The sequence below is a fragment of the Caretta caretta genome, chromosome 2 (assembly GCF_965140235.1).
Source record: "Caretta caretta isolate rCarCar2 chromosome 2, rCarCar1.hap1, whole genome shotgun sequence".
In the NCBI taxonomy this organism is placed as follows: Eukaryota; Metazoa; Chordata; order Testudines; family Cheloniidae; genus Caretta; species Caretta caretta.
Genome location: NC_134207.1, coordinates 258,079,590 through 258,222,227, shown reverse-complemented (window position 1 = coordinate 258,222,227; position 142,638 = coordinate 258,079,590). Strand labels below are relative to the sequence as shown.

Here is a 142,638-nt window from a genome sequence, read left to right as displayed (position 1 = left end):
CTTTCCTCAGGTCAGGTTTTCTAAACCTTTCAGGGTAATGAATAAACTAATTTTTACTCGGTTAAAAAAAAAACATTAACGTGGTGAATGGAATTTTGCAGGGCTGGTAGCTGTGTTATCCTGTGTGCTGTCCTGCTTGGATCGTCCTCTGTTTCAATATGTGTTAATTCCTAAGCTGCTGTTTGTCTTTGGTTGACATGCTTTTCTTATTTCTCTCTGGGTCCTGGTGGCTGATAAAGCTGTTGGTTATGTACGCAGAGTCAGGATGAGCTCCACCCTGACATCTGGTGGTGAGGTGTGGCAAGTTGTGGAAAAGAACTTCAGGGGCCGATCTCATTTGCATAGGCACACCCACCCCGCCTAGAATGAAGCCATAGCTGCCCAAATGGTCACTTTGGCTGCTGTGGGATCCCCAGTGTCTCTGTTATTGGGGCAGGAAGAATAAATTGTTATTACCCTGATTATGGGAACTGTGCTTGGAACTGTACTTGGCCTTTTGTTATGATGGAGGGACTCGCCATAAACTAAGTAGCACTCACTAGGCAAGGGTCATGGGTTCCAAAACTCTGTGAATGGAGAGAGGCTGGGGACAAGTATTAATACTTGGTGGCATGGGCCCCTTGGTGAGGGCCTTACATGCTAATTGCACTTCCTCCTTTCTCCACTGTGGAATATCAGAGCTAATTTTGATTTCATTAGAAGTCTAGTTACAGGCTGCTGAGCTCACTTTGGGTTAATAGTGCACTGAGGCTCCCCTACTATAAGCTGAATTCACCAAAGAGCTGAACTGACTAAGAGCTGAAATCACTGAGCGTTGTGTTAAGTAGTGGGGGAGCCTGAAGATATATTGTGGAGCAGTTAGCAGGACAGCTGGAGTGCCTTGTGGACAGGCTGGTGGAGCAGTTCATAGGACGGTGGGAGCCGCTGGTGGGACGCGGAGCGGTTTGTGTACCGGCTGGTGGAGCAGTTCGTGGGATAGCGGGAGCTGCTTGTGGGCTGCAGAGCGGAGTGGAGCTGAGTGAAGCAGTTCGTGGGACGGCTGGTGGAGTGGAGCGGAGTGGAGCCCTATGGAGCTGTGGGGCGGTCAGCTTCAGATCATGTAAGGTGCCTCTTACCCCCGGCCCCCATCTCCACCCAGGTTGGGAGGTAAAGCTCTGCAGATAAACTTTCGAACTCTGGGGCTGCCCTGACCAGGGACAGAGACTTTTGGGTCATTGGACTTTTGGGACTTTGGGTGATTTGGGGTTGCTGGACTCAAGACCCAAAGGGAAAGGGCATGCCCCAATTTGCTTGGGGTGGGTTTTTAGCTCATGGGTTGTGTTATGAATCCTGTTGGTGGTGTTTCCCCAACATAATGCCACATTGTTTCTCTCTGTTATTAAAAGGCTTTTTGCTACACTCAGACTATGTGCTTGCAAGGAAGTATTGCCTCTTGGAGGCGCCCAGTGGGGGTAGTATATATTTGTCCCAGGTCACTGGGTGGGGGCTCGAGCTGGTTTGCATTGTGTTATTGGAATGGATCCTCTAGATATTGAACCCGGTCCTTGTTGCTGCCAACTCTGACGGGCAGAAGGGTTACAGTTAGAACTCCTGGGAAGTCTTATTCTTAGGGGAATTCCGCACCACTGCACGTTCAGAAAACATTTTCCCCCGCAGATTGCTTTGCTTCTCTGCAGAAAGTGATGGGGAAGCAAAGGTGCCTGAGGTGGGGGGTGCATTTGGCATTGCCCCCAAATGGAGGTGAGGGGCACATGGGGTCAAGTGCCACTGCCCCCCCCCCCCCCCCCGCATTTCTGCGAGTGCAGAGCTGCCTGGCTGAAAGAGTGCCACTCCGCTCCACTGACTTTGCAGCTGGACACCACTTCCTTGGTCCTAGAGCCAGTTTTGTTCCCCTTCTGTGTCCTGGGAGCCATCCTGTTTTCTCTACAACAGTGAGTGCCCATGGTGGGGGAGGGCGAGTGGGGCTGGGGGAAAGAAGCAGTGGGGAAGGAAGGGTGGTGGGATGGGGTAAGGTGCCATGGGGAAGGGGCATGGGATGGGGAAGAAAAGGGGATAGTGGAATCAGGGGTGGGGTGTGGGGAGTGGGAGCCTGGCATGTCGCATTCCCTCGGCTGCAGCTGGGGCTCCCCTGTTAAGCAGGCCCATCGACCCCACCCCACCCCAACGAGTCCCACCTCCCCTGCCCCTGGACCACCCTGATGAGCCCCCCAGACCTCAACCCTATTGAGCCCCAACCAGCTGCACCAGGACCCCCACCCTGATGAGCCCCGCCTCCTCTGCACCCAGTCCCCTCCGCTGAGCCCCAACCACTTTCACCTGGAACTCTCCAATGAGACCCTGTGGATCCGGATCCCCACTGAGCCACTCACACCCAGATTGCCCCACACCTGGATCCCCCCATGTTAAGCCCCTCTACACTTGGATCCTGCTGGGCTGAGCCTGCCTGCTTACACCTGGTGCGCTTGGCACAGAGGGGCAGGGCCTCAGGGTGTTTCTGGGGCAGGTCCAGTCCTTGCGCTGTGTCAGAGATGGGTGCAGCCTCCCTACTGACTCCACGTTCCAGGCGGAAGTGGTGCAGGGTGATCTCCCACCACCATGCAGCCAGTGGCCTGTGTTCCCCACTGCCGTGCTGGAGCCTCCACATTTATTGACAAAATTTGCAGAAATTTTACAACATTGTGCACAGAATTTTTATTTTTTGGTGCAGAATTCCCCCAGGAGTAGAATTCTGCTTGGTGGGTAACTTGTGGCACAAGTGAGCTAGGAAAAGGGCCCTGTAGCCATACAGGTTTAACAGCAATCCTCCCACTCAGCTCAGCCTGCCTGGAGGTTGCAGTGGTTCTGGCTTCTGGACATTCCAAACGCCCGGGGATATCGAAAGGTGTGGGACTGCAGCTTCCCACACAGGCCGAACCTAACTGCAACCTGTGTACGCCTTCAGGGCAGACCACGCTTTCTCCTTCCTCTCTTCCCCTGCTGGGTCTTGGCAAATGGCCTGATTACACCATCCATGGAGCTCCAGGTAGCTAGTTCCCTTAAAATGGCCGTATCCTGCTAGACACGAACCATTTGTCATAAGTTTACCATATCTCTACTGTTTGCTTACAATAACTTTCATTGACTTCCTGTCCTGGTCTGAACCAAATATGTAACTATCATAAGGTACTGAAAGAGCCAAAGAGCAAAAGCTATCCACAGAGCTGGGTCTACGTTCCTGAATCTCCCAGCCGTAAGATACATTAATTTAGACTAACGGTGTGGTGATTTATACAAAAAGAACAGGAGGACTTGTGGCACCTTAGAGACGAACAAATTTATTTGAGCATAAGCTTTTGTGGGCTACAGCTCACTTCATCAGATGCATAGAATGGAACATATAGTAAGAAGATATAGATATATAGACATGCAGAGAAGTTGGAAGTTTCCATACAAACTGTAAGAGGCTAATTAGTTAAGATGCGCTATTATCAGCAGGAGAAAAAAACGTTTGTAGTGATCATCAAGATGGCCCATTTAGACAGTTGACAAGAAGGTGTGAGGAGGATACTTAACATGGGGAAATAGATTCAATATGTGTAATGACCCAGCCACTCCCAGTCTCTATTCAAACCCACTTTAATGGTATCTAGTTTGCAAATTAATTCAAGCTCAGCAGTTTCTCGTTGGAGTCTGTTTTTGAAGCTTTTCTGTTGCAGAATTGCCACCCTTAAATCTTACTGAGTGGCCAGAGAGGTTGAAGTGTTATACCGGTTTTTGACTGTTATGATTTCTGATGTCAGATTTGTGTCCATTTATTCTTTTGCTTAGAGACTGTCCAGTTTGGCCAATGTACATGGCAGAGGGGCATTGCTGACACATGATGGCATGTATCACACTCGTAGATGTGCAGGTGAACGAGCCCCTGATGGGGTGGCTAATATGATTAGGCCCTATGATGGCGTCACTTGAATAAATATGTGGACAGAGTTGGCATCGGGCTTTGTTGCAGGGATTGGTTCCTGGGTTAGTGTTTTTGTTGTGTGGTGTGTGGTTGCTGGTGAGTATTTGCTTCAGGTTGGGGGGGCTGTCTGTAAGCGAGGACTGGTCTGTCTCCCAAGAGCTGTGAGAGTGAGGGATCATTTTTCAGGATAGGTTGTAAATCTTTGATACGCTGGAGAGGTTTTAGTTGGGGGCTGAAGTTGGGTCATTACACATATTGAATCTATTTCCCCGTGTTAAGTATCCTCCTCACACCTTCTTGTCAACTGTCTAAATGGGCCATCTTGATTATCACTGCAAACGTTTTTTTTTCTTCTGCTGATAATAGCTCATCTTAACTAATTAGCCTCTTACAGTTTGTATGGAAGCTTCCAACTTGTGTGTGTGTGTGTCTGTGTATATACACACACACAGTCTCTCTTCTTACTATATGTTCCATTCTATGCATCCGATGAAGTGAGCTGTAGCTCACGAAAGCTTATGCTCTACTAAATTGGTTAGTCTCTAAGGTGCCACAAGTACTCCTTTTCTTTTTGCGAATACAGATGAACACGGCTGCTACTCTGAAACCTATGATTTATACAGGCATTGAATAAGCAGGGTCTCTCCCCCTGAAGGAGAGGGCGTGAAATGCAGTCACAAGTGATGCCAGCAAAAATTAGTTGTTTAATAGAGGTTGGTCTTTGACCAGTTAGTCCAAGCTTTACTTGAAACCTTAGGGCTATTCTGAAGTGGTTTCTTCAGAAAGAAGCATTCCCCGATGAAGGAAGTATCAGATTCATTGAATGGATAAAGGACATGGGGCTGTATTACAAAGGAAAGAGGAGTACCCTTTGAATAATGTTTGAGCCCTCTAGTAATGCACAATCTCTTCTGTTTTAGAAGCCACCAGAACAGCAGGGTGCATGAAGCTAGGCCTCACATTTGGGTATATTTAATCAACATGGTTATTGGGGACTTACCTGCCCTGGTGGTTTCTCCACGTTGTTTTTCTTGTATAAAAAGCAAAGACCCCAGTAGCAGGAGCGAGGAGAGGTGAATGTGGACAGAGGAGGCTCCCAAACAATGTTCTCTTTAGACCAGACAAGTATTAACTGTGCAGTCCCTTGCCAGTCAAAAGTTTGCAGAGAAACCAAATCCAAGTAGCTTAGTTGTTTAGAGCAAAGACTGTCACTGAATGGCCTAATGCTGCAGGCCATGAAGGCATCTGTTAATTTATATGAGAATTAAGAACCCATCCAGCTGTTGGATAAATGCAAAAAATAGTTGATCAGTTATTTAGCAGGCCCTGTGACACTGCACTTGGTCTTCTAATGTCCTCTCTGTGCTCGGTATTGAAACCGGTCTCACTGCTCAGGTTGTTGCGTTAGGAAGCTCACTACACTGTTGCGTTAGGAAGCATGCGTATAGGACAGCAACTCTGTTCTTATTGGGTCAGTGCAGACGCCACGTGTGCACAGAGCATTCTCACGACAAATGTTATTTCTGGGAACCAATTACCCCGCTATAGTAACCTCCTGTTTAAACCAGTTTGTTTCAAAACAGCTGTTTCCACTATGCTTCTGTAAAAATAGTTTCCAGTGACTCAATGACCAAAACAATTTTTTCCCTTTGTTAATTTGTAAACTTAAAGTAACTTTCTCCCTAGCTAATGTCCTCCGTGCCAGAGATTCAGCCCCTCTGGCCATGTTGTAAACTCTTGGAAAATGAATGTTTTTTAATGGAAATACAAACACTGTTCTAATACTAATAAACTCTGTTGTGCTTCTACGCTGTGGATAAACTTTTCAAGAGTTCCTCTGGGACATGGAAGTCCATGCTCTTGACTATTTTACCCTGAAGCAGCATTCTTCCTGGGATCCCAAGGTGCTTTACAAATCTTGAGTAAGGGCTTGTCTACACTGACACTTTCCAGCGCTGCAACTTTCTCGCTCATGGGTGAGAAAAAACACCCCCCTGAGCTCCGCAAGTTTCAGCGCTGTAAAGTGCCAGGGTAGACCGTGCACAACAGGGAGCCGCGCTCCCAGCTCTAGAAGCTATTCCCTTCATGGAGGTGGTTTTTTAATAGGGAAAGGTTTCTACTCCCGGTACTTCCTCATCCCCAAGGCCAAAGGGGGCCTTTGTCCCATTTTAGACCTGCGCGGGCTCAACAAGTTCCTGGTCGAGGCCTGGTTCCACATGGTCTCTCTGGGCACCATCATCCCTTCCCTGGATCTGGGAGGCTGCTATGCTGCCCTCAACATGAAGGACGCGTACTTTCATATCACCATCCACCCAGCACGTCGGCGGTTCCTACGCTTCACCAAGAACATTACCAGTTTGCGCTTCTCCCTTTCGGTCTAGCCGTGGCCCCAAGGGTGTTCACAAAGTGCATGGCGGTGGCGGCAGCCTTCTTACGGAGGCAGAGGGTCCAGGTTTACCCATATCTCGACGACTGGCTCCTGGCAGGTCGATCCAAAACGGAAGTGCGGGGCCACGTGGAGGTGGCCCTGAGATAGTTCTGTGAGCTGGGGCTCCTGGTCAACATCCCCGAGTCCATGTCGTGCCCACGCAGAGAGTGGAATTCATAGGGGAGGTCCTGGACGCGGTGCAGGCCAGGGCAAGCCTTCCAATATCCCGATTCCTGGCTATCCAGCAAGCGGTGGCCTCCCTGTGCCAGTTTCCAACGACAATGGCCAGGTGCTGCCTGTGGCTGCGGGGCCACATGGCAGCATGCACACACGTGGTCGGGCATGCCTGACTGAGACTCAGGGCAGTGCAGGCGTGGCTCACTTGGGTGTACCGCCCAGGCAGGGACCCCCTGGACTTGGTAGTGACAGCCCCAAGGGACGTGCTGGACTCCCTGTGGTGGTGGCAGTCCCAAGCTGTGGTTTGCGAAGGCACCCTCTTTGTTGCCCCACAACCAGACCTGACGCTGGTGATGGACGCGTCCGATCTCGGTTGGGGGGCCCACCTGGGGGGACTCAGGGCTTGTGGTCCGGAGCAGAGCGGTCGCTCCATATCGATGTGAAGGAGCTCAGGGCGGTTCGTCTCGCCTGCCAGACCTTTCATGCCACTCTGAGTGGTCACAGCGTGAAAGTTCTGACAGACTACACTACTGCCATGTTTTATATAAACAAGCAGGGTGGAGCCTGTTCCTTGCCGCTCTGTCACGAGGCTCTCCTCCTCTGGGACCTTTGCATAGCCCACGCCATTCTTCTCGAGGCATCATATCTCCCGGGGGTGCGAAATGAGCTGGTGGACTACCTCCGCAGGTCGTATCGCATGCATGAGTGGACGCTCAGAGCGGATATCTTGCTTTTGCTCTTCTGTAGGTGGGGTTTTCCCCGGGTAGACCTGTTTGCCACCAGGGACAACACCCAGTGCCCGCGGTTCTGCTCGTTCCAGGGCCGCAGCCCGGGCTCACTTGCGGATGCATTTGCGATCCCGTGGAGAGGGGGCTTGATGTATGCGTTTCCCCCGCTCCCCTTGGTGCACAAGGTCCTGCTCAAGGTATGCAGGGACAGGGTGGCAGTGGTCCTCATCGCCCCGGCGTGGCCCCCCCGGCACTGATACGCAACACTCCTAGAGATGTCGGTGGAGGCCCCGGTAGTCCTGCCCCTACACCGGGACCTCATCACGCAGGATGGTGGGCAGCTTCTCCACCCTGACCTGCAATCACTACACCTGACAGCGTGGAAGCTCTGTGGCTAAATGCCTTGGAGAGCCAGTGCTCCCTTCCTGTGCAGCAGGTTCTACTTGGCAGTAGGAAACCCTCTACCAGGGCTACCTACATGGCCAAGTGGAAAAGGTTCTCCTGTTGGTGTGAGCCTCGACAGGTGCAGCCGGGCCAGGCCCTGGTGCAAGCCATCCTCGAGTACCTCCTGCACCTCAAGCAGCAGGGGCTGGCCCCATCCTCACTTAGAGTGCACCTGACAGCCATCTCCCCATTCCATCCGGGGTTTTTGGGGGGGCTCGGTGTTTCCCCACCCAATGGTGGGATGGTTCCCTAAAGGATTGGAGAGGATGTTTCCATACTCACACCCCCCACTCCCTCCTTGGAACCTTAACTTGGTCCTCTCTAAACTCATGGGACCCCCGGTTCGAGCCCCTTGCTACCTGCTCCCTTCTCCACCTTTCCTGGAAGGTGGCATTTCTGGTGGCCATTACTTCGGCCAGAAGGATGTCCGAGCTGAGGGCTCTCTCCTCTGAGCCACCGTATACAGTGTTTCACAGGGATAAGGTGCAGCTCCGACCACACCCCAAGTTCCTCTCTAAGGTGGTCTCTTAATTCCATTTGGGCCAGGACATTTGTCTGCTGGTGTTTTTTCCAAAACCCCATATGGACCCGAGTCACCGCAGCCTACACACCCTAGATGCGTGTCGAGCGCTGGCATTCTATTTGGAGCACACCAAACCCTTTCATGAATCAGCGCAGCTGTTTGTGGCCGTAGCCGAGAGGATGAAAGGCCTCCCGGTGTCGGCGCAGCGGATCTCGTCTTGGATAACAAGCTGCATCCAGGCGTGCTATGAGCTAGCAGGTGTTCCGGCCCCGGCAGTCACGGCCCACTCAACTAGGGTGCAAGCGACTTCCACTGCTTTCCTGGCACAGGTCCTGATCCAGGAGATCTGCAGAGCAGCCACCTGGTCCTTGGTGCACACCTCCATGACCCACTACGCAGTCAACCAGCAGGCCAGAGAGGATGCGGCGGTTGGCAGAGCGGTCTTCCAGTCAGTTGTTCCGTGACTCCTACCCTCTTCCAGAGGTAAGCTTGTGATTCACCTAATGTGGAATAGACGTGAACAAGCACTTGAAGAAAAAAAGGTTACTTACCTTCTCGTAAGTGTTGTTCTTCGAGATGTGTTGTTCACGTCCTTTTCACCACCTACCCTCCTACCCCTCTGTCGGAGTCACCTGCAAGAAAGAACTGGAGGGGGCCGGGCGGCAGGGGTATATATGCACGGTGCAGTGGTGCTAGTCGGGGGGCCCTGCCGGCCCAACGGGAGCCGCTAAGGGAAAAAGTTTCTGATGCTTGTGCACGCAGCACGCGCACACCTGATGTGTGATGGACGTGAACAACACATCTCGAAGAACAACACTTACGAGAAGGTAAGTAACCGTCTTTTGCAAAATTCCCTTTTGGAACTGTGGAAGATATCTTTATTTTGGAACTGTGGAAGATATCTTTTTCCATTGTTATAATATTTTGTGTACTTAAACTTTTTCCCAGTCTGTTCCTTGCTATCACTGACACCTTTGTCATCCTTTGGTTTTGTCCCATATTTAGTAATTGAGTATTTATACGTCTGTTGTAGAGGAGTTCAGCAGGTGACTTTCCAGATTGTAGCTCTATAGCCAAATTGTGCTAAATCTGGATCATTTCTTGCATCCATTATTTTATTTTTTAGCAAGTTCTTCACTATACATACTCCATATTCAGCTAATCATTTGGCAAGGAGGATATCTGGGACTTGGTGTCTCACGATGAAAAGTGTACATTTTAGCAAAGTCCAGGAAATCCAGAGTTCTTGGAATTCCATGATGTGCAAATTGTGACATGCTGGGATACAATCCAGACCAGTGCAGGGCTGTTACCCCTGCTCTGTAACCTGGGGTGCCTTGCAATGCCTTGCTGTTCTAGCCTCCAGTCTGGACTGCTCACAATCAGCCACCAGCATTCAGGCCACTCCCAGATGTGTTTGTGTACCTGTTGCCTTCCAGTCACACCCTGACTTTTACCATACCAGACCCCATCACACTCCGTGTCCTCGACTATCACCCCATAAATGTATGTCCTGCATTGTCCAGCCCTCTCCCAGACAGTCCAGAAATATTAAGTTAGTTATTCCTTTAAGGAAATAATATGCAACAGCTTATCATAAGTGACGTTACCCAGACACTTTAATTTAAACACACTGGATTATATGGAACAATAAAACAAGTTTATTAACTACAAAGAGAGAGGTGGCTTTTAAGTGAGTGCAAGTAATGAGACATAAAAGTCAGAAATAGTTACAAGTAAAATAAAGACAAAATGCTTACTAGTGCCTAACTTAACAAACTATATTAGATTAAAGCAAAATTCCTCACCACATGCTTCCAGCGAGATTACTGACCAAACTCTTCAGGTCAGAACCCTTTCCCCAGAGTACAATGGCTGTTTCCTTTTATCTTCTCAGGTGCAGCGAATGTGATGGGCAGGGTCAGAGAGAGAAGTTTCTCTTGGGGTGTTTGCCCCTGCTTTTTATAGTTTGTCCCCCTTTCGAAAAACATTTCCAGCTGGGAACTAGGAGACATCTGTGTGGAAGGATGTTCTCTGCTGTTTTTTTCCACCTGTTTGAGCTTCCTTTGTTTTCCCTTTCCGCTTGATGACTCTGTTCAATACTTAAATACAAATTAAGGCAAACAGACACTCCTTTGTTCAAGACAGAACTGTTTGACCAGTTTGTTGTTATGTGAGTTTTGAACATGCACCCTTAATGTCATACAGGGAAATCTTATAACTTCACATACAATATTACCACACATATTTTATCAGGACAATACTGACCAGCAAATTGTGAGTTTTCAAATGATACCTTATAAGACATACTTGGTAGAAAGATGATTACAGTATTGTATAGGCTGTAAATACAGGGCTGTATTCTGTTTACTATTGTTGGAATTCCATGATGTGCAAATACAGGTTTAATATTCCTGACAATTGTTGCAGCTGTGTGGTATCTTTGAGTGCGACTGCTTCTGGGAAATTGATCAATTTCCATGATTTGCAAGTGATCCTGTCTTCTCAGGCTGAACATGTGAATTCTGACTTTGTCCCATGGCACTGTGAGTTGTTTATGCAATATCATTGATTCTTGCTGCTGGGAATATCTGTATGTCTGACATATTCCACATTTGCTCACTATTTCTTTGTATTCTGGCCAGAGAAAAATAGCGACACCAATCTCTCTAGCTCTCCTTTTTGATTTGGTCTTCCCAAGGTGTCCTTCGTGCATTCATGCAAACATTTTCCTTCTCATTACTGAGGGAACCACCATTTGTGTACCCTTCAAGAGCACTCCTGAGATCACTGAAAGCTCATTTTATAGTGAGACTAGGCTTATAGCTAGTATCACTGCTTAGATTGTTTCATCTTTAGCTGTGTCTGTCTCCCAGTCATCTCAAATGCCTGGGGATACAGATGTGATACTTTTATCACGTTCACAGGTATGTTTACTGTTTGTTCTAGATCATCAGGCTGTGTACTGACAGATGGAGCATACTCTCTTGAGGATGTGTCTGCCATTGCTAAGTGGCATCCAGGTTGGAACTCAAGGATCACACCATACTTCCTTCTGTACTTTCGCTGTATCCTTGATGGTACTTCTCCAAGTCCCTTTTTGTGTACTGCAATCAGTAGTTTGTCATCAGTGTCTGCTTTGAAGCTACGCCCAAAAAGAAAGTCATGAAATCTTGTACCTCCGCACTCCAGAGCTGGTGTCTTTTTCAGTTTGTGCGTACTACTTCTCTGCAGTTGTCATAGCCCTTGATGCATAGCAGACTAGCAACTAACCAGTTCTGTGACCCTGTAATTGTCCTGGACCCAGCCCTCCTTTCTCAGCTTCTATGGAGAGTTTGATGTTTTTCAATATGTCAAAAAATGGCAGCATTTTAGTTGGTATCAGGATGTGCTTTACATCATTGGATGCTCTTTCATGCTCAGGCATCTATGACCATTCAGTGACATTGTAGAGGAGATGTCTTAGGTGAGCTCCATAATTAGGTATGAACTTGCTGACATAATTCAACATATCCAGCAGTTTTTGCATTCCCTTTTTTATCTTGAGGTCTTGGCATGTTCAGCATTGCCTAACTCGATGATTCATCAGACAAGATTAGTCTCTCTATCAAGTACACTATGTCCATTGTTTAACATTGACATTTGGCTTTATTTGGTTTAAGATTATTAGCTCTTGCAATTTCCAGTACTCTTCTCGGTGGTTCCTGATGTTCAATGGCAGTGCTTCCCCAAATGATGATGTCCTCTACGTACACATGGACATCTCTAGACCATCCAGCTCATTGTACAGTGAAGTACTTCTGCAGCTGAACATATTCCAAAAGACAGTTTTAGGAAGCAGCGTCTGCCAACTGGTGTGTTGAAAGTGCTGATCTTGGAGCTGTCTGTGTCCAAGCGGATCAGCCAAAATCCTGCTGGTGCATCTTTGCTGAAGACTTTGGCTCTGGCCACCTGAGATGATATTTCACTTCTTTTGGGCAAAAGGAAAGGTGGTCTCTTTATTTTTTTTGTTCAGCTCCTTGCATAGCCATGCATAGCCACTGTGCCCCTCCACATGCATAGCCACTGTGCCCCTCCATTTTTTCCTATGATTATAAAGGAGAGAACCCAGTTTATTGGTTCTTCCATTCTCCAGATTATACCATGTACTTTCCAGTTTCCCAGCTCTTCTTCTAGCCTCTTTCTTAAAGCTTGTGGAACTTTTCTTGTAGCATGTTCAACAGCTTCTACATCTTCTCTTAACCCCATCTTGTATATTACTGGGAGGGATCCATTTCCTGTAAATACATCTTTATATGATGCTCTTAAAACTTTCATACCTGGTTCTGTGTTGTCTTTGGCTCTCTGTGGTATATATTCCTTTGATGAGACCAAGCACCTCACATGTATATAGACCCAAGACTGGTTGCTTCTCTGTGTACCACCACACAACTCTTATTTTATTGTTTTCCCTTTGTATTTGAGTGTCAGTGTGCACTGTCCCGACACTGGAATAGTTCCTCCATTATAGTCTTTCCACAACACTTATGAATTTTCCACTTTTATGTTCTCCTTACATCTCACTGTTCAGTTTCTGTTACATTCACTTTTGCCCCAGTGCCTGTCTTGTATGTCACGTGTGCCATTTGTGTACATTTTAAGTAGTCACCCTTTTGAGTCTGCAGCCTCCTCCATTACTGTGCATAAGGGCAGATCTTCCTCTTCATATGAGGTGTCCCATTCTGCATTCAATACATGCACTTTCCTGCTTCTCTGCACACTTTAGCGTAATGGTTTTTTTTTTTTTTTTACAGTTTCCACACATTTGCCCAAATGCTGGGTATTTCCTATGGTCATGCTGGTTGCCACATCGTTGGCATTGTTTCCTGTTTTCCATTTTAATTTCTGTGAACCTTTCCCTTGCTGGCTTAGCTCTGCTACTGGGTCATATGCTTTGTGACTTTCTCTAGGGTTTTAATTTGTATTTGTTCTGCTCTTTGCCATACAAATATTGCCCTTTCTCGTGTCAGATTCATCTTCCTTAGTGGACTTGTTTATTGGTATACCCCAGGACACTCTGGCCTTTAATGAGAGAATCTTTTAATATGCCATATTGGCAGACCTGTTTCATTGTAAGTCTGTAACAAACTTCTCTATTGTTTCCCTTCATTCTATGTTCTCATCCTGAACACGTATCTTTCACAAGTAACATTTTTTTCTAATGACACAATGATGCTCCAACATTTGCTTTATTTCTGCAAAGCTTTCCTCTCTTTTCCCACCTGGAATGCATTGTATACGCCTAGGGCTTCTGTGCCTGCTACTGTTAAGAGCAGGGCAACCTTTTGCTCATTCTCCAGTTTATTTGCCCCTGTGGCTTTCATATACAGCACAAATTGCTGTTTGAACCTTTCCCAGGCATATTCTCACAGCTGCTGGAGGATTTGCTTACAGTGATACAGGCTCAGTAGCAGCCATTTTGATGTTACCTCTCTCACTGGGTCTTCCAGCACTCCATGGCTTGGCTTTCATGGAGTACTTACTCTGTCGCATAAGTAGTGGATGTTTCTCCTCCCCATGGAAACAGGGGTCACCTAAAGCTAACCACACTCCTGGAGATGTATACACTCTGCTCTGCTTTGCATTCAGGTTTGTGAACAGCCTGGTGTACTATGGCCTGAGCCTTAACGTGGGGAGTTTTGGCTTGGACATTTACCGGATGCAGCTTGTGTTCGGAGCTGTTGAAATACCAGCTCGCTTCAGCTGTATCTTCCTGCTGCAGTGGTTTGGGAGGAACAAATGCCAGGGCTTCTTTCTGCTCCTGGGCTGAGCCGTGTGTCTTATCATCACCAGCATCCCAAAAGGTACACGGCAAGTCCCTGGAGTGCAGCTCAACCTACCTGGTGCCTGGAGCAGTCGAGTCCCAGACACGTTCCTTTGTACTCCATTTTCCTTCCTTCTATAGCTCAGCTGACTAGGGCCCGCTCTGTTGGCTCCTAACACTTGATTTCAATGCCTGAGCCACCTTCTCCGGAGATGCCGCCCACATGGCTCCATTCCTGACCAATTTCTGGATTTTCTTAGTGTTACTTTCTTCTCTTTTTACATTCCTGGTTCTTTAAAATCCCCCCGGTCTCACAGGCAAGCTCCATGGAACAACATGGTGTGCCTGTCAAGGAGACGTTTCCCTCTTGCAGGCCGAGGAGGAGTTATAAAGGGCTGGCAGTGTTTTTCTTTTCCTCCCACCCTCCTTGTTTCTTCCTCTTCTTTTCTTTCCTGTTGCCTGTGATCTCACTGCCTTCCCTTGTTGTTGTTCTGGAAGTGCCGGCAGTGTGCTCAGCACTGTACAAAATGCAAGGAAACCGGTTACAAATTTCTTTTGAACTCGCTGATGCCATAGTTCCGTTCTAGTGCTTTTCAAAGGGACTGAAACAGGCTGGTGCGATTCATGCTTCCTTCGCCAATGCTTGGGGTTTGTGGCAGAGCCCGAGATTTGAGTAGCGACAATAGCCTGCTGGCATCTGGGTAGGTAGATTAGAAAATCTGAATACCCCGTGCTAGTTAACTAAACTAAAAGGGGCTACCACCTCCCACAGCAGCTCTCTGGACCCAGAACTCTGCAGACCCCCTCGCTCCAGGTGCCCTAGGACCCAAGCAGGGGACTTCTGACTTCTGGATATTCTAGCCAAAACGGTACGACTGTTCTCTGACTGACGCTGCTCTGTGCTGACTGGCTGTTTGCTTCGACTCTCCCCATCCCTCCTCAGTCTCTTCACCTCACCTTTACTCCACATCTGCCTCTGTTTGCCAGAAGCTGGGAGTGGACGACAGGGGATGGATCACTTGATGAGTGCCTGGTCTGTTCATTCCCTCAGGGGCACCTGGCATTGGCCACTGTCGGAAGACAGGATACTGGGCTAGATCGACCATTTGGTCTTGACCCATTTTGGCCATTCTTATGCCTCTCCACCCCTGCATGGTCCCATCTCCCCATTCCCTTCCCTTTTCTTTTCATGGAGCAAATCACCTCCTAAGTAACCCTCACCCCCCCCCCCCCAAATTGTGACACTAATGTGCAATTAGCCACCAGCACATTGATCTCTCTGCTTGTATATTCTACTCTGTTTCCCACCCTGTTTCTGTCTGGTCTGTTTACACAGTATTGTCTCACTGTTTCCTTGTGCTCCACTGTTTGTTTTCTCTTGTCTTGTACTTAGATTGTATGGTCTGTGGGGCAGGGACTGTCACTTTGTTCTGTGTTTGTACATCACCTAGTCCATGACTAGGGCTCCTAGGTGCTACTATAATAATAAATAATCATAAAAATAAGAAAAAAGAACATAATAGGAAAGATTTTCGAAGACACACAGGACAGTTTTGCACCCAGCTCCCATTGAAAGTTCATTGGAATTGAGGGATAATTCTTATTTGTACCTTTGAAAATCTCCCTCTGAAGCGTCACGAGCTAAATTTGACGCTAGTGTAAATCCAGTGAAGTCAGTGGCTGACAGAACTCTGCTGACTTTCCGTGGATGATTCACTGCACCTCTCTATCTGGCTCCTAGAGCGTATTACAGTGTAACTTATCTCAAGCTCTCATCCCGGGGAGTGGCTGCAGTTGATCACCTAATAAATGTTGATCTTGGCCGTTGGCTGAAGTTGCGCTGGAAACCTTGGGGATTCTGTAAAGTGTGGTTGTAGTCTGACAAGTGACTGTGTACAACTGATGCCTTCTTACCCATGGATTGACTCCCTGTGTGTGTCTCAAGTTGTATTTGCTGACTTCAGTGCCAAAAATAAGTTTTCCCTCCTGTTCATTCTGCAGATCCAGGACATCTATGGGGGAACCGGATTCTAATTGGGCTAATAAATCATAGACTTATAGAATACCAGGGTTAGAAGGGACCTCAGGAGGTCATCTAATCCAACCCCCTGCTCAAAGCAGGACCAATCCCCAGCTAAATCATCCCAGCCAGGGCTTTGTCAAGCCTGACCTTGAAAACCTCTAAGGATGGAGATTCCACCACCTCCCTAGACAACCCATTCTAGTGCTTCACCACCCTCCTAGGGAAAAAGTTTTTCCTAACATCCAACCTAAACCTCCCCCACTGCAATTTGAGACCATTACTCCTCGTTCTGTCGTCTGCTACAACTGAGAACAGTCTAGATCCATCCTCTTTGGAACCCCCCTTCAGGTAGTTGAAAGCAGCTATCAAATCCCCCCTCATTCTTCTCTTCTGCAAACTAAACAATCCCAGTTCCCTTAGGCTCTCCTCATAAGTCTTGTGTTCCAGTCCCTAATAATTTTTGTTGCCCTCTGCTGGACACTCTCCAATTTTTCCACATCCTCCTTGTAGTGTGGGGTCCAAAACTGGACACAATACTCCAGATGAGGCCTCACCAATGTTGAACAGAGGGGAATGATCACTTCCCTCGATCTGCTGGCAATGCCCCTACTTATTCAGCCCAAAATGCCGTTTAGTCGTCTTGGCAACGAGGGCACACTGCTGACTCATATCCAGCTTCTAGTCCACCATAACCCCTGGGTCCTTTTCTGCAGAACTGCTGCCTAGCCATTTGGTCCCTAGTCTGTAGCGGTGCATGGGATTCTTCTGTCCTAAGTGCAGGACTCTGCACTTGTCCTTGTCGAACCTCATCAGATTTCTTTTGGCCCAATCCTCTAATTTGTCTAGGTCCCTCTGTATCCTATCCCTACCCTCCAGCGTATCTACCTCTCCTCCCAGTTTAGTGTCATCTGCAAGCTTGCTGAGGGTGCAGTCCACGCCATCCTCCAGATCATTAATGAAGATATTGAACAAAACCGGCCCCAGGACTGACCACTGGGGCACTCCGCTTGATACCGGCTGCCAACTAGACACGGAGCAGTGTCCACACCGTGCTATGTTGGCGGGAGACACTCTTCCACAAACATAGCTTCCGCCTCTCCCATTGGCATAATGTGTCTTCTCCAGACACCCTACAGCGACACAGCTGCATTGGTACTGTAGACTTGCCCTGAGACACAGGAATTCTGTGGCGGAGCAGGGACTTGAACCCAGGTTTCACACGTCCTAGGCTAGTGCCTAATGTCTAGACTTCCCTTCCTTTCTCCTCTTAAACCTTTAGAATTACATCAGTGTTAGACCCCAAAAAGGCCTAGATCCAAGCTCCCACACATGTGTGGCTAAATCCCCTGCTCTGCTTTGAAAATCCCAACCAATGCTTTCCGGTTGCATCCATTTTGCTGAGGCTTCTGCCTTCAGAAGCCAGTTAAAGTCATGACAAGTGAAACTTCTGTGTGTCTTGGTTTTATTTGCTGTGGAAATGCTAACCGATCCTTTACTATTGCACGTGAAGTCTGGAGTGTGGAAAGTAATTAGTGGGTTTCGAAGTACATGCTTGAAGATTAAAAACATAATTCATTAGGCTGACATAAGCATGGAGCATGCAACAACATTTCATGTTGTCTTAGCTGATTATTTTTTGGACTCACATTGGGTTTAAACATTAACTTCAGCCCATATAAAAAAAGCTTCCATGCTACACTGCACCACTGGACAAGCAAACAACGACAGACTTTGAAGATATTATCAACACAATAGGAGATTTGGGACCATTTCAAAAATGTCTGGTGCTGATGCTCAGCCTTGCAAACTTTCTAATGACTTTTCCCATGTTTGGCCAAGTGTTCCTGGTTCCGGATGTGCCTCATCACTCTAAGACAAGCTGGATCTATGCCATTAGCCCAAACCTGACTGAGGAACAGCTGCTGAAGCTAAATATCCCTAGGAACGCACAGGGATCTTATGAAGAATGCCTCATGTAAACTCCTGTGAATTGGGATATTGACTCCATCGGAAAATACGGCCTTAATGTCACTCAGAAGTGCCAAGAGGGGTGGGTCTATTCTTCAGGACAAAACCCAATGTTTTGGGTTTGGTGACTCAGGTTTGTAACTGCATTTTGAGTCTATATTTATTGCTAAGGATCATGCTGATCTGAAAGTGTACACACACACTGGGGATTGTCTACACATAATGGATATGCTGGATTTTAAATCAGTTTAAACCAGCCCAACCGTGTGGATGCACATAGATTGCTTTACAGTTGACTTATATTGATTTAGCTTAGTCTGGTCATTTTAAATGCCAATTTTTTGTTAAACAGGTGCAGCTATTAGGTGTGGACCAGCCATTAGTGTTTGCAGCTTGCGAGCAGCCAGGCAGAAAGGAGAGAGGAAGCATTGTCCAGTGGTTAGAGCACTTCTGGACCATGGGGGATCTAGCTACAGTTCCTCCTCTACTGCAAATATCTGGTTTGACCCAGTGCAAGGCACTTAGGGTGCGTCTACACTGCAAATGAGGGTGTAATTGTAGCGTGGGTAAGCATGCCTGCACTGGCTTTACTCTGACTAGTGCGCGTAGCAGAAGTGGTGGCATGGACTAGGAGCTGCAGTACAAGACCCTGGGGGAACCTGGATATGTACTTGTGTTGCTGAGGGTCCATGCTGCCCCATCTTCACTGCTATTGTTACCTATGTTAGCTAGATTAAAGCTCTCATGGGCACGGCTACCCGTGGTTCAGCTATAGTAGGTGAATGAATGGTGGTTTGGATTTATAGGCAGTGTACCTTAATCTCCAGTTCCCTCTGGGAACATTTATGCTGCTAGCAAGTCATGAATCCAGCCATCAAAATAAAACCCCTCTAAAACGAAACCTACTTTGTTTCCTTCTTTCAGTTTGACCTGGTATGTGACCAAAAAGAGCTACATGACATCTCCCAATCATTTACATGGTGGGACTTCTCCTTGGAGCCGTGGTCTTTGGTTTCTTAAGTGACAGGTAAACACAGAGAAAATCCACTTGCAGTTACCTGTGCAAAGTCAGCAACTTAACCTCGCTTGGGGGCGTATTGCATGGAGCCTCGCTGCCACAGGGCTGGGGTGAAGGCTGATGTTAGAGCACTGGAGCCCAGACCTCTAGGCCCTGACACTGATGTGCCCTGTAGGCTAGATGTGGCTTCTCCAGAGATGGAGTGAAAGGTCTAAGCATCAGCCACTGTGCGTGGGGAGGTGGGGTGTGGGAGGAGTGGGAAAGGAGAGTTGAAACCGAACTGGGTGGAGCTGCAGGGCTGGATTGGGGAAGGGGGGTTGGAGCGGGACTCAGGGGTTCTGGATCAGAGCATGGGAGGCTGTGGGTGTGTGGAAGGTAATGGAATGAAGCTGAAGGAGGCCAAGTGGGGGGATCTTGGGGAAGGCTTGGGGGGGCCTGAAATGGGGCTGGGGGGAGGGCAGATCAGGGAAATGGGGGCCAGAAAGGCAGCTAAAAGGGCCTGGGAGGCTGAGTGGATTGGGACTGGGGGAGCTGACAGCTAGACTGAAGGAGGCTGGAGAGTGTGGCTGAGGGGGGCATGAAGGATCTAGCGAGAAGCTCGGCATGAGGCATGGGATGGGAGGGCTGGATTGGCACTGTGGGGGAGCTAGGAAGGAGGTGGGGGACAGGAGGAATGGATTAGGGCTCATGGGGAACTAGGCAGGATTGCGGGGATGGGAGAGATGGATTGGGACTGTAGGGGAGTTAGGCTGGAGGTGGGGGATGGGAAGGCTGGATTATGGCCGAGGGGGATGGGAGGGATGAACTGGGGCTGTGGGGGAGCTAGGCAGGAACATGAGGATGGGAGGGATGGACTGGGGCTCTGGGGAGCTAGGCAGGATTGGGGGGATGGGAGAGATGGATTGGGGCTTTAGGGGAGGTAGACAGGAGTTGAGGGACCGGAGGGCTGGATTGGGTGTGGGAGAGCTAGGCAGGATTGGGGGGATGGGAGGGCTGCATTTGGGCAGTGGGGGAGATAAGCAGGAGGTGGGGACAGGAGGGCTAGAATGGGGCCATGGGGGAGCTAGGCAGGATAGAGGGGACGGGAAGGATGGATTGGGGCTGTGGGGGAGCTAGGAAGGATTGGGGCAATGGGAGGGCTGGATTGGGGCTGTGGGAGAACTAGGGAGAAGGTGGGGGATGGGAGGGCTGGATTGGGGCTGTGTGGGAGCTACGGAGGAGGTGGGGGACGGGAGGGCTGGACTGGGGCCGTGGGAGAGGTAGGGAGGAGGTGGGGGACGGGAGGGCTGTATTGGGGCCGTGGGGAAGCTAGGGAGGAAGTGGGAGAGGGGAGGGCTGGACTGGGGCTGTGGGGAAGCTGGGCAGGTAGTGGGGGACCGGAGGGCTGGATTGGGGCTGTGGAGAGATCTCCAAGAGTACGGGAAGCTGGACTGGTATGGATTTTGGAAATGGAGCCCCCAACCTATTCTTGCACCAGGGCCCTTGAGGCCTTGTTTAGCCACTGCTGGGGGAGGGCATTCTCTGAATTTCTTCCTACCCTAGCCCCCGACACCTCAGTCTCCCTTGTCTCCTCACAATTCCCTGCTGCTCATTCTTCCTCATCCCCGTTCTTCTACTTGTGTTCCTGTCCTACCCAAAGCAGGCAAAGTGCTCACTGATCTGGCCCTTTGTTATGTTTAGAATGGGGTTCAGAACCTACCATAAGTTTTATTATTATTTACTGGTGAAGGTGTACTTTGCCATAAAAATAAAAATCAGCCCCTGCCCTAAAGAGTTTAGCTTCTCTAAGACAGGGCGACACAGAGGGGAACTCAGAAGTGGGATGAAGTGAATGTGTTTCTGATGGAGGGGATGGTGTTGTAAATATAAACTATGGATCATTTTCCCCATTTTATAGATGGAGAAACTGAGACACAGACTGGGAAAGTGACTTGCCCAAGGTCATCCTGCCTGTCACAGAGTTCAGGATGAAGTGAGCAGTAGCTCACGAAAGCTTATGCTCAAATAAATTGGTTAGTCTCTAAGGTGCCACAAGTACTCCTTTTCTTTTTTCGAATACAGACTAACACGGCTGTTACTCTGAAACCAGGAATAGAACGTAGAGCTCCTGATTGCCAGTCCAATGCTCTGTCCCCCAGGTCCCACTTCCTCCAGTGCCTCAAGTTTTGGGTGACCAGCTTGACGCACCTTAAAGGGGCCGTTTAAAGGTGTACCACTTTGGGCACCCAAAGTCACTTTTCTCTTCTGATAATCTTGGCCAGAACTCGGATGTGACAGGATTCCAATCTTAACATTATTTAAGCCCTATATCAACCAACTAGCGTGTCCAGCCAAGTTCTGACACTGATGACTATCACTACATTTTCCAGGTGCCTTACCTGCTGTATTAGGAGTGAAAGCTGACAGTAGCCTCAGAGATTTACGAAAATGTTTCCTCCCCTAGGATTGGGCGGCATCCCATCATTTTGCTCCCCATGCTTATAAGGGGGCATTTGGTGTTGGAGCAGCTTTTGTGCCAAATTTCTATGTCTACGTCGTCTTGAGATGTCTTGTGGGTGCTGCTGCATCTGGAATCTTCACAGGAGTCCTGGCTTTAGGTAAGACTCTCTCACTGCTCAATCTTTTAGCTGCACAGGATATTTGGTCTGACAAAAGGCAATGAAAAGACTCCAGGGACAAACGCTCAGTGCAATTACATGTTACATGGCGTTGAAAATTGACTACCAAATTAATAAAAAGAAAAGGAGTACTTGTGGCACCTTAGAGACTAACCAATTTATCTGAGCATGAGCTTTCGTGAGCTACAGCTCACTTCATCGGATGCATACCGTGGAAACTGCAGCAGACTTTATATATACACAGAGAATATGAAACAATACCTCCTCCCACCCCACTGTCCTGCTGGTAATAGCTTATCTAAAGTGATCAACAGGTGGGCCATTTCCAGCACAAATCCAGGTTTTCTCACCCTTCACCCCCCCCCACAAATTCACTCTCCTGCTGGTGCTAGCCCATCCAAAGTGACAACTCTTTACATAATCAAGTCGGGCTAGCTGTGAGAAGCCACATTTCTGACTCAGAATTTGAAATCTGTCATGCAGTATTTCTTCACTGACAATATGCATCTCTCTCATTTTAAATTAGTGTCGTTATGGCTCTGGGGTGAAGTGTCCCTTTGCCCTATCTGTCTCCCCCAGTCTCTCTATATGCAGCATCTTTCAAGTGACAGGCCTACAGCCATTCTCAGCATTCTCCCAAGCATCTGCTTTACTCCTATCTTGGGCAGTCGGACGGGTATTCTATATTTGGCAGTACTCATTAACTCTCAGTTTCCCCACTCTTGGATGGAAGGTGATACACAGCACGCCTCCGCTGTGCCTCAGTTTCAGCCACAGTAATGCTCAGCTCTGCCTGAATCTCCTTGATAAGAGCAGGCAGTGAACTGGCTTCTTTGGGCACCGACTTTGGCCTCAGGGAGATTACACTTGAGCCAGTGTGATTCACACCTCCCCTGTGGGAATGGGTGAAGACACTCTTTCCTCCCATTCATGTGCTTATTCACAGATGCTGGGGAAGCCACTTCCTTCCCATCAAATGCCCTAGCCTTGTTCTGCTCCTTTCCTGGCTGCAGCAGAGGGGAAAGGAGCAGAGCGCAGCCCTGCCCCTCCAGCCATGTCCTCTGGTGGGGCTACGCAGCTCTGTGGGTTTGGGGCCGGAGCTGCCAGTGTGGGGCCATCTGGTGGCCCCACATCTTTCTTGTACCCTGTACTGGCTAGAAATCTCTTGCAGGTATGGGGCACCAGAGGGTACAGCCGTACTTGCACTCCTGAGTATCTCCCATGAGTGGCTATTAGCTATCGTATCTCTAAGATCACTGGCTACACACAGACAGGAAAGCCCCTCTCTTATCAATGTACTTTACATGTATGGAGCACTTTTCCCTGGAGAGTCACAAAAGTTCTTTAGTCAAACCTCTCAGCAGTACTGAGAGGCAGCGAATTATTATTTATACCCATTTTACAGATGTGTAAACTGAGGTCCAGAAATTATGGCAGAAATTTTCAAAAGGGACCAGTGAATCTTGAGTGCCCAATAAGAGTCAACTTAAAGAGGCCTGAGTTTCAAAAAGTGCCAAGCACACAGTTTCTTAAAATCGGACCCCTTTAAGATGACTCTGATTGGACAGTCAGAAATGGAAGCCCCTAAAGTCACTAGTCAGTTCTGAAAGCCTGGGTGTATGTGATTTATCTATGGTCACCTAGTGCCAAACCCCAGAGTACTGACCTCAGAGCCTTTGCTCTAGCTACTAGATAGCACTCCCCAAATGAAAGCTGATCTAGTTTAGAATAGAAAAAAAATCCTTTAAAGGTGCTGAATCATTAGGATTCTCAGCAGTTCAATCTGCGTTAATGTCTCTAGGTACTGAATGGGTTGGAGTCCCCTACCGGTCACATGCAGTAATTGTTACCCACTTCTGCTTTTCCGTTGGACAGATGGTTTTGGCTGGCTTAGCTTATGGCGTTTGCAACTGGAGGTTGCTGCAGTTTGCTGGACCTGCCCCTGTATTTTGTCTTTTCTTTTACATATGGTAAGCATGCATTTGCCAGAGAGCTCTTCTCAAGCATTGCAGTGTTATTTGTGATCCAGGTTATACACGGGCTTTACAGGGTGGATTCATCTACTTATTGCAGGGTTGGCTCTTTCCCAATATAGCCCATATCTTGTAAAGGTTTATACATAGTTAATGGGATCTGCTGGGCCCCCAGCATTTTTGGCTATCAGCCACTTTTATGTAGGTGCCTAACTTTAGGCACCAAGATTTGAAAATCTTGGCATGACAGTAACATTATTTCTATTGAAACTAAACAACCCATATACACACACCCAAACCATAGCACCTCAGAAGAATTACATCTCCCGTAGTAAACACACATCATCGGATAGATTTTACTGCTATGGAAGATGCATCAAGTGGATGAAGTTAAGTGAGTAACTGGGATTTTGATAGCAAAGAACTCTTTGGAATTCACGTGCTTTGTAGGGTCCTTCCAGAATCTGCTCGGTGGCTCCTGACACAAAAGAGAAGGTAAAGGAAGCCAAAAAATTGATTCAAAAGCAGCATCTGTGACTAAACGGACCATCTCTCCAGAACTGCTTGATCAGGTCATAAATCCTGAGACAGGGGTATTTACAAAATATATATAAGTGTAAGATTCAGAGACCAATTTTTTGGGGGGGTAAAACAGAGATAAATATTTATATAAGTGGATAAATAGCTTTAAAATGTTTTCAATGACTCTTGTGCTGCCTGTGAATAACGCTTTACTGTGTTCCAGGACTGAACATCCAGTTTCAGGCCTTATTGTTTCAGTGTTATTTAGACCGTAAAATAAGGTTTTTTTGGTAAGAAACTCTTGGGGGAATTTCTCCTTCTGTCTTCTAGCAAACACCCCAAAATACAGGGGGGAGATTTTAAAAAGCACCTAATGGATTTAGGTGCGCATGTCGCAAGTCAGTGGGACTGCGGTGTCTAAATTCCTTAAGAATTTTTTTAAATCTCCCCCAGAAACAGAATTATCCTAATATTCTCAAATCTCATATGAGCAAACCAATCCTCACTTGTGAATTCATGTTGTTGTGCTCAGAGAAGCTCCTAATATTTTTTCCTGTTTGCCAAAAGAGGAGAGAGAACTTCAGAGGCTGTGTTCATATGATGTGCCATTTGCTGATGCTCCATGACCGCACTGTTCCTTAAAAGTCCTGCAAGTCATTTCTCCTGGGGGAATTTTGGCCAAAAAATTAAAAATTCTGCACTAAAAAATTAAAAATTCTATGCACAGTATTTTAAAATTTTGCTTATTTTATTTGTCAAAATAACACAATATAATCACACCACTTTCAATTAGTTTGGTAATTTACTTCAAAATACCTGTCAGCAAATATGTCTGAAACAATACTGACAACAAAAAAGATTCCCCTCAGGAATAGAAAGTTAAAGGAACCCCTACAACAACCCAGTTCCTGTTTGTCTGTTGTTCTTTCATTGGGTGTGTCAGTCTGGGTATGTCAAGCGCACATCTTGGGGGAAAACTCTGCCCTTATGGTCTCAGACAACGGCACCCCCTACCTCCCAGAGCCCAGCCACCCACACCCCCTACACTCCAGAGCCCAGCCGCAGAACGCCCTCCAGCCCAGACACCCCCATCCCTTCCCGCCAGGGATCCAGAGAGTACAGAGTTTCCTGCATGCTGCCTCCTTCCTTCAGGACATGCTGGGAACTGCAGCTTCCCGGAACCATCCAGTTACTCCTTCCCCTCGCCCCTCCCCTCCCCCAGTGCCCTGTATTTGCGAGCTGGAGAGCCAGACTCTTTTGGGTCCAGCCGCCCCTTGGGTAGCCAACAGCTCTGCAGCATCAGTTGTGGTGGGAAAATGAAATTCTGAGCAGAACATTAATTCTGTGCAAAATTCTGCATTGCACAGTGATGCAGAATGCCCCAGGAGTAAAGTAATTGAAACTTGCAAGTACTTTCCATTGCACTTGGCAAAAAATTCATGGCTGGCCATGTTGAACACCATGGTCACCAGCCAAACCATGCATGTGTCATATCAAAGGACCCAGGACCTTCTATTGAAACAACAGAAAGGAACATCTAATAAAATTGCAATGGCTGATTCATGCCATTTTGCCGGAGGTAGAACTGTGTCAATTTTTATTCCTTTATTGATTTTAGTATGTTGGAGAATGTAACTTATATGTTGTATTTTCTGTCATGTTACTGTTTCAGTAACATCAAGAAGCCCAGATTAAGATCAGGCCCTGTTCTGCTAGGTGCTGTCCAAACACGTGGTCCCGCCCCCAAAGAGCTAGCTGACTAATAAAACAAATCACACATTAAATGAGGGGAATAGGGATACAAATGTACAAGTTTTATATGCATATATACATAGCCCATTGCTTAGTGTCAGCATGCTGTGACCAATCCACAGAGAATATGACCCTCTCACATGAGCAAGTAGAAAAGCTGGATCTTTAGTTCAAGCTGTAGTGGCTTGTGTTTTTAGTTCTGGAGGTCCCAAGTTCAATTCCTTGTGTTGGCCAAATGGGGGCTTTATACCTACATTTGCACTTTGTTTTGATTATTGTAAATAAAGTAAATGCTAGCTATCCCCATCGGGCCTTCAGGCCATCAGGAACTGGATCATTCCAGAAAGGTGCCATGGCAGAGGCTGGGTCTTAATAAGGAGAGGGAGTGGCCTTTGCAGACCAGTCCAAGGAGGGCGTTCTATGCCAGGACATAGTATGGAGATGCACGCAAACGATGAATTTTCTGTAAAACTAGCACTTTTACATTTTAATCTTAAATGTAAGAAGGATTTTTAACTTCTCCCAAATTCAAAACTGTCATTGTATTTATATCACCTGATTTTATTTTGGGTATGAACTGACATGGTCCCACTCGTGTGCAGCCGTGTTTGACTTTGCCATTTGCTGGATACAGCGTTAAGCTTGGTCAGGTGCACAGGACTTTTGCTCTCTAGTGGTTGGCTGACAAAGGATGAAATCCTCAATTGCAAGTGACAGCTAATGGAAAGAATTCACCTTTAGCTCATATGATTGAGGCCTATGTTTCTGAAAGTCCCGGATTCTCTTCTTGAATCAGGAAGTGCACAGTTCAGCTGGGGCCTGCAGTGCCTATTTGTGCCCATGGGTTTGTTGCAACTCCAACAGATGATTAATAATTTGAATTATGCAGATATAGCACATAAATCTTATGTGGGTCAATGCTGCAGTGGGACACAAAGCTAGTGCCTGACACAAAGGGCTTCCGGCCTAACAAAAGTAAAGGAGCAAGAAAGACAATACACAAGATGAGACAGAACTTACACAAAGTGGCCATTAGAGCTTAAATGCTTCATGAAACAGGTGGCTATTGAGGTATCTCTTGAAGTTCAAAGGACTGGAATCATACTAAGGGATGTGGTGGATTCTTCCAGCTTCCAGCAGGCTCTGTTCAAGGCTGTATATTGTAGAAAGCAGATCAGGGAAAAGGACAACATTTTAGTCTGTTCTTGGGCTCTCGCTATTCTGTGGCCCATCTGTGGTGTCCAAACAGGTTGTACATAGGCTCTCAAGCCATACAATGGCTTTTCTTCAGACGAGTTTGCTCAAATACCATGGAATTTGTTGGATGTTTCGGTGCTTCTTCTCTTTATCGCATTGCAAAAAACAAACAAACAAAAAACAAAGCCAAACACCAAACCCAACATTTCTACCACATTTTCCCAAAACTCGCTTGTCAGAAAATGTTCTTTGTGACCAAAACATTGCAGTTGGAAAAACAGGCTTTGGTCATGTAAATCCAGCATGTTGCGTACTGCAGTGCTCTACCTTTCAGAAGCAGAAAACTTTTGGGGCCCCTTCCACTTCCACTGACATTGGTGAAAGTCTTCAGTATGAATTGGATCAGACCATTGGTTTCTGTTTCATGTCTTGACCCTTTTGCCTTGTGAATTTTGAAGCTGACACCTGAGAAGAAGGTTAAGTCTGGAAATATTCTGGATCTCTTCCTCAAGAAGCACCTGAGGAAATTGACTTTAGTTATGGCTTATATCTGGTAAGTTGTCCAACATTACTCCATTTTTATAACAGTGTAATGGTCCTCACTTGGGGTATGGTAGGGAAGCGTGGCCTAGTGGTTAAGGCTGCAATCCATGACTGGCTGGGCGGTTGTGGGGAGGGGATTACCAATGTACAGAATCCACAGGCAGGGCAAGAGGGGTACTTCCCTCTGATTGTTTCTGTGGTGGGTCCTCCCATTCCTCAGGGAGGGCCCCTTTGGGCAGCTGTGTCAGAGACTTTAGGTTTCTTTTTCCTCTGCCCTGCTGGAGCTGCGGGCTGCAGGTCTGCTCTCTTCTCGCTCTGTGGCCCAAATGAGCTGTTTCCCTGTCTTTTAATTGCTCCAGCAGATGGAGCATTTGCTGAAAGTGTGGCAGGGTGGGGCTGACAGGGCCCCAAATAATCCTTTAACCCCTTGTTGCCCAGTGTGGGGTTTGTATACCTCATCACAAACAGCAATTTAAAAAACTAAGGGATTTTTGTGTGTGCAGATTTGGTGCATGGAAATTTTGTAGTCACTTAATGAGCTTTCATCTGACCCTGCTCACCTTGTGAATCTCCCAAGATCACAGCCCAAACCTATACAGCTGTAGCAATGACCAGTTGGAAGTGCCAGAGCAGATGTGGCCAGTGGGTATTTCTCATCCTTATGGAAACGAGGATCCTCTAGGCTAACCACACTCCTGGAGATGTATACACTCTGCTCTGCTTTGCATTCAGGTTTGTGAACAGCCTGGTGTACTATGGCCTGAGCCTTAACGTGGGGAGTTTTGGTTTGGACATTTACCGGATGCAGCTTGTGTTCGGAGCTGTTGAAATACCAGCTTGCTTTGGCTGTATCTTCCTGCTGCAGTGGTTTGGGAGGAAGAAATGCCAGGGCTTCTTTCTGCTCCTGGGCGGAGCCATGTGTCTTATCATCACCAGCATCCCAAAAGGTACACGGCAAGTCCCTGGAGTGCAGCCCAACCTACCTGGTGCCTGGAGCAGTCGAGTCCCAGACACGTTCCTTTGTACTCCATTTTCCTTCCTTCTATAGCTCAGCTGACTGGGGCCCGCTCTGTTGGCTCCTAACACTTGATTTCAATGCCTGAGTCACCTTTTCCGGAGATGGCACTTGACTGGCCAATGATGCACTGAATTTTCTTCGTGTTACTTTTTTCTCTTTCTGGCTCTTCAAAATTCCCCCTTTCTTGCAAGCAAGCGTCATTGAAAAACATTATGTTCCTGCTTCATCCTTAAGCAAGTCTTGGGGTTCATTGCCTAGCCAGAGATTTCAGTAGTGACAGAGTTGCCTGGATAGATTAGAAAATCTGAATTCTCCCGGGCGAGTTAGCTGTCAGGGTTTTTCAAATAAAGGACATTCAAGGAAAGATTTTCAAAGGCACCATGGCAGTTTGGCACACGGCGCCTTCTGAAAGTCCATTGGAATTGGGAGTGTCTAATTCTCATTTGTACCTTTTGAAAATGGCCTTCTGAAGTATAAAGTAGCCTCATAAATTCAATCCTAGAGTAACTCTGTTGAAGTCAGCTGCGGGCGGAACTTGATTGATTGTACCGGTGTGAGTCTCTGCACCTCTCTATCTGGCTTCTAGAAACTTAAGTAACCATCCAAGGAAACTGCTGCAACTGATCATCTAATAAAGGTTTGTCTTTAATTGGCAGTTGGCTGGTGTTGCACTGGAAATACTTAGCCCTGCTATGAGTGCAGGGGACTGGACTAGATGACCTTTTAAGGTTCCTTCCAGTTCTATGATTCTATGAAACCTTGGGGATTCTGTAAAATGTGGCTCTGGTCTGACAAGTGACTGTGTACAACTGATTTTCTTTTTATCCCATGGATCGGCTCCCTGTGTGCACCTCAAGTTGTATTTACTGACTTCAATTCCCAAACTAAAATTTCATAGCTGCTAGGTCTGCAGATCCAGCTTGGCTGTGGGAGCTGGATTCTAATCTGGCTCATAAATCATCCGTGGAATTACAAAAATTCAATTGCAGGGCCAAATTCTACCGTTCACTTCACAGATGTCACCAATGGCCGAATCTGAAGGTAGTGGAGCTGCACAGGTGCCATCGAGGCAGCAATGTGAAGACAGTGGGGATTACAGAAGAGTAAATGAGTACATATAATCTGAAGGTAATGGGGCTACACAAGTGTAACTGAGGGTGTAATCTGATCTGTGGCACCTTCGATTAATGCTTATGGTGATGAGAAGGAAACTCAGTTTACCTTGCAGAATCCAGGGTGAGTTTGTAGGGCTGGCAGTTAGGGCAAAGGTCTTTGCACTTGGTACACTGAGTGCATTTGATCAGTGAGGTATGATAAACGTGGAGATGCCATGTGTATAGAGTCACTTTTCAGAGCAGAACCACCCTTTGTCCCTGGTTATGGTGATGCCCATTGGAGGTGGGCTCCTTAGCGAAGCTCTCACCGTATTTTGTACATGTATAACACCGTTTCTTCCTGGCAGATGTATGTGGAGCAGCGCAAACTGAGCTAACCCCCGTCAAGGTTTCTTCCCCACTCTGAACTCTAGGGTACAGATGTGGGGACCCGCATGAAAGACCCCCTAAGCTTATTCTTACCAGTTTAGGTTAAAAACTTCCCCAAGGTACAAACTTTGCCTTGTCCTTGAACTGTATGTTGTTACCAAGCATTTTAAACAAAGAACAGGGAAAGAGCCCACTTAGAGACGTCTTCCCCCAAAATATTCCCCCAAGCGCTACAGACACCCTTTCCTGGGGAAGGCTTGGTAATAATCCTCACCAATTGGTACAAGTGAACACAGACCCAAACTCTTGGCTTTTAAGAACAGTGAAAAATCAATCAGGTTCTTAAAAGAAGAATTTTAATTGAAGAAAAGGTAAAAGAATCACCTCTGTAAAATCAGGATGGTAAATACCTTACAGGGTAATCCGATTCAAAACATAGTGAATCCCTCTAGGCAAAACCTTAAGTTACAAAAAGACAAAAAACAGGTATATACATTCCCTCCAGCACAGCTTATTTTACCAGCCATTAAACAAAAGAAAATCTAACACATTTTCTAGTTAGATTACTTACTAACTTAACAGGGGCTGTAAGGCTGCATTCCTGATCTGTTCCCGGCAAAAGCATCACACAGACAGACGAACCCTTTGTTCTTCCCCCCTCCAGATTTGAAAGTATCTTCTCCCCTCATTGGCCATTTTGGGTCAGGTGCCAGCAAGGTTACCTTAGCTTCTTAACCCTTTACAGGTGAAAGGGTTTTGCCTCTGGCCAGGAGGGATTTTATAGCACTATATACAGAAAAGTGGTTACCCTTCCCTTTATATTTATGACACCCCCACATAGGCTTTGTATAACAGCATCTCCTTTTGCCACTAGATTTGCCAGTGGTGGTCACGACGCTGGCTGTGATAGGGAAGTTTGCCATTGCGGCTGCTTTGTCTATCTTCTATGTGTATTCTTCAGAGCTGTTCCCCACCATCATCAGGTGATGTGTCCTTACTTTTCATGCTGCCTTAGCCCAGGAACTGGGTTTAATACAAGCTTTTAATATGGTAACAGAGGATTTGGATAAAGGCCTGCTCAAAGAATAACATTTTCTTCAATAGATCGCTGGGATCAGAAGCTCTGTCCTCATTTACAATCCTGTACAGCAATTCCTGCCTGCTTCCCAACTCTAGAACAGACAGGGATGTGGTCTTTGTTAAGGCTCTGGAGTTATGGTTTTGGATTGAGACAAGATACCAGACTGGGTGACCACATGCATCCTTTACTGCCTGAGAGACAACATGGCCTAGTAGCATGGGGACTGGGCTGGCTATTTTCCTTAAAATCAGAAGCCACTTGGTGCTTTTTTCTCTCCTCCACCCATTGGTGGTTTGTTTCATCAATTACTTTTTTCTTTGGCAAATGCCTTCCTTTAGCCACTAATATGCCCTATTCCTAAAGCCACTAATTTTTAGCTGAAAGATCAATAATCAATTACACTTAGTGATCAAGAATTCACTGAATGAGGACCTGTTGTTTTTAAGCAGCTTTCTCCAGACGTTGGAGTCCCATCTATGCTATAGCTTCTTCTAATGATCATGCAAAGATGGGAGATTTCGCCCAAAATTATAAAGGCTAAAGATCCTAAGTTCTCCTCTAGCACTACCTACAATTGTGGAAGATGGGTTGCTGATCAAGGCTTGAACTGGGATTTTCACAAGCCATTGAATAGAACAGGGATCTAAACCCCTAGAGACATCCCCATAAGCAAAGACTTTCTTCTAATGCATGCAGTTTACACCTTCCATGTTTTGCTCTGTTACCAGGCTGACTGGTGTGGGGTTGTGTTCAATGTCAGCCAGAGTGGGTGGCATCATCTCCCCTCTGATTAGGCTCTTGGACAAGTACCATCCTGCTATTCCTATGGCGATATTTGGAAGCACTCTAGTGACTGCAGGAATCCTCTGCTTCCTGCTTCCAGAGATGCATGGCAAAGAGCTTCAGGATCACACGGAGGAAGCTAAGGAGGGCTAGTGGTGAGTCCTCAGAACTTGTCTGCGATGTTTCTATGTCCCTCGTCTTTTCACCTGTGGCTAAATGGCATTTGTGGGATCTGTTGCTTCCCTCTTTGATGCTCGTCAAGGCACAGCTGAGGCCTGACTTGTAGCTCATGAAAAACTCTGCAATGCACAAAGTGTTTTGAGCATTGAGGTGAAACAAAGAGTGGTCCCCAACTGAGCTTCCAGCTCTTTCAGACCCATCAGTGAATGAAATGCACAACTCACCCACCTCCCACCTGCATTGTCAGTACTCATCAAGCAGGTGGCTTGACAGGATCTAATTCTGAAAGGAAGAGGCTAAACAATCTGACTGTGGGTGAGAAAGGGAGTCAGGTTTATGGAAAATGGGGGGACTAGCCACTAGGGAAATACCAGTCCCCAGCTGCTTAACTTCCTAGGTTTTGGAGGAACCCCTGGGGCCCCAGTGCCAGAACCTGATTGGGACTTTTGCTTGAAGCAGGTCTTGATCTACCCTATCAGAAATCTACTGCCATGCTGTCATGTTCTTCTGTACCAGATATGGACTGGTCACAGAGCTTGCTCATACATACCAGATGTGTAATGGGAACAGGGACACAGGTAAGGATCTGTGGTGTCGGAGCTGGGAAGGAGCTGGGACACTAAGGAAGGAAACTGGAATCATGCTTGCTGGAAGTTCATCCCAATAAACATTGAATTGTTTGCACCTTTGGACTTCGGGTATTGTTGCTCTCTGTTCATGCGAGAAGGACCAGGGAAGTAAGCGGGTGAAGGAATAAGCCCCCTAACAGTGTTTATCATAAGTTCTCTTAATGCTCTGCCAGGTATGGCTAAGGTTAACTTTGAATAAGGTATTTTACACACACAGTGGCTGAACAGTATTCCATTACATCTCCCCCTTTTAGTTCTAGATTTCTATCATTTACAAAATACAGTAAAAGCTTTAAAAGTGGCAGAGAGTCCTGTGGCACCTTATAGACTAACAGACGTATTGGAGCATAAGCTTTTGTGGGTGAGTGCCCACTTCGTCAGATGCATGTAGGGGAAATTTCCAGAGGCAGGTGTATATATATGCAAGCAAGAATCAGGCTAGGGATAACAAGGTTAGTTCAATCAGGGAGGATGAGGCCTTCTTCTAGCAGTTGAGGTGTGAACACCAAGGGAGGAGAAACTGCTTTTGTCGTTGGCGAGCCAGTCACAGTCTTTGTTTAATCCTGAGCTGATGGTGTCAGATTTGCAAATGAACTGAAGCTCAGCAGTTTCTCTTTGAAATCTGGTACTGAAGTTTTTTTAGCTGCAGGATGGCTACCAAACAGATTTAAAGGTGTGGGGGGGAAGGGGCAGAGAGGAGTGAGCAGGGGGTGGAGTCTTGGGGGGAAGAGGTGGTGCAGAAGCGGGGCCTCTCTGGGAAGGGGCAGTGAAGGGGGGCTGGGGCCTCAGCTTGGACATCAGTGTGGGGCTCCCCCACTTTTAGGGACCTTCTGCCACTCCTGGACAGAAGCCAAATGCCAGAACCACAGGATCAACCAGAGTTGTGAGCCAGAGGCAGATCCAGGGGTTAAAGCCAGATGTCTGAAGCTAGGGGGAAGAAGGGGCTGGAGCAGGACTGAAACAAGGGCTGGAATGAGCAAGAACTGGAAGCAGGCTGCATGATGTTGCACACTATAATGTTTTATGGAAATATGCTTATGAGTATGAATATGATGTAACTGGAATATGCTTTATGCAAAAGGTCTCTTATAAGGTATCATTACAAAGTTTTTGATCTCCTGAGTGTGCTCATCCCATTTGTTTGCATGTATTATTTCCATGTCTGGAGTGAGGAGAATAAGACATAAACTTGTATTACTGATGTAAATATATTAAGTGGAAGCCATTACGGGTACTTCAAAATCAATGACCTGTAAATGGCTCTGTTTACTTGCAAACCTTCCGGGGTACCTGTGGGCCAGCCCAGGAAGAATGGAGGCTGGGGTCTCAGTGACATGTGGACATGTCACCTGATACTGGAATCCATCTTAAACCTGGTGCTTTTCCATTTAGAAGGAGGGGTGGGGACCCAGAGAGACAAAAGATTTCCACCTTGTGCCAAAGCTATAAAAGGGGGTGGAACAGAACAAAGGGGGCTGCCAATCATGAGAACACCCCTGCTTTCCACCTAAGATGTCTGCTGGAACTAACAAGGACAGTACCAGGGGAAAGGATTGACCCAGACTAGGAAGGAGTCTAGTCTATGAAAGAAGCTTATTGGAACATCTCTGAGAGGTGAGATTTTACCTGTAATCAGTTTCTTCGTGTATTAGGCTTAGGCCTGGTATACACTGAGTTTAGGTGGAATTTAGCAGCATTAGATCGATTTAACCCTGCACCTGTCCAGACAACAAAGCCATTTTTGTTGACTTAAAGGGCTCTTAAAATCGATTTATGTACTCCTCCCGGACGAGGGGATTAGTGCTGAAATTGACATCGTCAGGTCGAATTTGGGGTGGTGTGGCTGAAATTCAATGGTATTGGCTTCCGGGAGTTATCCCAGAGTGCTCCATTGTGACCGCTCTGGACAGCACTTTCAACTCAGGTGCACTAGCCAGGTACACAGGAAAAGCATCAGGAACTTGTGAATTTCATTTCCTGTTTGGCCAGCATTGTGAGCTCATCAGCAGAGGTGACCATGCAGTCCCAGAATCGCAAAAGAGCTCCAGCATGGACTGAAGGGGAGACACTGGATCTGATCGCTGTATGGGGAGACGAATCCGTGCTATCAGAACTCCGTTCCAAAAGATGAAATGCCAAAATATTTGAAAAAATCCCCAAAGGCATGATGGACAGAGGCTATAACAGGGACTCCCAGGAGTGCTGCCTGAAAATTAAGGAGCTCAGGCAAGCCTACCAAAAAACCAAAGAGGCAAACGTCTGCTCTGGGTCAGACCCCGAGACATGCTGTTTCTATGATGAGCTGCATGCAATTCTAGAGGATGCCCCTACCACTGCCCCACCCCATACGTGAACTCCTGCAAGGGGGGAGTCTCACTTAATAGGGATGAGGATTTGGGGGACAAGGAAGATGATGAGGAAGTGGAGGATGAAACCGTTCTCCCTGATAGCCAGGAACTGTTGATCACCCTGGAGCCAATACCCTCCCAACCCGAGCTCCTGGACCATGAAGCCGGAGAAGGCTCCTCTGGTGAGTGTACCTTTGTAATATAATACATGGTTTAAAAGCAAGCATGTTTAATGATTAATTTGCCCTGAAGACTTGGGATGCATTCATGGCTAGTACAGCTACTGGAAAAGTCTGTTAACGTGTCTGACGATGGAGCGGAAATCCTCCAGGGACATCTCCATGAAGCTCTTCTGGAGGTACTCCCAAAGCCTTTGCAAAAGGTTTCTAGGGAGGTCAGCCTTATTCCGTCCTCCATGGTAGGACACTTTACCACACCAGGCCAGTTGCACATAATCTGGAATCATTGCATAACAAAGCATGGCAGCATATGGTCCCAGTGTTTGCTGGCATTCAAGCAACATCCATTCTTTATCCCTCTGTGTTATCCTCAGGAGAGTGATAACATTCATGGTCACCTGGTTGAAATAGGGGAATTTTATTAAGGGGACATTCAGAGGTGGCTGTTCCTGCTGGGCTGTTTGCCTGTGGCTGAAAAGAAATCATCTCCGCTTTTAGCCGCATGGTGGGGGGAGGGGTGAAGCACTCATTCCAGAGAATTGGGTTGCGGGGGGGGGGAGGATTTAGTTGGGTTTGTGCTGCACGTTAACCCAAAAACCGCACCCCCTCCTTTTAAATGGTCAACCCATTTTAAATGGCCAACCCAACGGGTGCTTGGTATGGGAAATGGGGGCTTTGCTATTTGAAACCATTCCCACATGTTATGAAGGTTGAAGAAGCCAAAAGACTCTGGCTTACCATGGTTGCCTGCAAGCCGAATTCTGTTGCCCAGCCCTGCATGTGTGATCTCTCACACCAAACTGGCAGGCCCTCAATATAAGAGGCAAAATGCGACCTTGTACTGAAAGCACATGTGCTATGTAATGTTAACAGCTTGGTTCACTGTGAAAGAGTCTACCTATTGTTCTCTAAAATGTGTCTCTTTAAATACTACTCTCTCTTTTTTCCCCCCACAGCTGCAAATGTTTCAACGCTCCCCCTATCATCTCCATCCCAGAGACTAGCGCAGATAAGAAGGCGAAAAAAACTCACTCGTGATGAAATGTTCTCTGAGCTCATGCAGTCCTCCTGCACTGAAAGGGTTCAGCAGAATGCATGCAGGAAAACAGTGGAAGAGTCCAGGAAAGCAGAACATGAATGCAAGGACAGGAGGGACGAGCAGGAGGAGAGGTGGCGGCAGCATGATGACAGGAGGCAGGATGCAATGCTGAGGCTACTGGAGGATCAAACTGATATGCTCTGGCGTATGGTTAAGCTGTAGGAAAGGCAGCAGGAGCACAGACCGCCACTGCAGCCCCTGTGTAACCACCCCCCTCCTCCCCAAGTTCCATAGCCTCCTCACCCAGATGCCCAAGAATGCAGGGGGTGGGGGGGGGGTGAGAGAGACACCTCCGGGCACCCAACGCTCCACCCCAGAGGACTGCCCAAGCAACAGAAGGCTGGCATTCAATAAGTTTTGAAGTGCAGTGTGGCCTTGTCCTCCCCTCTTGCACACCCCACCCGGTGCTTCCCTCCTCCCCCACCCCTCCTGGGCTACCTTGGCAGTAATCCCCCTATTTGTGTGACGAATTAATAAAGAATGCATGATTTTGAAACAACAATGACTCTATTGCCTCTGCAAGTGGTGATCCAAGGGTGGAGGTCGGTTGGCTTACAGGGGAGTAGAGTGAACCAAGGGGGCAGGTTTTCATCAAGGAGAAACAAATAGAACTGTCACACCATAGCCTGGCCAGTTATGAAACTGGTTTTCAAAGCTTCTCTGATGCGCAGCTCACCTTGCTGTGCTCTTCTAACTGCCCTGGTGTCTGGCTGCATGTAATCAGCAGCCAGGCGATTTGCCTCAACCTCCCACCCCACTATAAACATCTCCCTCTTACTCTCACAGATATTGTGGAGCACACAGCAAGCAGCAATCACAATGGGAATATTGGTTTCCCTGAGGTCTAACTGAGTCAGTAAACTGCGCCAGCGCACTTTTAAACGTCTAAATGCACATTCTACCACCATTCTGCACTTGCTCAGCCTGTAGTTGAACTGCTCCTTACTACTGTCAAGGATGCCTGTGTAAGGCTTCATGAGCCAGGGCATTAAGGGGTAGGCTGGGTCCCCAAGGATAACAATAGGCATTTCAACATCCCCAATGGTTATTTTCTGGTCTGGGGAGTAAGTCCTTTCCTGCAGCTGTTCAAACAGACCAGAGTTCCTGAAGATGCGAGCGTCATGTACCTTTCCCGGCCATCCCACGCTGATGTTGGTGAAACGTCCGTTGTGATCCACTAGTGCTTGCAGAACCACTGAAAAGTATCCCTTTCAGTTTATGTACTGGCTGCCTTGGTTCTCCGGTCCCAAGATAAGGATATGGGTTCTGTCTGTTGCCCCACCACAGTTAGGGAATCCCATTGCAGCAAAGCCATCCACTATGACCTGCACATTTCCTAGAGTCACTACCCTTGATAGCAGCAACTCAGTGATTGCGTTGGCTACTTAGATCCCAGCAGCCCCCGCAGTAGATTTGCCCACTCCAAATTGATTCCCGAATGACCAGTAGCTGTCTGGCATTGCAAGCTTCCAGAGGGCAATTGCCACTCACTTGTGAACTGTGAGGGCTGCTCTCATCTTGGTCTTCTTGCACTTCAGGGCAGGGGAAATCAAGTCACAAAGTTCCATGAAAGTGCCCTTACGGATGCGGAAGTTTTTCAGCCACTGGAAATCATCCCAGACCTGCAACACTATGCGGTCCCACCAGTCTGTGCTTGTTTCCTGGGCCCAGAATCGGCATTCCACGGCATGAGCCTGCCCCATTGCCACCAGGATGTCCAAATTTCCAGGGCCCGTACTTTGAGAGAAGTCTGTGTCCATGTCCTCATCACTCTTGTCACCGCGCTGCCGTCGTCTCCTCGCCTGCTTTTGCAGGTTCTATTTCTGCACATACTGCAGGATAATGTGCAAGGTGTTTTCAATGCTCATAACTGCCGTGGTGATCTGAGCAGGCTTCATGCTTGCCGTGGTATGGCGTCTGCAGGAGAGCAGAGTTGCATTGTAAGTGGTGGATGATGATGGTTTGCAGTCCTCCTGCACCGTCTGCTGCCAACAGCACCAGGACACAACAGCGGTGGTGTCGGTGAGCTGAGCTGAGCAGGCTGCATGCTTGCTATGGTATGGCGTCTGCAGGAGAGCAGAGTTGCAGCGGAAGTGGTAGATGATGCTGGTTTGCAGTCCTACTGCACCGTCTTCTGAAAGCAGTATGGCATCCGCATGGAAAAAGGCGCGAAATGATTGTCTGCCATTGCTTTCATAGAGGGAGGGGCGACTGACGACGTACCCAAAACCACCCGCGACAATGTTTTTGCCCCATCAGGCATTGGGAGCTTAGCCCAGAATTCCAATGAGTGCCGGAGACTGCAGGAACTGTGGGATAGCTACCTACAGCGCACGCTCCGGAAGTCGACGCTAGCCACGGTACTGTGGATGCACTCCACTGACTTAATCTGCTTAGTGGGGACACACAATTGACTGTATAAAATCGCTTCTATAAATTCAACCTAATTTTGTAGTGTAGACATACCCTTAGACTTGTGTATTTTTCCCTTATTTTGCTGGGTGACTTACTTTGTTCTGTCTGTTATTACTTGGAACCACTTAAATCCTACTCTTTATACTTAATAAAATCACTTTTTTTTTAGTAAACTCAGAGTAAGTGATTAATACCTGGGGGAGCAAACAGCATACCTTTCTATTAGTGTTATAGAGGGCAGACAATTTGAGTTTATCCTGTATACAGTTTATACAGAGTAAAATGGATTTATTTAATCTATGATGAGATTACTGGTTCTATGGATGAAGGGAAAGCAGTGGATGTATTGTATCTTGACTTTAGCAAAGCTTTTGACACTGTCTCCCACAGTATTCTTGTCAGCAAGATAACGAAGTACGGGCTGGATGAATGCACTATAAGGTGGGTAGAAAGTTGGCTAGATTGTCGGGCTCAACGGGTAGTGATCAATGGCTCCATGACTAGTTGGCAGCCGGTGTCAAGTGGAGTGCCCCAGGGGTCGGTCCTGGGGCCGGTTTTGTTCAATATCTTCATAAATGATCTGGAGGATGGTGTGGATTGCACTCTCAGCAAATTTGCAGATGATACTAAACTGGGAGGAGTGGTAGATACGCTGGAGGGCAGGGATAGGATACAGAGGGACCTAGAGAAATTGGAGGATTGGGCCAAAAGAAATCTGATGAGGTTCAATAAGGATAAGTGCAGCGTCCTGCACTTAGGACGGAAGAACCCAATGCACAGCTACAGACTAGGGACCGAATGGCTAGGCAGCAGTTCTGCGGAAAAGGACCTAGGGGTGACAGTGGACGAGAAGCTGGATATGAGTCAGCAGTGTGCCCTTGTTGCCAAGAAGGCCAATGGCATTTTGGGATGTATAAGTAGGGGCATAGCGAGCAGATCGAGGGATGTGATCATCCCCCTCTATTCGACATTGGTGAGGCCTCATCTGGAGTACTGTGTCCAGTTTTGGGCCCCACACTACAAGAAGGATGTGGATAAATTGGAAAGAGTCCAGCGAAGGGCAACAAAAATGATTAGGGGTCTGGAACACATGACTTATGAGGAGAGGCTGAGGGAACTGGGATTGTTTAGTCTGCGGAAGAGAAGAATGAGGGGGGATTTGATAGCTGCTTTCAACTACCTGAGAGGTGGTTCCAGAGAGGATGGTTCTAGACTATTCTCAGTGGTGGAAGAGGACAGGACAAGGAGTAATGGTCTCAAGTTGCAGTGGGGGAGGTTTAGGTTGGATATTAGGAAAAACTTTTTCACTAGGAGGGTGGTGAAACACTGGAATGTGTTGCCTAGGGAGGTGGTGGAATCTCCTTCCTTAGAAGTTTTTAAGGTCAGGCTTGACAAAGCCCTGGCTGGGATGATTTAATTGGGGATGGGTCCTGCTTTTGAGCAGGGGGTTGGACTAGATGACCTCCTGAGGTCCCTTCCAACCCTGATATTCTATGATTCTATGATTTGGGGTTTGGATCCCAGTGGGAGCTGGGTGTCTGGGTGCTGGAGTCAGGTAACCTGCAGAGCTGTTTTCACTTAAAGCCTGCAGCTTTGGGGGCTCAGACCCTGAGTCTGTGTTGCAGCAGGCTAGTGTGTCTGGCTCAACAAGGCAGGGTTCTGGAGTCCCAAGCTGGCAGGGAAAACCGGCTCAGAGGTAACTCCAGTAGGTCAGGTGGCAGTCCCAAGGGGATCTCTGGGACCGAACCCATCACAGGTTGAAGCAAGGACTAGAACAAGGGAATGCACAGCTGTGGGTGTGGTATGTGTTGAGCAGCTGCTGTTCTGCTGTGGGGGCCAGGTTTATAAGCAGGACTGGTCAACCAACAGCCAATCTGGGGCTATTGCCCCTGAGTTCTAAGGCAATGCAGCTGGGCTCGTTGGTTGCCTCGTAACACAGTTAGTCGGGGAGCAGGCCAGCAGCTGCTCCGAGCTTGTCTGGTCCCTAACAGCACTCTCTTCTCTTCAGGATCGCCTCCCAGGGGACCCTGGGGCAGGTTTCATGGGGTAGGCCCAGTGGAAGGTGCACAGGAGGTCCAGGGCCTGGATGTGTTCCACAGGTTCCCATGAAAGCTCCCCTGGGCCTCCCCATCAGATATTAGAGTCTTCCCTGGACTTGGCGGAAGTCCAGAATCTGCTGGACCATATATTCCTCTTGACCCTGTATGGCTATCGGTGGAGGGGAAGGAGTAGTGCATTATGGGAAGGGATTCTTGATGAAAAGTTCCAGGAGGGAGATGTGGAACATGGGTAGATCTCAAGGGGTTCTGGCAGCTGCAATCAGAAGGCTACCTAGTTAAATTGTTCAGTGATTGCAAATGGTCCCAAGTATTTATGGTCCAGTTTCCCAAATGGATCTCAGGTTTTGCCAAATCTTATCCCCTACCTTGAGATTAGAGGTCAGCTGATGGTGTTGGTTGGTGTGGCACTTGTATGCTGGCCTAATCTCTTCTAACCAGTTCTTGATGTACTTGGTGGATGTTTGTGGTGAGGTCAGCAAAGCTGGGCATTGGCAAGTCAAGGGGGATTTCGGGGTGATACTGAGAGTGGAACCCATAATTTGCAAAAAAGTGGTCTGCTCGGTCGCAGCACTTGTGGAGTTGTTGTAGGCAAATTCTGTATGGGGAATGAGTACCAGCCAATCATCTGGTGGTAATTTAGGAGATCGCGTGGATACTGCTTCAGAACCTGATTGATTGTCACTGCCTGACTGTTGGTACTAGGGTGGTAAACAGTTGAGGTGTAAATTTTGATGCCCAGGATGCACAGAAATTCCCACCAGAAGTGGAAAACGAACTGAAAACCCCAGTCAGATACTATGCAATGTGGGCAATCCAAGAAAGTAAAAGACATTGTCTTTGAACAGATGAGCTGTTTCCTGGGTGCTGGGGCGGCCGTGAAATGGCATAAAATGCACCATCTCTATCAGGTGATTGATTACCACTAGAATTGTGGTGTATCCTTGGGAGGGTAGCTCCACAATGAAGTCCACTGACAAAAAGTGGAGGTGGAGTGGGCAAGGGCTGAAGAAAAATGAGTGGTTTTGGTCCAGGTGCAGAGGTCATGGGACTGGACTTGAGTTGCTACCAAAGTGCAGAGGGCCAGCCACCAGAAACTCTTCAGCACCAGGGCCTGGGTCTTGAATTGATCGGAGTGACCCTCCGGAGTAGCATCATGGCAGATTTGTAGCACTTGCAACCTGGGTTGGCCATCAGGTATGTTCTGATACAGAAATTCTTCATGGAGTGTGAAGGTCAAGTCAGTCTGGGCATTGGCATTGTCTAGAGTTTGATGAATCTTAACTAGAAAGGGATCATTGGGCAGCAGGACACATATGAAGGGTAGTAGGTTGCAGATAGTGGTATCCAAGACAATATTTGATGGTTTGAAGATCGTGGATGGTGTCTCTTGGTTAGGTTTTCAATACCTTTTGGGATAATGATCTGCCTTCCCTTCCTGGTCCTCTGGCAGTAGGTCAACAGGAAGTCGAATTGTGTGAAGAAGAGGGACCACTGGGCCTGTCGCTGATTTAGGTGCCAAACTGTCTTCATGAATTCCAGGTTTTTGTGGTTGGTGAGGACTTGGATTGGGAATCTGCTGCCTTCGAGCAGATGCCACCATTGCTCAAAGGCTGCTTTGGTGGCCAGTAGCTCTTTATTGAGGATGTCATAGTTTTGCTCCACCGGGATGAGCTTGCGTGAGTAAAAAGTGCCAGAGTGAAGCTGACCATTGGAAGCTACCATCTGGGAGAGGACTGCTCCCAGCACCAACTTTGAGGCACCCACTTCTACCACAAGTGGCCAGCCCAGGTCAGGGTGAACTAAAATGTGGGCTATGATGAATTTCTGCTTTGGGTGCTCAAAAGCCACTTGCACCTCTGGAGTCCAAGAAAAATGGGCTCCCTTTTGCAGGAGGGCTGTGATTGGGGCAACCATCCTTAGAAACTCTTGTTGAACCATGTATGGAAATTGGCAAAGCTCCAAAAGCATTGGACCCCCTAGACATCCCTAGGTACTGCCCAGTCAACGACTGTCACCTTGTGTAGATCCATGGCCTCATGATATAGCCGAGAAATACTACTGTATCCTGGTCGAACTGGCATTTCTCTGGTGTGGCATACAGGTGGTGTTGGCAAAGCCTTTCCAAGACCCTCCATGTGTGCAGGTCATGCTGTGCTTCATCATCGGGGAAAAATAAAGGCTGTAATTGAGATAAATAACAATGAACTGATCCAGCATGTCCCGGAAAATGTTGTTGATAAATTGTTGGAAGATCGTGGGAGCATTACACAAAGACTGGCAAACTAGGTATTTAAAGTGTCCATAAGGGATGTGGAAATGGTTTGCATTCATCTCCTTCTTACACTTGGACCAGGTTATAGGCCCCACGAGAGTCTAACTTTGTAAAAATTCAGGCAGAGTGTAATTGGTCTAGGAATTCATGAATGAGGGAAGTGCACGATGGTTGTGAACTGTCACCTTATTGAGGGCCCGATAGTCAATGCAGGGCTTCAGGGAACAATCCTTCTTTTTAATGAAGATCAGGGTCCAGCTGGAGAGGTGGATAGCTGGATAAACCTTGTTTGCAGATTCTCCTGCAGATAGACATGAAGGGCATACTGTCCCTTTTTGCCAATCAATACAGGGGTCCTGGGCAGTGAGCCAGGGCATTCCCATGACGACCCATGAGTAGGTGGACTGAATCAACCTGAACTGAAGAGTGTCCTGGTGCCCCTGAATGGTGGTGACCCCTAAGGGGGTGTCTGGTGGGTCACCAGCCCTGAGGCCAGGAGCGACCCATCAGTGATTTCAACTAGATCTGGGGAATTCTTACACATGACAGGGATCCCTTGGGCCTTTGCCATGTCCTGGTCCATAAAGTTACCGGAGGCTCCCGAGTCAAACAGAACCTCCAGGGCTTGTTGGGAGTAGGAGCTGCAGTGGCAGCTGGAGATGCCTCAAGGGAGGATTGGTGGTTGCTGCCATCCCAAAAGGTGCATTGAGGTAGAGAGTCTCTGGAGGGGGAAAAGGATCGACCCAGCCTGGAACCTCTAACTGAGGCTGGGGCTCGACATTTCCCAACTCCAAAGCTGGTCTGACCTCTGCCCCCACAATACAGATGCAGGCCCAAAATTCGGCATCAGTTCTTCTCAGGCTCAGATAGGTGTGGCTGGGCCTGGTTGACATGCATGGGTGGTGGATCCTAGAGTGGGGTGCGCAGCTGAGGGATGGGAAGCTGGGGTATTTTCTGGGCTCAAGGGGCTGTGCCATGTTCATGGTGTCGCTCAGCAAGGTGGTCATCAGTTCTGACACATAGGTGGATCAGGTCGTTGAGACGGGATGGGGGCTTGACCTGTGCCAGTTTGTCCGTTATAGCATCGTTTAGTCTAAAACTGATGCTGCTGCGCAGTGTCATTCCACACAGCGTCCATGGAGAGGCAATGGAATTCAGCTGCGGATTGGGCAGCTGAGTGCGCTCTTGCTGTAGCGTTTGCAGCCTCGCTTCAGTGGTTTGGGTGTGGTGGGGGTCGCTGAAGATAGGCAACATGGCCTAAATGAACTGCTCCAACTGGCCCAGGAGGGGCCTGGACTGTTCCATGAGTGTGGAGACCCAGGCGATGGGCTCCCCAGTGAGCAGACTAATGATGAGCCCTTATTTATGGGAACCAATTAGGGGTGAAGCAAGAAGAGGAGCTGGCATTGGTTTGGGAAACCTCAGAATTGACCATGATCACCACTAAATTTGTCTGGGAGCAGGGTCTTTGGCTCCTGGGGGGCAAGAGCTGGGGTTGCCAGTGAAGCCGCCTGGCCTTGTAGGGCCACATTCTGCCCCTGCAGGGTGGACACCTGTGACTGCAAGCTCTGAATGGCCCCTACCAGAGCTGTCAGGAAAGTGTAGGTCCATGACAGTGAGATGGGTCCCTAGCCTTTACACTGGGCTGCTTCAACTGTTGCTGACTGGGCTGTGGGCAGTCATGCCTAGTGGTGAAAGCAAGAGTTCGGCGGCCTACCTGTTGGAGCTGGGTCCAGGGTGGGCAGAGTCCAGGAAACAAGCCCAGGGTCACTACTGGAGGGGTCAGAAGCCAAATGCCAGAGCCAGGAGGAGGGGGGTAAACAGGAGTTGTAAGCAAGAGGTGAATCTAGGGATCATTACTGGATAAACAGAAGCTGAATGCCAGAGCCAGAGGGGCAACCAGAGTTGTAAGCCAGAGGCAGAGCTGGGGGTCAAAGCCAGCGGGGACCAGAAGCTAGTGCAGAGCTGGAACAAGAAGAAACAGGAGCTGGGAGCAGGCTGAAGCAAGGACTGGAACAAGGGCAAGTGTAGCTGTGGGCATGCTATGCACTCAGCACACGCTGATCTGCTGTGGAGTCAAGCTTATAAGCAGGACTGCTCGACCAAGAACCAGTCAGGGCTGTGGCCACTGAGTTCGAAGGCAGTTCAGCTGGGCTCCTTGATTGCCTAGCAGGACAGTTAGCAGGCTGGCAGCTGTTCCGGTCCCTGACACCCAGCAGTTCTCTAACAGAGTGATATCTGTTGTAAAAATGTCTGTAGACTCCGTCTGGCTTTTTATCCAGTTTGGCAACTCTCTTCACTTCTGGCTACTTTAGAGATAGTTTCTTTTCCAAACTTAGAATAGGAGTTCTGAGTTGTCTTCCCATCAGTAGATGTGCTGGACTATATGCAGTAGCTTGGTGTTGATCTGTAACTCAGAAGAGCAAGGAATGGGTCTGGGATTTGTGCTTCGGCCTGGGAGTTCTCTCTCCTTGCCTCAGGGGTCTTATGGGAATAGCTTTTAGCACTCATGCTGCATCTGTTAACAGCTTCTAAGTTAGTTTCTTGTTTTTCAAGTTTGGCAAGTTGCTCTTGGGTTTTGCTGACTCACCAGCTCGGACTGCTTTGCTATTTGAATAGCTGTTGCAAGGGTTAAATCTCTTTTCACTTGTACCTGCTGTGAAAGGTTTTGTCTGTTAACCCAGGTTTCAGAGGAACAGCCGTGTTAGTCTGTATTCGCAAAAAGAAAAGGAGTACTTGTGGCACCTTAGAGACTAACCAATTTATTTGAGCATGAGCTTTCGTGAGCTACAGCTCACTTCATCAGATGTTTACCGTGGAAACTGCAGCAGACTTTATATACACACAGAGAATATGAAACAATACCTCCTCCCACCCCACTGTCCTGCTGGTAATAGCTTATCTAAAGTGATCAACAGGTGGGCCATTTCCAGCACAAACCCAGGTTTTCTCACCCTCCACCCCCCCACACAAATTCACTCTCCTGCTGGTGCTAGCCCATCCAAAGTGACAACTCTTTACATAGTCAAGTCGGGCTATTTCCTGCATAGATCCAGGTTTTCTCACATCCCCCCCACCCCCATACACACACAAACTCACTCTCCTGCTGGTAATAGCTCATCTAAACTGACCACTCTCCAAGTTTAAATCCAAGTTAAACCAGAACATCGGGGGGGGGGGGTAGGAAAAAACAAGAGGAAACAGGCTACCTTGCATAATGACTTAGCCACTCCCAGTCTCTATTTAAGCCTAAATTAATAGTATCCAATTTGCAAATGAATTCCAATTCAGCAGTTTCTCGCTGGAGTCTGGATTTGAAGTTTTTTTGTTTTAAGATAGCGACCTTCATGTCTGTGATTGCGTGACCAGAGAGATTGAAGTGTTCTCCGACTGGTTTATGAATGTTATAATTCTTGACATCTGATTTGTGTCCATTTATTCTTTTACGTAGAGACTGTCCAGTTTGACCAATGTACATGGCAGAGGGGCATTGCTGGCACATGATGGCATATATCACATTGGTGGATGTGGAGGTGAACGAGCCTCTGATAGTGTGGCTGATGTTATTAGGCCCTGTGATGGTGTCCCCTGAATAGATATGTGGGCACAATTGGCAACGGGCTTTGTTGCAAGGATAAGTTCCTGGGTTAGTGGTTCTGTTGTGTGGTATGTGGTTGTTGGTGAGTATTTGCTTCAGGTTGGGGGCTGTCTGTAGGCAAGGACTGGCCTGTCTCCCAAGACTTGTGAGAGTGTTAGGTCATCCTTCAGGATAGGTTGTAGATCCTTAATAATGCGTTGGAGCGGTTTTAGTTGGGGGCTGAAGGTGACGGCTAGTGGCGTTCTGTTATTTTCTTTGTTAGGCCTGTCCTGTAGTAGGTGACTTCTGGGAACTCTTCTGGCTCTATCAATCTGTTTCTTCACTTCCGCAGGTGGGTATTGTAGTTGTAAGAATGCTTGATAGAGATCTTGTAGGTGTTTGTCTCTGTCTGAGGGGTTGGAGCAAATGCGGTATCGCAGAGCTTGGCTGTAGACGATGGATCGTGTGGTGTGGTCAGGGTGAAAGCTGGAGGCATGTAGGTAGGAATAGCGGTCAGTAGGTTTCCGGTATAGGGTGGTGTTTATGTGACCATTGTTTCACTGAAATCACAGTGTTCAGCCAATGTATGCAGAGAGCTCCTGTATTCAGTGCACATGTTGGTTTTTGTTTTTTTTTTTTAAACCAACATTTTCTCCTGGATCTTGAATTCTCTGGTGGAAACATGCTCTTTCATAAACTACATTTCTCTGAGGTATAAAGTATGCATCAAACATAGCCATAACCCTTTCTTAGTCACCTCTGTGACTGTCTTCATGTTATAATGTTATAAATGTTAAATGATTTGCCCAAGGCTACACAGCAAGCCAGTGGCAAAGCTGGAAAAGCTGTTGTAATATTGAAAAGGGTCCTTCTCCTATATTTAACCATATTCCCTTTCATTAGGTCCAGTGAAAATGGACACTTGAAACGAAAAGATGGCGACCGGGATGTAGGACACACAAGGATCACGCGCTTTTAGCTGAGCCAGCAAACAGCCATAAGATCCTGAGGAATCAAAGACCACGTAGTGTTGTACTGGGAATGAGGTCTGCAAGCCATCAGTGGATTCAGCTTGGTTCTTTATTTACACTAATTCCTGGAGCAGAACAGTTCTCTGCCAGCACTTGTTCTCCTCTTTCCCATTTGCCTTCCCCATGTGCTCCCTCTTAGCATTCCCCAGTAAGTCCTGCAGTTCATCACTGCTGCTCCATTCAGTGAGTATTAGATACAACGCCGAGCTGGGAGAAATTTAAGGGATGAATTTAAGGTAAAAATCAGAAGCTAAGACAGGGTCTCTTGTTTCGTCTTCTCCCCCAGCTGCACAAACCTTTCCCAAGTGTGAGTTTTATTCATCTGTGCAGTAGCCTGGGAATCACTTACAAATATATAAACCGGGACCGGACACAGTCTAAGAAAACAGTCCCACGTGGGCAGGGGAACAGATTTAATGAAACGATCTAATTAGGGTGACCAGATAGCAAGTGTGAAAAAATGGGACGGGGGTGGGGAGTAATAGGTGCCTATATAAGAAAACATCCCCCAAACCGGGACTGTCCCTATAAAAACAGGACATCTTGTCACCTACATCTAATAAGTCATAAGTGCTCAACGAGGGAGCGCGCGCCTGCCAGACTTTCTAGGGGGCACAGCCTAAGTTCTCTCTCAGCTGCGTAGCCGTGCAGCCGCCTATTAAGCGCCGTGCAGACATTCAGGGCTGCGGCGCCCTTTCCCCAGTCCATAGTACCAGGTTTATAATGGTGGCAGGATCAGGACTTCTCTCCGCTACTGCTCTCAGTCACCATCAGGCAGCAGCTGCCTGCCAGTGACGGGGGTGGTGGTGGGAAGGAGCCCACAGTCGCTGCCACTCCTCTGGGCCGCCGGTTATGGATGGGGAGCCTGAAGCCGCGGACTGTCACCGGTGGCCTGGAGTGCAGACGGACCTGCCGCGGCTGAGGGAGAGGCGCTCTGACCCCAGCATGGTCCAGCCCTGCCACAGTTGGGTGAGAGGCACCTATCCCGCGGCCCGAGCCCTGGAGCTGCTGTGGCGGGGAGAGAGCTTGGGGGAGTCCTCTCTCCCCGCTGTAGCCTCAGGGCAGCCTGCACGCCAAACCCCTCATCCCCAGCCCCACTCAAGAGCCTGCACCCCCAGCCAGAGTCCTCACCCCCATGCACCCCGCGGCCCCACCCCCAGCATGTGAATTTTGCTGTGTACGCCAATATGGAGGTGATGTGTTACACATCACCTCCATATTGGTGCACGTACAAAATTCATTCTGCACAAGCGTGGGAAAAATTCGAGGGAACACTGGGCACAGCCATAGGCTCCAGACACAGGGGCCATTTCCCGCACTTTTTAAGCAGGGGTGCAGACTTCCCACTTTTGAGAACCTGCACTCAGCAGGGGCACAACAAGGGGAAGGAGAGAAGCCCAGCCCTGCCCCCCCTTGGCTCCTGACTGGACCAGGGTGGCATAAGGGTAGAGCCCCTTCTCAGCTGGCATAACGGCAGCTGGTCCAAATCTGAGTGAGTGGCTTTGCAGCCTGGTGCATGGGGACAGCGCACCATTCAGGTCTAAAAGTAAGGGTGTTTTTAGCCTACAATTTGACTTGCATTTTTATTTGAGTGGTTTGCTTGGTATCCCTTGGAGAAATGTATTTGCAACACTAGGTGACCGTGTCCTTCTCACTGTCGTAATGGGGGGCAGGTCCAAATTAAAAAAATGCTAAGGTGGGTTATGATTCAGAGCAGGTTCAGGACTCTTGCAGTACGTGTTGTCAATGCTAATTCTCTTCTTACTCTGCACTCGCATAAAACCCTGCTGCTTTTATGTAGCTCCTAGTTACCAGGGGGTGAGGGGTAACCAGGATTTTGCTGCAGAATGGCAAGCAATCAGCCAGCATGGCTAATGGGGAGCAATCGTCCTTCAGGTGTCATTCACTTGGCTGTTAAAATGAAAACTTGTGGGGAATGCTTTGAGTTCTGGGGGGTCTGTTTGGAAGCAGGTTTTCACTTTGTAGGAGACCACCTTATTTAATTTGTCCAACCACAGAGATGGTTGAACCTCATGGAGTTTGAGATCTCTCAAGAGAAAATGTTATACAGACTATATCCTGCTCTAGTGATGATCTGGGAGATGGTCTGTTCCCTTTCTTACGCCACACCCATCACTATGTTTTATAATTGCTTGTGATCATCTTTTTGCCATTTCCTCTGAAGGGAAACCTGTCCTTACACTAGTGCATCCTCACAGGCCACCTTGTTATGCAGATAACTTGCTAGGGATGAATGCGTAGGGCAGAGGCAGGGCAGCTCAGAGGATATTTGTTTGCAGCACAACTGGTGCATAGGACTTGCAAGCAGACTTCATTTTCCTCCCTCATACTGTCTGCAAAACCACTAAAGATGGGACTGTTCTGGGAGATGTGCAGCACAGTTAAAGCAGAGTGAAAGCGTTTTCACTGTGAGGAGTTTCCTGCTTATTTTGCGGCTAAAATCAATCAGAGGTAGGAGCAGAACCACATCAGGAGGAATAAGTATAACATGAGCTGTTATAAATATAAAGGGAAGGGTAACCACCTTTAAAATCCCTCCTGGCCAGAGGAAAAACCCTTTCACCTGTAAAGGGTTAAGAAGCTAGGATAACCTCGCTGGCACCTGACCAAAATGACCAATGAGGAGACAAGATACTTTCAAAGCTGAAGGGGGGGGGGGAAATAAGGGTGATGCTTTTGCCGGGGACAGAACAGGAATGAAGTCTTAGAACTTAGTAAGTAATCTAGCTAGATATGCGTTAGATTATGATTTGTTTAAATGGCTGAGGAAATAAGCTGTGCTGAAAGGAATGGATATTCTGTCTTTGTGTCTTTTTGTAACTTAAGGTTTTGCCTAGAGGGTTTCTCTATGTTTTGAATCTAATTACCCTGTAAGGTATTTACCTTCCTGATTTTACAGAGGTGATTCTTTTTATTTCTATTAAAATCCTTCTTTTCAGAAACTGATTGCTTTTTCATTGTTCTTAAGATCCGAGGGTTTGGGTGTGTGGTCACCTATGCAAATTGGTGAGGATTTTTACCAAACCTTCCCCAGGAAGGGGGGTGCAAGGTTTTGGTGAGGATTTTGGGGGGAAAGACGTTTCCAAATGACACTTTCCCAATAATAAACCCGGTTAGACGTTTGGTGGTGGCAGCGAAAGTCCAAGGGCAAAAGGTAAAATAGTTTGTACCTTGGGGAAGTTTTAACCTAAGCTGGTAAAAGTAAGCTTAGGAGGTTTTCATGCAGGTCCCCACATCTGTACCCTAGAGTTCAGAGTGGGGAAGGAACCTTGACATGAGCTCACTGAGATTCTGGCTCTCCTAGGTTTCCTCTCACCTGCGGATGAAACCTGTGCCCCTCATGGCCAGTAAAATCTAGTGGGGAGGTCTTGGGTCCCTTGTTGGTGGAGAGTATTGGTGTGTTCCCGTTCCTTGGGAGCTGTATTGACAACTTCCCTTAAGCCTGTGGTTGTCTGATCTCCAATTGATGGTGTAAAGCTTTTCTCTTCACTCAGGCTGTGTGTGAGAGGTGAGCACAGGGACAAGGCTGGGGAGGGACAAGGGGTTGGAGATGGAGCAGAATCTGTGTATTGTTAATGAGATGTGGCTTTCCTCCTTTTTCAACATCTGCCACCACAAACTTCTTGGCTTAAACTCTGTTTATAAATAAAAACCTCCATGTGTGCTGGCTGTATTGTTCCTTCCTTCTTACCGATAGTTTATGTACCATATAAACTCTGGCAATTATTTGCTGCAGTGTAAAGGAGGCAATTGAGGATTACAAACAGTGGCAGAAGTGTCTGTACGTGTGGTTGTAGCAGCAGATGCTGGACTTCACCTCTGCTAAAATTGGCCATGTTTAACGGGGGCTTGGGAATTTGGGTGTGGGGGTGGGTTTGGGAGTCATGCATATTGGGAGTGTTTCACTAGCCTAACATAGTGTATCAAGAGTCTGAGCCAGGGTTGCTATTCATGGAATCATAGGACTGGAAGGGACCTTGAGAGGTCGTCTAGTCCAGTCCCCTGCACTCACGGCAGGACTAAGTATTATCTAGACCATCTCTGACAGGTGCTTGTCTAACCTGCTCTTAAAAATCTCCAACGATGGAGATTTCACAACCTCCCTGGGCAATTTATTCCAGTGCTTAACCACCCTGACATTTAGGAAGTTTTTCCTCAGTAGCATAGGTTACAGGGCCCCAGTGTGCTAGGCGTTGTACAGACACATAACAGGCAGCACCTGCGCTGAAGACCCTATAGAGAAGACCGAGAACGGGCAGGGGAAAGAGAGTATTTATCTTCATTCTACAGAAGGGGAATTGCAGCTCAGAGGGTGAGGTGACTAGCCCAAGGTCACACAGGCAGAGTGTGGCAGAGTGGGCAATGAGCCAGCGTCTCAGCTCACACGCTAACCCCTGCCTCCTCAGGAGGACTGGAGGTTCATTTCAGGTACTCACCCACATGTCTCTCCACCTGTTTCGTTTGGAAATCACATGACCTCTACAGCCCATTGTAACCCAAGGTAGCACTGGCATGGCTATCCTCAGGCTGTGTTCCCCAGCCCAGCTGGGATAAGAGGGTTCATGTGGGGAAAGGAGTGTTGAGATCTGTGTAGCCCCCTTCCCTGAGGTGTGGCTTAAGCCTCCTCCCTTTTCTCTCCCAGCTACTTGGGATCCCCAGTACTTGGAGTGGCTTCTCCCCACTCCTCGTGCAGGTTGGGACCTGTTTAGCTTTGTTGTTCTTGGCGCCTAGTGTCTTTGCTCAAGGTGACTCCTCACTCTGCTGCATACCTGGGGGTGATGTCCCTTGAGAAAGCCAGGGTAATACTCCAAGCTGGCCTGGAGGGCAAAGCCCCAGTGCACAGTGGAGAAAAAGTAAATGCAACAAACGGCAGCAAAGGAATGCTGTACCAAATCGAACAGCAAAACAGAGGGTGGGGGCTTTACTGGGAACAGAAAACTAGGATCTGGGGAAGGAAAGGATTAATAATTACTAAACATTTTATAAATAACCCAATTCTCCACCTCCTAACACTCTCTAGCTCCTCCAGCCCCCTCCCTGGCACCTCCCCGAGGTGGATGGCATGGCTGAGCTTGTGTGGCCTGAGCTGGAGAGTTGGAGTGCCGGGGCATTGGCTGGCTTAAACAAAAGTCACCTTTACTTTATCTTCACCCCCAAGCGGGGCAGGGATCTCTCCTGACACCAGCTGGGCTTGCTGGTTTCCCTGGTCTGCAATCCTGGGCTCTCGGCTGGCCCTCGATAGCTGGTGGCAGGTTGGATCTCTCCCTCACTGCTGGTCACTGCCAGAGAAGATGTGTGGGGGCCACCTGGGGTCACATGCCCGCCCAGATTTCTGCCAGGGTGGGAGTTGGGCTGAACATGCTGGAGGGGGATGTGCCTGGGAAAGGCACCAACACCTAGCGCTCCCACTGAACCCCTACTAGAAGGCCTCCAGAGTTGGGATGAGAGATGGGGCTGGCAGTGCAGCTCTGCCAGAGAGGGTGCAAGGAAGCCCGCTGAGTCTCGTCCCTTCCTCACCCGCAGCCAGTTACCTGCTCGGCAGTAGCTGGCTGGAGCCTGCTCTGGCCCGCGCTGCGCTCACAGTAGGAGGCGATGGGAGAAGTAAGTGAGGAAGGAGCTGTGTGAGGAGTGGGGGGGAGGTGGTGCTGGGTGTGGGAGGCGCAGGGGAAGTGGGAAAGGGGCCAGAGGAGACGCGTGGGGCAGTCACCGTGCGCCTCCCAAACCTTTAAATTGTGCCTCCCCCACCAAGAGTTACTGCTCGTCTCCGGTCGCTGGAGCCAGTGGATCCGGGCAACTAGATTTCAGAGCAGCGCCAACTCCTTTGGGGGCAGTGGGAATGTGGCAGGGATGCCCTGAGCTGCTCTCTTTCTCTCTCCCAGCTTCCCAACTTAAACTCGCTTTCTCCGACCTCCCAGCAGCCCCATGTTTTGCAGGACTAGCCTGTTTTGAACCACACAATCCCCTGTCCCAGTTCACGTAGCTCCTCTTCCCACGGGGCTGGCTGGGCTTGGCTCCCTGCTCTGCGTGTTGTAACCCAGCTCCCGGTGCACCAGGTCACAGCACTGCTCAGGTTTGGTCTGACAGAGGGTCGCAAGGCCAAATGTCAGTGAGTGGCACTGTGACACGACACTCCCTCAGATGTGGGCCTGTGAACCCTGCCATCAGGGGGCGCTGGGCCAAACCTGAGCGGTGCTGCCACCCCGAGCACCGGGGTTGCAATGGCAAGCCCAGCCAGACCTGCAGGACAGCTTCTGCTTCAGCTTCTGCTCAGGGTTGAGTGCAGGGTGAGCTTGCTCTACAACTACCCCGGGACTTCCAATCCCCCAGGGGCAGCACCTGGGCTCCCCACCCATCCCGCTTTAGCCTCCTGCGGAGTTAGGAGGGACACCTTCTTTGTCAGGTTGGCCCTTCCTCTGTTAACTTGCTGAGGGCTGTGAAGCCCTGGGTTGTCATTGTCCAGTGGACTGCTTGTCCAAATCACCCCCTGCATAAAAGCTCACTGATCCCAGCAGCAGCTTCTAGTTTTGTCTGTTTCAACCCTGACTCCACATATGCTGGGAGTGAGGTCCGTGGGCTTTGACAGCTATCTTCTAAAGGCTCAGTCCAGAGCTCCAGGAGCTGGCAAACTCCATAAGGGGAGGGAGGCAGGTTACACCTGAAACAAATCAATGGCTATCAAAGATGTGACATTTATTGTTAAGTTGCACAGTGTGGCCCTGCTCAATGTCACAGCAGCAGCAGGGGATAGAACTTCTCTCAAGAAGCACAGGACCCCCCCCCCCCCCGCATACCCCCACACTTTAGAAAAGGGAAGATCACTATTAGCAGTATATAGGACCCATTGCACAGAACGGAGTATTGAGTAGAGGGGAGCAATACATGCGTATACAGGCACGCATGCACACAGGAAGAATCTTGTGGGACTCCCTCTGAGAAGGGGAGATGGGCCAAAAGGAGAGGAACTGCCAAAGACTGCTGAGAAAGCTGCGAGACTGACAAGGGGAAACTATGGGAGGAAGGTGCTAGGAAAGCCAATGGGAGGGCAGGATGTGGAGGAGAAGGAGCGAGATCACCAGTGTTGAAGGCAGGAGGAAGTCAAGGATTATTGTTAGGTGCTATACAAACAACATGGTGAAAAGCGATGGGAAATTGTTGCTTTGCAGAGTTTGCATCTCCACTGCTGTCATTTTTATTAAGGAGAGGTAGATTCTCAAATGACAGTGCTATTCCCTTTTGGTTTCTGATTGAATCTGTTGCCCATGAAAGCTTACTAGAGTGACATCTTTGGAGCTTGAAGGCCTCTATGAATCCACTATAACATAGAAAACAGCAGTTCAAGCTTTCTCCGTGCTGTCCTGATGTCATGCTTCAGCTCCAACATGAAGAGGCCCTGTTCAAGGGGTGAGAAAAGGTAGGTTAGTCCTTGTGGCCAATTCTCTGAGGATCCTTGTCAGCAGTCTCCAGCTGTGATCATGGATTTTGTGATACGGGCACTTATCCACCAGGACCTGAGCTGTGATCTCCAACTCTGATCTCCATGCCGTTCAAAAATTATCACAGACATTCAAATTCAGTGTCGGCTAAATTATAGTACGTGCATGTGTGTGTGCTTGTGCTTTTAGCCATTAATCACATCGATATAAAACAGTCTTGGGTTTTAAAACCATCATTAAGCAAAGCCAGGTTTGCATGGGGCTGGACATCATGCAATACTATGGAAGATCTGGTGCTTGTACACTCTTTTCCACTATCATCAGTGCTTGCTGGAGTTCTGCTGTTGCCTCAGTATTCAAGGTATCCAGGATATCATTAAGGGGCTTAGCAACGTGGGGAATAGATGTGGACATTGGTTGAAAGTTGTCTCTCAAAGTATACAGATGATCAGTAGTTGGTTGTCTAGTGTCGAGACCCAGTCCAAAAGGATCATCTGTGTCCACCTGAGAGTGGGAGTCTAGCTCAAACTGCTGTAACAACTCAGAGTTCCAAATTCCATGAGTATCATCAATATCTAAAAGGTCATCTTCCATCAGGAGAAGGGAGCTGGATTTTAATAACAGCTGAGGGTCATTTCTCCGCAATGGACTTGTATAATTCTGAGGAATTTAAATTGGAGGAAGGTTGATCCTTCACTTGCGAATTTTGCATGTCTGAATCAGCTGGGCATTGGATATCTGTGCCACTGATGCCAGGAAAGTTTTTGCTTGTGCTTTTTAAATTACTGGCCCCTGCAGACAACAAAAGTGTACTGGACTCTAAAAGATCTCTGTCTTCTAAAGGAAGGTCAATTTCTTTGTGTGACGCTCCTAAATGACTTAGTGTGGAAAAGGTTCCAGTCTTGATCTTTGAATCTTGATCATCCAAACCAGCCAGGGTTTCCATTTTATGTAGACATGTGTCATAATGCTTTCCTTCACTGGTCAGACTCACACTCGTGTCTGTTGCAGCTGTCGGTCCCATAGGAGGCTGTCTGCCTTCTGTGGTTGCTGGAGATTCTTCCTGAGAGTCCCTTGATGGAATCAAAGATGAGCAATTGGCATCACCCTGTTGTGCAGTTTGCACATTTAAATCAGGTTGGTCATGAAATTCAAGACTAGGTGCCTCATGTAAATGTCGAGCATTGCTCAAACTGTCTGCACCAGGAGTCAACAAAAGCACATTGGACCCGAAGACTTCAGTGCTGTCTAAATGTGGAAAACGTTCACTTCGTCCATCTCCCAAGTGGTACCCAGAAGTCTGCGGTGAATCTTGTGGGGTTGCCTCTGCTCTTCCGATCTGAGTAACAGCATCTGATGCTGTCATTTTCTTGTTGGCCTGTTGCTCTGCCTGGCTTGAGGAGCTTCCAGTCTGGGAAGGTTCCTGCTGATCTCCATTGTTTGTTTGCTCTGAAAGTTTTGATGAAGGTTTTGTAAGACTTTCCTTTGGATTCCTGTCTTTATTTGAGGAATAGCCAAATAATGTCACCAAGGCAGATTGGGGCTTCGTGGGTTTCTTTTTCCCTGCAAGGTCTTTCTTTGAGGTGCTGCCTTTATTTTCGGAAGCAAAAAGCCTAGCAAAGGGATTTTTCCCAAGACTGGAAGCTTTTGCGAGTGTATCTTTCCTGGCATGATCATTTCTAGTCCCTTTGCCTTGAGGAACACTAGCAGTTCCATGTGACTCACTTTCATGTTGGGGTTTCACATCCACATTCCCATTTCCTGCTAGGTGAGTTTCAGGTTTGTCTGCTAATTCATTAGATCTGAAAGCTTCTAACTTTCTGCCCAGTGGTTCAGAAATATGAAGGCTGCTCTGTCCCAAAGTGTCATCTTGACCCATTGACTTGAGTTTAGTATCTTCTGAGCTGCTGGGCTTATCATGTGAGATCCCAGTAGTGCTGGCTGTATTCAAATGTGTCTCCATTGATCCTGAAATGTCCCTAGTAGATAGTTTAACATTATCTATCAAAATATCCCCTTGTGGGATATTTACTAGGGGATCATACATGTTTTGAGATTCTATTTCTGGTAAGTAGGACCCAGTTTGATCATCTGTTCTCCCTGCCTGTCCAGCTGAAGAGATGGCTCTTCCTTCTGACTTGCTTTCCTGAGAGAGATGTCCAGAAGTATGCTCCACAAATTCATAACAGTCTTTGCTCTCTGGCTGCATTATTTTCACTTTCTCAACCTCTGCCCCATTGCTTTTGAGGTCTTTTCCACATCCCTGCACATTTGCCTCATAAGTTAGTGGCATTAGGTTTCCAGAGAACTCTTGGCTGTCTGTCTTTGAATTCTCATTCACCTGCTCAGCTGTCTGGAGTAATGGCACCAAAACTCCCAGCTCTGGTGAGCCAGCCACTGTGTAAGATGTCATTGACGCACTGGGGAGGCAAGTTGTTTCATTGCCTTTGAGAGCATCATGTTCAGCTGGATGCATCTGAGCTTCAGGCTTATGCAGAGAAGAAATGTAACCCCCCGCTCCACATTCTGGTACCATGTTTGGAATGCTGTGCATCTCAGCTTCTCCTAGGTCGTGAGAGGCCAATGGGCCACGCCCAGGATCCTGAGGATGCTGCTGGTCCTGTGTATTTGAACTCATGGATAGAGTCAGTTCAGGCAAATTAACTGTAATTTTGGGAACAGATCCAGCTCTCTCTGTGCTAAGGTTTATGTTTCCTTCCTTAAACAGGGCTTCGGTGGAGGGAGTTACACTAAGCTTGTTATCCTTGGGCAGGAGTTTTGCAGTACGGAGAGCACCAGCCTGAACAGCTGTTGTAGATGTCCAATTAGTAGCTCTTAGTGCTTTTGAATGGGAGACGAAGGAACCATGGGCAGGAGGTTTCACAGGCACCAATGCTAATGGTGAGATGGCAGGAAGACTCTTACTCTCCAGTCTGGATTTACTCTGCTGGAACCCAGCAACTTTCTCAGATACTCCAATCCTCTGCTTTCCTTTCAGCGCTGTCGTCACCTTTCCCTCCATGAACCCCAGTTTCTTTTTACCATCTCTGAGCTCTCCTTTCCCACCCGCTGCTTTAACCCAGGGAAAACCTTGCCCTTCCTCCTTTAGAAAGGTGACCCCAGGTAACAGGCTCGGTTTCTTTTTCACAGCCGTTTCTGCTATTGATTTTCCATCATGCGTCCTGAGCATAACCCCATCGGCTCTGCTGCCTGTGGCCTGACAGGTTTCTAAGCTCAATGCAGTGTCTCGCCCCTCGCCCTTTCCAGGTTTGTCCGGGTTCCTGGCTGCCTCTGCAGAGCTTTTCTTCAAAGGCGGCCAGCTAGTTCTGAGCTGGTTTCTCGAGACAAACTCACTGCTCAGTTGCCTACTTCCATCAGGTGGCGCCAAGCTGCGACGTGGATGTGAATTAAAGGATCTGGGTTGCAGTTTCTCTCTCTGCACAATTTTTTTTTCTGTCCTGTTATATCTATTCCTAGGCTCTGATCCTTGGCCTGGTGTTAGCATTGCGTGTAGCTGCTGGTCTTGTTTGCATTCAATCTTTTCTTCCTCGCTTCCTCCCCTGGCTTTGGCAAGCTGCTTATAATGGACTTTGCAGTAAAATACCCCATGGAGGGCAGTGGAGTTATGCAAGCTGTAAAACACACATCAGGACAACAGTTGAGTACTATGTGTGAGGGAAAGAATTATCATTATCATTAGTGCTAGTTGAAAAGTTTGCATCAAAATACTTTTATGATGGACATTTTTGGTTTTTGATTAAATGAAAATTTTCACTAGAAGTTTCTGGTTTCTATGGATTTTTGTGGGGGTAGTGGGGTCAAAAAACCAAACGCCTGCAAACCGAAATATTTCTATTTGGCTGTCTTGCTGCAGTGCACCATGGGAGTCGTAGTTCCATTTCCTCATGTCCCCATTCTCCTCTGTGAGTCAGGCTCTCCAGACAGACTTCATCTCCCTTGATGCATCATGAGAGGGGACTCCCATGACACACATGTCTCACCTCTCCATGAGGGGAGACCAAGGTGTATCATGAGAGATTGTAGTCTGACCAGGAAGCCCAGCTACAAAGGAGAATGGGAGCAAGAGGCATCCAAACAACAACTCCCATGAGATGCCACAGCAGCATTTTCAAATTGAAATATTTCTCTTTTCAATTTTTCACCAGAAAGCCAAATTTTTCTATGGAAAATTCTGAGGAAAACACATGATTTTTATTCTTGTCGAATTTTCCACAGAAAAAAGCCCATTTTCCAACTAACTCTGATTCTTAATATCTATGAATCTATTCGCAAAAAGAAAAGGAGGACTTTTGTGGCACCTTAGAGACTAACCAATTTATTTGAGCGTAAGCTTTCGTGAGCTATGGCTCACTTCATCGGATGCATTGGATGAAGTGAGCCGTAGCTCACGAAAGCTTATGCTCAAATAAATTGGTTAGTCTCTAAGGTGCCACAAGTACACCTTTTCTTTTTGCGAATACAGACTAACACGGCTGTTACTCTGAAACCTACGAATCTATTGTCACTGTGTATGTGTTAAACACTAACCATGTCAACAAGGTTCTCAAACTGGTGTCTCCAGCTCTCTTGGATGGCTGTGAGATTTCCCAGGTGGCCCTCAGATCCCCATCTTGAGGTTCAAACTGGTTTGTGATCTCCCTCCCCTCTGTATACTGCTAGATCAATCCTACTGTGGCTAGGGTTGCCAGGTATCTGATTTTCGAAAGGGACCTGTGCAGTGTCCAGTCAGATGTACTGACTGGACACCAAAAGTCCAGTTACCATGGGAGAGGGGGGAGGGAGGCGCTGGGTCATCAACTCGTGCCAGCCCCTGCTCAGCCAGGGGTGCCTCTCATGGGCAGACAGGCTCCGCATCAAGGGCTGCAGTTCCTGTCCCAGCTCTGGAGCAGAGGGAGTCAGCTTGCGGCGGCAGGGAGCAGGTGTAGAGGATTGAGCAACAAGGAATGAGGAGGGGGGAGAGCAGCTAGTGATGGCGGGGGGGAGAAGAATGAGCAGGGGGGCAGGGCCTGGGGAAGAGACGGGGCAGGGGGCAGGGGCACAGATGATGAGGCAGAGTATGGGCGGTGGGAGGGTCCTACTCTCCTGCTGTAGTGTCCGGTTTTCAGACATTAGAAAGTTGGCAACCCTAACCTGTGATTGACACTTGCCCCGAGAGCTTAATGATACACATCAAGAGTGATGTGTGTATATTTACCTTTGAATGACCCTGTTGCATCAAATAGCAGGTGTCATTTCAAAACGTGCCTGGGAGAGGATACCGCCTACCAAGTGTTCATTCTTCCTATCGCAACTTTTTATTATGGGAGTTAAGGCTGGGGAATCTCAGAGCCAACTCCACAGTGGCTCTTCAGGTTCCTTGAAAACAAGTCCAGATGGAGGGACTAAAATAGTGGCCTTCGAAATATCATGGCACCCTGACAACACTGGTTCAAATCCCAATTGGTTTAGCTAAGTCCTTCACCCTTCTGATGAGGGCGTCCATTTTGAAGGCCTCTTGCACACAGTAAGCTGGATGGAGTTTACCGAGGGATGTGGTGCATTCTCCCTCATTTGAAATCTTTAAATTAAGATGGGGTGTCTTTCTAAAATACATGTTCTAGCTCAACCACAGGATATGGGCTTGATGCAGGAATCACTGGGTGAAATTCAGTGGGCTGTGGAGGAGGTCAGACTAGATTATCAGAATGGCCCCTGCTGGCATTAATATCTACGAATCTAGGTCAATAAACTGAGTGGCAAGCAATGTACTGTTTTCAGAGTAGCAGCCATGTTAGTCTGTATCTGCAAAAAGAAAAGGAGGACTTGTGGCACCTTAGAGACTAACAAATTTATTTGAGCATAAGCTTTCGTGAGCTACAGCTCACTTCATCTGATGATGCCACAGGCATCTAAGGTGCCACAAGCAATGTACTGTGTGTGAAAGATATTGAAAGCTGATGCTCTGTCACCTCTTAAAGATCTCAGGACATTTTTGCAAGGTTTCACCTTGTTGTCCTTTCCCCTTTTTGCCATTGTTGTGCAATACACTGTGTGCTGGTTGGTTGCCAGTCTCCACTCCAGAGGTGGCTGCATGTCAAAAGTAAAATAATTCCTTTATTCTGAGTATTATTATAACAGAGAAGAGGGTCCTCCTGTGGTAAAGCCAGCTGCAGGAGTGCGAGGGCCCAGGAAATGCCATGGTTCGCCCTTCAGTTTCCTCCTAATACTCCCATCAGGGATGAGGAGTTTGGGGAGCCTTAAAGAAGGCAGGGGGAATGTTTGCAGGGCCTAGGATCCACTGGGAACGCTGCTTCAAGCCCCATAGTTCCCACAGCCTCAGCAGGGAATAGGTGCCTCTCTGTGCTGACCTGTTGGCACGTCTCTTCTCCCTGGTAGCATGACTGCTGGGGGGGCCACGCTATCATTGCCCGCCTCGCCCCATAGCAGCTGTGGGAGTCATGCTGTCACTGGCTGCCTCGCCCCATGGCAGCTGTGGGAGTCACGCTGTCACTGGCTGCCTCGCCCCAGGGCGGCTGCAGGGAGTGCTCACTATCACTGATTGCCTCGCCCCATGGCTGTGCTGTACTCAGGAGACCCGGTACGAGTCCGTGCTGCTTGAAATGTCATTAATTCTTACAGAGATGTCTGCTGAGGTGCAGCCTGAAGTCTGCGGGGAGCATGCCTGGGGGCTGCAGCTGCTTTCTGCTTGTAGCCCCAACTGCCTTCAGCAGGATTCCTGATCCACAGAACCCTAGCACCATGGGTTTGAGAAGGGCAGTCTTCAAGCTCCAGGGAAGGGGAGAGAGATTATATCACAGAAACACTGCTCCCCTTTCTGTGACCACTGCAGAGCTCTTCCCTACCAGAGTTACTGAAAGGGACTGCTGGGCCCATGCTTTGTAAACCACTTTGAGATCCCTCAGGAGTAAATGGCACCTACTCCCACTACTTACCTTAGCTTCCTCTTGCAGAGCATGCAGCAGAAGCATGAGTGATGTAGAAGGACCTTGTTGGCTGCCACACACTCCATAGAAGAGACAGGCTGGAGGCATGAGGAACATACCTCCTTCATCATGGACTGAAATGACAAACCCAAAGTTAAATAGCTCTGTGACCCCAACTCCTGCAATTAAACATGCAACATCATTTTGCTGATTTGGCTTCTCTTGTTGAACTTTCTCATCATATTACAAATGATGTTAATTTTTTCTTAAGCTCTCAAATTCCTGGTTGGTCTATTCTATTCATTCTCTCAAGTATCTGGTATTGGCCACTGTTGGATGATGGATCATTGGTCTGGCACAGTATGGCCATTCTTATGTTCTTAGATGTACTTTTAAGCTACAGATCTATTTTTTCTACACTGAACACAGTGACATCTAGACACCCGCAAAGGTGCTCCCTTAAGTTATGCTGAACCCTCATATATCAGAAGGGTGTGTGCGTTCTTGCAGAGAAGAGGGGTATCTATTAATTTGTTTTCCCATATAAACCAAAATGCTTTCTCTTAATTATGACTTAGGAAGGAGGCAATGCCACTTAGCGAGCAAACTTACATATGATCTGACTTTTGCTGGAAATGTATGTACATAATTCTGCAGAATGACATGGATAGTGGGGCACATCGTATGTGTATAAAGTGGGGTGAATGTTTTGGGGGGGGCAGGGATATCTTTCCCCAGGGGACTTAATTTAAGGGCCTGCCACCTGGTGCATTTCAAAGGACAAACAATTGTTCATCAGAAGTATTTTCATGAGCATAAGGGCTAAGTCATCCCTAGAGTCTGGAGGTAAAGGGGTGAATAATTTTAATCAAAGGCTACTGGAGGCAGGGAAGTCCTCTCACGCCCTGGAGAGCAATTGTTCCAAGGGTTCTCTGGCAGCCTTTTCCCTAAAGTCTGGTCTAAACTACAGACCTATATTGGTATAACTACATTGCTCAGGGATGTGAAAAATCCACACCCCAAACAACACAGTTATACTGACCTAGCTCCCCATGTAGACAGCACTATGTCTCCCATTGACATAGCTACCACATCTTGGGTAGTGGATTAACTACACCAATGGGAGTGCTCTCTGTCGGCATAGTGTCTTCATTAAAGTGCTACAGTGGCGCAGCTGCATGGTGCAGCTGTGCTGATGCAGCGTTTTAAATGTAGAGGTGCCCTGAGACTTTGCTTCTGGCCTAAGAGCTGATATTTCAAAGTGCTCTAAAATCCACACAGACTCCAGTTTTACTTTAGAAGAATTGTCAAGGAAAATAGCATTAATTAAATAGAGGGAAGATGAAAGACACTAAGTGATAAGGGTAATGTGGTAAGGGTAATGTAATCACGACTCATGCTCCTGACCCATTTCTTGAACAATGGGACTGAGTGTCATCAAAGAAAAGCAAGTAGCAGAGACGGTCCATGGCTGTATAATCAAAGGGATTGCTGGACATTAGGAAAGGTGCCCATACTAGAGAGCCCTTGTCATAAATACAAAGGGAAGGATAATCACCTTTCTGTATACAGTGCTATAAAATCCCTCCGGGCCAGAGGCATCATCCTGTTACCTGTAAAGGGCTTTTAAGCTCAGCTAACCTGGCTGAGACCTGACCCAAAGGAGCAATAAGGAGACAAGGTACTTTCAAATCTTGGTGGGGGAGAGGAAGGCTTTTGTTTGTGCTCTTTGTTTATGTGGTGGCTCTCTCTTAGCACTGAGAGAGGCCAAACAGAGATCCATCTTCTCCAACCCATCCTAATCCAAGTCTCCAATATTGCAACCAGCATAGGTAAGCCAGGCAAGGCGGATTAGTTTATCTTTTGTTTTATGTGAATTTTCCCTGTGTTAAAAGGGAGGTTTATTCCTGTTTTCTGTAACTTTAAGGTTTTGCCCAGAGGGGGATCCTCTGTGTTTTGAATCTGAATACCCTGTAAAGTATTTTCCATCCTGATTTTACAGAGATGATTTTTACCTTTTCTTTTTTGTTAATAAAATCCTTCTTTTAAGAACCTGACTGATTTTTCCATTGTACCAAGATCCAGGGGTTTGGGTCTTTGATGATTTTGTAACCAATTGGTTAGGATATTATTCTCAAGCCTCCCCAGGAAAGGGGGTGTGTAGGGCTTGGGAGGGTATTTTGGGGGAAGATGTCTCCAAGTGGTCTCTTTTCCTGTTCTTTGTTTAAAACGTTTGGTGGTGGCAGCATACAGTTCAAGGACAAGGCAAAGTTTGCACCTTGGGGAAGTTTTTAACCTAAGCTGGTAAGAATAAGCTTAGGGGGTCTTTCATGCGGGTCCCCACATCTGTACCCTAGAGTTCAGAGTGGGGAAGGAACCCTGACAGCCTTCTAAGGCTTGGTCTACTCTTAAAATTTAGGTTGATATAGCTGAGATGCTCATGGATGTGAAAAATGTAGACTCTTGAGCACTTTAGCTATGTTGACCTAACCCCCAGTGTAGACACAGATAGGTCAATGGAAGCATGCTTCTGTCAACCTAGCTACCATTGCTCGGCAAGGTGGAGTTCCTACAGTGATGGAAAAGCCCTTGCTGTTGGTATAGTTTGAGCCTACACTACGGGGTTACAGCGGTATAGCTACAGTGCTATCGCTAGGCTGCTGTGTCTGTAGCATAGACATGGCCTTAGAACTGGCCTATGGTCAACATTGACTAACAGGATACCAGGATATTGTCCTCAGTCAACACAGTAACTTACGTTTATCCTGAAAAATGAACACAGAAAACAAATGTCAACTTTCGACAATAATTCATCCAATCTACATGAGCCAAGGGATCTCGCCTATCAGTGTCACTCCTCAAAGTGCTGTGTCTTTGTGGAAAAAGGGGTCTGAAGGAAATGTCAGAGGCTGGCATGTATCATAACTTTGTATTTCCTGGTTTTCAGAGGTTTAAGTTGAGCCACTTTCCACATTCTGAAAGGGCACAAGGCAGTCCTGGGCAAACTTTATTCTGCGCTATCAAAGTGTTTGGGCAGTTAGTTCAAGTCTACAGTCTGCCGTTAGTATTTCTTGTCACCAGGTGCTCTGAGCAGGAAAGCAATTGCCCAAAGCTTTTATGGTCTTCGGCACTGCAGGTGCCTTGGCCTTTTGGCTAAGCTCAAGCGTGGTATAACTTTACTATTTGATACCTCCTTTATTGGAGGATTAGATCCATTCTTTGTAGGGCACAGAGTCAATGAGTAGTAAGTTGTTTCCATCTCCAGCTACTATGATTCTGTGATTATCCATCCAGTATTTCTACTAGTTACTGGCCTCCCCAGTTAATCACAAATGCCCCTGGGTATGAATATGTGAGAAACAGAACCATCGCTTAGGCCCTCCCAATCCTGAATGCCCGTGGACTTGTTTGCAGTGTGAAAGACTCCTCATGTTCAACTCTTTCCCTTGGGCTGAAGCAAATATATTTAGTTGGGCTAGAGGTGAAGGTCTGGGGGTGGGATAATGGAGTTGGGAAGTAATTTTAATAATTTGGGAGGTATGCAGAATGTTTCTTTAATTGAGCTTGTCTAGAGGCTTCTGATTGGGGCCATGTCCATTCTTCGTGACATGTGAAAGCTGCCTGGCTTCCTTAAGGGCTGAGTAATGAAGAACAAAGTAGAAAGACCTGAGTTTGGGGGCCAGAGCCTGATTCAAAGCCCCCTTCCTTTCCCCAAGCCTATTTCACTGATGACAAACTCCAGCCAACTCAAGTTGAGGTGGTGATGCAACTTGGTAACCATTGGGAGGTTCAAATTTCAGGCAAAAGCTCCACCTCTGCTATACATTTTTGTTTCCTAATGTGACAGGAGTATCCTAACAATGGTTGATGGGACATGCACTCTACATGTTGCTACAGACATTGTAGGCCTAACTAGCTGAATAAAGGGTGGCACTTCAGTCCGTTCCTCTCTCCTTTTGTTGTTTCATTGCTGTGATATTATTTAAAGGGACAGAGCCATGATTGGAAATTTTGGGTCTGCATAATAAGTGTGATACATACCCTCTGCTGCCCCAGTCAATCCACCCATCTGCTTTCATAGAATCATAGAAATGGAGGGCTGGAACCTCGGGAGGTCCTCTAGTCCAGTCCCCTGTGCTGAGGCAGGACCTAATAAACCTAGTCTATATGTGACAGGTGTTTGTCCAACCTATTCTTAAAAACCTCCAATGATGGGGGTTCCACACCCTCCTTTCGGAAACTTATTCCAGAGCTTAACTACCCTTATAGTCAGAACATGTTCCCCATAATAGCCAACCTAAATCTCTCTTGCAGCAGATTAAGCTGATTACTTCTTGCCCTACTTTCAGTGGAGCACAACTGATCACCATCCTCTTTATAACACCCCTTAACATACCTGAAGACTGTGATCAGATTCCCCTCTGTCTTCTTTCTCAAGACTAAACATGTCCAGTTTTCTTTAACCTTTCCTTATAGGTCAGGTTTTCTAAACCTTTCATCGTTTTTGTTGCTGTCTTCTGGACTGTCTCCTATCTGATCACATCTTTCTTAAACGTGTGATGCCCAAAACTGAATACAATTCTCCAGCTGAGGCCTCCTTGCCTGTGGAGAGTGGGACAATTACCTCCCGTGTCTTACATATGACACTCCTGTTAATATACCTCAGAGTGTTGTTAGTCTTTTTTGTAATTGTATCACATTGTTGGCTCATATTCAATTTGTGATCCACTATAACCCCCACACCTTTTTCACAGTACTACTGCCAAGATGGTTTTGTATTTGTGCATTTTATTTTTCTTTTCTAAGTGTAGTAATTTGCACTTGTCTTTTTCAAATTTCCTCTCGCAAGTATGCGTTTACAATGATCCCCGTTCTTTGCAGAGAGACGCAGCAGGGCAAATATTCTGAACCATAGGCACCGACTCCTTGGGTGCTCCGGGGCTGGAGCACCCACAGGGGAAAAATTAGTAGGTGCTCTGCACCCACTGGCAGCCAAGCTCCTCTCCCCGCCCCACCTCATCTCACCTCTGCCTCCTCCCCTGAGTGTGCCGTGTCCCCGCTCCTCCGCATACCTCCCAGTGCTTGCCGCCACAAAACAGCTGTTTTGTGGTGTAACAAGCTCCGGGAGGGAGGGGGGAGGAGTGGGAATGCGGCACACTCAGGGGAGGAGGTAGGGGTGGGAATTTGGGGAAGGAGTCTAATGGGGCAGGGAGGGGGCGGAGTTGGGGTGGGGACTTTGGGGAAGGGGTTGGAATGGGAGCGGGGCAGGGACAGGAGGGGCAGGGCAGGAGTGGAGTCAGGGCGGGGCTGGGGGCAGAGGCAGGTCGATCACCCACCGGCACCTGCAGAAGTCGGTGCCTATGTTCTGAACAATATAATGTATTGTCTCCAAAGACCCCCCGAAAGCAGTATACAAACTTGCTTGGAATTTGAGAGGAAAAACCCTCTACTGGTTTGTTGTAGGGTCTCAAATGGTGGTGAGGCAGTGAGAATGTGTTGATTTTTCAACTTGTATTTGTGTTGCAGGTGTTTGCATTTGTTTTACTTTGGCTCTTTTCACACTTCAAGAGGCCACATACAGAGCTGAAATAATGCAACATCTATCTTATCATGATATTTCCTTTCCTGGGTGATGGAAATAGCGTGAAAGGAAGACCTCTCAAATTACTTCAGCCATAAATGGCTCACTGAGGCACTGGAAAAGCCCATAAAAAACAGCAACGCAAACAATAAGATTATTATTTATTAAGTGCTGGCAGGCAAGATATTTGGGTTTATCTGAGTTCCTGTGGAACCAGAATACACAGCCCATGCAAGCAATATGCAGTTTGCTAAAGCAGCTTTGCAGCTGTCTTTAAAATTAAATAAAATAAAGCAGATGCATAGGGAACTTGAAACAAATTAATATTGGTGTCAAGGAGGAATAAGTAAAGCAGTGTGGAAACATTTTCTACAGCAACTCCAAAAAATCAAAATAAACCCCCTTAGTCCTGTTTACAGAATTGATCCTGAACAAAACAATGCTGGAGGAGCTAAAATGCTTGGATATCTTTTTATCCCCCAAGATCAGGTACACTCAATGGATGGTGTCTTGCCTGGACCCTAGGTGCTTTTGCCCATTTCTTTATTGTTTTGTGCATCTCTGTTCTTCTGGGTTCTGGCCAGAATTGAAACTTCCCTATTGCCTCTTGTCTTTCTGACTTTGCCTCCTGGATGTTTCACCATCAACTTCAATTTAACATGGCCCAAAGCCAAATCCCTTATCTTCCCACTGTTAAAAAGAAAAGGAGTACTTGTGGCACCTTAGAGACTAACAAATTTATTTGAGCATAAGCTTTCGTGAGCTACAGCTCACTTCATTGGATGCATTCAGTTAAAAATCACTCTTGGGTGTGTGTGTGTTCTTTCTAAGGGGTCGAGCTGTTTCTTCTTGACTTATACTTGTTTTTCCATTTCAAAGGGTCCTCCTATGCTCCAAGAAAGGCTCATCAGGGCTCTGGCTGGAGCCTATCAGGGCTACTACATATGTCATCTGGAAGAGTCATCCTAGAGTTATATGCGAGGTGCTCCTTCCTTCCAGAGCTTTGCCATCTCAGACCCTGCTCTGTGAGGAGTGAACTCAGATCCCCACCACGTGACCATATCAGCTCACTGGATGAGCTCCTGTGTTCCTTCTTAATGTATCTTCCACGAGTTTCCATTCTGCATCTGATCGTTTGGTCCACCCAATGTGACATCCTACCTTCTGCAGGGACCAATGCCATATGTTTCAAAGGAAGGAATAAACCAGCCATAACATAGCTGACCAATGCATGCAACACCGTATATGGGAGACAAGATTTCTTCCTGGCTTCCCCACAGTTATCAGCTTATGTCCTGAAGTATGAAGTCTGATTACCTTTCTCCTTATCTGAGTTCACCTAGTGCTAGGCAAGTATAGAATAACCCTGCCCTTTGAATCTAGCCACTTTAACTCCCTTGGGTATCTTGAGGCAGCAGGTTCCATATATTAACTACAAGTGGCAGGAATAGATATTTTCTTTCATTTTTTTTTCTTCTTGTTAATCATCAGTGTAAGTGTCAGAACCCCTTCTATCTCAAAGGGGAATTGGTAGAAAGAATAATAACAATAATAATTAATAATTCCCAGCTGTTATACTGTGCTTTTCATGAGTAGATCTCAAAGTGCTTTGCAAAATAAATCAATGTCATTAGCCCCATTTTACAGAAGGGGAAACAGAGGCACTGAGCAGCAAAGTGACTTGCCCAAGGTCACCCAACATGCCCACTCAACATTGCTGGGAAAAGAATCCAGAGGGCCCTAACCACTACGCCGCACTGCTGGGTTAGTTTTTTAATAGATCCTCCATGATCTCACACAGCTTGAGAAAAATCCCCACTAACTCTTCTCCTTTCCAGAGGAAGGGCTAGATTGTGACTTTAGGCAGAGCCCGAGCAGAGATCATCAGCTGCACTGCCCCATATGTAGCCCTGAGGGGCACAGACACCCTGCTGAGTCACAACAGCTTTGCTTCCTCCATGCTCTGGCGGAGAGGGAGTAATTTGCTCCTGGCCTGTACTAGCAGTGAACTGCTACACCTTGGTGTTGGCCAACGAGTAATGGGGCTGGAGCCTGCCACTCCAGAGAAGGCCTGTTAACTCAAGGTTTGACCAGCCTGAACAGAAGGTTCTTACATAGGTGTTGACCCTAATCCAGCTGCAATCCACACACAAACCCCTCTGGCCTGAGTTTGGTGGTGCTTTACACCTGGGCTAGCTGGCTCATCTGGGATATAGGGTAAAACCCAAGTGCTGCTTACACTCAGGCAGATAACCCACATATTTTGCAGTGAGGACACAGGCTAAACCACTCCAGTGCTGATAGTCCTCCAACGCCTTCCCACAATTGTGCCCAGAAAAACAGACAAGTTCACCCATAAGTCGCTGGAAAAGAATCACAGAGCAGCTCAATTCACTGTAGCTCTGAAAGCCATGGCCTATGCCCCCAGAAGTCCTAGTGAGGCATGTGAGTGAGCGCAGCATCAGTAAGGACACACTGATGGGGATGTGGCTTTGTAGTGTGACTGCTCCTGCCAGGTTTGGCTCAGAACCGGATGCCTATCACCCAAATGAACTCGACAGCCAAGAGGTGTTCTTGTTCTCTTGTATGACCAAATCACAAGGTAGCCCTAAGTAACTCCAATCAACTAATCAAACGTTAGACACATTCTTTGCTCATGTTTTTATAGCTGGTCAAAATACATAGAATTTTTCTTTTAATTCTGAATTTTCAAAAAAATATGGCCGTAAAAGAGCGAAAATGTGGAGTGGATTTTTTTTGGTTGGAAATACATTTGTGTTGGAAAATTCAGGTTTTTTTCTACCAGTTCTAGCTCTGTGTTCTTTTTAGCTTCCATTGATAAAGCTTGGTGGTGACACTGAAAGACTCAACTACTTCATCAGCAGAGGCATTCTAAATACTTTGAACTCAATCAAACACGTGGCAAAACAAAAGAACCAGACCAGTCTATTTTCAGAGGTAATGTTTACCTTCAAAATGCAGCAATAAAAATTAAAAAAAAAGGGGGAGGGGGCACAAAATATCTAATATCTTGAATTGAGAATGTACAAAACAAGTTCATAATAAAAAGAATTTCTTTACAAAGTTTCAAAGTGGATTTAAACATTAAACATAAGAATACATGGACAGTAAAATAAAATATTTTGTATATAATGAATAATAAATTACAGGTCAAAGAAAGAAAGGAAAGCAATAGCCATCTATTTCTTTAGTTGAACTTGATACAATCTTAACTAGAGCATCTTTCTTCATGTCCACCTTAGGGAGAATGACACTGACAAATATTCTGGAAATCCTGATTTATACCATTTTAGGTAGTACCGAATACTTGCTATGTACTGGTTTCTGCTAAGTATCTCTCCTCCCCACTTCTCCCCCGCCCCAATTTGAAGATGTTCTTTCTTTTAATAGCTAAGTGAAAACTACTCAACACACCCATGAGTGTGTGTGTGTGTGTGAGAGAGAGAGAGAGAGATGAGGTCTGCGCTGATATCAGAAAGAGATGGACAAGGTAGGATAAATGAGCCTGTTTCCAAAATACCCAGACAGGCTAGTTCTTTTGGCTGGCTCTAGTTGTCCTTTTTTCCTGCCTGTGTTCAGAGATGTCCTGGACACACCCACAAGCACTATTCAGAGGCGAAGAAACCATCTAAAACACCCATTTGTTTATTTTCTTGCTTATGCTGCTATCCAAGACTCAGATCTTCGGATGTGGGGTAACTCCAAGTCTGTCGGGTTAGTGAGGTGAAGGATGTTGTTTACCACAAGTGCTGGCCCTGAATTGTATTTGTATACCAAACTCTAGGAGAACATTCTAAAAGCATCACAAGGCTTGGCGGAGTTCCTGTATGTCACATGGTTAAATCGATGAATTCATTGTTTCTTCTTTACCTGGTTAGCATCCCCCACTATTCAAAGCCTTCTATTTCTTTGGCTTGGAGTTGCCAAAAGTGACAAAGACCACCCCTGTTTCCTGGAAGCTGCCGTTGGAGTGGAAGTCTTCACCAGGACTGTTTAGGTACCTCCGAAGGAGGGGTGAGGCGGTTATCTCATACCGGGGAGGAGAGACCACATTGCACGTGGAGGAGGTTTGGGTCTCTGATTGCTTGGTGACGGTGGTGGATGAAGTGATGATCTTGTTTCCGAACTCATCCACCTCCTCGTACTGCTCGGTCACAGTTCTGGTGGCTCCGTAAAGCTTGGATCCATCCGGACCCGTCTGCAGTTCTAATATGCTTTTCTGCCTCCTTGGATTCTGTGGGCTAGAAATGTTCAGGGGAGCTTTGTAGTCAGAAAAGCCTCCTTTGACTGCACCATGGCAGCTGCCTTTGGATGAGTTCGGTGCGCACCCCTCCTTGCCACTGTTGCCACTAAGCGGACACTCGGGGTTGCTGAGATAGTGTTGCCTAATTGAGTTTGATCCTATCTTCATCTGGATGGGCTCCTGTTCAATCTCCAAGGGAGCTGGATTGCATTCACCGGACCCCACTGATTTGCGAGTTAATGAGTTAAAGATGTTCTGAGTGAATGTGTCCCTTTTTCCTGGCATGTTGGGATAATCTTGTAAGGGGGCATCCCAGGGGGAATACGCCATCTTGGGTGATTCAGCAGGCTTTCTGGCTGCAGACTCAATGGAGATATAAGAAGGAGACGATGGAGAATTTACTCGCTGCTCAATGATGCAGGGGACCTCTAACTCTCCTTTGGGCATCTCCGTCTTTTCGGACCCATTTGCACTTTCCACAGACGCTGCGTTCTGCATCCCTTGTGCTGCTTTCTCTTGCTTGGCTTTGCTGGAGACTATGCTGATCTTACGGATATTGTTGCTGGCTGTAGGGCTCTGGGCGTTCCCCAGAGACTCCTTGAAGAGCCCAGAGAGCCCAGCTATGTCTGATTCTGACTTTAGGTTAGAAACGGAATAGAGCGCTTTCCTAATGGCCTCCTCAATGTCCAGCAACCTAGCTAACGTCTGCTCCTTCAGGTGGATGATCTCAGCACTTGCCCTCTCCAGGTCTTCAAAAGCCAGCTCCACAGAGGAGACGCTGTCAGAGTCTTCCTTCGTCGTTTGCTCGGCCTTCTCAGCCTTGTGCTGCTGCGTCACTTGGTGAGCCTTCTGATGCACCACCCATTCTGGGACATTCTCAAAGAAGCTCTTCAGGGCTTTCACATCCACCTTAAATGTCTCCTCCTCAAACTCCTTCACTCGGGTCAGGATCTCTTGCAGCTCCTCCTGCCTTCGCAGATTCTCAAAGATCTCCATAGCCTCCTTGACGCTGCCCTTCATGATCTCCTCCTTGTGGAAAGACAGCCTCTTGAGACGTTCATCCTCCGTTTCTCTGCAGGGCTTTTCTCGCATGACCACCACTGGCTTCTGTGCAAACTGCTCCCTCTTCGCTTCAAGACTGCCCCCTTGTCTACTGTTCACCTGCTGCTGCTCCTTAAAGAGGTCCCTGGAAAGCTGATGGGAAGATGCTGAAGGCTCTTCTTGTCTTCTCTGATTTGTTTTCTGGGTGGTGCTCTGATTATCCCATGACCCATCGGTACTAGACATGCTTGCACTTTCTGTCTTAGGTGAGGCATTTAGTGCTGTGGCAGATCCTTTTCTCAGAAGGGTAGCTTGACTCTTAGGAGAGGTACTTGGCTTATTCTCACTCTCGGGGTTAGTAAGACCTATCTGATACCCATCCAGCCATTCTTGTTTTGATGTTAATGTGCAGCTGTTCTCTTGGCCAGATGAAAGTCTGTGTCCCGGAATTTCCTCAGCTGGACAGCAGTTCCTTGGAGCTGTTGCCTTCTCTTTGGTCATCACCTGTTCTGTTTCAGAGACAGCCACTCGATTTTTAAGTGGCTTTGACGTCTTAGAGTCTACTGACTCTTGCTTGCCCTGTTCTTCCTTGGTTGCCTTGTACCTTTCCTCTGCTATCTGAAGAGGTGTTTTGATGATGTCTTTTGGTGCTTTCTTCTCAGAGTTCTGGTTCTTTACTGTAACAGCATTGGCCACTGGTGATTGAGGGGTACAACACTTTGACTGACAGTCCCCACATCCCATTTGTGCTAAGGCATCAGAGCAACACGAGTCCTTTGCCTGATTCATGGGTGGGGTTTTTGCTCTGCTTAGCTCGCTCAGGCCTGAAGGTTTAGGAGGCAGTGGGGGTGGGACTAGCTTTGTCAACCTCCCTTTACTGTTGCTAGCAGGGCGTGAAGGTTTCTCCTGCAGGAAGCGGTCAGGTTTTGGAGGTGGAATGGGTTTCCTCCTTGGTGGTGCAGTAATTTCTGGTTTGGGGAGAATCGCTGGTTTCTCTGAAGGCCTCTGATCATTGGCTTTGGTGGAGGCGAGAGTGAGGGTCTTAGGGATAGCGTTGTGCATCGGTGCAGAACATCCCAGGGCTTCATCTTTTTTGCTTGGTTGGGAAGGGGCAGCTTCTCTTGCTTGTGTCATGGGTGGACAACACTTAGTTTTCATCACAGCAACTGGGGGAGGAGGAGGAAAGTCATTATCAGACTGGGACCCTGAAGTCACTACAGCTGTCTGGTTACTAATTGATTGAGTCTCGTTTTCCTTTTTACATATGGAATATGACTGCCCTGCATTTCTGTATATCATAGCGGCTTTAAAATCCCCTTTGGAGACATTAACATTAGACTTCTCCAGCGACTGAAGAGTGGCCTTTAAGTTACCTCGAACAACATCCTCCTTCTCTACTTGTCTCTGTTCTGTTGCAGCACTTTGCAGTGCTCTGATAGCTGTCTTTACATCCCCTCTGAGCATAACATCTTGCTCTCTTTCTTCTTGCACTGATTGCTCTTTGTAATCAGACTCAATAAAAGGGTTTACATAGGGTTTCACTGGCTTGGCAGTAAACAGACCATCCTTAACGCTAACATCTGCACTAGGCACACCTTGGCTTTCCTGGCACAAATGCTGTCCTCCCTGTACTTCCTCGGAAGTACTGACCTTTTTGTGTGACGTCATGCTCTTCTGAGACGCACTTGCGTGGGACTTGGATGACTCCTGGTCTCTGATGGTGGCGCTGGCTTGATGCTGCTTGGGGGGTGCACATTCCTGTTGGCAAACAGTTGATTGCATGGTCACTGTCCCCGAAATGCTGGGTGCCTGCTGCTTAGAGGCGAGATGGATTTGCTCCGTGCTCTTGTGGAGCTTGCTCTGGACTTGGTGCTGAATGCTTTTTGCCTCAGCTGTGGCCAGCCTTAGACTCTGCATTGCGGCTTGAAGATCACTTCCGAGGGCCGCCTCCTCCATGTTTTTTGTCATCTGGCTGGTTTCCCCTGCCACTGAACGCTGGCTTCTGGCCATGTCATCTTTCTGAGCCACCACTTTAGTGGAGGCTGCTCCCTGTGGTGCAATCTTCACTTCCTTCACATCTCTAGAGACTCTCTCCTCTCTCTCTGCCTTCTTGTTGACATTCTTAGCCTTTTTCAGTGATTGTGTGGTTGCCTGAATATCCCCACACACAATATCTTCCTTTCCCACCCCTGTGGGCTGGCTCAGGTTTTGCCCAAGACACTGCACAGTGGAGTCTGTGTCACCTGCATGCACTGCCTTTCTTTCTAACATGTTCTCTTTGCTTACACCTTCACACATGAGCACTCTCTTAGTCCCCTTAATGCCCCCTTGCCCCACATCTTCAGTCATTTTATCTGCTGGCTCTTCCTGTTGCAAGGCATGCATATTAGCCCCTTGCACATCCTGCTGGATGAATTCTGCTGGCTCCTGGTCTGCTTGAGAGGAGATGAGGGACTCTATCTCAGACTCCCGCTGAAGGTTCTTTAGGTAGTCCAGGTCTCCCTTCTCAATGCAGCTGGTGTACAGCTGGACATTCCCCTTCTCGTTGTCCTCCCGTCTGATGGTTGCCATCATCCTCTGCTCTTGCGAGGAAGCCAGCAGGTTCCCTATGGTTGACTTCACATCTCCCTTGACAACTTCCTGCTGGACGGAGTGGTGCAGGAGGGAGTAGATAGTCATTTTCACCGACCCCACCTCTGTCTCTTGCATGACCATTCCCTTTTTGATGGAGGCATCTTGGCTAAGGAGACTTTGGAGAGCCTTAGCAACGTCATCCCTCAACTCCTCTTTGCTTTTATCGGCTTCGCTTGGGTCCAGTAGCTGCAGTGGGCTGACTTTGATTTTGCCCTCCTCGTCCTCCTCCACCAGCATCCCCTGGGCCTCCACATTGGTCCTGTGCAGTAGTTGCAACATGATCCTTTGCAAATTGCCTCCCACAATCTCTTCCTTTTGGATCTCTGGAGTAGTTTGCCTTCTGAACTGGTACTTCACCATCCTCACGCTCCCTACGTCATTGGCTTCTATGAGGATCCCGTCATGCTGGATGGCCTGGCAGGCGCAGAGGCCTTCCAAAGTCTCCCTCACTGTCCTCTCTTTCACCTCAGTTTCGGTTCTGTGTTTAGAAGAGCTGAGTTTATCCAGAGGGGTGGTTTCAAACAGCCATGTTGTGCTCTTCACATCAGCATGAGGGACCACCTCCGGGGCATTGGTGCTGGCAGACCCCTCGGGGTCTTTGAGACTATCCATGGGCTGAGTTTCAAACAGCCATGTGCAGCGCTTCACATCCCCTTTCTGGCTGTCTTCTCTCTGCACAGTGGTCATGCTGGAGCTCGCTTCAGACTCTCCCTTCAGGGAATCGATGGGCTGGTTCTCAAAAAGCCAGGTGGACGTCCTCACATTGCCCTGCTGGACATCGCTGACGCTGACCATCCTCACGTATTTCTTCTGGCTCACCGGCTGAGACTCGAAAAGCTGCTTGTTGGTCTGGACATCCCCTTTCTGTACATCATCCACTGTCCTGGCCACAGACCTCTTCCCCCCAGAGAAGGAATCGAGAGGCTCCGTCTCAAACCTCCATCGGGCAGACTGGACATCCCCTTTCTTGATGTCCTCTTGGGTGACAGCCCTGATCACGAACACCTCCTCCTCCTTCTTGATCTGATCCAGAGGTTTGGTTTCGAAGAGCCACCGGGCACCTTTCAAGTCACCTTTCATTATTTCTTCCTTCTTCAGTGAGGTGACCTCATGGTATTCCCCCTCCTTGTCCTGGATGGCATATAGGGGCTGGCTCTCAAAGAGCATGGTGCAGGACTTGATGCTGGCTTTGCTCATTGTCTCCTCCTGGATCCTCTTGATCTCCGTCTCATCCACCTTGTCATGAATCTGGTCTAGGGAGTAGGTCTCAAAAATGAACCTCTTGCCTCCGATGTCCCCCCCCTCGATATCCTTCTCTGGGGGGATTTCTTGTATGCCCTCAGTGTTGTTCTTTAAAGTATCCATGGGGAAGTTCTCAAAGAGCCAGGTGAACTTGTGCACTGATCCAGCTTCAATGTTCCCATCTGCAGGGACACCATTCTCTTTTGTGGCTGCAGCCAATTTACCCAGTACATCCAAGGGTTTGGTTTCAAAGAACTCCTTCACCCGAGACACTTCACCGGACTGTATCTCCACATGGCTGGAGTACCTGACCATTTTCTTTGAGTCAGTCTCGCTGGAGGCATTGGTAACCAGTGGTTCAGTCTCAAACAGATGTCTGACAGTTTTGACGTTGACTCCTTGTAAGTCATCTTGGCAGTATGCTTTGCCAACCTGCAAATACTGCTCCTCCTGGCCTTTCAGGGAGTCCAGGGGCTGGGTCTCAAACATCCATGTGTATGACTTAACGTCAGCCTGTGGTACAGAACTTTCCCCTTCCTGCTTTTTCTCCACCTTCTCATACAGGGTGTCAATTGGCTGTGTCTCAAACAGCCACCTGCAGGTCTTCACATCACCCTGCTGGGTAACCTCTCTCTTCACCGAGGAGTGCTCTTCTCCTTGGTTGGCTTGGTGATGGATGACATCAATGGGCTGGGTTTCAAAGAGCCATTTTGCTGTTCTGACATCACCAGCTATCACTTCCTGCTTTGTGATCCCTCTGATTATATCCACCTTCTTGGTGCTGTCATCAAACTGGTCCAAAGGTTTGGTTTCAAACATCCATTTGTAGTTCTTGACATCGCCGCTCATGACCTGCTCTCTGCTTACAGAGGTGACCTTGTGGAAGTTTCCGAAGCTGTCTTTGATGGCATACAAAGGTATTGTCTCAAACAGGACCTGGTTGGCTTTGACGTTCCCAGCTGGTATCTCCTCTTCTTGTTTGGTGATGGGCTCAGCATCAGACTGCTTAATGCTGTCTAATGGGAGAGTCTCAAACAGGTTTTTGAAAGATTTAACATCCCCCTTCATCACCTCTTGTACATTAGAGGCTGAGAGGGGGTCTTCAGAGGATGCCTTTGAGATGCTGCTGAGGGGACAGGTCTCAAAGACGTGCTTTCTTTGTTTCACATCCCCCCTCTCCTCTTCCAAAATCCCCACTCTCTTTAAATGACCCACTTCAAAATTATCTTTTAGGGTTTCCATTGGTTGGGTTTCAAACAGCCAGAGTGTAGATTTCACGTCACCGCCGATGACTTCTTCCTTGGCTGGGCTGCTGTCTGAGACTTCTCCTTTCAGAGAGTCAAGAGGCTGGGTCTCAAAAAGTAGACGCTGCTTACTGACATCTGCCCCGTCAACGAAATCCATGGAAGCCCTAAAATCCTTTTCTTCCACTGTCAATTCTTTGATCGCATCAAGTGGCTGAGTTTCAAACATCCACCTTGCTCCACTGACATTCCCCCTTCCTGCCTCTTCTAATGAAATCCCCCGGATAATTTTCACTTTGGACGTGTCCTTGTTGATGGTATCCAGTGGCTGAGTCTCAAACAACCAGCGAGCGGTCCTGACAGCATTGCTCTGTATTTCTTCTCTGCAGACGGATTTGATCTCGTGGATGTTGCCAGTTTTGTCTCTGATGGCACAGAGTGGCTCTGTCTGGAACAGCTTGATGGTTTTCTTGACATTGCCCTTTAGCTCCTGGATTTCTGATTTGAGCTGCAGGATACTTTGCTCCTCCACTGAGCTGTAGTGGCCCAGCGCTTCCAGGGAGTAGGTTTCAAAGAGTTGCTTGGCACCTTTCACGTCCCCTTTTTGAACAGGCTCCTTGAGAACTGCCTCCTGCACGTCTGTTTCATCTGAGTACATTTTGTTTAATGAGTCCAGCGGCTGGGTTTCGAACAGCCACCGGGCTGTATGCACGTCCCCTTTGGTGTGGACTGTCGTGGGCACTTTGGTCAACGCAGACAGCCTGTCTCCGTTTAACGACTGGCTTTCAAACCTCCTGGAGGTGCTTTTCACATCCCCGCTTGGGATGGGTTCCTCCTCCACCAACGTCTTGGTCGGTTGATGCTCCCCAATAGAGTCTAGCGTCCAGTTTTCAAAGATCCAGCGCATGGACTGAACCTCCCCTGGGAGCACGGCGTCCAGATTCACTGAGGCCTGGGCACTGGGATCTTCCGTGCTGAGCATTTCCGCCAGGTCCTCAGTCACAGCTTCCTCCAGGTTCTTCCTCAGCTCAGGGTGCATGTGCCTATAGAGCCTCTTCAGCTCATTCACCTGGCGCTGCTGGTAGAACTTTGAGAAGGATCCCTTAGGGGGCGGCCGTGGGTTTGAATCCTGGCTCCCAACCAGGGAAGTAGAGGCCTGGAAGGAGTCTTGCAGGGGAGGGGGAGGTGGAGGTAAGTCCTCTTCCATTTTCTTGCCATTCACTTTAGATGACGTCTGGTTCTGAAGCTCTGCCATCTTTGGGGAAACAGTTTGAAACATCAGCATTATCTTTCCCCACTAGCCCGGTTAGTAGTGAGTACAGCAAACAAGTGAGGAAAACCCATGCACCTAGCGAATATGAATTCCATACCTTGGATTCAGTGGCACACAGCACCCAAAAGCATCACGCCACAGCAAACTCTCTCCAGGCTTGGGGTTAGGGTGTTAAATCTGTGTCCACAGCCAGGCAGTTTAAATCAAGGTCTCTAATCCACACATTTCTAGCAGTTATAGTCTGGAATCTCCACGTCTAAAGTCAGCTAGAGAGCAACAAAGAGACCTGATCTGGATAGTGTTAGCAAGAGAGGATGAGCATCAGAATAATATTAATGGGGGCACGTCTGAATAGCAGGGAGCTAATGCCCTGCTTAGATCTCTCCCAGGTGTGCGGTACTGCAGTGGGTCTGGGGAATGAAGACCCAGTTAGGGATTCAGAAGGAAGCCGGTGGACCTACCGCCTCCTGGTAATCAGATGGGAGAAGACCCAGTGAGGAGGCAGAACTCAGTGGCTAGGATGATGAGTGAAGACCATCTATATATTTGGGTGGCTGGAACGCTGCATGAAGTAGTCAGAATGATGCGTCTTAATCAGAGCTAGCCTTTCTCTATCTATGCCAAAGCCTTTTCTTACAACCTGTGCAAACCTACAGCTCCAGAACGAAGAAAAACTTCACTGCATTAATGATTTCCTCTGCTGTGGCTCTACCAGGTGTCCCATAGCTCCAGGTGAAACAACGATCGTTAATATGCTTGGAAAACGTAATGCAGATCAGAGACCTAAGATGAGTGACGTTTAACTTGGAATGACATAGGTATTGGGCCAAGATGAGAGTTGGTGTAAGTGAGAGCCCCTCATGCCCACTTGTGATCTGTAAGGGAGAGTAACTTACACAGCATGGAGCCAGAAGAAAATGTACAAAGGTGTACAATAAAGTAGTGTGTGGTCCCCTTTAACTTCCACTGCCTTAAACCCTTCTCCTCGTTGCATTTCCTTATGAGTCCTCACCTCTCTTCTGGCTCCTCAGCATGAGAATTAAACCAGTTAAGATGCAATTAGACTTGGTGGGCCAAATTCAGAGGTGATACATAAGGAGGGGAAAGGAAATCTAAGCAGGTGTAACATACACACTTTGAGGGGCCAGGAGAAGGTGTAAGTTACACCACTAGATTCCCTCCAGACCTATTGGGCCAAATTCTTCTCTTGGTTACATGGAAACATTGATATTGAAGTGAATGGGAGTTGCATCTCTGTGACATTAGAATTTTGTCTGCTTATACACTGACTTTGCTCCCTAGTATTTTAGCTTGTGAAGTTTGATTGTGGTATGGCATAATGCTATGTTGAATGCACAGCATCTATTCTATAGGAGATTTACTATATCTACTATAATCTATAGGAGATTTTACCAATGGGAGGTAGCTGATGCTAATAATCATTACCTAGGAGAGACCCTAATTCTAGCAGTCCATCTTTCAACACAAGCAGAAACCTTTGCATGCCATTAAACTTTGCGTATTTTTTCACTCAAGATCGGATATGTGCAATGTTAGGTCACTCGGTTAAACACACAAATACTTCCATTTTAAAAAAATGCATTGAACCTTAGTAACAAAAGACCAAAATGAGTATATTTCATGGCAAGTTGCAAAACACTGCAGCTTCATATGAGCTGATATATTTCTAAATTCCTGGACCTTTTTTATGTAAGGTGTTTTTGAACCCCATAAACAAGTTCTAAATACGGCTGGGTAGTTGAGATGTCAGACCTCCATATTCTGCATGAGAGCGCTCCTCATTGTCAAGCACAGCTAGTTAAATCACATTAGACACCAGTCCACAAAGACTTGGTTAGACAACCACACGTATTCTTAGCATTTCCTACCTTGCTTGCTTTCTGGCTGTCAAGACGATGAGCAGTGCTCTCCTTTGTGGTATTCTGAAAGAGAAATAAAACATAATTATATAGAACTGCACACATTCACATGTGCTCTGTGTGCGTGTGTGTCTGTGTAACTTACTAGTTCTTACATTAGACCTTTTTATTATTTCAGAATTATGTTTTCCAACACAAAACCCAGAAGAAGGCGTTATAATTGAAAACCAAGAATGCCCTAGTGGACCGGTAAGTGCATTGTGGACAGGTTGATTCACAGGAGAGGCATGGAGTGTTACATACATAAGTACAAAGGACGGGGAGCATATGGGAATCGGAACCTGCATGGATGAGAGCATTGTGGTGGGGCTACAATGATACTGTCCTCTGATTTAGGAGCAGGAGTGAGCCCTAAGCGTGGACCAGATAGCTAAGCTACTTGAGAGAGCTCATATTTAAACCATTGTTCTCAGCTGTATCCATTCTTTACCTGCCCCTTTTTGGTACCCCGCCCATTTGTGAATAAGGGAACCGGACGTGAATAGAGCTTCAGACTTCATGCTGCTCAGTACGGACGATTGCCCTAGGGCTTAACACGGCTGTGGATACATCCCCATCTGAGCTGGGAGCTGGGATTCCCAGCTTTGGTAGATGTACCGTCGTAGCAGAGCTGTGGTAGCAGAGACAGCAGCTTGGGCTAGCCGTCCCTGAGGTTCCAGGGCGCCTGGGTGGGTTTGGATTCAGGTGGCGAGTTCGAGAAGCCGCCCGTGCCATCCCAGCTACATTGCTACTTTAGGTGCTAGCTTGAGCAGAGCCAGCAGAGGATTAGCTGCATGAGCCAGGCGTGTCACCTCCCAGCTCGGATGTAGACGAAGCCTGACTGGATAACTTCCCCTCGCGCTGGGTTAGAGTGCACCAACTTTGTGCGTGCTGCTGCCCTGCCGGCACAGGATGACTTGACGTGGTTTTATATAGGTGCTTCATGGAAAGAAGATCCAAGTAAATGTCATAGAAAATCTTTCCCTTCCAGTCTGAAATTGATTTATCCATTAGGATTTAGCTAGGGCCTGATCCTGAAAGGTGCCGAGCATCCACAACATCCCTTGAGGTCAACGGGAACTGCGGGTGCTCAGCCTCAGTTAGGATCAGACCCTAGGGTCTGGCACCTTTTGAAGCCCCAATGCATATTACAAATTACTATGTGTATCCTACAGGGCCTGATCCTGCCCTTTTGAAGTCTATTGGACTTTTGCTATTTACTGCAGTGCAAGTGGGATCGGACCAGCAAGGCTGAGGATGACTTTATTTGTTGCTGAAATGTAGTCACCTCGGGGTGTAATACAGGAGCAATTTAACAGCACGCAGCAACACTGCTCAAGAATGTAGGGATGGGAGTGAACAAAATCACAGGCCGCTGAAGCTGCAAGAATACTGTAGATGCTTAACATAGGCACTGTACTTGAAGATGGTTATTAAATATACAGGATATAGAATTGTGTGTGTGTGTATACACACACACACACACATATATGAGTGTCTGCGTGTATATAATGTATATACAATATATGTGTGTGTACATGCATGTATAATATAACACACAACCCTTCTACCAGGGGCTTATGTATATATATATCTATGGTAAATTAATATGTTTTACAGCTCCTTGGCAAGAGAAAGATGGTGATTTTTGGAGGATTAATTCCATATTCTTCCAAATCTATATAAAACAAACATATTCTTTCCCCTCGTTATGGCCAGTTGCTGGGAACAGACATTGCTGAGATGCTTTTGGTAACTCATACGAGGGCCAGGAATGAAAAGCATGAGATACTTACAGACTTTGGGAGGCTGACTGCGTGAGCAGCTGTCTCAGACAGATAGAGAGCTGACCGCTCCTTCACGGAGGGAGAGGAGGGTTTCCCGTGTCCTTGGTGCAGTATGCGTCTAGTGTTGTCTAAAACTGACTGTGTCCTCTCAACTGAAACAGGGACAAAGGTGTATGTTAGATATACGCCAGAGTGCCGAGGCAGCAAAGAGGGCTGGCCTTATGCACAAGCGAGACAAGTGACTGCATGGGGTCCTGACAGGAGCCTCAGCAACTCCCCACCCAATCGCTTCAGCAACTCCTGTCCTAATTGCTCAGGTCTCGAGTGGCGGGGGGAACTGAGTGGTCAGTCACTGAGGCTAGGGGACCCTGCTCCAAGGACAAGTCGTTGATCTGTTTGCATGTTCTGGGACTGGATAGGGAAGCAGCCCAGGGTGAAATGTGTGGCAGATGGGGAGCCCTGCTGATCACAAGGTTCCTTCTTAGCTGTGATTCCTCTGGGTTATGAAAGAGACATTGAAACTTTCCAAACTCTCAAGGGGACAGAAATTAACTTGAGATGTGGATTGGGGAGAACTAAGAGATCAGACAGAAACTAGGGAACGCTGGAACCGCCATACTGGACTGGAGCATTGGGCCATCTAGTCCCAGGTCCTGCCTGTTCCATACCATGTGCTGGAAGAAAAGACCACATCCTGGCTGCCACCTGTGAGCAGCAAAAGACATATTTTCAAACAGTCTCCTCATTCTGTTGTCTTATCAGCAAAGCTGCATTTCTGTAAGGCTCGGACTCAGACCTCATAGAGCTAAGGCAATGCCACCTTGATGTTGGAATGCAACTGCCAGAAATGAGAGGGTGGGGGGAAATGAAACTCTTATTTACTTGAAACTTTAATCAACACCCCCTTCTTATGGCCCCATCACTATGCTACCTGTGCCCCTCACAAGTAGTTAGCTTCACAACTCCCCTGTGAGGTAGGGAAATATTATAATCCCCATTTTACAGATGGGGAATTGAGGCACAGAGTGGTTAATTGATTTTCCCAAGGTCATGTGGGAAGTCAGTGGCACAGCTGGGAATTGAATTTGGATCATGGCCTAATGCCCTAACCACAAGACCATCCTTCCTCCCTTATGATATATATCTGCTCTTCTCCTTGAGCTGCCAGGACCCACCCCAAGCATTTGCTAACATAATTCCAACATTGCCTTATGGAGAAGGCCACAGTCTGTTGCTTGCCCGCTTGCCCGCTTTGCTTTTCCAGCTAGTTCTCCCCTGCTCACTGTTACCCAACCAGTGCATGTGTTTGTAGCTAAGGGCCTGATCCTGAAGTCATTGAGAGCTTTGCCACTGACTGAGATGAGATCAGGGTGAGACCCTAATAGACAGATGGATATTGAAATGAATACACCTATTGTGGCCGATTGGACCGTGCCAAAAGAGATCCAGCACTCCCTAGTCCAGCCAATGTATTTCTATTTTGCTTTGTCATGAGTAAGGAAGGCAGATATCCCAAATGCGCGCCAAAATATCCCAAATGCCACAGCCCATCGCTTGTATATGTACAGCTATGTCCACATATGAATGCATATGGATATGTGTTTTCTCTCCTTGCTAGTCAAGATTTTATTTCCTCTCTCAGTACAAGAGAGGACCACAGCACCTTGCTGGATGCTGCACGCCTCTTAAAAAAACCCCAGTGTTTGTGGCACTGGAATTTACTGCAGTATTTACAGTGTTTTCTACTTGAACTACTGTATAGGAAACACCACAATAAATCCAACTTCTGCAGTGCAGTAAAGGTTGCTTTGGTTTTTACAGGGTGACCACTGTACGCATATTGACGGTGCTGAATAAGTAATAATAATAATCCTTTTGGTTCATTATGCAGCATTGCCAGCCCCACGCATTGAGTCAGGTCCCCAAGAACCACACCATTGGTTTAAAATAACGACACATTGAAAATAATAAATTGGAGGGTCATTTTTTTTTGCCTTCTTGATTTTGATCCTCAGATTTCACATTGTCAAGTTTTTCTCTGCTCACATCAGTGTGAGAAATGCACTTTTCAAAACCAATGGAACGCTGAGAATCTCACACAATAATATGACCCCAAGGGATTGGGCTTTAGGTAATACATCAGGTAGCATGAGACTCACAATAAAATCGTGAGACCTGGTGACAATGATACACACACACACACACACACACGAATGGTGTGACTCACCCTGCGATTATTGGTGACCCTTCTTGGCAGTCCATTGGAAGGTGGTAGGTCACATGGTGCCGGGTGTTCCTCCTTGCTTCCAGTTGCTTCTACAAATGCCCAGGCCTTTCAATGCAGAAAGGAGGTTGGGTACCTGGGAAGCAGCTGGAAACAATGAGGAATGAGCCTAGTTGGATCTGCTGGGGTCACTGGCGCATAAGAGGAGGAGAGGAAATAGATACCACCAGCAGAACATTCCAAATACGGGGATCTATCTAATTATTGCTTTTCTATGCAATACCACATCCGTATTTGAGAATGGGAAGGGGAGGATCAACAAATTGGAGAGGGTTCAGAGAAGATCCAGAAGAATACTTAAAGGATTAGAAAACGTGTCTTACAGTGATAGACTCAAGGAGCTCAATCTCCATTTAGTGCAACAAAGGGAAGGCACCACAGAGGAGCCCACAGCCTGGCAGCAGGGCTCACAGGCAATGCAGTGTCTGCATAGACACTGCATCATCCTAATTACATTGACCTACGCACTACGCCTCTTGTGGAGGTGGAGTTATTAGGTTGGTGTTGTGGGGGACTTACGTAGGCAGGAGCAATGCTGTAGTGTGGACGCTTACAGAGTTAAGTCTATGTAAGCTGCCTTGCATTGACCTAACTCTGGAGTGTAGACCTGACCTAGGTATGCAAGCAGGGTTTAGGACTGGGGGTGGAGCTTAATTTTCATCACTCCCTCCAGCCCCTCCCCTTACAAAGAAACACAGTCTATGTATGTGTAACACCAACATACTGTTTGTCGGTGGGTGGGATTGAACCTGGGACCTCTGAAGCTTAGTGCATGAGCCTCTACTGCATGAGCTAAAAGCCACGTGGCCCCTAGCTCAGGCTGTAGAGCAGACTCATTAATCTCTCTCCAAGTGGTCTTGGTGCCACTAGATGGAACAGAACACCACACCCAGGAGGTGAGTGAGTTACATATGTGTGAAATCTCTGAGTTGAAAATGATAAATTCAAACAGACTGATAAAAAGATAAAAATAGCGGGATTGATAATGCCGCCTGAAATTCAGATATACGGCTTATAGCTAGTGGGTCCAGGCACTTTAGAAATTAATATTATGGAGCTGCATAAATATTCTATAACCTGAAGCCATCCAGGGATGTGCTGTCTGCATTAGTTACCCTAGACATAGGTGCTGGAACTAAAGGTTCTGGGGGTGCAGCTACATTCCCTGGCTTGAAGTGGTCTCCATCATACGCAGCGTTTACAGTTTGGTTCAATGGCTTTCAGTATCCCCAGTACACAAATTGTTTCAGCAGACCTGCTCCTAGGTTTGTATTTTGGTGGTACTGCAGAGTACTGTTTGTTATGTGTATTCCCAGAGTGCCTATGAGCCACAGAAATGGACCAAGACAGCATTGTGCTAGGTGCTGTGTAAACACGGAACAAAGTGATAGTCCTTGTCCCAGAGAATTTATGGATATAACTTTTTTTTAAGCACCTAACTGAGATTTATAGTAGATTAAATCATATGCCTAGCAGAAATGAATGACTCCATTGCTAGCATGTGGCAAAATTCTTTTCCTGAGTGCCGCAAGCATTTGGATCCACTGAATGAAAGACCAAAGGGCTGCTCTTTGGATGATGGACACAGTTAGATATAAGACTTTCAGTCAAGTCTCTTCCTGTCATTTTCTTTCTTTTTCTTCTACGGTGCTTGGGATTTGCAAACCTGCTCTTTGCTTATCACCGTCCCGAAAATCACATGCCTTAGATATAGGGAGTTAAAAACAGCAGCATGAGCTGTGTGCTCTGAAAGCATGGAAAGTATGCAATGACCCACAGCTTTGCAGGACAGCATGGGCACAGCAGCCACTCACTAAATTGCTAATTATAGATAATGGCCCACACAGCTGAGAAACAACAATTCATCCTGGTAACCAGAAAGCCAGGCTATAAACTGTCTGCAATTATTAAACAGCATTTTATACGGGGTCTAATTATTTGACATTCAGACAGCAACTGGAATCCCAAAGCGCTTCACAAACTATAACGATAACTATATCGTCCTAGTGCAACGTGGCCACCTCTGGGGCAAACCCTTACTGATCACAAAAACTGCCATGGAATCTCTTGGGTCTGGTTAAAATGTTTGAGACCCTAGATCGCAACATCTCATCCGAAAGCTCTAGTAAACTGTACGGGACTCAATTTTCTACCTTCCCTCGATGAAGGGCCAGGCTGACGCCGCTAGAGTTTGTTTTATTTATTACAGCCATCCCAGTAGCACTGGGCAGATGCTGACATAAATAAAACAGACCCTGCTGTGGCCCCAGGGAGTCTAGGGATTTAAAAGCTGATACTCTGATCACGACAACCACCCTCACTGGCCGGCTGATTAAAATGTGCTTCCGTGACCGCTGCACCCTGCAGTCAGTCCTGATTAGGAAAACCTGCCGTTGATGATTTCACTGGGAATTTTGCTTGAGTAAAGATTGTAGGATCTAGCTCTGATTTGGTTCCCATTGTAGACCACATCAAAATGCCCATTGGCTCCAATGGAGCTGGAATGTCGTGGAGTATTTATAAATTGAATCTGGGAAGCAGCAATGGTTTCAGTACCCCGGCAAACACCTCTGGGTAGTCATCTAGTTCTGTTAGCCGTAACCTTCAGCTTGGGCCAGCTGGCGGGCTCAGCTCAACAGAGGCCTGGAGCAGCAATCGAGGCCCAGGAAAGCTGCAGGCATGAGCTGAGATGCAGTGGGTAGAAGTCTGCAGTGGCCCAGCAGTGGAATAGCAGGAGGTGCTGCAGGCCTGCTGAGTATCAGCGAAGTGTATCAGTGGTTAGCTTGCACAGTGCCTGTCTGAGCTACGCCCAGCGCCAGCTAGCAGCCATTAGTCTGTCACTTTTCCAATTATTTAATTCATCTTTACCTTAAAACACACGCCTATGGCCAGAATCTCAGCTGTGTAAATTAGTGTAGACACATTCAAGTTAACGGAGCAATCCTGATTTACAGCTGCTGAGACTCTGCCCCGCAAAGTACAGAAGAGAGGACCAAATTCATCCCTGGTGTGACTCCACTGAAATCAGTTAAATGACACCCGGGGTAGAGTTTGACGCGTTGTATATTTCTGTTGTCAAGCCTGTGTTTAAAGCACATTTTAGCCTGGTGCTCAGTCTCTAAAGCTAGACTCAGAGTCTCCCAATGTTACAAGGATTTTGGAAAGCTGCATAACACAGAACCTGAGAAACCTATACTTTTCCCTGCTTGGGAAATTATGCATCATATTCATTCATATTAATTGATCAGTTATTAAACTTCATGGGGGGGGTATAGTGATAAGCCCTAAATCGTAAACACAAACAGGCATTTAACCACTTGACACTGTAGCTAAAACCACCAGAGCACACTGCCTTCTATTGAAGGTAACAGTACAAGATGAAGAAAGCGTCAGAGCTACATAGGAAGAAGGTAATGATGATGCAAAAGTCAATGCAAAATTTTCTTTTCTTTTCTTTTTCTTAACTATGTTAGCTCCAACAGCCAGAATCCCAGTAAAGGAAAACAAAATTATTTTGCCACTGAGAAAAAAACCTATCTTTAAATAAGCTAGCAACCCTGATTGGCTTCTCCTGCCATTAAACCATTATGTGCTGTAGGGAAACAATGCCACCCACCTGTTAGTGTCCATCATCTTTCTTGGTAGGACTTTTCGTAGACCGGCTAGCACCACCGTCCCCAGTGAATTACTGAATGACTGAATCACCAAGTGAAAACCAGAAGCTGCAAGCTCAGCACCCAGTCTAGCTGAGATGGTCGGCTAACAGCATGTCATCAGCTTTGCTCCTGAAATCATCTGCACTGAACAAACACAGCTGCTAAGCAAACGCCCTTAGTCCCACCATCTGAACCCCACCTTGACCATCCCAGTAGTGGTGATTCAGGTATTTCCCTGCCTGTTACTGTACAGTGGGATGGCGTAATGGGATCTGAGCTCTGCCGTGTGGGCTAATGTGTTTGCAATTTGTTTTTACAAATCCAGTGATGTGAAGTGTGAAACTGAGCTCTCAGCTCAGTAAACTCACATCTACGCAAGCCAGCAATGCCAGGCAAAATAGCTTCCTCTTCTTGCTCTGAAAGTGTGGCTGATTATAGCCACTGGAGACCTCGCCTTGCATGATGTTTCCCCAGCCATGGGGAAATAGGTGGCTACTCTTTCCAGTGGGCTTTTCGGAGCCCTGTTTGTGCCAGTCACTAGTGTGCCATGAGTCATTAGCAGACATGCACTGTGCCTCACTAAACTGAATGTGAAGTGGTTATGATGAGCAGCCTGCCCTTTCACAGGTCTGTGGAAGTCAGAGCTGGCAAAGAGCTCTCTTTCCTCTACCTGCCAACGCAGGATTGTTCTCCATGGTATGTTTTCTACCATTTGCCCGCTCTGTTTGTCAATACCTCGAGCGGTGGGGTAACTCCGTGGATTAAGCAGTTTAGCGAATGAGCGTAACCCACGTGGCTGTATGGTCTTTGCATTATTCCAAGCTGGCTGGTTTTGTTGCATAGAATCTCTAGAATCCCAGCTATTCTTTGCTGCATGGGAAGGGCTCGGAGACACCCAGTTGCTAGGTCCTCTGTGGGGAGCACCCAACTAAGGAGCTGCTTCAGACTCCTCAGCAGTGTGTTTGTGTGGCCGGCTGGAGGGGTGTTCTGCAGCGTTCTTTGCCACTGCCCCCACCTCCATCTCCACGAACCTCACCAGGTCACCCACCCTGTGCGTTCGTGAAACCTGGGAAACTCACCATCAGCCTCCATGAGATGGAGCCAGCGCCGATCAGTGACCCCAGGCCTCAGTGTTTGTGCATCAGAACCACAATTTGCCTTCACCCCAGTTTTAATGGATCATGTACCTGTCGCTAGCATTGAAAGTCAGTTGTGCTGAATCACGCCCTTCCCCCTGCTTCACGGGGAGATAATCAGTCCCCTGACAAAAGGCCTGCTCAATGCGAGCGCCACTCATGTGGCTGGTCTTGTGGAATCCTCATCGCTGGGTAAGCACTAATAATAGCTGGAGAAGAAGCCAGTGTGGCAGCTTAATCTGGGAGACTAGGCGCTCATTGGCCCTGTTAAATCAATGGGAACAAGTTCAAATCTCTTCCTCCATTCTGTGCTGTGACAGCCCATTGTGCTGCTGTCAGTTCCTTGATCCCATCACTTTGAGCAAAGGCCGATGGGCCTTGTTCAGCCCCGCGCTGGGTCCACATTCCTCATGGAATGATCCAGTGACACTTTTGTCACTGCGGTGAATACTAACTATGTGGGAAGCAGATGGGGGAGGGCAGGGGAAGCTCAGAGGACTGACCAGGCAGACGAAATCACTCTCCCTTTCTGAGGACCAGGAGTTTCCACAGCTGGGCTGAAAGGGGAAGTGATCCTGGGGATACACCCCTGGAACTAGTGGAACATGCTATAGACCTTCTATTGGCGTGAGGGTGGGGGCACAGGCAGGTTTTCTTCAGGCAGCTCAGCAGTGGATAAAAGTGCCTTTCAGCTATTTCTGACTTGTCTGCCCAACTCCAACTTGCTGTTGAGCATTTGGGAGACACATGAGAAAAATCATTCAAAGGCCATGTGCTGATTTTGCCAATGTGAGAAGAAAGGGCAGCATTTGGGGAGGGCAGGAAACAGCTGCTTAAAGTGAGGCTGCTGGCAGGAAAGAATCGGGAACACTGATGTCCAGAGGCTTCCTATTTATTCTCTCTTGCTCCATGCCTTCTGGATCAGGTTTTTGCTGGTTTGCAAACTGCCTGTTTCCCTCTAACTGCCAGTTTTGCAAAGTACAGTTGGAATCTGAAATTCAAACTGGGCTCTTTCTAGGGATGGGCAAGCATGGGATAGTTCATTATTGCCAACCACAAATAGTCAAAAATGATGAGTCTGTTCCCAAAAAATCATGACATTGGCCTAAAAATCACGAGGTGGTTTTTTTTAAAAATATATCTTGGGTTTTTTTTTCCTTTCTGGTTTTTGACCCTTTAGGTGCACCTGAGTCACATTTCCAGCCTTTTCTCCACAGCTATGAGGGCTAGAAATGTCCCTTTAAACAAAAAAGAAAGCTGAGATGCTCATGTATTCACATGACTCCAGCAACTGGGGCTTTAAGGAAAACACTAAGTAAGTGAGCTAGTAACGCTGTTTTCAGATTGCAAACTCTTTGGGGTAGGGATTGTATTTTATAATGTGTGTGCACAGCAACTAGCAGAATGGGGCTCTGATATCCGTTTTTGGGTCTCTAAGCTCTGTCATGGTTGGAAAAGCTTGGAAAAGAGGCGACTAAGGAGGGGTATGATAGAGGTCTATAAAATCATGAGTGCTATAGAGAAAGTAAATAAGGAAGGGTTATTTACTCCTTCTCATAATACAAGAACAAGGGGCCACCAAATGAAATTAATAGGTAGCAGGTTTAAAACAAACACAAGAAAGTATTTTTTCACGCAACGCACTGTCAACCTCTGGAACTCCTTGCCAGAGGGTGTTGTGAAGGCCAAGATTATAACAGGGTTCAAAAGGTAGCTAGATAGATTCATGGAAGATAGGTCCATCAATGCCTATTTGCCAGGATGGGCAGGAATGGTGTCCCTAGCCTCTGTTTGCCAGAAGCTGGGATTGGGTGAGAGGGCATGGATCACTTGATGATAACCTGTCTGTTCATTCCCTTTGGGGCACCTGCCATTGGCCGCTGTCAGAGGACAGGATACTGGGCTTGATGGACCTTTGGTCTGACCCAGTATGGCCGTTCTTATGTCATAGATGCAAATAAATGATCATAATACAAATCTTTACCAAAAATAAAATATAAATCAGCTTTTTTTTAAAAAAAGCTTGGATTTAAACATCCTCTTGCAGAGGTTTCAACCCACCTGTTGCATAGTAACCTTGTATTAGTGCCTTAGAATCCTGTTGCAACATTGTGCTAAATACATGTCAGCTGGAAAGTGAAACTGACTATAAACAAAAGAGCAGAGTGAAATGCAAAACAAGTAAATACAGAGCAGCTCTGGTGGAAAGGAAATTCTTTCAGCTTTAATAATCTAAGGTGTTATGAGCAAAACAAGTTAGGATTTAAATATATTCTAAATGGCCAAGATTTTCAAAAGTGACTAATTTGGGTGCTCAGTTTGAGGCACCTTAAATGGGCCTGCCTTTCAGAAAGGCCCCAACCATTGAAAATCAGGCCCCTTGGGCGGCAGGTAGCGGAGGCCAGGCTGGGGGAGGCTGTGCCTTCCCAACCAGCCAGGCTTGGCTCTGCCCACACTCCGTCCCCTGGGCTCCCCTTTGTGTTGCCACTGGGCTCCAGGGGCTGGTGCCACGCTGCACGCTCTCCCTCCCAGTGCTCCCAGGCTGGGGGGGCTGGCGGCCATGGTGGGGGGCTCTGGGTTCCGGGGGCGTAGAAGGGGCGGGGCTGGGAGCTAGCCTCCCCAGCCCGTAGTTCCTGTGCTGTCCGTGCAGGCCCGCTTTTAAGGTATCAGAGGGGTAGCCGTGTTAGTCTGTAGTCACAAAAGCAATGAGGAATCCGGTGGCACCTTAAAGATGAACAGATTTATCTGGGCATAAGCTTTGGTGGGTAAAAAACACCAAATAAATCTGTTAGTCTTTAAGGTGCCACCGGACTCCTCGTCCCTTTTAAGGTGTCTCAAGTTGGGTACCTTAGAACTGAGGCAACCAAGTCATTAGTCACTCCTGAAAAATCCTGGCCATATAACTTGAATCTGACAGTTCTTTGCAGGTGGCATCTCACAATTTAATACTCCCATGCCATTTAAAGAGGTCCCGAGGTGACTCAGTAAAACGCAGCCCTGGACTGACACTTTGAAGCACTGGGCTGTTATTTTTGGTCTTTGTAAAAAATTCAGGCTCGATGGAATGCAGAGACACTATTCCTGGGGTGCAAAAAATGCAAAGACGCTTCCCCAAGTAACAGCTGCTCGTGGTATTGCTGACTGGAGAAGGGTGGGGGGTGCTGGCAAGGGGGCAACTGGTGAGAAAGATCCATGCTTAGAGAGGGCTTTAAGCCACGCCCAGGCAAGCCTTCCAGGCATTCTGAATTTAATTGACTAGATGGATGAAACTATGGCTGCAGATTCACAATTGTTTTACCAGTGGGGTCACGCTTTGTAGTCAGCTTCCATTTGTAAAGGGTTGAAATAAATGATTAGCAGATGTTTTATTCAATGTTTAATAAATTATTATCGATTCTGTCAGGTCAATAGGTTGCTCATAACCATGCCTTATAACCATCTATAACACTTCTGATGTGCTTAGTAGCCTATCACAAGAGCTACTCTTGTCTGTAGCACTCTTGTAACGTATATTAATAATCTCTTAACCCTTTATGAATTTTAGTCTAAAATGTGATCACAAATGGATCCTCTGACTATTATTTAAATTGCCTTTTTTGTTCTACTTTTCTACCATACACATCTCTTTAATATCTAACTACCAATTATTAACTATTACCGTTGTTGTTTTTAGCTCTGAAACCCTGCAACCAAGATCAGTGCCTCATTGTGGTAGGTGCTGTATTTACCTACAGGGAGAGTCCGTTCCCATCCCAAAGAGCTCACAATCTCAACAGTAAGACGGACAAAGGAATATTATCTCCAGGTTATAAAAGAGGTTAAGTGACGTTCCCAAGGTCACGCAGAAAGTCTGTGACAGAGTTAGGAACTGAATTTCACTCTCCTGAGCCCCAGTCCAGTGCTACAGACACAGGATCATTCTTCCAATGGAAAACTGATCTTTATTTAGATGTGACTTTTTTGATAACTTATTCTCTTAGGCCTTGTCTATACTACGGAGGGAGATCGATCTAAGTTACACAACTTCAGCTACGTGACTAACTTAGCTGAAGTTGATGTACTTAGATCTACTTACCATGGGGTCCACACAATGTGATGTTGATGGGAGATGCTCTCCCATCAACTCCCCTTGCGCTCCTCCTTCAGGTTGAGTACAGGAGTCGATGGGGGAGCGATTTAGTGGGTCTTCACTAGACCTGCTAAATCAACCGCTGATGCATCTACTGCCTTGCCTCGATCCCCCAGTAAGTGTAGACAAGCCCTATAGTCTCCTTCTATGGTGCTTTTTGACTCATTGGTGTGACCTGAAGCTGAGCAAAGAGTTGATTCCTAAAGGTTCTTCCACCCTGTGTGTGGCCAAACTACAGCTGACAGCGTCGTAGCAGTATCTTTGCTTCTGACAACAGCACTTGGAACAGTAGTACGGAGTTGGCCATTGGTTTCAAATCTTAATGCGGAGGAGGCTCGCCTTTAGTGCTAGGAATGCCATGCCTTTTAAGGCAGCTCTGTTCTAATTACCATGAAGTGACATCCTGAGAATGTCAGGACAGGTCTGAGCACTGTATGTGTCTCCTTTTGCTGCATGTACTGTATGTTTCTGGGATGCAGAAGGAATCCCAGTACATAAAGACAAGTAAATATCTGTGCCCCATAGAAAGGGGTCTGACTGTATGCCTTGAAACAGTGTTTGCAATGCTGTTGACCTTACAGGTTAGCTGAGTGGAGATTTATGCTCTGCTATTGCATGCCTGTCACCAATTAAGTCATAAGTAATTGCTTCAAAGCTTTCCCATATTTTCTGTTAATTTAGCGGTGGTAAATTATCATATGCACCCATGAAACTATAGACTGTTCTTAGTCAGTAATGGGCAAGAGATCTATCTTCTGCTCTCAGGGGTATCGGAACAATTTTTATAGTGGGGGTGCTGAGAGCCATTGAATCAAATTGTAAACCCTGTATATAATGGGATCCACTTCAAGCCAGGGGGTGTGGCAGCACCCCTAGATCCAGCACTTACGTCTGCTCTGAAGAAACTAACCCTATTTCAAAAAATCCCAACAATATCTGTAAAAACCAAGCAAGCATAGCCCTTGTATTCCACTAGCATTTCCCACTCTTCCCAAGAGAGGCAAACTGTTAGCTAGGATTTGGGGGCGGGGGGAGGGTGAATGGAGAAGGGGGGAAGAGGACTGCCTATAAAAGAGCAGAAGAGTGAAATCCTACTTTTTTCATGTTGGTGTTCTAGAATAGCTCCACATTTTTTGATCCGGGCCCCAAACTTCTCCCCAGTTCAGGGGATGTGTTTGCATCCAGTTCTGATAACAGCGTTAAGTTTGTGGCACCATTTCAAGTCCACAGACAAAATCTGATTGTTATTATTTGTTATTTATTTATATTACAGTAGCACCACAGGACCACTCATTTTCGGGCATCATTGTGCTAGGCGCTATACAAAGACATGGCCCCTGCCCCACAGAGCTTACAATTAAACATGATGTGAAGGGAATTCTGCCCTTTAACCGAGGCATCATGAACTGGCCAATTCCTCACAGCAGTTGTTGCAAAGGGCTCAAGCATAGAGATCTGAAGGTGCATACTCACAGATCTATTGCTCCCTATACAAATGAATAGCTTCCAGAATGTATCTCCTTTCTCAAAAGCCAGCTGCTCTCAGTGCAGTTTTGAGAGCTCCTGCCTGGAAAAGAGAAAAATTCCTCTGGGAAATCCATTCCTTGTGGTAGGGACGGAATAAAGAGGATCTGAGCTGTGCCAGGCAATGAGCTCTCGAGAGACCAGGAAGTAAGTGTGTGTGGGGGTGGTACTTAATAACCTTGAGTCACCACTGAATGAGTTAGTGGTTAGTAGCTGACACTATGGAATTCTCTGTGGGGATTTCATCTATGACATCTTTGAGAGGATGAGCTAAAGGACAAAATCAGCAGAATGAAATCAACATTAGCCCATTTCCTATGGGTATTGTTGGGTGCTTAATTATAATCCTATTTTGTTACTTTCCAGACATCTCTGTGTCTCTCAGATGTGGTCTGCACGCAGGTTTAGTACTGGTATAGCTATGGCCATTAGCGGTTGATGTGTTACTGATTACATTTATACCATTACAACCCCTCGAGTGGACGTGTTATACTGGTATAAAGGTGCCTAATACTGGTAGAGGTTATTCCCAGTCCCACGTAGAAGTAAGCTGTACCAATATAAAACACCTTTAGACTGATGTGCCTATGCCCGCACTCGGGGCAGTTTTACTGCTTTAGCTATCCCGGGATAGTTACAGGGTACAACTTCTGTGAGTAGATGAGCCCGCAGCTTTTCAGGAATGTGCTCAGGGAATCATCTTGAGCTTCGTCTGTTTCCTTTCCTTAGAAATAACTAATAGTTCAAGGCACTTATGGGCCTGAATGTGCATCATAACATTTCCCACCCACAGCCGAAGGTTCTCTTTACTCTTACTTAGACTAGCAAACCATCTACCACCTGGTGTCGGCCCAGGGGAGCTTCTTCTCATTTTGTTCCCCTCTTTAAGTAGCTGTTATAGCAGATGGAATCTCTCTCTCTCGTGCTCTCTCATTTTTCTACTAAAAAAGAAGCTGTTGAAGCTGTTTTTAGCCAATGACTGGGAGGGGAAAGATCAGCCCTGTTGTCCTTGCAGGAGTTGGCAGAATGCCAGTGGGTAAATCCCAGAAAGAAATAAGAGAATAAACAAATGAAGAGCATATTTTGCATGTCAATAGCACCTGACAATTTAAACCTGCTTGACCACAGGATAAAAGGTAGTATACCTCTTTTAGAGAGACACAGGGCCAGGTCTTTGGCTGATGTAAATCCACTGACGTTTGCGGAGCTATGCCATTTTACACCAACCGAGGGTCTGGAGCAAAGAGGTTAAGGGACTTGTCCAAGGTCATGCAGTTAGTCAGTGGCAAAATCAAGAATAACCCCTAGGATTCCTGACTCTCAGGGTCCTGCTCCACCCATTAGACAACACCTGCACCTTAGAGCTGCAACTCTGGTGCCCATTAAACAAATAAGCAAAGAGAAGCAGCAGTGCAGGAGAGAGACTGAAGGTACAAAGAATCTGACAGATCTATGGGCTTGTCCAAAGGCGCTTACTGGGCTGGACAAGTGAATAGAAGTGACAAAAGGATTTCCAAAAGTTATAACCTATAAGCCTGATCCTGAGAGGTACTGAGCAACCGCTGCTCCCATTGACTTCAGACAGGAGCTGTGCACCTCTCAAGAGCGGGCCCCTTGAATGATCCCTGGATAGGGACACACAAATGCTTTCTTCATTGTTTGATGTGTGGGAGCATAGAGGGGGGAATCAGATTCTATCCTTAGCAAAATCTATGCTGCCACTTGCTCCTGAAGGGCGTAAATTGAAGTGGGACCTGTTTCATCCTGAACAGTCTTCAAATGCCACATAGATGCAAATTAGCAAGTCACATGCGGTGTTACCTCTTAGAATATCATCATCTATCTAATCTATCTATCACCACCGCCATCTGGCTAGCTGATGTACAGAATGCACGGACCTTGCACAGATTGTACACCTGATCTGACTGCCACAATGGGACAGCCCCTTAGTATAAATTGATGTAGCTCTATTAAAGTAACTGAAGTTGAGAAACTTGCCCAGTGAATTTAAAATGGCTGCACTGAAGCTAGAAATAGTGACAACCTTGACTGCTTCGTTATGGGAGAAGGGAGGAATGGTTTTGTCACCATGTTAAAAGCCCTCTCTCCATTTCAAGCATCCCATAATGCTCAAGTCAACATTTTGCTGCACTAGACAGAAAATAGAACCCATGGTACAGACACAATAACCTCCCTAGGAAAAAAGACCACAGAGATCTGGATTTACTAGATTCCAGGCTGACAAAATTCATTGCTTTCCAATGGCAGCAAACTCACTTGGAGCTTCATACTGTGAGGGGCTGAGTGCCCTCAGCACCCACTGAACTTCAGGACTGGGCCTTTTGCAATGGTACATTGTTCACATAACACATGCAAATCTTCACTAGAATCTCACCAAGCAAAAGATTACTTACAGAGAGTTCCAGCCAGTCGTGTCTTTTCGGTAGAAAATCCCAGCAGAAGTTGGTTGCTTTTGAAATTCACAACAAAGCAGCCCTTAGTGTATCCTATGGAGAAGCCCTGCGCCAATCTGTGTCCCTTGATCCTGTTCTCTGCCTCTGATGGGTCTCTGACAGCTGATTTTATCACAGTGTGCTGGGCTAAGTTGAGAGGATGAGCCAAATGGTTTATTTTTAGGGAATACGGAAGTTGCTGTTCCATCAGGCTGAGTCAATCAAGAGTTCCTGCAGCTATGGCAGGGGGGGAGTCTTGAGTTGTCGCTGGCACTAACAGCTTGCAATGCCGATAGACTTATTCATTCAGCAGTGCCCCACTGTAATTCAGTAAAGGGATGTGTAAGCTTCCAAATATTGTGCATTGGAGAAGAGGCACTTTCCTGAGTCATTTTCAAGGGTCCTTGGGCCACGGCATTGGCACCTTGTGACTGTCACAAGATTTTTACTATGTTAAAAGCTGGTAATGGCAACAAGTATTAATTAACACAAGCTGATTCCTAATTAGCTTTTAAATGGATGTGTATTTTTTCTAGAACTCTTTAGTTTAGAAAAGAGAACAGCAAGAGGAGATATGGCAGAGGAACATAATATAAGGCCAGCTGGGCAGTCCACTACATTACATAATATCATGTGACAATGAGTTCCACTGATTAAAAAGCATTACTTTTTATTTAGTTTATATTTTTTGCCTTTTGTTTTTCCTTTCTTCTTCTTCGACTGTGGAGAAGGGTGCTACACATAAACAACAATAGCACCTATCATTAGCCTAGACAACAAGAGTGGACAGACTTCATACCTCAGAGCACAACTGATTACTAGGGAATTTTCCCCCCTTAGAAAATTGCACCTAGGTGTTCTGTGTGGGTTTCATGCTTTCTTTTGAACTGTTGGCCTGAGTGAAAAATACAGGAGCTAATCCTGTGCAGGTCTGAGTGCCTTCAAGTCTCAGTCCACCTTCAGATTATGCCTGTCAGGCAGCTTCAGAGGTGATGTATAAGTTAGATCTTGCACTAGTTTAGTCCCTTTACATTCAGATTCCTTTTTGATCTAGTTTCACCCATTCTGCTGATGTCTTAGAGGCATCTAAGTTGGTCTAACTTACCCGCTGAGGAATTGTAAGAAGGTGTAGGCTTGCTCTAGAGGAGACTGTTCGTATAATGTGGCCACTAGAAACGTAAGTAGAAAGGCCACCACCAGCTAGAGATGAAGGACAAGTTTGGATGAGATAGAGGCTACGAAGGTCTTGCACTTAAGACAGCAGATTGGAAAACAAGATGGCTGCCATTCCCAGCTCTGTCACAGATTTCCTGTGTGGCACTGGGGAAGCCACTTCAATCCTATGGGCCTCAGTTCCCCAGACGACTTTAGTCTTCCTTCACTATTTAGATGGTAAAGTCTTTGCGGCCATGACTGTGTTTGTACAGCACCTTGCACAGTGGGGCCCTGCTATAGTAGGGGCCTGCAGGCACTAGCATAACATTAATAAGGATAAGAATTCAGTGGGAATTGTAGCGAGGGCAGATTTTGGTCCCCAGTGGGCACCCTATTTTCCTTGTGGCAATGGCCAAATAGCTTGAGAATGCTACTGTTTCAGTGCATGTTGCTCAATCCCTTTTTACAATCATTGGGTATCTCTGCCCTACAATACTGTATATTTCTCCTTTCCCATTGTGGTTCCTGGAGTGGCTCAAATCCTCAACACCCCCAGCGCCTTAAATACACAATTAGGCCACAACCTACTAGCTGCTTGCTGAGATCTAGGGGTTTGGGTTCAGATCTGTGTCTCACAAGAACAGCCCCCTCCAGGAACTGCTCTTTGGTTTCCCTCGATAGACTAGAATCAGGGAAGAAAGTTGAGATTGCTCAGAACTGATTGAAATCCAACTACCTGAAGGGAAAAAAAAAAAAAAAAAAAAGCCCTGAAGAAACTATCGTGCAGAGACCACAGTCATTAATCTCCCATGTCAACAAGACATTGCACTCCGTGCATGGGGTGGTCTCTGAGTAAGGCACTATTACGCAGTAGTAGAGTCTCATATAAAATATCCCCACACGGGGTATCTCAAACACTGAGAGGGGAAAGGCCAGGGATCTGAGTAAGCATGCAATATACATTTCATTGATTACCAGCCAGGTTCTGACTCAGGAATGGGAATGGCAGGGGTTGTCATATGTTTACCAGCTCAGCTAACTAGATTATTCATAAGCGCTATCACAAGCAAGGGTCAGCAAACGGAGTGACAGGCTAGCTTGGGAACGCCGAGGACACACGGCGGAGCTGCAGCCTATTCATTTCGTACGGATGGGGAAGAGGAAAAGGCAGTGAGCATTGAAAAGGCACCAGGTCAAGGACAGAGCACAACAGGGTGTGGGTGGGGTGGCACCACATTGCCGGAGAAGACAGCAGCTGGTAGCAGCTTGGCTGAGATCCCATCTTAAGAGTGTCTACCAGTGGCAGCTTGTGACTTTTTTGACAGGTGGGGCACAAATCACCAAATCGTTAATTCAGTCCCTGCCCAATGCATAATTTAAGAGCTATTATTATACAATTAGTTTTAAATACACGGAAAAGAATCTAATATTCATCTGTTCCCTGAGAAAGAAGAAGAAGAATTCCAAGTAATATAAAAACAGTTTAAAAATCCAGAGATTTTCACATGGATTTAAATACTGGATCAGCTTAAGTTAAAGCCGAATGTAAACTGATGTTTTTCAGCTAACTTCATACGGCTCTGCTTAGAGTATTTTCATGCATTCAAATAATAGACCACAATCACTAGGTGACTATAATATACCACCATCAATTTTAAAACGAAAAGTCACAATAGCACTTTAAACAACACACAACTTACAAAATTGCTAAAAAAAAAAAAAAAAAGTGTGTATCCTCAGTTGGCAAATCAGAACCTGAAATTCATGTGTTATTTATATAGACACAAACACAGTAACAAAAAGTCATTAATTCAAAACAAACAAGGCAGTTTAACAGAATGGTTCTGAAACTGCTCATCTTTGAAGAGGACTCCAGCCTCATTCCTGAGACATCTAAATCAAAGTAGCTGCCATAAGAGTTGGTGAGTCAGGGGGTTGGGCATAGCCCTTACCTGCCACTCGTCAGCTGCCTCCCAGCTGGTGAGATACAAAGCCAACAGGCAGCTCACTTAAGCAGAGAGCTGCAGGAAGTAGGGAGGTTCCTACAGGAGATCCTGGTCAGGGAATGCTAGGTAAAAAATCTGACTGGGATACCAGCTGTGTAGGCAGTGGCCAAAACCTCAGGCGAACCAGGGGGCAGGGCCTGGTTTACCTGCCTTGATTCCTACTGATCCATGCTTGTGTTTGAACAATGAGGGAATCATTGGGAAAACAGAATGAAATACTGGCAGTGATGGGAGCTTCATTAACAAAATGGCTGGGGAGTTGGCCTCCTGCCAGCTCAGATGAGAGTTGGGAAACTGAAGAAGAGGCAGGGTCTGCTGGGTTTAGGGAAGACCCTGTTACACTCTCCCTTGCTTCTTTGCCACAAGACAGCATTATATCTTAGCTAGGTAGCTGGATCCCCTATTTTAAAACACCTAGGTTCCTGGCTAATTGGGACACAGTGAGAGAGACAAACCACTGAAAGCCAGCTCTATTGGCTAGTTACAATAGACTTTGCATTCAGTTGCCTGTTGTCATGTTAGGAAAGTAATTGTGTTTGCTGGGACACATGCACAGCCCTGCTTGTATAAAGGAGAGTCACAAATGCTTGCACTTCTCATTTGATTAGCTGCCTGCATTCCAGAGCTCTGGCCAAGGTTTCTGTCCTGCTAAATTAGGGCCAGAGTTTGATACCCTTACTCATGACTAAATTGTACCTCACAGCATTAGTAATCCCGTTGTATTCGTAGAGTAAGTGAGTTAAGGTATCACAATCTGGCCTTTACTAAGTACAGTGTCCCAGTCCATGTACAGCAACATTCAGCGCATATATTGACTTTCACTGGGAAGAGACCAATATGACTCCATCGACAAAAACCTCTGACATTTTTGCACAATGGATCATCAGATCAGGGAACTTTATATGTATATGAAATGGCTTTTAAAAATACATATTTTCTTCAAGCAATAGAAATGATGCAACAGTTTCCTTAACAGAAATGGTGCCAATCTTCAATCTATCCATCCACAAAGCTAATATTCAGACTGAAAAAGACTCATACAGGTCAGCATTTGTGCAAAAAAACAGGTTTATAAACCGAAACAGAAATGCAATAGAAATGTTTTCATGATTGCCTTTTGTTTCAACTGCATAAGAAAACAGCTTTTGTTTAAACAAAAGAGCAGAGTTTGCCATCCTAACATTGAAGCATCCTGCATGAGAATCAGAGAGTGAAATTGACTAGAAACAGACCAGCTACCTTTGTAAAACCAACCAGTTTATCATTCTCCAAGGAAAGAGATGTGCACAGGGAAAACACAGGAAAAATGGTGAAAGGGACATGAGTTTTTCAAAATGATTTCTATTTTAATAACCTGTGCTATTACAAGTACCAGAAGTGTATTACATTTAAAGAGACATTTGTAATACAAGTAAGGATTCTTTGCTTTTATCCTCAGCAGGTGTAAATTAATGTAGCTCAACTGATTTCAGTGGAGTGCTGCTGAGGCACACCACCTTGGAGTCTAGGAGTCCTAGTCTAGACCAGGACCCCAATGTGCTAGGTGCTGACCTGTTACAGCCCAGAGAAATCTCTTATTTTTCTCTCCTTTTCACTCCCCACACTTCAGCGCCTCATATCACAGTCACTATCCTCCTTGCTAAAGACGACTTGGCAACATCTTCAGAGCGCAGCAATATTGCTCCTTAATTTGCTGCAGAGTGACACGGTGCTCGCCTCCCTCAAGTTGGAGAACAGTTTCCTCAGTTCTTCCAGACAGCCAAGGGAGTAAGAGATGAGATATTCCCTCCTAAACAGCAACTACTTCCCTCAGCCCCCCCCCCCCCCCCCCCCCCGCACTCCACTACTGAACAACAGAAATCTCTGCCAGGTGATTTGTGCAATTGTGAAGGTCCAGTCCAAGGATTTGGAGTACAGGGAAGAAACCACACTACCACTAGATGGCAGTGTAAGCGCTCACATCAGAGAGACTATCAGAAGGCCATGTGTCAGTATAATAATGCCTGCATCTGTAATTTTCACTCCATGCATCTGAAGAAGTGGGTTTTTTACCCACGAAAGCTTATGCCCAAATAAATCTGTTAGTCTTTAAGGTGCCACCAGATGTTTCTGTGGATACAGACTAACACGGCTGTCCCCTGATACTTGATCAGAAGGACAGGTACCTTAACAGAAATGCTTTCATAAGCTAACAAATATAAAAATAAAGTGATTGTTGGATATTTTATGGTCCGTTCCTACTATACTGAGGATGTGTGAACCTTACGCCAGGGAAAGAAATATATAATCTAGCTATACACTCTCTCACTTTCTCTCTCTCTTTCCCCACTTTGCGTTTTGAAAAGTCCCTGTAGATACATTCTTAAATGAATACAAAATGGAGTGGAAAAGAGAAGAAATTATATATCTATATCTATATATACATTGCAGTTGCTCTGAACATGCTGTAATTTGTAGTCACATCAGACACCAATTTAAGCTTTGTTGCACTGAACTGATGTCACATCCTACTTTGCCTTTCATTTAACTCCCACCCCCCCAAAAATACCTGAATAATGTAAAAAATACATATACGTATATTCTGTCCTTTAGAGGAGTGAAACGCACAGACACGCAAAAGCCAATGTATCGTGTGCCTCTGCTGACTGCTCTGTCTCTTCTTTCCAGTGGTCAAGGTTCCACCGGGAGAAGATCTGAATTCTTAAACCTTCTTTAACCTAGATTGTTCCATCTCCACAGCTGCAGCGTAGTCTCCAGGGCGTAGCCCACTTTAATTTTAAATGACACAAGCAACTGGCTTTCCATCATTTCCTTTAGGAGGCTATTCCATGATCCCGCAGACTTCACTGTTAGGAAATATTTCTTTACAGTAAGTCTAAATTTTCCATTGCTCTGTTTAATCCCATTACTCCTAATTATGCCCTTTTGAATCATTCTTCCTCCTTGGCACTTACTCCTTTCGCTATACTCATGCTCCTAGAGCATTCACAACAGCCCTTGGAGCGCCTGGTTTCTGGCTAGTGATGGCAGGGTCATCTCATGATGCTGAGGTTTACTACACGATCTCGCCAAGGGCTAAATGCGCTGCTGGGGTCTAGGACAAAACCAAGAGATGGGCTGCAGAGTAATGCAACAACTGGTGCATTTGCTTTGTAATCTGCTCTGCCCCTGATCCTATCCCCCCCCCCCGCCCCCCGCCCCCTGCATGATGCCTTTTTCGCCTTTGGTATGTGTTTGTTTGCATGGGTGTGAATCTATTTGACTGTGAAATGCTGATCAGCGGAAACATCTCAAACAATGCCGTGAACATTTAAATCTCCCAGATGATTATGTACCAGATTCAGTGGCTAATTTAACTCCATGCAGCTCCAAACTATCCAATAGACTTTGTCTTCCCCTAGCTAGACTGCTGTATTTCACCAATGTGTCTGCTCCTTAGTCTTGGCATGAGGCCCACATTACAACCTACTGGTAATGTTGAAAGCACCCCCAGCTGAGGTATAGAAGGCAGACATGGATTGTTCAGTCACCGAGTGGAAGGCCCAGCAGTAACCAGCTTGTGCTCCACTACCCATGACCTACAATAGACACAGAGCACGGGAAGTCCCGCCTCAAGGGGTCTGACAGAGAGCAGCCTCATGGCTCCTGATTGGATCCCCATCCTATATAAATCTAAGGGGCATTCCAGGAAGCGTCCAGGCAACTGTGTGGATCTCCTGCAGCTGCCATGACCATTCCTGCACTCTGCTCTTGAACTCCTGGCTTGAATTGGACCTGAAACCTGACTCGGACTCTGATTCTTGATATCTACCACAGCCTGGAACTTGACTACAAACTTCTCTGCTACTCTCAGCCTCAGATTTGGCCCTACTCTAACTCTTGTTCCTGACTGCCCTTGTCAGGTTCTTAACAGTTTGCCCATACCACCCTAACCCGTGATTAAGGCCTGCCCTGGGAGAGCATGGAGGCAGCTGGCCGTTCCCTGCCCAGCATGCCCCAGAAGATACTGGAGATGCCTCAATGGTTGGCCACCCCCAGGAGGAGCTCCTCATGCTGCAAGACCAAGTGTCACAGCTCCCAATGGAGAACCAAGCTCTGTGCAGGCAATCCATCCAGTTCCATGATGAAAACATGGCACTGCAGGCCCCACTGGTGCAGCACGCTGCAGATAACCAGATACTATGAGAGCGGTGGCCTGGCTGCAGAACGAGAATGCTGCTCTCTGGGCACGCACTGCAGCTGTGTACCCAGACCCCTCCCAGAACATTTTAATAGGGACTGCCAAAAATTCAAGGGTTTATTAACCAATACCATCTGCTGTTTCTGCTCTGCCCCTGGTCCTACCCCACCATCAACCGAGCAAAAGTAGGACTCATTATTTGCTTCCTGATAGGAGAAGTATTGGACTGGGCCTAAGATAGATAGTGTATCATCATTCATCAGCCAGATGATGAGCTTTGTTCCTATACTTGGCATTGTAAAATGAATGATGTAGCTAACTTTAATGGTATCCCAAAGATCTCAATACCTATTTAGCAAGGTCCGGTGACGATTCCCATCACCTTTCTGTTTAAAAAGCTGGTGGAACCAGATACCTCCATGTTCTCCTGAGCTGCTTTTTTCCCCAAATAACTGTACTATTGAGTACATTCCTAAAGATGGTACAAAAGCAATGGCTAGGCTCTAATGAGATCACAGCATTGGGATCACTTACTATATACTATCTTAAGCCAATGATGACTGGGTCTGATTAATTACCTATGCAATGTCTGAAATGGAATCAAGCCAAGAGTGCTGTAGTTCAATCATAAGGTATGTACAAAATAAACCGCATAGCTCACTGAGTAGCATGGAAAAATTATTTCATCTTGAATGCAGTGCAAACCCAGCCAGGCTAAACATGGACTCATTTGATATCACCTATTTTTAACCATTAGCCTCGAGACTAACCAGCATAGAGAGAGTCAACATGATCCAGTGGACTGAGCACTGGCCTGCATTCCAACCCCTGCTCTCATGAACTCAGTGCGGTCATGAGCAAATCACTTAACAGTAATGTGCCTCAGTTTCCCAGTTTCTAAACTCGGACTATAATAATGTCTAACACTTTCAGGCTAAAAAAACTTCACTGTGACACATCTGTGCTAAGTCAATGAAATGATAGATTTACATTTGATTTGCTTTGAGTCACTTGCAGTATGTCTTACTTGCTAGATAATTTGCCCTCTTCTTTTGGCTCCTGGAGAGTGACTCTTTACTGGGTTCATATCTCTCTAGGGAAGACAGACCCTCAAGCTTCCTCTCCTTGCCATCCAAGCTGCCACTGATGCTGGCAAGAATGACCTTGGTCAAACTGGGTTGATTTAACTTATATCAGTGGGTTTGCACAAGAGCTGGGGATGACCCCTCTTTTGTGATCGGCGCAATCAGAGACATGGCAGCAGAACAGCTGAGATCACCCAGGAACCAAAATAAATCAGAGACTCACAGCGCTTGCCCACAGCTGAGTCATAGGCTGTATCTGGCACTTTAGAGATGGGCGTCTTACTTTTCCCCGAGAGCTTCACTTCCTGTATGAGAATGAGAACAGTCTGAGCTGCTAGCTGAACAGTTACATGTCCATAAACAGATTTTAAGAACCTTGCTAGGCACTGGCATGTATGGAAGGCAATCAGACCATTAGACCATAGGGTATATTGTCCCATTGTGGTTCTGAGAGACCCACTGCATATTACACTTTGCCGTGCCATCGTCAAGCCCAAATTGTTTTATAATTAGGAGAGTGCACCAGCCCCAGAGAGCTGACAGTGTCTTGATTCCAGGCACGTCTAACCAGCACTAAGGATTCCACTCCATTGTTATAGATTCACCAAAGTATGTGCCAAAGCCACTTAACCCCCAGAGTAACTCAGGTCACCAAATAAATCCCTGGTTTATTCTTAATTTTGGCCTCAGTTATGCCCCCCGTATTCACACGAAGTAATAAATCACTCCAGGAGTAGTCCCACTGGTTTCAATAGCATATATAGTGAGTAAGGTACTACTCCATGCAAGTAAAGAGATCAAAATCTGGCCCTTGGCAATTGTATCCCTTATTTTTTAGCCATTTCCAGAAAGGTTTCTTTGCCTATCAACCCGAAGTCCTGGGCAATGTTTTGCCAGCTTTTTGAAGATCACCTCATTGTCTTATCTTTCTGACCGAGGTAAGCCCATCCCTTTCTTTAACCTGTCCCTACAGCACGTAGATTTCTCATGCCTGGAATTATCTTTGTTGTCCTTTGTTGCCTCCTCAGCCACGGAATCCTCTCCTCCCTGTGGAATCGCAATCACTACAGCGGTGCTACATGCTGTTCCAGATGGGGTCTCAAAAGGGCCTCATCCAGCAGTACTATGGCAAGTCATCTACCTTGATGCTAATGACTAGCAGTAGTATCTTGTTTGACTCCCTTCATCGGGCTTACGGGTTTGTGCTTCATCCCCACCCCCTCCTCCAAAGTGTCAAGGTGCATTAACTCCCTTCTTCCAAGACTTTTTGATTTACAATTGATTCCGTCACTGTCTCTGCTGCCAAGAGCTGTAGAAAACAGGGCAAGCAGCTCTCCTGTCTTTGTTGGTTGGTCTCAGAAAGAGTATGCACAACGAGATCCAGTACAGCCTCAATTCTGTTACTGTAATGGGGGTACTCTGAGTGCGTTTGTGTGACTGTGTTTTCTGGATCGGCCAAGGATTTTCAGTGTACTTAGTAGACGTTGGGGCACGTGCCCCTTGTTCCTGGTAACAGCCAGTTTGAAATCACTGAGGCCTGGATGGCCTAGGCTGAGCTGTGTTTCAGGGTCAGAAGGATGCGTGTTTAGATTAGGAGACTGTGGAGGAGGGGACTTTGTCTCACAGTGGATTTGTACACTCTGCAGAATAGGGTTCAAATTTAGTTTAAACTACAAGTGGAAATGAGTTTGTTCTCACCAGTGGCTGTTTCCTGGCTCTCCTCAGTGTTATTCACTGGTCACATGAATTGGTGCTAAAATCTAATAAATTTCCCTTTACACACACCACCAATTACTAATGAAGGGCCAGATTCTGCCACTATTACTCCCATGAAGTAGTACCCTACTCCAGAAGTCGTTCCATTGAACCCAGTGGGGCGGCTCATGGAGCCCATAAGTACAGGTGGCAAAAACTGGTCCACAGGAAACATGGTGTGTGCTTGGGAAGCTGCTAGTGGGCTTGTTTCGCACAGCAAGCACTGTGGTAATAAGAAAGATGGTGTAAGTGAACATGCAGAGAAGCCAGTGTTGCGTGCATTAGGCTCTGCTCTTTGTCTCCTAGCCACACCTGGGAGCAAGCCCTAGACCTATTTTTCTGAGCATCTAGTCTCACACCAATATCTGTCCCTCCTGAAACCTGATCTCCTTTCCTCAGTTCCGCTCACCATTCTACAGTAGTGCTTCCCTATCACATTGACAACCACTGGCATTTCATCACCTAGTTCAAAGGCAGCTGGGTTCCGTCCTGAATCCCAAAGGGAAATACATTTCTTGGGAGGTTTGGAAGAAGAAAGTTCACCAACCTTTCTGGCTGAATCCTTCCCTGTGGAGGTTGCAGCACTCCATTGTTGCCTCCTGCTATTGCTCTGGGATGACGAGAAGGACAATTCAGTCCAGGGTTTAGCTCCCTGGGTCAGAGGCTGGGTGGTTGTCACTATGCTGGACTCCATTTCACTCTCCCTAAAACTGCCACTGAAAGATGCTGTCTGCTGTGTAGCAAAAGGGAAAGCCGTAAGCTGTGAAGTGGGAGCAGCTTTACCGGTGTTGAAGCTGGTCTGAAGTCTCCTGGAGTTCATTGCCGTGCTATTGGTTTGATGGAAGGTGAGGTTCTCCATGGATTTGCTCCTCAACCCATCATTGACGTGGCCTTGAGGTGAGGCAAGTTTCCCCCCCAAAGCCTGTTGTAGAACATTTCTCACCATGATCTATAAATTGCATCAAAATAGACTCACTCTACCTCCCACATAGCTCTCTCCATAGGGAGTGCACTGTGGTTGTAATACTCTACTCCCAGTCCTGATCCCCATCGCCCACTCTCAACTTCATGTCTTCTGTCATGTTACTAGGCTTGGAACAGTCTTCCATCAATCATTCTCCTCCTGCCCTTCCGACTACTCCTCCCTAGAAACCACTCCTTCCATAAACTCTAGCGACGCTGATCTGCGCATGGCTCACCCTTTCCTGAACTGTGGTTCCATGTTTTGTCTTGTCTATGCTAGAGTGTAATTTTTTGTGGGAAGGACTGTCTTATTCTGCGTTCTGTAAAGTGCTGTGTTTGGATCACATTCTATTCCTTCTTCCACTGGTGTCAATCAAGAATGTCGCACTGAAGTCAATCAAATTACAAAGCTATAAGGCTGATGTGAGAAGAGAATCAGACTCTATATCTACAGTACTGTTTAAATGCTTGATAATAACAATTAGTATAATTAATTTCAGAAATGTTTGTTTAATATTGAGTTCAAATACACTTTGCTTGCGTCCTAATGCAGAAATACCAGTGCATTGTGCTGACTGATGGGAGCAGGGAAGGGAAGCTCTTAGTTCTTGTTCCTTTTTAAGTTACTAAACAAATAAAGATACACACAGGTATAGGCCAAGTTGGTGTATTGGGTTAAGATGCTAGGCATCCATTTCTGCAAGCTGGTCTGCGTAGGCTAACCATTTCACCTGCACAGAGCCCCACAGATTTCAATGGGGTCTTCCTGCATGGATCAGCTTGCAAGATCAGCAACTAACTTCTTCAGACATTGAATTTAGTCATGTGAAAATAGGTTAGTTAAATATCTCTCTCTTCAATGGGAGTTGAATGTTTTCCCTGGTGTGGGTTTATTATTTGTATTCCTGGCTCCTAGAGGCCCCAGTCATGGATCAGGGCCCCCCTGTGCTAGGTGCTGTACAAACACAGGTCAAAGGAGCTTGCAATCTAAGTATAAGATGAGACACAGTAGGTAGATACAGGCAGATGGAGGAGTACAAGTCAACAATGAGACCGTACTCATCATAGCATGATAAGCAGCAGTCTAGCCAGTGGGAAATTCTGCTAATAGTTTTAGGATTCAGCAAGGTCCTAAAGCCTGTTATATATTAAATAAAAATCAACTGAATTTTATTAAAGGAACCTTTAAAAATGTTATAGATAGAGAATACTAGGGGCTGGTCTACACTAGAAAATTAGGTTGACTTAACTATATCACTTAAGACTGAAAAATTTCACTACTGGTGTGATATAATTAAGCCAATCTAAGCCCGGGGGTAGACACCACCAGATCAACAGAAGACTTCTTCCATTGACCTACCTATTGCTTTTCGGAGAGCAGGATTTACTACAGTGACGCTGCAGGAAGCATCTACACTAGAAACACGACAGTGTTGCCATTGTGCCGCTGGAGCATTTCAGGTGTAGACGTACCGACTGTGTCCTTTCCTGTGTCTGGTTCTCTGTGGGCATACGAAGGATGTGACTGAACTGAACCCTCGTGAGAAGGGCACTAGCCAGCTCCTATGAACTGCTTGATTTTCATTCATTAGGACAATACACTGTGTCAGCCTGTACTCTCTTCTATCCCTCATATACTAACCCGTTTGCCTGTAGCTCACCTTGCAGTTGTCTTGCTTTGACGAGGCACTTTCACAATCCAGTATGTTCTGATACCTACACAAGACAGAATGTGGCACATTACTTCCTTTCTATACACTGCATTGAATACATACATTTTTTTCTTGTACAGGAAATTCCCTGTTTTTCAAAGGTCTTGGTGGGGCAGAGGGGCTCTGAAACCTTTGAAACTCAGGTTTCATGAAAAACTAATTCTGGCTTTGATATGAATTTTGGATAAAGGGATGGGTCTGAATTTGGGATTGCGACCTCCTGGTGCCAAAAGTCAGAGCGGTGCATAGGGTTACAGGGATCCCCTGGGTCTGGTATTGACATAATAATTCCTCAAAGGGTATCATGTAAAGTCTCTACTGAAAGTCTCTACCAGTGTCACACTGGTCATCACAATCGCTGTGAAATGTATGTGCAGATAATTCGTAAGGAGTCATGTATCTATATGTTCTTAAGGTCAAAGTTGGGGCTGGGTACCAAAAGGTGATAAACCAGTTTCTTTCAGTTGGGAGAAGCTTATATACCTGCCTGGCTATATGTAAACTGAGTACTATATACTTCACAAGGAACACCTATTTAAAGGCTGAACAGATGCTAACCATGAGATTGTGAAGTCTCCAGGGAAGAGTCTTTCCAGTAAAAACAAGCAGCAAGGGGTACCCTGTTTACAAGTGAACACAATGGATTGCTGGAACTATATCTGAGGGTGCAGAGGTACACCCAGGTATCCTTCATGTAGGGGACAAGCTGCCAGCTGGCTTATCTTATGAATGGATGATCACAGCTGGTCTGGCTGTTTAACCCCGTGAGAGAAACTTCGGGTGAGCTAACTTTTGTGAGACAGGAGGATGTCTTAAGTTTAGGCTCTAGAAAGCAGGGTATAATTTTACTTTACATGTAAGCCTTTGTTTCCAAATCTTTTGCATGCTACTTCTAGAATCTCTAGACTTTGTTAAACAAACTTTGACTTGTTTTCCCTGTAAGCAAATCTAAGTGCTGTGAGTTGGGTGGCGTGGTAAGCTGGGAGACACTGTTTCTTTGGGAACAGCGGATCTGTGAATTCTGCGAGTGCCCAGCGGAACAGAGGCTGGGCACTCAGGGGTGTGGGGGGGATGCTCGAAGGGCTTGGAGGTTGGAGTCTGCCTTACCTGCAGAGGGACAGTGGAACCTGCTTAGGCTCAGAAGGCAGTGCTTGTGTTACCTCTAGGCTGGTGGTGACAGGGAGCTGACCCCTGGCAGGCACAGACAAGGCTTCCTCACGCTAAGGGCAGGTGGTAGCAAGGTACCTCACTACCCTGAGTACCCCGGGAAGCATCACAGGGATGACATGGAGATTTTGATATTTGAGGTACGGAGAAATGGGATTTCATAGGTTTTACAGGCAGGAGGAGCCACTGTGATCATCTAGTCTAACCTCATATACAACAGAGGCCAGACAGCTGAGTCGTGTTGCTGAGCAGTGTTGCTGCTGAGGTTGTGCTCCGAGTGGGCAAGTGTTATTGTAGGATTTATTTAATTTTGAAATAATAAACAGATGCCTCTCCAAGGCTCTAGCTGCCCTGGCATATTGTTAATACAATCCCAGCAGCATCATGGTGATCACTTTAACAGACCTTGGCCCGCCAGTCACCTAGAAACCCTTCCTCTTTGTGGGAAGCGCATGGTTAACCCTCTCCAAAAACCCTCTCCACCAAGGGGCTTTTGCAGTGTGCCTGGAAGGTCACCAAACTGGGCTATTTTAGATCAAGGTGCGGAGCAAGTTCCAGAATCCCAGAGTCCTCACAGAATATGCCCTGTTAGCTGCCGCCTCATGAGGGATACCCAGCTCGCATGCCCCGCTGACCTTAGCTATGACAGGGGAGAGAGGTAGGAGGCCCTCGTGTCCAGTTAGGGCTTGATAGGTTGTAACTGGCCCTGTTGGTTAGAGTCTGCTGCATATGAACTGTGTGTTTAAGAGTTTGTCAAGAACTCTCTGAGGGTGGACTGGAGGTTTTTTGCCACAGTTAGTCCGGATCTCAATACATCAATAATACAGAATGGTTAGTGGCATTTGGAAGTCAGCTGCTCACCTGGCCACTAATGCTGAGACAGAGTTTCTTCTTAGAGCCACTGCTCTGTGAGCTGACCTGCTCCCTGGAGAGCCAAAGGCAGCGTGAAAGGACTGAGGCTGCCTCGGCTTATCATCCCTTTCCATGCTCTCCGTACCTGCTCCAACTCTCTATCTGCTGGCAGCAGAGAAAAGAAGCAAAATCAATGCACTGTGAGTCTGTGGAAAGCCTTTGAAAGTCTCTCCAGTCCATTTATACCGTGCAGCAGTGTATATTGTGTTGGCCAAGCTCTATCTTCCATGACACCTCTGCAAACTCCTTACATCAGAGGGATTGAATGGGGGCAGCGGAAGGTCGAACATGGGGCTCTATAGATACTCTGGCATTTGATGGAGCCTGTAATGTTATCTAATTAAAATATAATTATGCAAACCATTGTTGCTACCACTGTTATATAATTGCAACGTATACAAAGTATAACACACGGCCAGAAAGGATTAAACAGCTTGCAGGCTAACTAACCCAAAGCCGACCTTTAAAGACATGTTAGAAAGTATTCAGGTTTCAGAGTAACAGCCGTGTTAGTCTGTATTCGCAAAAAGAAAAGAAGTACTTGTGGCACCTTAGAGACTAACCAATTTATTTGAGCATGAGCTTTCGTGAGCTACAGCTCACTTCATCGGATGCATACCGTGGAAACTGCAGCAGACTTTATATACACACAGAGAATATGAAACAATACCTCCTCCCACCCCACTGTCCTGCTGGTAATAGCTTATCTAAAGTGATCATCAGGTTGGGCCATTTCCAGCACAAATCCAGGTTTTCTCACCCTCCACCCCCCCCCCCCCCACAAATTCACTCTCCTGCTGGTGATAGCCCATCCAAAGTGACAACTCTTTACACAATGTGCATGATAATCAAGTTGGGCCATTTCCTGCACAAATCCAGGTTCTCTCACCCCCTCACCCCCCTCCCAAAAACCACACACACAAACTCACTATCCTGCTGGTAATAGCTCATCCAAAGTGACCATTCTCCCTACAATGTGCATGATAATCAAGGTGGGCCATTTCCAGCACAAATCCAGGTTTTCTCACACACACCCCCACCCCCATACACACACAAACTCACTCTCCTGCTGGTAATAGCTCATCCAAACTGACCACTCTCCAAGTTTAAATCCAAGTTAAACCAGAACATCTGGGGGCGGGGGGGGGGGGAGGAAAAAACAAGAGGAAATAGGCTACCTTGCATAATGACTTAGCCACTCCCAGTCTCTATTTAAGCATTTTTGTTAGAAAGTATGTGAATGGTAATTAGGCCATTCAATGTTAGATAGGCTAGAACATTGAAATGCAAACCTATACTGTTAGAAATTAAAGGTGATACTAATTATGTGTTTACTTATTAATCTTGTTAAATGTTAGCCATGTAAACCGACAGTTCCTGTCTGTCTCTATAGCTATTGATTCAGAGATCAAAAGGGAATATTAACATTTAGATGAATCTTGGGTGAAATAATGTCATTGTCTATATGTCTCTTTGAAGTTTGTGATAGACTGCTTAATGGATAAATTATCTTATGTGAATCCTTGTAGTTAATTACCGGTGAGGTTTAGAAAACAGAAGATTACATCAAAAGCCTGTTGTTTAGCTAGGACTGTGTCGTCAAGCAAAACTGTAAAAGAGATCCTTGGGTCCTGATCCTGTCATCTCAGATCTGCTTAAGGTTTCATGCAGGGGAAGCCTAAACTATAAGGATTGAGATCCCAGTCTTAAGATCGAACACCCTTAATATGATATTGGACATTGGCCTATAACCTATGGACTAAATTCTAAAAGAACTCTTTGCAACTACAAAGCTGACCATCTCTGCTATGAATCTGAACCTCAAGAACTGAACTCATGTCTGTATGTATATTGATCTTTTAACCATGCTCTCTCTCTTTTCTTTTTTAATAAATTTTAGTTTAGTTAATAAGAATTGGCTGTAAGTGTGTATTTGGGTAAGATCTGGAATATTCATTAATCTGGTTTAATGTGTCCGATCCTTTGGGATTGGTAGAACATTTTTCTGTGATGAATAAGATTTTCATTAATCCTCATCATATCTGACTTGGGTAACTAGGTGGAGGCATAAGGCTCGGTTACTTTAAAGGAACTGTGTTGTTGACTTCTGAGTAACCAGTGGGGTAATAAAGAATCTGTTTAATGCTGGCTTGGTAAATCTAAGTATTGGACTATCCACCAGTTTTGGAGGATTGCCTGCCTCATTCTTTGCAGTTCACCCTAATTGAGCGACCTCAGCTGGCTCCCCCCGGGACCCCAGTCACAGGGCAGAAACATCATAGGAAAGATGAAGCGCTCTCTGATACTACCACGGTATGTGCAGCTTGTGATGGGGACCATCTTGTTAGACCCAGTCCGCTAGTGGTCAGAGCACTGGCTAGCCATAGTTGGCAGTAGTGCTCAGTGGTTCAAGTCCAGGGAGTTGATGGTAGGGGAACCTGGGCCCTCTCACTCCTGCAGGTTCCAACCCAGGGTCTGGGGGCAGGCAGTTCAGGTATGTGACCTGGGCTAAGGTATCACCCAGCCTACTACCATCTCTTGGCCTCTCCTGAGGCCTGCTGCAGGCCTGGCTTACAGCATCCCCCCAGGAGAGGGTTAAGAGATTCCCTTCCCCACTCACGAGCAGCTACTCCACTGTCTCTTCTGCAGTGGCTAGCGGCTTTGAGTGGAGGGCGGTGCAGAGCTCCTTGCTTGCATGATCACTCTGACTGAGTGTGCTGCGCCTTTTAAACACACCTCCAGTGAGAGCATTCCCACCAGGCGCGGCTGTGTGGAGCTTCCTGTGACCAGATCTGCTCCTTAACCCCCTGTTCCCCAGAGTGGGGTTTGTACACCCCATCACAGGCTTACAGTTCTGATTCAGGAAAGCAGGTCAGCATGACTTAAGCACGTGCTTCAAGTTAATTCCACCTGCTTAAATTCTGCCTTGGTGAAGGATGATTTTCTGAACTGGGGCCTCAGTGCACAGTGAGGGTGGCTATAGATGCATGGAAATGAGGAGGAAAATACAAAAGTTCCTTTGCCTAGCTTGGCTATGCACCCCAAAGTGTGAATCCTCATCCAACCCCTGGTGTTTAGAGAAACAGCTACACTAGAAACAGCTACACTTTAAATCAGATTAAAGGGAGCAGGGAAAGAGGGAATTGACAGAGAAGGGAGAGACCTGGCAAAGGCTGGGATATTGTGCATACTCTATCCAGGCTGCCTGCTTGTAAATTACAAAGTAAATTACAGGGAGAAAGTAAAAATAACTCACCCTTGGAGTTTTCTCCACCAGGAGACATTTGGGTTGAAATTCTGGCCCTGGCCCGATTGAAGTCGGTGGCAAAACTCCATTGACTTCAGTGGAGCCAGGATTTTCCCCTTTATGTCTGTCTCTCTTGAATCCATGTGGGAAAGGTTTTTCAAATTTTGGGAAATGCTACTAATAAAAAATATAGTATTTGTACGGTACCTACTAGTGTGCTAGGCACGGCAAGGGTTAGAGGCAACATTGATTAAACTAGGACAGTGCTCGCTTTTTTCATTCTTTGCGACATTAACTTTTAAAAAGTAAAATCCAGCTCAAAGGTGCTCTTTACGTCAAATTTAAGTCTGATGCAGGAGCTAGGTTTTTTCAGTCTCTCGCTACTGGAACCCTATTGGATCTTCATGTCCATCCCTCTGCCAGAGTAGGCTAGAGAGCCCCTAATGAAGACATACCAAAGACAGAGAGTTCTTTATCATTACAAAAATAAACTACTTTAATGGAAGTTTTGTGTCTGTATCGGAGGGCACAATTTGGTCTAGTACCAATGGATCCTTTAGTCCCAGTGTTATGTGAACTTCCAACTTCCTCTCCTTAACTGAGGTGGTAAATGGAGGAGGTGATATTTAGCATTTGTATGCCTCTGCTGCCATAAATATGTCTGTCTAGTTTAATGTCTGTTAACTAGATATGGCTGTATTCAAGCCCCAAGAGTAGCAAAAGTATCAGGCACTGGTCTATAGATCATTAAACTGATATTTCAATATGTACTGAACCTTCTGGGCCCTGGTTTTTGAATGGGTCCTCTGGACATTGCTCTCACAGAAACAATAACTGGCTGCAGTTTGTGTGTAAGTTATTTATTTACAATGAAAATTCACAATACGAGACTGTGGAGAAACTGAAACCATTCCTACATTAGATTTTCACGTTAAAACTCCCCACTTTGTTTGCAAACTGTATTTCAGTAGCCATTTGCATTCTACAAAAGAATAGCCTGGCCAAGATTTTCAAAAGAAACTAGTGATTTTGGGTGCCCAACTGAAGAAACGTTAAAGGACCTGATTTTGGTGGTGCAGCACTTTCTGAAAATCTGTCCCCTTCAAGGCCCCTCAAACTGGGTCCCCAAGGACTGGGGCACCCAAAGCACTAGTCACTTTTGAAACCTTTGGCCACGACATTTTCCGTTTCACAGGCAAGGATGTTTCAATTAAAAATCATAGACCGTTAGAGAAGGAAAAGACTTAACAGATCATTAGTCCCATCTGCTGTGGGCCAGTCTGGGGTTAGGCCATACTGTATACTGTTGCAGTGCATTATATCTAGTTTTAAATGACTCACAGTGCTGGCCCTTTAGAAGATCATTCTACAGCCGGATCCCACCATTAGGGAAATGTTTCCTGAGATTCAGCTGATATTTCCCTTTTCTTAATTTCAACCCATTACTCCTACTTTACTTACCTTTCTAGAACACCCTAAACATTTCCCATATGAGCAATGCAGCCCCCCAGCTGACAAGAGTACACAGTAATTTCTAGGCTGAGTGCATTCAGCTTTCTGCAGTCCCATCACAGCACAGAATAATAGTTCTCGGGAGAATTCAGAGTTAAGTCACTTACTTGCTAGAATGCTGGTCTGAGCCCGGGATATGACTCTGCCATATAATTTGTTCCTTGATGTTCCTTGCTACCATGCAGCTGATTCCTTATTCCCATCCACTCGCTTTGGTGCTAGGAACTTAGGTGGGCAAAGTCCCCCAGCAGGACTCCAATTAAATATTAAAAGTAAGTGGTGAGAACAGGGTCACCACGACTCAGAGAGCTGGCATCAAAGAGCAGAGGAGCATGGCTCCCACCAGTCCTTGTGAGGCTGTTTCCCCCTCAGAAAGTCTTTTACTTAGAAAAACACTGGGGCTAATCCAGATTTCAGCAGAGCTGGTTGGAACATTTTCACCAAAACGTGCTGTCTTGTTAAAGCATTTTGCAGCCATGTATCAGTCTGAGCATCAGAGTCATACACGCAGCCACTCTAGAGGCTGGTGGCTAGGGTACATGTTATGTACCGAATTGCATACGGAGGAGAGGTGGCTTACTATTGGAGGAACAAGAGCACCGAGAACAGGCTGATCCAGAGGGTGACAGATGTTTGCTCTGCCATACAAAGCAAAGAAAGAGTCTTAAAAAGATTATGAGGAGGGAATAAACCGCTGGCCATTGTTTACAGTAGCAACTTAAGGATCCACTCGGGATCAGAGCCTCTACAGTGCTCTGTGTTATATATAGACATAGTAAGGACTGGTATAGAGGACAAAGTTGGGGTTCACGCCCTGTGCGATGTAATTAAGCCGACCTATGCCCCAGGATAGACACCACTCGGTTGACGGAAGAATTCCTCAGAGAGGTGGATTTACTACAGTGACGGAAGAACCCCTTCCTCCCATCATGGAGTAATCGCCCTCTCCACAGCAGCGCCCAACTGCCGCACTGTAGCCGTACCGCTGTAGCGTATCTAGTGTACACATCCTCTACGAGATAGTTCTTGCCCAGAAGAGCTTGCAGTCTAGGCAAGACAGATGGATTGTGGGAGAAAAGGAAGAAATATTATCCTCATTTTACAGATAATACCCAGCTCTTATATAGCCCTTTTCATCAGTATATCTCAAACTCCTTTACAAAGGCGATCAATATCATTATCTCCATTTTACAGATTGGGACATGAGGCACAAAGAGATGGAGTGACCCGCCCACGGCTGCACAAGAAATTTGTGGCTAACTCAGGACTTAAACCCACATCTCCTGAGTCCCAGTCTAGTGTCTTAAACCCATTGTAAGGGAGTGCTAAACTGTATTGTACCATTCAGCCACTAACTGGCACTGTGTGTAAAATACCTTATTTAACTGAACCTCAGCCGTACCTAGCAGAGCATTAAAAGATCTTATGATGAACACATCGTGTGTGTGTGTACGCAAGCTCTGTAGACTGTCCTTATGTGGTACAGAAATACATGACACACACGACCATCCTTCTTCTCAGGTCTGCGTACAAGACTTGCCCGGCTGTGTACTTGTGCGGGAAGTGATCTGCTAAGGACAAGCTATGGCACTTGGGAAAACTGCTCTTTGTCTAGCCTCCAGAAATAACACAAGTGTTGTTCTTTCTCTACAGCGTGGGGCACGGGTCACTTGCTGGTTTGAACCAGAGTAAATGGCGGATTCTCTGTTACCTGAAGTCTTTATGTAACCCTTCTGCCCGTCAGAGTTGGCAGCAACAAGGGCCGGGTTCAATATCTAGGGGTTCCATTCCAATAACACAATGCAAACCGGCTCGAGCCCCCACCCAGTGACCTGGGACAAATATATACCACCCCCGCTGGGCGCCTCCAAGAGGCAATACTTCCCCTCTCGCAAGCACATAGTCTGAGTGTAGCAAAAGCCTTTTAATAACAGAGAGAAACAATGTGGCATTATGTTGGGGAAACACCACCAACAGGATTCATAACACAACCCATGAGCAAAAAAAAAAGAACCCACTCCAGGCAAATTGGGGCATGCCCTTTTCCCTTTGGTTCTTGAGTCCAGCAACCCCAAATCACCCAAAGTCCCAAAAGTCCAATGCCCCAAAAGTCTCTGTCCCTGGTCAGGGCAGCCCCAGAGTTCGAAAGTTTATCTGCGGAGCTTTACCTCCCAACCTGGGTGGAAATGGGACGGGGGTAAGAGGCACCTTACGTGATCTGAAGCTGACTGCCCCATAGCTCCATAGCGGCACTCCGCTCCGCCAGCCGCCCCACAAACTCCTTCACTCAGCTGCACTCCGCTCCGCCAGCCGCCCCACGAACTCCTTCGCTCCGCTCCACTCTGCCAGCCGCCCCACGAACTCCTTCACTCAGCTGCGCTCTGCTCCACCAGCCGCTCCGCGAACTCCTTCACTCAGCTCCACGGCCCACAAGCCGCTTCTGCCATCCACACACTGCTCCGCATCGAACTGCTTCACCAGCCGTCCCGCAAACTGCTCCACAATATATCTTCAGGCTCCCCCACTACTTAACACAACACTCAGTGATTTCAGCTCTTAGGTGAATTCAGCTTGTAGTAGGGAAGCCCCAGTGCTGGTGCACTGTCAGCCCAAAGTGAGCTCAGCAGCCTATAACTAGACTTCTAATGAAATCAAAATTAGCTCTGATATTCCACAGTGGAGAGAGGAGGAAGTGCAATTAGCATGTAAGGCCCTCACCAAGGGGCCCATGCCACCAAGTATTAATACTTGTCCCCAGCCTCTCTCCATTCACACAGTTTTGGAACCCATGACCCTTGCCTAGCGAGTGCTACTTAGTTGATGGTGAATCCCTCCATCATAACAAAAGGCCACGTACAGTTCCAAGCACAGTTCCCATAATCAGGGTAATAACAATTTATTCTTCCTGCCCCAATAACAGAGACACTGGGGACCCCACAGCAGCCAAAGTGACCATTTGGGCAGCTATGGTCTCATTCTAGGTGGGGTGGGTGTGCCTATGCAAATGAGATCGGCCCCTGAAGTTCTTTTCCACAACTTGCCACACCTCACCACCAGATGTCAGGGTGGAGCTCATCCTGACACTGCTTACATTTAAATCAGGATTTGAGGGCTCCGGTAACTCAGCCAGAGGTTAGGGGCTGTAGCAGGAGTGGGTGGGTGAGGTCTGTGGCCTGCAATGTGCAGGAGGTCAGACTAGATGATCACGATGGTCCCTTCTGGCCTTATAGTCTAAGTGTCGGGGGAAGTTGAGATTTGAGGGTGAGAAGCTTAGAGGAGAGAAGCGGGGTGAGTGAGAAATGGAGGGGTTAGGGGTGGGAGGCCAGGGTGAGAGCAGAGATGATGGGCTGTTCAGAGCTGCTCAAGCTTACCAAGGGCAGAGTTCCACCTACTGGGTTCACTGGTTGTGTAACTCTTAATAGCTCACCGAATTGCAACTAACTAGAAATTGCAGCAAGCAGCATTTCAAATTCACTTCGATTCGTTGATAGCTAGCTTGCTGAGCTGCCCAAAGGAGCAATCTCCCTCTCTTGGATTTATTGCCATATGCCGCAGGAATAGACACCAGGTTAGTTCTGAGCAGAGTGCACCAAGCAGGAGTTCAAAAGTGGGCATGTCTTGCAAGGCCTTCAAAGCCTGCCACCGCTCCGGCTGCCCTGTGGTACTGCAAGAGTAAAGACCCGACAAGAACGGTCCTGCCCCAAACCAGCCAGTTTTCCCAACGTCGTCCCAACAGACGTCAAGGTCTGTTGCTTCTCTGGAGAGATTTTGCACAGCAGTGAAGAGCCACTCTTGATGATGCAAAATACTCTTGTGAATAGATTGCTCTTGCAGGTCTAAAACAAAACGATGACCAGGCCTTATGGGTAGGCTGGGCCCAAAAAGAATTAATTGAAATGATCCACTAATTGTGAGGGCTTTTAGGAAGGGCAGTGGTCTCTCCAGTTGGCTCTCACATGGGGAACTGTAGACAAAATATAACAACTGAAGTCAGAATTTGTAAATTGTAACATCTCTGCTCTTCCAAGAAGCAAGATGGGATCTCATATGATCATGAACACTGTGGGCCTTGGTCCCAAAATATAAATGACATTCTGTGAAGTCCTTTCTGTGGGTTTATTCTTCTCAGTCTGGAGAGATCAACAAACAACAAAGTCAGTGCTTAAATAAGGACAGTGAATACTGAATTTGCAAAGGGCAGTTTATAATGGCCAAAAATTGCCACATTTATCATCAAAAGATTCTTTGAGCTGGAAAATCATTACCCAGAAATGTGTACGCTGAAAAAGAAACCTTTGACACCAGGCTTGAGCCAGTGAGTGAGTGCAAATCAGAGAACTGGGTACATAAACTGACAGATGACCCAAACTGAGAGGCTGAGCAGTTCTTTCCTCTGTGTGTTATTACTCTATAGAATAACATTTTGTACATTTCTATAGAGCCTGATCCAAAGCCCACTGAAGTCAATAGAAATGATCCCTATGTATCTTCTATCCAAGGATCTAAAAAAACACTTTATAAACATCAATAAACTTAGCTCCTCAGCTCCCACGAGGTAGGTAAATATAATGAGACCCATTGTATGTTGTTATTACTAATCATGTTTATTACTGTAATGCCTAAGGGCCAGCCAAGGATGAGGCCCTGTTGTGCAAACACAGAATAATAGACAATCCTTGCCCTGAAGCGCTTACAATCTAAATAGACCAGCCACACACAGGGGAGAGAGGGGGGTAGAACACACCTGCAGAAGTGATCAATGTGGTGGCAGTAAATGGCATGTTGTGCCATGACTTTAAAGATATATTTCTGGTCGGGTTATTTTAGAGGTAGAGGGGACAGGGCCGGGGAGCAAAGGGTCAGGGGGGCAGGTGCGGAGTGAAGCTGAGGAGAAGAGACTCTGGACGAGGACTGGCATAAGTAGTCAATCAACACAGCGCAGAGAAAGTCCAGGGTAAAATCTGCTTCCCTATTTTAAAATTGGAGGTTGTCATTTTAAATTTCAGGGGGGTTCCTAGTCCTGCTCTCAGGCTAGGGGGCTCTTTAGGAAAGCAAGCCCCTGCTTGGGCCTCAAAGTGGTCAGTTAGTAGACAGCTAATCTAGAGTAAGCTGGGATGAGTTGTGCAGCTCAGTTTTTAGGGAGCAGCCTGCTTTGTCTCTCTCTCTTTTTGAGTTCTTACATGGGTTATCATTCTGAATTCTAAGAAACAAGTAGTGTTACATTTCAACCTGCCAGCAAGAGTATTCTATGTTTTAATCTAACTTCTCTATTCTAGGTAATGAAGCCTAATAACTCTGTGCCTCAGTTTCCCCATCTGTAAAATCAGATAATCATACTGATGTCCTTTGCGATATATGGATGAAAAGCACTATATAAGAGCTAGATGTTATTATTAGATCTAGCCCATTAGCTTCTAGCCCATTAGTTCCTATTACATTATTTATAACTGTCTCACTGTTATCTTGTACTCCCCCATCTGTCTATCGTCTCTTGTCTTACAGTTAGATTGTAAACACTCTGGACAGGGACTGTCTTGTCATTACATGTATGTACAGTGCCTAGCATAATGGGGCCTTAATCTCTGACTCAGGCCTCCGGGCACTATTGTAATATAAATAATGTGTCCTATTTTACTGATTATTTGACATAGCTCCGCTAGGTCAGGTGGGTGCTTGATGGAGAAGTGGTCTGAAGACAACTTTCTGTTTCTGAAAATTTTACAATGCTAGGCCCTAATACCACTATCAGCTGTACATGGAGAGAAGGGCCAGTATGGCCTTGTGGATAGTTCACTGGACTCAGATTCAACAGAGCTGCAGTCTCTCCCTGTCTCTGCCACTGGCCTGCTGGGTGGCCTTGGGCAAGTCACGTCATCCCTCTGTGCCTCAGTTTCCCCATCTGTAAAATGGGGTTAATGATACCTCCTCCTTTGTAATGTGCTTTGAGATCAGATATAAGTTGGGGGAGGGGGAATAGTGGTGTTCAGTGATCACACTAAAAGAAAAGGAGTACTTGTGGCACCTTAGAGACTAACCAATTTATTTGAGCATAAGCTTTCGTGAGCTACAGCTCACTTCATCGGATGCATACTGTGGAAACTGCAGAAGACATTATATACACAGAGACCATGAAACAATACCTCCTCCCATCCCACTCTCCTGCTGGTAATAGCTTACCTAAAGTGATCACTCTCCTTACAATGTGTATGCACATAAGGAGAGTGATCACTTTAGGTAAGCTATTACCAGCAGGAGAGTGGGGTGGGAGGAGGTATTGTTTCATGGTCTCTGTGTATATAATGTCTTCTGCAGTTTCCACAGTATGCATTCGATGAAGTGAGCTGTAGCTCACGAAAGCTTATGCTCAAATAAATTGGTTAGTCTCTAAGGTGCCACAAGTACTCCTTTTCTTTTTGTGAATACAGACTAACACGGCTGTTACTCTGAAACCAGTGATCACACTGTTTACATGTTTTCCATATTTCCAGAGAGTTTCAGCTCTGATGGGGCTTTTAACTACTCCGTTCTTCCACTCAGGCTATTTCCTGGTTCCTTTTGACTCCTGGTACCATGTGGTGTTCAGTGATCACTCAGCGCCCTGCTTTATTCTGTGTCCCGTCCCTACTAGTTGTGCATTACAAGAGCTTCACAGCAACCCACCCAGACCCTCTGTCCGCCCGGGTCGCTCAGCTCTTAAAAGGCACAGACAGGGGTAGGCACAGGGGTATGCAACAAAAAGCTGGTGACTGAGAGAGAAGGGTTAGCACCTGTCTTGTGAGGCTCCTCTGGAATCTTTATTTTCTTGCGTCGAGCATGAAGAAGCATGGAGGGCCCAATGTAGGAGAGAGATCCAGGGCCCGGGGAGGAGAGTAGGAAGGAAACAGCTGCATGGGAAAAAGGCATGGACAGAGCTGGGAAGAAGAAATTAAGGGGGCGTTTATTTAGTTGAGTGGCAATGTGGTCTAATGCCTAGGACAGTGGCCTGGGAGTTAGGAGAGCTGGGCTGTGGTCTTAGCTCTGCCACTGGCCTGCTGGATTCACGCTGGGTGGGTTGCTTCTCCTCTCTTTTCCCTGCCACTATTTGTCTGTCTTATCTGCTTAGAGTGTAAGCTCCTCAGGGCAGGAACTGCCTGTTAGTAGGAGTTGGCGCCTGTATGTTGTACCGTAATACCCAGTCATAGTAACGTAGCCCATCTTGAATGAGGGTTGGTATCCGAGACCTGGCATGAGACTGAGCAGGGCCTTGGCTGAGGGGAACCAGTGAGGGGATATGAAGAGGGACTGGATGTGATCAGAGGACAACAGATAATTTTTGTAGCAGCATGTCTGATGGATCGACCTGAGGCTACAGGGGGGCAGGATTTTATGTGAGGAGCTCTGTTTTTGCAGTTATATAATGTTGTTTTGATACTTGTATTCCCATTAAAACTGGTGAGTTTCTGTGTGTGTATGTGTGGTGTTTTTTTATATTGCATGTGCTCAGCTTAATTTTTACTGCTTTGTGTTGGTTTGTTCAATGGTTGTTTGTTCCTTACCACTTGGCTTGGTTGTCAAACATCCCATGTGTGGAGTGACTGAGTTGATTCAAGTATCAGAGGAGTAGCTGTGTTAGTCTGTATCCACAAAAACAACAAGGAGTCTGGTAATGCCTTAAAGACTAACAGATTTATTTGGGCATAAGCTTTCGTGAGTAAAAATCCACCTCTTCCGACGCATGGAGTGAAAATTACAGATACAGGCATAAATATATTGGCAAGTGAAGAGAAGGGAGTTACCTTACAAGTGGAGAACCAGTGTTAAGGCCAATTCAGTCAGGGTGGATGTGGTCCACTCCCAGTAACTGATGAGGTGGTCAATACCAAGAGAGGAAAAATTGCTTTTGTAGTGAGTCAGCCACTCCCAGTCCCTATTGAAGCCAAAATTAATGATGTTAAATTTGCAAAGGAATTGTAGTTCTGCAGTTTCTCTTTGAAGTCTATTTTTGAAGTTTTTTTGTTGAAGGATGGCTATTTTTAAATCTGTTACTGAATGTTGATTCAGGGCTTTGAGATCAGCACCGGCGGGTTGATTTTTTTTCAGGTTAATAACAAAAGCCTCATCACCAGACTGTTTGACAGAACATGGTAGAGAGCGCCACCTTCTGGACTTGATGATTTTTAACCTTTTTAGCCAAAACATTTTCAAGTCAGGAGATTCTTCAAAACCCACCCTGTTTCATGAACACTTTTGGTTTTAAGGAATTGCATTTTTCAGCAAAAACAACAACAAAAAGATTTGCTGGAAAAATGTCTGATCTGCTCTAACTCTAATTGCTTTAGAATGTTTTGTTTAAGTTCCACCAAAGATTTTTTTAAAAAAATTCCACCTACTTTACAGAAAACAAAGTAAAACCAAAAAATGGAACCTGCTAACAGGTCTCAAAGACTTGTCTCACAACAGTTCCATCTAGTTCTGCTACGGTTAATACTCTGCCGCTGCATCCTTTATAAACAATCTATATCGGGGGTTAGTGTCTCTGAGTCTTGCTGAAGGTTGCCACATGCTACATCAGGTCAGGAGTGAACTTTTTAAAACTAATTATCAAAAACCAAACAAATCATTGTACTACTGTTTTGAAATTAAGGCCAAGACTTTCAGAAGTGGCCAGTGATCTGCGGTACCTCCATATTGGGGGTTCCTCAAGATAATGTGATGGGGCCTGATTTTCAGAAAGTGCTAGGCACCCTGAAAATCAGGCCCAGTTTAAGGCATCTTAGACTGGGCCCTGAGAAACTGAGGCCCCCAAAATCATTAGTCTCTTTTGAAAATTAGGCCTAAAGTCATGTGCTATTTTCAAGCCAGGTTCTAGCGTCTCATCACATGAAACCAGGAGTGTCTGATCTGACGCTGAGAGGTTTGTTGTCTCAAGGCTCAGCTGGATTCTGTCCTGAGAGGGCTTTGGGTGTTAATTACTAGGAGAATATGGGTAGAGTGGTAGATTCTCCATCTTTCGATGCCTTGAAATCAAGATTGGATAACTTTCTGGAAGATGCTTTCGTCAAAACACAAGTTATTGGGTTCAATACAGGTGAGTGGGTGAATAGTGGGTGAAATTCTGTTTCCTGGGTTATACAGGAAGTCACGTGGGATGACCTAATGGCTCCTTCTGGCTTTGAAAATCTGTAAATCTATGATATTAAGGTCGATGGAAGTGACTGATCTCAGTTACTGATGGCAGTCAACACTGCAAATTTGAAGGCTGCCCTCTTAGCCAACACAACAGGGACTGAACTGGGCCTCCAGAGCTAAAAGCATGAGCTCCTACTTGAGCTAAAGAGCTGGAAAGGAAGGTGCATGTGTGTGTGTGTTCTGTAATAACACATGGTGTGAGGATCAGCATAAAGGAGGCCCCATAACTCACCCTGTGGGTTACACAAGCATCCCCACATGCTGCTCTGCAGCCATCAGCCATCAGCCAAGCTATTCCTTCTGCTCCTCAAAGCAAAGACTTCCAGGCTGCATTTGCTATGTGGTCACAACAACTGATGTAGGGGCAAGTTCAGAACCACCCAATTTATGTTTTTGGACTTCCTGTTCATTTATAACCAGTGTCCTTCCAAAGGGGAAAGGTGCTATGCTTGAACCACCATATTGCCTTTTCTTCTTGGATTGTGTCCTGCAGGTGGCATTGGGCTGAGTCTGGCTCTGTATGCAGGTCTCCTTCTCCACACCTCTCCTCCATACTCTATTGCTCCAGGCCTGTAGTAAGGTCGACCTCTGCCAGAGACAATCTCACTCTTGTCTTTTTTGTGCAGATGAGTAAAGTGAGATTAGCCATTATGTTGGCCACTTCCCGTTTGTTTTTAGAAAGGTTGAGAGAGAAAAGGGTGGCCCAGTGGTTTAAGCACAGAGCTGGATATGTGGCAGTCTGTAGTGCTAATCCCACTGTTGACACCAACTCCTCTGTGGCTTTGGGCACCTCCCTTCATCTTTTTGCCTCAAATCCCCTTCTCCGTAAAGTAGGAAAAGTGCTATGTAAGCACCAGGTATTATTAATTACCCACAGCCCCGTTTTGCCACCCTCACACACCTTGAGTAGTACCTACCCCATTCATTTCAGTGGTACTGCTCACTAAAAGCAAGGGTGAGTAGAACTGAGCCCATAGCCTATAGCACCCCCCACTGAGAGCTTTGATGCTACAGCCACTGTGAACTTGGACCATGCACGTGCAGAGCTGGACATGACCCAACGGAACTGTTCCTGCTTTTTTCACCCTACCAGTATCTATAGGAGCAAGACACAGTATCCGTAGTTGTTTCACAGGAGGACAAAACCCCAAACAAACCCTGTGCCTTCAGCCCTTAGTACGGTAGTGGTGCATAAGCTGTCCTGCTCCTGGAGCAGGTCTGAGAGGAACTGTGCCTTACAGATGCTCCTCTGGCTCTGAGGCACAGTTCCCTCCCTGCTTATCCCTTGCTCCAGTATGGTGGTAGTTTGCAGCCGGCCTGTCCCAGCACTGCAGATTATGACACTCCCTCTGTGGTGGCTCAGCAGCATTGGCTGGCATTTTGTGGAGAGTGGAGCCAAACTCCCTGCCCACGCCTCACACATGTGCGCTGGGAGAAAGTATCAGGTATGTGGTGTCCATACATATATATGCTTGGCTGGACTCATGGCCCAGGTAGCATGTATAGGGATGTAAGGGGCCGGCGGGGGGGGGGGGGGGGGGGAGGGGGCGTGTTCTTACAGTGCAACCTTCAGGAGCAAATACTAGCAGAATTGATGTCTTTATTTCCTCTGGTCTGGAACATAAAGCTCTGCATTATCAGTTTATTGGTGATTTCTGTTTAAGAAAAGAAAAAACTATCCCTTGCATTGCCTCTCAAATTCCATTCTCTCAGCTCTGTGTTGTTTTCAAGAGGAGAAAATCTGGCCCTAGCTGTCATTTCCCTAATTGTGGGTTTCATGTTAAGTGACAAAAATTATCTCTCAAATGCACATGTGGAACAAATGTGGCTTATTTGGAAAGGCCCATTTTTATGTTTACAGTTTGTTGCATCACACGCAGTCAATTTTAATTAGGTGCCCACAGCATCAAAATCTGCAATGGAGGAAATTCACAGACACACACCCTAGCTCCCTGCTCATCTGAACAGTGGGTTGTCCTGGAAAGCCCAGGTTTCCACTTGCATTCCAAATGTGCTGGTCCTCAAGTGCATGTTCCTCGGGTTTGGGTGAATGTGGAGGACACCAGGATAAGCGATGGGAGAGGCTCAGGGTTTGTAGATTGCATTTGAATGTTCCAAAATGGATATTTTAGATTCTTGATCCAAACTTCTCTCTTTTGGGGATCATGCAGGAGATCTGCCTTTCCATAACCTTGGTAAGAATAACCTTGGTCCTTGCTAGCCAGGGCCAGGAAGTAAAACAGCATGTCATTTATCATGTTAGAAAAGTCAGTCAAGCTTTTTTGAACTCCATACGTTCAGGTTCAGTTGGTGTTTTGGTTGAAGAGGGGCAGCATGGAAGAGGGCACTGGATGGGAAACTAAGGCCAAGAACTCCTGGTTTCCAATCCAGCTCTTGCTGAGCCTTGGGCAAACTACTTAATCTCAGAGGCCTGATCCAAAGCAGACTGGGATCAATGGGGATCTTTCTATTAACTTCAGTGGGCTTTAGATTAGGCTCTGGACACCTCAGCTTAACTATCAGTACAATGCGGCTCAGGCTTACCTGCCTCAAGGGGGTGGTGTGAGGATGAATTTGTTAATTTTCAGATTGTGCTTTGAAAACACAAAGCACGATGGCCACCATGTTCAGAACGGGTCATTAATTTGGGGCACCTCCATTTTTGGTTCTGATTTTCAGCGCTGCGCCTGGAACTCGCATCTCCTGTTGAAGGCAGTGGATTTGTGGATTGAAAGCACCTGTGAAGATCGGGTACAAGCTTTCTCGAGTTGGGCACCTAAATTTGGGCCATGGTTCAGGGTGGGTGAATAGTTTGACCCAACAGAGAGTTTTGTGGGGCAGATATAACTGAAAATCAAAAATTTTGGGGGGAGGGAAACGGAGGGGCTTGCCACAAATTCTCTGTTATTCCCCCTCGCCCCGCCATTCTGCACTGTTTAGCCGAATAAAAGCCAACAGGTTTTTGCACCTGCTCATCTATCTACAGGAATTGTGTCAGACCGCAGAGGCTCACTGTTATCCATTCAGTCCGGGTTGTCTAGTGGGAAATGAATCCAGGCACGCACACGGGAGCACATTCAACAGTGTTGCATTGGCAGAGCTCCCACTGGCTGCTTTAGACTCAGCAACAGACTGATCGTACCAGCAGTGGGCGGGTTCTTGGCTTACAGCCGCACAGGGGCCTTATAGGGACATGCCATTACATCTCCCTACACTGAGGAGAGGCAGATTTCCACACAGCTCTCTGCACGCCAGCCAAGTACTGCACCTGGATCAACAGGGCCAGGCACTCACCTTCTCCCAAGTTCATGTCCTGACACATGCACAGGACCTGGTTCACATGCTTCATCTCTGCGCTGCCAGCACTGATAGAGTGGTTTATGTTGGGGTGGGGGGGATTTGTTATCAGCTCACTCTGATGTTCTACTTTAGTACCAAGAAAGTGCTGCAGCCCAAAGTGAGGAAGTCAGTATCACCAGAAGAAAATTGCTGCTTTTTAAATAGACCGCCCCCTCCCCTCCCCCGAGGGCCAGATTTCCAATTCAGCACAGTAGGCAAGTGCCTAGGGGCACCTAAAAGTCAAAAGTGGGCTAAAAGTTAAAAAGTTAATGCATACAGCTCCCATGCGGCTGGCTGGGCTCCCGGCATGGGTTGGTGGTCCCCCAGCGTGTGGGGCTGGAGCAGGGTGAGCATCCCAGTCAGCCAGCCGGGGGGCACTGTGAGCCACGGCCAGGCGGGGCGGCTGCTGAAGGTGCTTGGAGCGTCCCAGCCCATTCCCAATCTCAGCCCCCCGCTGCTTCCACCCCGTGCCAGGAAGGGAGAGGGAGAGGCGTGGCCGGTGCCCTATACACTTGCACGAGCAGAACCGGAGCACGGCTGCGGCATCGGGCTGCAGGAGGGACAGACGACACCTAGGGACCGCTCACTGTGGGGAGAGGTACAGTCCCCTCACCACGGTGCCTTGCCTGGGTGGGAGGGCTGCACCCCAGCTCGGACTGGGAGCGCCGTGCATGGCGGAGGGTATTGTGCCTTCTGGGGAGGCTGTGTTTATATTTCTTTTTGTTTCATTTTTTTTTTTACAGAAAACACAAAGGTCAGCTGTAGGCCGGGGTGGGGGGGTAGGTGTGCTGAAGATGCTGTGCCTAGTGGCCTGTAAGGTTTAAATCCAGTCTTGCCCCCTCCAGGCCTGTCAAACTGAGCGAGCACCCACCCACAACGTGCTCAACCCCTGGCCCTTTCTATAGGTGTCGGGATCTGGCGTTGATGTAAGTACCCTGTTCTCTCACTTGAGCCTGATGATATCTGCTTTTACAAACAGGTAAAGCTTGGCGACTTTGTTCGTTCCCAGAGAGATGGCTACATTTCAATGGAGAGTAATGCTACAGTTAAGTGGTCCCAGTCCTTTCTGAGCTGGTCCCCAAGGCAAATTACCCCCTCCTCATTTAAAGTTCTCCAGAAGACCCTCTTCTTCTATGACCTTTACAGGAAGCTAGTGAAGTCACCTCCCTGTCTATTTCACTTATGTATCATAAGAGTGAACTGCTCACCTCTACAGGAGGGAGTAAGGACTCTGGAACTGAAGCTGGGGATTGGACTAGCAGATGGAAAGAGGGCTGAATGTTGGAAGGTGTGTGAAAGGAGATGAATGTAGGGTGTTTTTTAAAAAAAGAACAATCATGTAACTAACAAGCGCTACATCTATCACTACCCGGATTGTCCTGCTTGTGTATATCTCTTCCCCACCCTTCATCTGTCTTTGTATTCTCAGTCTATATATTCTTGGGGGCAGAGACTGTATTTCCCTCTAACTGCTATCAAATTAATACATTCATTAGAGCTGGTTGCCTCTTACATTGAACTGGTTTTTTGACAAGCAATGATTTTTCAGCCAAAACATTTTGGTTAAAATTTTCTGTTTTTTCAGGAAAGCTCCAAACCAAAAAATGTTTCAGATTTAGTTTTTCATTGAAAAACCAAGGTGTTTTGCCAAAAATTTAGGAAAAAAAACCCATTCAAATCTTCTTGCAGAAAACAATTGGTGGGTTTTGACCATGTCTAAAATTAGTATGTTGAATGAATGAATATAATGCATATATTCTGTAATCAGTATCTGTACACACACACACACACACGGAATTTGTAGTGTGTCCTGGGCTCCTTCAGAATACACACCAGTTATTGTTTTTCACTATTAGGAAACCTCTCTTCTTAGCCAGCATCGCAAACCATTCCACCTTAAACTGCTAAGACAAAAGGGATAGCTGAACAATGGCTCAGGAGAAGCAAGTCTGAAGGCACTTTTGCCTGCCAAGAAAGATAAAGTGCACTGCAGCAGGTTCATAGGAAATCTATTAAGATCCCTCTTGGGAGTAAGAGTAAGTACAAATCTATGTGAGGGAGAGATGCTGTGTGCTTTGTGCTCAGCGAAGTGGGCATGAGGCCAAAGGAGCGTACCTCTCAGCATTACTGTCTGTAATACCCTATCAATAAGCATAAGGCAAGACGACCGAGAGACTTGCTTAGCCTGGGTCTGACTCTGGGGAATCTGAGCAGCAGACTCTCAGCTGGTGTAAATCTCTGTCATTCCATTAACTTCAGCGGAGTTACCCCAATTTACACCAGCTGAGGATCTGGCCCTGAGTGTATACAGAGCATAATGGAAATTAAGTGCATAATAAAATAGGTATTCTGTTTCTTCATCCAGGGTTATGAAAAGGGCTGGCTTGACCTTCTAGACTAAATGCTAGAGTGACTGTGGGCTGAAATGCAGATATTTTCCACTTTGCCTAGGGCAGCAAAAACCTTGGAGCCATTTCATGAATATAAGTAAATGGACTGGGGTCCAGGTATTATGTTTCAGTGCCTTCGAATTCCCTTTGGTAGGGCACAGTGCTGAACCGGGTAAGTGTATCTTAAAGGTCGTAGAATTGTCACTTAGCAGTCTTGTGCTTTCCAGCTGCTTAGGAAGGATGCAAATCTGGGGGAAAAGAAGGGTTAATGTGTCTTTTCTACCTGAACTAACATGGGGTTTTTTTGGGTATCCTTTCAGTTTTCGGATGTGGGGATAGATGTAGAGAAATGGTGACAATCCCATAGGAGTCAGGAGTTCTCTCCCAGCAGGGTCAGTTTGCCTGTCTGTTGAGGTACCCGCACCAATCTAGCATCTGGTTAGGTGTAGGTATCCTTTCCATGTCATCAGTGTATGGGGTCATCTTCTAAACACGTGCAAGGGGAGAGAAGTAACCCTTTGTTTCCTGGTATTTAAGAGAGAGGCTCCTGAAGATGGAAATCCAGCATTTAGTGGAGTGCCATCTGTTTTGAAAAGGTAACGCTGGACTATCAGCTGCTACAAAAAGTGTTTTAAAAGATTTGGAGGTTGCCCACTTCCATCCCACAGAGTAATGTCTCATCAGCCCTGAACATATTTCAAGACAGCTGTAAAATCATAGACACTCATGGGATATACCCATCAAAATAGGACGTGTTTGTCTATAACACCATAGGCACTCATGGAGGTGTACATAGCCAATAAAGATACAAGCCCTACCATGAAAAGCTGACAACCTAAATTGATCGTGAGAAGAGAAGACACTGTGAATGGGCTAGATAGCGGGAGGTAGGAGCAGTGGTGAGCTGGAGCTGGTTCGCACTGGTCCTCTAGAATCGGTTGTTAAATTTAGAAGCCCTTTTAGAACCGGTTGTTCCGCGAGGAACAACCAATTCTAAAAGGGCTTCTAAATTTAACTGGCCAAAAGTGGCGCCTTAGGCGCCGACTCCATGGCTGCTCCAGCCCTGGAGCACCCAAGGGGAAAATTTGGTGGGTGCAGAGCACCCACCGGCAGCTCCCCGCCCCGCCCCCAGCCTCAGCTCATCTCTGCTCCGCCTCCGCCTCCGCCTCCTCCCCTGAATGCACCGCCCCTCTCTGATTCTCCGCCCCCCAGGCTTCCCGCGAATCAGCTGTTCGTGCAGGAAGCCGAGGCAGGCTGAGAAGCAAGCGGTGGCTTCCCACTCAGGCCCAGGGAGGCGGAGGTGAGCTGGGGTGGGGGGGCGCGAGGAGGGCTGCCCGCGCCACAGCAGGTAACCCGGGGGAGGGGGGGGTGCGTGCAGGGGAACCGCTCCCCGCCCCAGCTCACCTCCGCCACCCTTGGCCTGAGCGGGAAGCCGCGGCCTGCTTCTCAGCCCTTCCCGGCTTCCCGCCGAACAGCTGATTCGCAGGAAGCGGTGGGGGGGGAGGGCGGAGAAGCAGAGTGGGGCGGCGAGTTCAGGGGAGGAGGTGGAGCGGAGCGGAGGTGAGCTGGGGCTGGGTGCGGGGCGGGGAGCTGCCGGTGGGGGCTCTGCACCCACCAATTTTCCCCATGGGTCCTCCAGCCCTGGAGCACCCAGGGCGTCGGTGCCTAAGGTGCCACTTCTGATGTGATCAGTGGGGGGGAGCGGCTGCTCCCCCCAGCTACGCTCCCCCGCCCTTAGGAGCCAGAGGGACCTGCCAGATGCTTCCTGGGAGCTGCCTTAGGTAAGCACCTCTGGGACTCCCCACCTTGCCCCCCCAGCAGGTGCCTCTGGCTCTTAGGGGTGGGGTGGGCACCCCCTACGGTGGCCCACGAGACCCTCCTGCCCGGTTCTGGGGGCAGTCAGGGGACAGGGGAGGGGGATGGATGGGGCAGGGGTCCTGGGGCGGGGCGTCAAGGAACACGGGGGGGGGTTGGATGGGGCAGGAGTCCCAGGGGCGGGGGGGGGCAATGACCCCCTCGTGGGGTGAGGAGGGAACCGGTTGTTAAGATTTTGGCAGCTCATCCCCGGGTCGGAGTGCATAGAGTAAGGTTCTGTGGCTGGGTGGATGTATGGGAAACCTACTCTCTGAGTAAATTAGCGACTGGAGCAGCTTTTTATAGCCTCCATGCCCATAAAAATATTAACCCTGTATGTGTTGTCTGCAGGGGCACCCGTCACTTGAACATCCGAGGACCCAGCCCAGCAGTCTTCATGTGCTCAACTGCTTATAAGCTAAGAGCAGGGCTGTAACTGCTTGGTGTTTTGTCACAACCCTTTCTTGTTCTGCTTTTCTGATATAGCCAAAGTAGAGTGAGGACGCAAGCCAGCTGAGACTGGAATACAGGCTGCTGGCAAACCCGCTGTTGGGTTCAGGACAAGCAACCTTTAGACTGAGCTCTGCAGACACAAGCCAGAGGCCTTATCTATTTCTGTGTTTAAGGATGAGTATTCTATCAGTTCTTTTTACTACTCCTTGTTTACAGGCAACTATGCCAATGAGGTCCCTAACCTGAAGAGTTTACACAAGTGTGGAGAACCGTGGGTGCCAGGCAGTTCCAACCTGCCACCCAGTGACCTGCAAGCAGCTGCCCGCATGGAAGCTGAACTCTGACAGAAATTCAAGTCCTGGGCAGGGGCACCGGAAAGGGGTGGGAGGGGGAGGACAGGGGGACACGGCCCCATCACTTTTAAAAGTGGGAGGGCTTTGCTGTACTGTTTTACTGGCCATAAGGGCGAGCGACGGGAGGGGGAGGGGCGGAGAGGAGCGAGCAGGGAGCGGGGTCTTGGGGATAAGAGGCGGTGTGGAGGTGGTGCAAGGGTGGGGGCTCGGGGACAAGGGGCGGCGTGGGGTGGGGCCTCAGGGAAAGGGGGTGGGCCACAGTTCAGGCACTGGTGGCCCCCCCACTTTTAGGGAGCTTCCACTGCTCCTAGTCCTGGGATTCGATTGGTGGAACGCTGGGGGTCCTGATTGGTCCCCAACTCTCAATTAAACCAAACACAGGAAGTTGTCTGTGCATCTGGGTTCCCTCCTGCTTAGGACTTATTTCCCTTGCACTATCTGCCCCTGAGTTCAGGAGCAATTGTCTTAAGAGACCAATCCTATCTTGTAGGCCAATGTGCACAGTAGTAAGAGCAAATGGAGAAATATATAGAAAGAGAAAAGTTTCTCATGAGGGGTCAGCCGCAGTTAAATTAAGGCTGGAATATTTCAAAGGACCCTAAGAGAGAGGTTCCCAAATCTTATTCATATTCAATGGAATTTGGGTACCTAACTCCCTTAAGCTCCTTTGAAGATCCCAGCTTAAGGACATAGCTGCAGGTCCTTTGACATCCATGAGAGTTTTGCCCTGCTTTCAATGGGACTGGGTTTGGTTTTTGCACTGTGGGGAGAATGGCTCCATTCTTTACCTTCATGAAAAAGAGAAGATTCTAGGTGCCATTTTATTTGTCTCTTTTGTTCTTATGATCTCCCAGCTTTTTAAAAAATGCTTAAGAAAAAGATTCATAGATACTAAGGTCAGAAGGGACCATTATGATCATCTAGTCCGACCTCCTGCACAACACAGGCCACAAAAATCTCACCCACCCACTCCTGCAAAAAACCTCTCACCTATGTCTGAGCTATTGAAGTCCTCAAATCATGGTTTAAAGACTTCAAGGAGCAGAGAATCCTCCAGCAAGTGACCCGTGCCCCATGCTACAGAGGAAGGCGAAAAACCTCCAGGGCCTCTTCCAATCTGCCCTGGAGGAAAATTCCTTCCCGACCCCAAATATGGCGATCAGCTAAACCCTGAGTATATGGGCAAGATTCACCAGCCAGATACCCAGGAAAGAATTCTCTGTAGTAACTCAGATCCCACCCCATCTAACATCCCATCACAGGCCATTGGGCCTATTTACCATGAATATTTAAAGATCAGTTAATTACCAAAATCATGTTATCCCATCATACCATCTCCTCCATAAATTTATCGAGTTTAATCTTAAAGCCAGATAGGAAGACTATTCCGAACTTCACTCCTCTGATGATTAGAAACCTTCATCTAATTTCAAGTCTAAACTTTCCGTTGGCCAGTTTATATCCATTTGTTCTTGTGTCCACATTGGTACTGAGCTTAAATAATTCCTCTCCCTCTCCGGTATTTATCCCTCTGATATATTTATAGAGAGCAATCATATCTCCCCTCAACCTTCTTTTAGTTAGGATAAACAAGCCAAGCTCCTTGAGTCTCCTTTCGTAAGACAGGTTTTCCATTCCTCAGATCATCCTAGTAGCCCTTCTCTGTACCTGTTCGAGTTTGAATTCATCCTTCTTAAACATGGGAGACCAGAACTGCACACAGTATTCCAGGTGAGGTCTCACCAGTGCCTTGTATAACGGTACTAAAACCTCCTTATCTCTACTGGAAATAGCTCTCCTGATGCATCCCAAGACCGCATTAGCTTTTTTCACAGCCATATCACATTGGCGGCTCATCTTCATCCTATGATCAACCAATACTCCAAGGTCCTTCTCCTCCTCTGTTACTTCTAATTGATGCGTCCCCAGCTTATAACTAAAATTCTTGTTATTGATCCCTAAATGCATGACCTTACACTTCTCACTATTAAATTTCATCCTATCACTATTACTCCAGTTTACAAGGTCATCCAAATCTTCCTGTATGATTTCCCGGTCTCTCTCTAAATTGGCAATACCTCCCAGCTTGGTATCATCCGCAAACTTTATTAGCACACTCCCACTTTTTGTGCCGAGGTCAGTAATAAAAAGATTAAATAAGATTGGTCCCAAAACTGATCCCCGAGGAACTCCACTGGTAACTTCCCTCCAGCCTGACAGTTCATCTTTCAGTAGGACCTGCTGTAGTCTCCCTTTTAACCAATTCCTTATCCAACTTTCAATTTTCATCTCGATCCCCATCTTTTCCAATTTAACTAATAATTCCCCATGTGGCATGGTATCAAACGCCTTACTAAAATCTAGGTAAATTAGATCCACTGTGTTTCCTTTGTCTAAAAAATATGTTACTTTCTCAAAGAAGGAGATCAGGTTGGTTTGGCACGATCTACCTTTTGTAAAACCATGTTGTATTTTGTCCCATTTACCATTGACCTCAATGTCCTTAACTACTTTCTCCTTCAAAAATTTTTCCAAGACCTTGCATACTACGGATGTCAAACTAACAGGCCCAAAATTACCCGCATCACTTTTTTCCTTTCTTAAAAATAGGAACTATGATAGCAATTCGCTAATCATACGGTTGCCAAACACTGATTATGCCAAATGCAACAATATCTTGAAGTATTCCCTCTGCAATGTGGATGGTAAATGAATATGAGATCCTAGATCTGGATCCATAAAACTCTGAATTTCCCAAATCAGGCACATTCACAGAAGCAAAATCTCAAAGAAAGAGCAAGTTCTGAAAAGCATTTTAATCAGAGAGTGGCCCCTGGATCAGAATACCCCAAACCAAACTGGGAGCTGAACTTCCCCAGGAATTGTGCAGCTCAGGCCCACCTCTGAGTTTAATGCCATGACAGCTCTGTCGTCTCTCTCTCTAGGTTCTTAACTAGTGCTGTAAATGAGGCTGAGTGGTGCGAGATTCCCTCCCGTCTTTTATTTCCTTTGATTTTTTCGAAGCAACCTGCGTCCACCCTGAGTCTTACAACCAAATTCCCACTCTGTCCAATACTGCCAGCCAGGAATCAGGTTCTGCAAGAGACCCAGGCTCCGGGCACTCTAGCAAGCACAGGTGACCTGTAGTAAGATGCCTGGTGGGCTGCATCACCTGAGTGGTTGGAAGAGTCAGCATGAATATTAAACTCTGCAGCAGCAGCAGTTTGGTGGTTGTTCAAAGCATTTGGCCACGGCTGCGATAGCTTCCGTATCTGTTTGTTCTCGCCCCACTCCTGCCTCGGATCCAGCCCTGCTCCTGGCTTGGCCCCAGCCTCACCCCTGCCTTACCTCACTCCAGGTAACCTAGTCCTGACTCTTGGCTCAGATTTCTGGCTTCTGACTTCAGCTCTGACTCTTGGCCCTTGCATTTGGCCCCTGACTTCAGCTCTGACCCTGGGCTGCCACTGCTGGCTACCCACTGCAGCTCTAACCACTAGGCATGACTCAGGCTCCAACCACTACGCACAACCACCTATGTCCTAGTCACTTACAAGTATGAATGAGAGGTAAGCGCAGCAGCCCCAAAGCTGACGGGAGACCACTGTATCAAAATTCACACCTGGGGAGACAAATATAATCTGGACAACATTTTTCTCCAGTAGGCTGTAAGATATTTGGCAACCACAGCAGTGGCCTTTTTAAAGTGTGATGCAGCCAAGAGCATGTAGCCTAAGTAAACATTAGCAGGTAAGGTTAGCTTCAGTTGGTGTGTTATCTCTCTGCTCTTTTCCCCTTTAGCAAAGACCCCAGTCCAGTGGGGCCAAATTCTGAGAGGTGCTGTGTAGTTGGAAAATGGTGGGGGATTTCCATGGGAAATTTTGACTTTTGATGAAAAACTTGAAAACTTTCATCCAACACCCCAAAACTTTGACTCGGAAATTTCACCATGATGCTTCCTGAGAGTGGTAGTTTGGGTCCTCCATGCCCATAGTCTCATTATGGCCCAGGCTCCCTGACCAGACTATTTTTCTGATCACCATGATGCACTGCTGTGGCTCAGCAAGAGGGGAAATGTGGTGCATCGTGGGAGTCTCCAGCCATGGTGCATCATGGGAGATGTAGTGCTGGGTAACTCAGCCTACAAAGTAGAATGGAGGAAATGAGGCACCGGAACTGCAACTCTCATGAGGCACTGTGGCAGCGTTTCCAAATCAACATTTCTCTGTTTTCGGGTGTTGTGGGTTTTTTTTTATGAAAAGTTAAAATTTTCTAAAGAAAGCAACAACACCACCAACAAAAACCTGTTAGCAAAAAAACTTGTTTAGATGAAACCCCAAATTCGCATCGAAAACAATTTTGATAGAAATTTTTTGAACAGCCCTGGTACTGGAATATCTGTAATTCTCAGTGGGCTTCAATGGAAGTGGCAGGTGCTCAGCATCGCACAGATTTGGGCCCCAGTGAACTGGAATTCCTCCTAAGCGCCCCTTTAAGAGCAGCTCCTTCTCCTCCCCACTGCTTGCGATTGCAGAGGTCTGGACAGCAGGACTGTCTCTCTGTCTATTAGACCTACCTGCCCCTGTATTTGCTGCATCCAGGAGCGCTCCATCTTGCCTTTCGACCTCAGCCTGCCAAGCAAAGCAGCACAGAGCCTGTTAGAGGTTTTCTCTATTGAGCCTTGGGCCTGTTTGCAAGAGTTTGTGTGTCTGGGGAGTAGCCAGTGTTGAGCTCATTCTAGGGACAGATGCCACGGACTCCATGCTCCGTCACATTCCTCACGTCCTCAGAGGAGCCAGGTGCCAAGCGGTGGGAGTGGTCCTGCCAGCAGAAACATCTGGGGACTGGGAAAACACCACAGGACCTTGATTTTGTTTTGGGATTGGTCTTGCATCTGTCACCTGTTTTGGCTGCCAAGTCATTGCCTTGCTCCTGGGTGGTATTTTCTTTCCTCATCTCCCATTCAGAGGAATTTAAGACATATTTTTTAGCCTGTTCTGCCTGCCAACTCGTGGTCAGATGCCATAGCAGGCTTAGCCAATTAGTGGATTCCCCCCTCCCTCCACTTCACACACACACACTGGCTGGTATTCTTCTCAACTCAAACAGAGACTGGCTTGGTGCACAGCCAGAAGTACTCCTGGGTTACCCAGAAGGGAGCCTTCCCTTGACCAAGCTGGTGGGAGCAGAGCTAGTCTTGTCTCTTGATAGCATCCATTTTTGGACAGCTCTTGTGCACGGAAAGAACTTGGACAGGAACCGTCATCCTTCCTCTGTGCTGGTGCCTGTCTATGAGGGGAAGTACACAGGAGCCAGATGGGCCACTCTCACGCTTACTGTGGGCATCATGTCTGCTGTGTAGCATGACCCCTGCACCTTTCAGGTTACCCAGACCACCTCAAGGCTCTGCCAACTGAGGGTCTTCATAGGATCCAGTGACTCTGAGGGTCTCCATTTGTCCCAGCACTCCATCCCACCTCTCCCTGGTTGCATCTCCTACCTGCTGGAGCTTAACCCAGCCTGGTGCCCCAGCAATGGATAAAGTAAACTGAACCAGGAGGGAAAGTTCTCGCTGCCCCAGCCTAGGAGGAGGGGGTGTTATAGAAGTGCTGCTTACTAAAGCCAGGCAGGGGGATTTTCCCTCTGCTTTTAGCCCAAGATGGGAGCTGAGCTTTTCACCTGCTCCCCCTGACTTTAACCCCTATTCTCCCGGGCAATCCATGCAACCACCTGCCCAGGATAATTTGTGCCTCAGTTCCCCTCCTAGCAAACACTAGTCTCCCACATTCTTCTAATGACAAGTGCTTCTAAAGATGTCCAACCTTCTCCTGCATGTGCCATGCAGACAGAACCGTCCTTTGGGTACGGTGAATTGGGACAACAGCCTCAGGCCCTGCACTTTGGGGGGCCCCACGCTTCAATAAAATCATGCGGAGGTGGGCGGGAAGGTGAGACAGGAGGCAGGCAGGCTGAGGAGGTGAATGGGGAGGCGAGTGGCAGGCAGGTGAGGGTGGCAAGGAGGAGCCCCCCTATAAGAACGTCTCCGTCCCCCAGTGCCTCCTGCCCACTGGTGGGCCCCGCCGATTAGCGCCTCCCCCTCCTTCTCAACACCTACCGCCTGCTGCAGATCAGATGTTTCGTGGTGTCAGGAGGCGCTGGGGGGAGGGGAGAGGAGCGAGGGCGCAGTGCGCTTGGGGGTGGGGGTGGAACTGGGCGGGGAAGAGGTGCGGCAGGGGCGGGAAGAGGCGGGGCAGAGGCAGGGTGGGGGCAGGAAGAGGTGAGGTGGGGGTGGAGTGAGGCCGGTGGGGAGCACCCTCTGGCAAATTTTAATCTCAGCACCTATGTCTCGGGCCCTGCGCCCCTCTAGGGGTAGCCCTGCATGCAGGCTACCTCAGCCTACCTAGGGCTAGGGGTGCTGGAACAATTTGTAGAGTGGGGGTGCTGAGAGCCATTGAACCAAACTGTAAACACTTTTTATAAGGGAATCCACTTCATAGCACCCCCAGCACCTATAGGTCCAGCACCTATGCCTAGGGCCTTGCATGTTGGTCTATGCATTAAGCCTCACCGAGCCTAGAGCTGGCTCTGGCCCTATTTGCATAGTACTCATGTCATCCCATTTCCCAAATCATCTCCATTCCCTGCTTGTGTCTGTCCAAGTCTTTCTCACTCCTGATGGCTTTATTTTACCTAGCGACGCTCGCAATCCCTCTGCTTTCCAGCATCCTCCCCATAGCCCCTGTCTGTATCTTTCACAGAAAGATGGTTGGCTCTGTAGGTTGCTTGAGCACTGAGGTTTCCTTGTGGCTCCGTCGAAAGTCACTTGGCTTTCTCACTGGCCTATTTTTTGATTTGGGAGCAGAGACGTCTCTATGTGAATAGCACTCCTTCCCCTACTGCATTTGTACCAGGAGACAGGGCTTTCCCAGTGCACTCATGTCATGTCAGACAGTAAGAGCTCCTTGTTCATGCTTCTCTTTTCATTACACAGCAGTGGGGTTACAGACTTACA

General features: G+C 47.0%; 1 protein-coding gene, 1 long non-coding RNA gene and 1 pseudogene across 14 annotated transcripts; 2 read left to right on the top strand and 1 right to left on the bottom strand.

Annotated features, from left to right (window-relative positions):
* Positions 1–6,350: 6,350 nt before the first annotated feature.
* LOC125633081 (solute carrier family 22 member 13-like) lies at positions 6,351–47,774 on the top strand (annotated as a pseudogene).
* Positions 33,618–36,960, top strand: LOC142071231 (uncharacterized). Its single transcript, XR_012667308.1, has 2 exons — positions 33,618–35,362; positions 36,316–36,960. It is a non-coding gene; the product is annotated as an uncharacterized LOC142071231 (long non-coding RNA).
* Positions 47,775–67,941: 20,167 nt separating the features above from the next.
* Positions 67,942–118,398, bottom strand: XIRP1 (xin actin binding repeat containing 1). Of its 13 annotated transcripts, none has more exons than XM_048837492.2 (8): positions 118,180–118,268; positions 113,263–113,418; positions 111,184–111,238; positions 109,107–109,292; positions 107,028–107,109; positions 83,206–83,348; positions 81,380–81,433; positions 67,942–79,472 (listed from the first exon to the last, which is right to left on the bottom strand). In XM_048837492.2, the coding sequence occupies exons 2-8, from the start codon at positions 113,385–113,387 to the stop codon at positions 71,715–71,717; spliced, it is 8,403 nt and encodes a 2,800-aa protein (XP_048693449.2). In that variant the 5' UTR covers positions 113,388–113,418; positions 118,180–118,268; the 3' UTR covers positions 67,942–71,714. The 13 variants fall into 13 exon arrangements, with proteins under 13 accessions (XP_048693449.2, XP_048693451.2, XP_048693454.2 ...); XM_048837494.2 differs by having other exon boundaries at positions 109,107–109,289; XM_048837497.2 differs by having other exon boundaries at positions 109,107–109,169.
* Between the last annotated feature and the right edge of the window lie 24,240 nt (positions 118,399–142,638).

Bases quoted from the DNA above. Each gene is read 5' to 3' on its own strand.
- XIRP1 (XM_048837492.2), bottom strand. From the start codon at position 113,387: ATGGAAAGGGATGATAAGCCGAGGCAGCCTCAGTCCTTTCACGCTGCC. The intron at 111,239-113,262 runs GTGAGCAGCTGA...TGTCTTGTGTAG, and splicing joins GTCTCAGCATTAGTGGCCAG to GTATCAGAACATACTGGATT. The intron at 79,473-81,379 runs GTAGGAAATGCT...GTTTCCCCAAAG, and splicing joins ACAGCCAGAAAGCAAGCAAG to ATGGCAGAGCTTCAGAACCA.